A 118591-nucleotide genomic window follows, 5' to 3' on the forward strand; every position below is an offset into this window, starting at 1 on the left:
GTCCAAGCCAGGCAGCAATGATCTGACCCGGCACTGTCCACTGACCTTCTATCTGGCAAGTCAGGGCCTGGCTGACCACGCCTGTGTCCTTCTCCTTGTTTGCCGGCCACTGGTACACAAACAGGGATGTGTGGGAGGAGCCGGCATCAAACACGATCCCAAACTAAGGACAACACTGGGATCAGAAAGGCGTTGGAGGCCAACATCCTGCTCACCCAGCCCAACACCCTCCTTGCTATCTGAGACAAACCTTGGTTTCTGCAGGCAGGAAAACACTGGTCGCCTTCACCAGGATGAGGATGAGCATGGTGAGGCCAGAGGCTGCTGCAACTCCCAGCAGGGCCAGGAAGACCCGTTCCTTCCAGGAGAGTCCCATAGCAGGAGGGGCTGAGCTGCAAGGTCAGGTAGATAGCAGTGGACATGGGACTCTATCCCATGGGACGCTATCCCAACCCAGCCTTCAGGGCGGGACAACTTCCTGGGAGCCTTGGAGCCATGCTACTTGGAGTGCAGGGGCCAGGTAGCATTCTTTGCTTTTTATCAAAGACATCTGTTCCTTCTTGAAATCCTAAACTCGGATTTGTCTAACGGAGATCTGAGAGGTTTTAGCTGACCCCAGATGAACCCGGGCACCTGACCAAGGAATGCCATTATCCACGGTACCCAGGACATCTGCACCCTTCTCCATAACCTTGGAGCCCGGCAGAAATCCTGAGTCCTCACAGGCACCAGCCCACCATGGACAGAGAGGATGCCAGGCAGCTCTTGGGCAGCTCTGCTCCAGAGCAAGCCTCACAGTGGATGATACTGCCCGCTGGACTCGTCAAAGCCACAGCGTTTCCTGAGCCTCCAGCACCTTGAAATTCTGCGGCTTCGTATCCTGAGGCATAGCTCCCCAAAAGGAAGACATTCCCAGTGTTTCATGAGTGGCAAAGAGAGGTTAGTACCTCCTGGGAGCAGGCTAAATGGGGGCACTGGGCATCCGAAGGAAGTGAGGAAAGAGGGGACAAGTTACCTGCCCAGAACCTGGATTGTCACCCTAATCAGCACCCAAAGCACAGTGACAACTGGGTCACAGGTAGGAACGCAGAAAACACAAACCCACCCTCTCCTCCACCTCGAGGAATGTAGGACCCAAGACTGCATAGGCATACACAAGGCCAGGTCGGGCAGTCTCCCCTCACCCAGGACAGGCAGCCCCCTACCAAAGCCAGCCCACAAGACCAGGACAGCATTGGGGCCCCTCACCTGAGCTGGAAGTCAACCTTCACGGATTGCTGGAGGAAGTTCCCTCAGCCTGTCCTCCACGCCCTGTCCCCACCCACTTGAACCTGGGGCTGTGGGAGGGGCAGATCTGCTCTCTGCCTGCTGCTGGGGTCTGGCATCTCCTCCTTTTCCTCTACATCATCAATGCCCCCCCCCCTTTCACCTTGCTGCTGGGGAGGGAAGAAGAGCAGAGCGCCCCCCTCCGTACCCCCACCCTGCCGCCCGGTGCTCAGGCTGGACTTTGGAAGTGTCCTGAATGATGGAGGAGGGAGGACTGGGGACACCCCCTCCCTGTGACTGTGGACCTTGTCCTCTGCCCTGCTCACTTGGGCCAGGCCAGAGTGGAGTCAGGTAACAGGTGACTAAAAGAGTCCAGAGGCTAGAGGGCTGGGTGCCGCCAAGCCACAAATGTAGGCGGGCCAAAGGAAGCCATTCTCTCCTTTAGACTTGGTGGGGTTTTGTTGTTGTTGTTGTTTGTTTTTGTTTGTTTTGTTTTGTTTTTTGTTTTTTGAGACAGGGTTTCTCTGTGTAGTCCTGGCTGTCCTGGACTTGCTTTGTAGACCAGGCTGGCCTCAAACTCACAGCAATGAGCCTGCCTCCTGAGTGCTGGGATTAAAGGCGTGCGCCACCACGCCCAGCTACCTGTTGCTTTTTTTTTTTTTTAACCAACAACGTAAGGTACTACTACTATAGATCAGTTGGCAGAATTGCTTACCTAACACGCACCAAAGCCCTGTGTTCAAGCCGCAGCACCACGTGAGGCCAGATGTGCAGGTGCATAGTGGCGTTCCCAGCACTCAGGGGCAGGAGGACCAGAAGCTTAAGGTCATCCTCTGAGTTCAAAGCCAGCTCGCTGGCTACATGAAACCTTGTCTCAAAAAGTGAAAACAAGAAAAGCACAGCATAGTGGCTCATGCCTTTAATCCCAGCACTCGGGAGGCAGAGGCAGGCAGATTTCTGTGAGTTCGAGGCCAGCCTGGTGTTGTGTAAGTTCTGGTTTATATATGTAAATGTGTTTTTGTCTTAATCCCAGGTGTGGGATGTGGGGGCGTCTCCAGCTTGTCCACAGCTGATAGCTGCCTCCTGAGAGGACACATGATCTTTGTCAGTCGTGAAATGTCTCGTGTAGGGGCATAGTCTTTGTAGTGGGGATAAAAGCCAGATCCAAAGAGAGACTGGGGATCTGAGAAAGAAGGCGGCTGCTGCTCCCCCTGCTGCTCCTGGCTGCTGTCGGTGCAGTCTGGTGAGAAGTTGGAGATGTCCTGAAACAGAGAGTGGACTTGTCTGAAGGAACCCAACAGCCCTAAACAGCAGGAAGGAGCTAAGGACAACAACGCCCCCTCTCCCCACTAACCTTCTTTCTCCCCTACCTGGTGTTGGGGTGTTGGAAGGGATTGGGGTGGAGTAGGGAGAAAGAATTTCAAAGAACTCAAAATAAATATCGTGATTTAAAAGTACGCCAACAGCCTGGTGTACAAATCTAGTCCAGGACAGCCAAGATAACACAGAGAAACCCTGTTTTGGGGGAAAAAAGTGAAAAAAAAAATATCTGGAGAGAGGGTTCAATGGATAAAGTGCTTGCTGTACAAGCATGAGGTCGTGAGTTCAGACACACAGCACATACACAAAAGCTAGGTGTGGTGGCACACACACATCTGCACACACACATCTCCGCACACACATCCGCACACACACATCTGCACACACACATCTGCACACACACATCTGCACACACACATCTGCACACACACATCCGCACACACACATCTCCACACACACATCTGCACACACACATCCGCACACACATCTCCGCACACACATCTGCACACACATCTCCGCACACACATCTGCACACACACATCTGCACACACACATCCGCACACACACATCTGCACACACATCCCCACACACACATCTGCACACACATCCCCACACACACATCCCCACACACACATCCCCACACACACATCTGCACACACATCCACACACACACATCTGCACACACACATCTGCACACACACATCTGCACACACACACATCCGCACACACACATCTCCGCACACACACAAACATCCGCAGTCCCAGCTCTACGGACTGGGCCAGGGAAGGAACCAGGAGACTCTCCAGTTCTTTCTTGTTGTTATTTGAGACAAGGTCTCTGTGTGTAGCCCTGGCTGTCCTGGACTCGCTTTGTAGACCAGGCTGGCCTCGAACTCACAGAGATCCGCCTGCCTCTGCCTCCCGAGTGCTGGGATTAAAGGCGTGCACCACCAATTGCTGTTTTTGGTTGGTTGGTTGATTGGTTGGTTTTTGAGACAGGGTTTCTCTATATAGCCCCCACTGCCCTGGAAATTGCGATAGACCAGGCCAGCCTCAAACTCAGCTCCACCTGCCTCTCCATGTGTCACCACTACCTGACTTTACAATATCAGATGTGACTGCCAGCAGAAGACTGCCCTGGCTGCCTCTGGTCCACAGCCTTTGTGTGCTGCTAACCCTGAGAAAACAACTTCTTCTTCTTCTTCTTCTTCTTCTTCTTCTTCTTCTTCTTCTTCTTCTTCTTCTTCTTCTTCTCCTCCTTCTTCTTCTCCCTCTTCCCCTTCCTCCTCCCACATCAATCATCAATCACATAAGTGCAGGACAGGCTAGTGACATTTTCTCAGTTGAGATTCTTTCTTCCAAAATGACTATAACTTGTGTCAAATTAATATAAAACAAGACTGCACAGACAGACAGACAGAGAAAGCTTCAGAGGAAGAGACATCCAGCATCGATTTTTGACCAATACATACCTACACATGTACACATAAATACAAACACATAAAACATATACACATGAAATAAAAATTAAATTAAAAGGGTACAATTTCCTCACTTTTACATAGCATATAGCCTGTTACCTATGCTCCCAAGCTCCCCTTCCCCACCGGTTTGCCTCACACATGCTGCACAAGGTCCCTCTCTTTATGCCTCCCGGAGTGTTCCCTGTGCAGAAGGACTTCAGTGTGCTGTCCCATGGGAGGAGATGGAGGTCCCTACTTTTTTTGACTGACTGAGAATGCTGTAAACATCCTTGCAGGGATATTTTGAAGATTTCAGCTTCATTTATTCAAGATAGCCCAAAGCCAAGGGTGGTGGCTCACACCTTTATCCTAGCGCTCCGAAGGCAGATGTGGGTAGGGCTCTGTGAGTTCCAAGCCAGCCTGGACTACATAGATGCTGTTTTTAAAAAGGAAGAGAGGGGCTGGATAGATGGCTCTGTGGTTAAGAGCACTGCCTGCTCTTCCAAAGGACCCAGGTTCAATTCCCAGCACTCACATGGCAGCTCACAACTGTCTGTAACTCCAAGATCTGACACCCTCACACCAACATACGTAAATTAAAATTAAATAAAAATTCAAAAATGAGAAAAAAGAAGCAGCCAAGAAGGGAATACTGTCATGCTTGGCAAAATCTGTTTGATCTGATATAAAATTATTCATCACAAAAGACCCAGTTTTCAAAACTAGAGTCAGTTTTTCCTTCTGGCCAATCTGACCATAAGGCGTCAGTGCAGATTTTAATTGCATTTGTCTCAGGATTGAGATGTTGGACATCTGTCCACGGACATACCTACATGTGTTTATCACAACCCTTCCTGAACTGTCCTCTTCTGTTTGTGCTTACTTTAAGACTCTGTTTAAGCCAGGCGGTGGTGGCACATGCCTTTACTCCCAGCACTTGGGAGGCAGAGACAGGTAGATTGCTGTGAGTTCGAGGCCAGCCTGGTCTACAAAGTGAGTCCAGGGTAGTCAAGGCTACAAAGAGAAACCCTGTCTTGAAAAACCATAAAAAACAAAACAAACAAACAAAAAACCTCTGTTTAGAGGAACTGTATAGTCTTCATACTGGTTCTTGAGTGACGTTAAAATATTTTCTTGCAGAATGTTATGTTCTTGTTTTGACAAGAGCAATCTAAGGGAGAAGGGTTTATTTTGGCTCATAGCTCATGTTGGAGAAGTCCTGACTGCGTCTCAAGTCAGGAAGCAGAAGCAGCGGCCACGCACGGTGCACACGCCATGGTGCACACGCCTTTAGTCCCAGCTCGTGGGAGACACAGAGGCAAACCTGATCTACAGAGCCAAGCCTGTAGTGAAATTCTGTCTTAAATTAAAGAGAGAGGGGCTAGAGAGATGGCTCAGAGGTTAAAAGCATTGCTTGCTCTTCCAAAGGTCCTGAGTTCAATTCCCAGCCACCATATAGTGGCTTACAACCATCTATGAGATCTGGTGCCCTCTTCCGGCATGCAGGTGTACATGCAGGCAGGATGCTGTATGCATAATAAATAAATATTTAGAAGAAGAAGGAGGAGGAGGAGGAGGAGGAGGAGGAGGAGGAGGAGGAGGAGGAAGAAGAAGAAGAAGAAGAAGAAGAAGAAGAAGAAGAAGAAGAAGAAGAAGAAGGGAGGATGCCAGGCTGTGATGGTGCACACCTTTAATCCTAGCACTCGGGAGGCAGAGGCAGGCCAGCCTGGTCTACAAAGCGAGTCCAGGACAGCCAGGGCTACACAGAGAAACCCTGTCTTGAAAAACAAACAAATCAATGGCCTGTAATGTTGGCTCCAAGGAATCCAATGCCCTCTGGTGGCCTCTGTGGTTGTGGTTACTAGCATCTACCATGGCTAAAAGGCAAAGTGTGTGTGTGTGTGTGTGTGTGTGTGTGTGTGTGTGTGTGTGAGAGAGAGAGAGAGAGAGAGAGAGAGAGAGAGAGAGAGAGAGAGTGTGTGTGTGTGCGTGAGAGAGAGAGAGAGAGAGAGAGAGAGAGAGAGAGAGAGAGAGAGAGAGAGAGAGAGAGAGTTGGATCCTGGGTTGCATCACACCCAGAAGACTGTCTGGGCTCAAGACACCAACTTCAAAGCCGCCCACAGACAAGGGAATTTTTCTCGAACAATAGAAAGTATCTTGTCCTAACACAGTCCAGGAAAGGACTTGTCTGAGACTTCTGAGTGCTTGTGAGAAAACTCTAAGACAACAAGAAGTCTTGGGACCTTAGTTTCTTCAAAACACAAAATTGGGGCTGGAGAGATGGCTCAGAGATTAAGAGCACTGCCTGCTCTTCCAAATGTCCTGAGTTCAATTCCCAACAACCACATGGTGGCTCACAACCATCTATAGTAGGATCTGGTGCCTTCTTCTGGCATGCAGGCAGAACATGGTATACTTAATAAATAAATCTTAAAAAAAAAAAGAAAAACAAAACAAAAAAACACAAAATTGTTATTGGAATGTGTTTGTGTGCTCCTCCCAGGGGTAGCAGATAGGAATGAGTTTACTTCAGGTTGTCATTTTTGCTTGCTGTTGTTATTCAGTTAAATATTCAAAGAGCCCTTTATATGGTTCTATGGCAAAACATGTGTCCGTTCTTAGCCATCGGAGTAAAAATTGTCTAGGGCTTTCAGTAAAGTTGGCTACTGCATGAGACTTTTATCACCTCCATTCTCCCAGGTCCCACCACCTCTAGAACAGTGACAGTGCCTCTAAGATGTCTGGTCATCAAGAAGATGGCCAGTGTGCCTGTGGAACAGGGGTGGGAATAACAAAACCTAGGAACCAGGAAGCCAGTGGGTTGTATGAAGAAGCCATCAATCACTGAAGCAGACAGTAGAGTAACTGACTTAGAAAAGGTCTGGGATCCGAAGAGCTGGGGTTGACCTGGGATCCACAGGTCCCCATGCCTTAGTGAGCTTGAGTGTGGTCAGGACACACAGGTTATCCCAGCAAGCTGCTAGCTAGGAAGACTCAACAGAAGCATTGAGAAGCCAACTTCCAAGAAGAGGGCCACTGTTTCCACCTGTGAACGGTGCACCAATATGAAGCAGTGGGTATCTTCTGCACTGATAATCATTATCATCACATCATCATCATCCTTGTCATCATCATCCCAGACATCTCAAAGGCAAATTACAAAGGCCCAGGGGTATTTGGGAAACAAATAAGGAAAGTCAAAGAAAGCCATCGACAGACTGTATTCTCCAGAGTCTTGAATCTTACTGGAGACCTCCAGGTGCCGTACTAACCCAGCCAGCCTAGAGCCACAGGACTTGTGATGGCTATCCTACCTCCAAACCTTTTTTTTTTTTCCTTTTTCTTTTTTGAGACAAAGTCTTACCAGGTAGCCTAGGCTATCCTGGAACTTACTATGTAGACCATGCTGGCCTCGAACTCATAGAGATCTGCCTGTTTCCACGTCCTCCACTTCCCAAGCTCTGAGAGTAAAGGCATGTGCCACCATGTCTGACTCTTACTTTGGGGGAATTAGTTATATATTTATTTTATATGTATGGTTGTTTTGTATGTCTGTGCATCACTTGTGCGCCTGGTGCTATGAAGGCCAGAGGGTGTTAGCTCCTTTGGAATTGGAGTTACAGGTGCTGGATATAAAACCTGGATGTGCTGGCCAGTTTTATGTCAGCTAGACACAGGCTAGAGTCACCTGAAAGGAGGGAACCTCACTTGAGAAAATGCAGAAAATCCAGCTGTAAGGCATTTTGTTAATTAGTGATTCACAGGGGAGGGCCCAGCCCATGATAGGTGGTCCCATCCCTGGGCTGGTGGTCCTGGCTTCTACAAGAAAGCAGACCAAACAAGCCACAGAGAGCAAGCGAGCAAGCATCCCCCATCATAGCCACTGCATCAGCTCCTGCCTCAAGTTCCTGTTCTTTTTGATGAACAGTGGCATGGAAGTGGAAACCGAAGAAACCCTGTCCTCCCACTGTGGTCACGGTGTGCCATCACAGCAATAGCAGCCCTGATAAGACACGGTGTCCCCCATTAGGGACAGCAAGTGCTCTAAACCACTGAGCCATCTCTTCAGCTCTTTCTTCTTGCTACCACATCCTCTCGTTGATAATCAGTGTAGGCGCCTTGTAATCCCATTTATTGCTCCCTTTCCCAGTCCCCACCAGGTAGACATGTTCCTGGCACTACTGACCCTGCAGAAGCCTCACAGTGATCTTGCTCTGCCCTTGGAAGTTGCAGAACCTGTTTAAGCCGGTCCCCTTTCTGACCAGCACCTCTAATGAGTCAATAAACCCTTTATGTCAGAGATCCTTTCGGTTTTGAATGTTTGGTTGAACAGTGCACAAGCCAGGTAAGATTGGCGCACTGTAAAACGAGGGCCTCGGACCATGGCCAATGCTGTGGACAAGGAAGGCACTTCACCTTAAGGACCCATCTGTAAAATGAAGGCAGTTCAAGAAGTCTTATTAACATTTCAACCTCAGCTTCCTTGGCGCCTAAAGAGTCCTGGGCTAGCTCTGAGTAGCTGTGCTGGAAATGTTAGGATGAGGAAATGCAGTAGAACAGAGACAGAGCTCTGTGGCGAGCCTCGGACAGGCACACGGGAAGCCCTGGGTTAGATCTTCAGCGCCACAGCAAGAAGAAACGAGATAAAGAAAACACTGAGGGAATGCAACTCAGAGAGAAGGGGAGAGTTGTAGCGTCCCTCCATGGTGGAAATCTCTAGGTTATTGTTGAGACATCTGGTGAATTAAATAGACAGCAACTAAGTCCCGAGGAGACTACTTAGCGAGCGAGGGTGGAAGGACGGAAGGTGGAAGCCGAGCAGGAGCTGCTCTACTTGGACCCATGTCCATGGCTGCTGCGTCCCTCCTCCCGGCTTGTACTATAGGGTGGACATGGCTTCTCACTGGGCGCTGTGTCTCGCCTGCACCAAGCAGCGGAACGCGTGTGAACTGCCCTTCACATAAAGTTAACCGCACTTGCTGCGCAGGCCCAGGGATCCTTGAGAGGCCACAGTGCGGAGCAGACGCTGCAGCGGGTAGACTCCCGTTTCACAGCCCCCAGGGGACGAGTCACTGGGACTTCAAGAAGAGCCTGTGGGGGCCAGCAGCAATTATTGGGGCTTTGCTTTGGTCCTGAGACTCACTGAGCGAAGGCCATGGTAAATGTGAAACTGAAGCCAGAAGGACCAGATTTCTTGAGGGGTTTCAGGGGGACTCCCATGCCCAGCGGAGCTCCATAGAAAAAGGGGAGATAGCTGCACAGGGTTAGATAGCCGGATCTGAGGAGGTCCTCAGGAATGGGGAGCCATTCACAGCCAGGACTTTGTGGCTGGGTTCCATCTGTCCTTAGATAGTGTCCTGTCCAATAGGACCTGACCACTGAAGGCTTCTAGGCTTGTGAGTGTTTCTGCTCTGGTAGAACGGCGTAACCCAAGGCAGCCTTGTGGAGGCCTAGACAGATCTTGTGTTGGGTTCTTACTAACTGTGGGCAGTGGCCACAGAGGCAGGCTGAGGTACTGAAGAGGGCCTGTGCTTCCTTCCCTCTAGCCAGGTGCAAGAACCCAGGCCTTGAATCCACAAGCAAAGGAGATTGTGGTGACTTTGGTTATTTTTGTTTTGTTTTGTTTTGTTTTGAGACAGGGATTCCTGTGTACCTTTGGCTCCTCTGGAACTCACTCTGTAGACCAGGCTGGCTTCGAACTCAAAGCGATCCTCCTGCTTCTGCCTCCCTGAGTGCTAGGATTAAAGGCGTGTGGCACCAACACCCAGCTTTGGGGTAAGTTCTAAACAGGCAGATACAGATATATTCCTAGCCCTTTGTTAGAACTCCCCAGCCTGTGTACCCTCCTCAGAGGAAACTGGTCTGCACTGGATGCAGCTGTATTACCTGGTGGTGAACACAGCCCACCTTATCTGAAGGCACCAGCTGACGAGAGGCATCCGCCCAGTGAGTATTGTTGCTTGCAGTCTGGCCCAACAGTGGCCATACCTGCTGTCCCTTAAAAAGGTGGGTTTTTGTATTAATAAAAGAGACTGGTAGCCAACAGTGAAGAGATGGGACAGATAACAAAAGAGGGAAACCAAAAGCTGCATTACTGTTCTCAGAGGCACAGAGCAGCACACAGCACTGTCTTTGCTCGGTTGTACCAGATGACGGAAAGGTGAGGCTGTTTGCCAAAACTACTCCAGCTTCTGGGACCTAAAAAGATCAAAGGAAACCTGCAACCCCTGGTGGCCTCACCTGGGGAGCCGTGCTTCCCACAATGAAGGGTGTGACTGACTATGGACCGAATGGTATTCCACTGACATCCCGGAATCTTTGGATATAGGCATCCCTTTGATGTGAGGATTTTGTGCTCAAAAGCCAGAGGTGGCCTGGGGTATTATATGTAGTTTTGGCTTTCATCTATTGTTCCTATAATCCCAACACAAGCTTATAGAAGTTAGAATTGCAGGCCGGGTGTGGTGGCGCACACCTGTGATCCTAACACTTGGGAGGCAGAGGCAGGTGGATCACTGTGAGTTCGAGGCCAGCCTGGTCTACAAACCGAGTTCAGGAAAGCCAGGGCTACACAGAGAAACCCTGTCTCAAGAGACCAAAGCAAAAAAAACCAACACACACACCCCACAAAAAATAAAGAAAGAAAATAGATAGAAAGAAAGAAAGAAAAAGAAAAGAAAGAAATTAAAGAGTCGCTGCCTAAAAACATGAAAGTACAGGTACAGACAGATTTGGGAAAGTTGAGCCTGTGGCCAGCAGTGGTGGCGCACACCTTTATCCCAGCAGTGGGGAGACAGAGGCAGGCGAATCTGAGTCCAGGACATCCAAGGCTTAAAAAAAAAAAAAGCAGCAAACAACAACAAAACACAACTCTGAATAATCAGTCTGCACTTCCTTCAAGACACGACATGGACGACCTGGCACTGCGCTGCTTACTGGGCAGGGCACGGACACTGGGACAGTGTCTTTCACAGAAGGTGCCACAGGGTCTTCCAGTTGGAGACTGTAGAGCTTGTCGCCTGAACCTGCACGGCTGTTAGCTGCTAAGTCTCCAGGATGTCCTCCGCGCTGGCCTCTTTTAACAGATGCCAAGCCGAGGTAGTAGGGAGCCCCTCACTACTGCTGGCAGTGACTTCCCTCAGGACTTATCTGATGGGATTGCTCTCTTGGTATTGTCTCTTCAGGCTTTGGCTCATTTTCTTCTGTTGGCTTTTGTGTTATCATCCTATAAAAGCCTTTTCAGGGCTGTAGAGGTGACTGAGCATCTGTCTTAGTTAGGACTTCTATGGCTGCTACAAAAAACCAAAAAGCAAGTTGGGGAAGAAAGGATCTATTGGGTCTACACTTCCATATTGGTGGAGGAATGCTAAGTGAATGTATCAACCGTCAATTAAGCGCTGTTCAGCCAATCAGCTGGGCAAAAGGACAGGAAGTGGAAGGCGGGACTTCCTGGGAGGGAGGAGAAAAATTTGACAGTTGGAGAGGGAGGGGGGGTTTGACAGTTGGAGGAAGACGGTGGGAACTGGGCGTGGACTGGCCCAGGGGTCATAGTGGCAAGTGTTTGGAATATATGTGTGTTATAAGGTTTAGAGTAGTTTGTTTAGTTTACGAGTAGATTAGAATCAGTTCAGACTCTGCCCAGTGAGGTGCTGGCAGCTTTAAAGTATGTTTCAGTCTCCCTGTGTCAGCAGAACGGATACAAGATACTGTAACACATATTGCTGTTCACTGTGAAAGGAAGTCAGGACAGGAACTCAGAGCAGGAACCTGGCTGGAGGCAGGAGCTGATGCAGAGGCCACTGAGGGGTGCTGCTCACTGGCTTGCTCAGCCTGCTTCTTACACAACTCAGGACTGGCTGCACAGGGACAGCACCACTCATCATGGACAGGGTGCTCTGCATTCGATCACTAATTGAGAAAATGCCTTATTGCTGGAGCTTATGGAGGCGTTTTCTCAACTGAGCGTCCTTCCTTTCAGACGACTCTAGCTTGTGTCAAGGCGACATACAACTAGGGAGTACAGCACCTATGTCAGGCAGTTCATAACTGCTTGTTACTTCTGGCTGGCTTCTGACCTCTGCTAAGTACCTGCACTTATATGCATGCACCCACACATACATACATAACCGTAAAACATTTTTAATTAAAAAGGATTTTTGTGAGGCTGGAGAGATGGCTCAGTGATTAAGAGCATTGCCTGTTCTTCCAGAGGTCCTGAGTTCAACTCCCAGTAACTACATGGTGGCTCACAACCATCTGAAATCTGCTGCCCTCTTCTGGCCTGCAGGTGTATATGTAGACAGAGCACTCATATACATAAAACAAATAGATCTTTAAAAAATAATAATAAAAAGGCTTTTTATATATTAAGGTTAATAAGCTGTACTTAACAGCTACTAGAGAGGCTGGCTAGCCCTTGCAAATTCAAAGCCGGCCTGAGCTATAGAATGAATGAGTTCAAGGCCAGCATGGGCAAGTTAGTGACACCCTGTCTCAAAATAAAAGTAAAAAGGGATAGCCAGGCATGGTGGCGCACGCCTTTAATCCCAGCACTTCAGAGGCGGAGGCAGGTGGATCTCTGTGAGTTAAAGGCCAGCCTGGTCTACAAAGTGAATCCGGGACAGCCAAGGCTACACAGAGAAACCCTGTCTTGAGAAATCAAAACCAAAATCAAACCAACCCAAACCAAAGCCAAAAAATAAATAAATAATAAATAAAAAGTAGCAAAACACTCTTGCTAGGTGTGGGGCTTAATGACTTTAATACTAGCACGTCGAGCTGGGCGTGGTGGCGCACACCTTTAATCCCAGCACTTGGGAGGCAGAGGCAGGTGGATCACTGTGAGTTCGAGGCCAGCCTGGTCTACAAAGTGAGCCCAGGACAGCCAAGGCTACACAGAGAAACCCTGTCTCGAAAAACCAAAAAAAACAAAAAACAAAAACAAAACAACAACAACAACAAAACCTAGCACTTCAGGGCTGCAGAGATGGCTCAGAGGTTAAGAGCACTGGCTGACCAGCAACCACATGGTAGCTCATAACCATCTACAATGAGATCTGGTGCTCTTTTCTGGTGTGTAGGTGTACATGCAGGCAGAGCACTGTGTACATAATAAATAAACCTTTAAAAAGCAAGCAAACAAACAAAAAACTAGCACTTGGGAGGCAGAGGGAGGAGTTTGAGGCCAGCCTGATCTACATAGCAAGTTCTAGGCTATCCAGGGCTGCATAGTAAGACTCTATCTGGGAATTAAAAAAAAAAAAAAAGATATTAACATTTTGTATATTTTTTTCAGATATTTCTGCTCAGCTGTTTTCGGTAGCCGTCTACTAATTTTGATTGAGCAGAATGGGTGGGCAGATGCGTGGGAAAGGCTCAGGGGATCTTGGGCACCTGTCCCTATGCCCATACCCAGTATGGCCACCTCTTTGCCATCCTAGACTTTTCCCATGTTTGGCCCTGGGTGCTGTCTAGGTTTTGTTTCCTTTCTGCCATGTTTTGTCTTGGGGGGGGGGTGTGGGCATGAGGAAAAGAATCTTCTGGACTCCACAAACCCAACCTACTGGTCTAACCAACTTTCAGGGACATGGGCAGGCACCTCTACTCCCCCAGCTAGAGCCCAGGCTGAGCCTGCACGGCCTCCCAGAGCAAATGTCTGCCTGTTCTAGGCTTGCAGTGACACACACACACACACACACACACACACACACACACGGTGTGATTCATATTACTTCAGAGAACATGCGTAGCCAAGTGAACATACAAACTAACCTAATCCAACCTTCTGAAACTGTTCATGGTGGCCCCCAAACCTTTTAGCCTTCCCTTGGGCATGCAGAACGGCAGTCCCCAGCCTCCAGCCCCCAGCCTGCCAGGCCCTCGTGCTGCATACTGCACCCCCACCCCACCCCTACAACTGCCCAGCTGCTCTCGCTCCTAACACTGCTAAGTCTAGTTGTACCTTGGACACTTGAGGCTGTGCTCACGCTGGCTTCTTGCCCTGGCCACACGAAGAGTGGCCTGGAAGAGGCCTGGAGTAGCCTTCCCTCCCATCCCGTGGCTTCAGACCCTACTTAGTCCTTTTCTAGGGCCACAACCCCCTGGTTCTTATCACTACAGGGAGAAGGTAGTGTCTCCACCTTCTCCTGTGGTTGGTGGACATTATGGGAGATCCCAACCATCATCTTCCCGTGGTCCTTACCCCGTGGGTGGATGCTCTGCACAGCCCCAGGGGTGGAGGAAGCTGTGTGCAGTGGCCTCAGGCCGGCGTCAGTACCAAATGAGAAGAGCCACAGGGCAGCTGCAGCAGAGGGTCAAGTTTAATGGTCACTCTAAGGGATATCGTACATTGTTCAGAGCCCAATCCTACCTCCCCTTGGTCAGGGACACAGCCAGGTGTCCTCAGACCCCAGGCTCTATAAAAGGGGGGCCGGCCCCCAAGCTCCAACTATGTACAAGAGAGCCCACCCTGCTAGACCCTGGGCAAGACTGTGAAGGGGGTCATGGGGACCTCCAAGTTCACCAGCTACTTGACTCTGCAGCCTGGGGTGATAGATCCGGACCCCCACTACGAAGATGGTGAGGTTCTTGCCTTCCAGGGCCCATCCCCAGCTGGCCCACCACACCCCTAAGCCTCTGTGCTGGGATGTGGCTTCCAGATCGAGGCTGGAAAAAGCTGAGCTCAACAGCAGCGAGGGAGACAAGTGGCTTGAGGAGGTGAGTGGGCAACAGCTGGCAACCCAGTGCCTCCCGTGAGCAGAGGGGAGGGGAGGCTTTCCTCCCTCCTACTGCTCGGGCTACCCCTTGCCAGGATGAGGTCAAAGTACGCAAGGGGTGACAAGAGGGGGTGAAAGCAGACAAGATTTGGCCAGTATAGCCCGGGCCAGGCTTGGCAGCCTGGCAGAGCCAGCCCCACAGAGACGGGCCATCCTGGTGCTGGTGATCAGATACAGCAGGGCTGAGAGGCTGGGGACAGGAGGACCTGAACACACACCGGGCTGCTCGTCTACACTCTAACTAGTAGCCGAGTGCTCAACTAGTTAAGCAGGAACGCTGCTTCCCTTCAAATTGTTTCAGGGGTATAAAAAAATTGCACTTATTTCTATGAACCCCATGGTGGGAATTCCCAATGCTGCAGCCTCCAGGCGAGGCATGACAGGTCAATGCCCTGGCCAGTAAGAGGCCACTGGCCATGGGGTGAGATTCTTCCTCCAGGCCCCCAGGACTGTGGCCTCTGTAGCCCAGTGGTGCAGCAAGGACCAGACCCTACGAGAACCTGAGCAATGTCTGAGGGTCCCTGAAGTGGCTGTGGGCAAGGCCAGGGCCACGCAGTCCTGGGTGCAAGTGGCGGCCCAGCCCTAGGTCCCCAGTCCAGAGGAAGTGGCCTGGTGGTGCCTGGGCATGACCCTTGCATCTCACAGGACGTCATCAAAGTCCAGCAGCTTTGAGTGCTGGCGGCTCTTCCACAGGCGATATAGCCGGAAGTCAAAGTAGGTCTCGATCATCTGCTTCCCTGGGCAGGAGAGACAAAGGCCAGGAGACTCAGGCCTGACCGGGAGGCTCAGGCCTACCGCAGCCCTCTAGTCAAGCAGCTGAGGTAACTGACCTTGGGCAGACAGCTCCAGGGGCGACTCAAAGGTAACCTTGTAAGGAGTCATGAGGGTCCTGAGGTTCTGGAACAGCTTCAAGAAGGGCAAGGCCATGAGTGTGGGGTTCAGGGCAGGACCCACCCTCCTTGAGGGCTGAAGCGGAAGGGATGCGCCAGGACCAGCGGAAGGCCTTGCCCCCCACTTCTCACAGCTCTGAGCGCCTACCTTCTCCCCATTGGGGTTCCCCAGAATGTAGCAGCCCATGATATGGATGACGTTTGGCTCTGGGTTTACTTTGCTCATCAGGCGGCTCAGCCTCTTCCAGAAGCTGGTGGGAGTTACAAGACAGCCTCAGCTCAGGGCTGACGGGCCCCTTGACCGAGCTACCCAGGGAAAGGCACGGTGGAGGGGGAGGGGACTGGGAGCAATAGAGCAGGTTCAAGACTGCCCTCCCACAACCCAGGGTAACCCCACCCCTATGCCCCCTACCCTACGCCCCCATGCTCCCCCACTCCCACCCCCCACCCCCATCTCACTGGATCATGTCCTCTTCCTTCTCCACTTTGGCAAAGGTGGCCACCTTATTCTTGAGCAAATAAAGGTGCCCAGGGCCGCCCTGTAAGAGGTCATGGTCAGGCCTCGGGGTACCCCCCCCTCCAGCCCACAGGTGAGCCCACCCGCTGAATCCCACCTGTGAACACAGGCAGCAGACTTAGCGGAGTCACGACCCCTGCCCCAACCACACTGACCTCTCCGCCTACCTGGCAGAAGATCAGCATCTTCCAGATCTTGGCCCCCTTGTGATAGATGTTCAGCTTCTTCTCAATCTCCTCTGTGAACAGAGGGCTCTGAGCACCGCCCCACCCCGCCCCGCACCGCACTGCCCCACCCCGCGCAGGCCACCCTCCCCGCCGGCCACCAGATGAAATGAGCAGGATACATACCCAGGATGTCCTCAAACGTCGCATGCTCATGGTCCTGAGAACAGACATGCCACCCATCAGAGCCCTTGCTAGCCGCCCCCCACCCCAGGCATTCAGGCAGCAGTAGCTGGACCCCGAGTGGGAGGGGGACCCGAGCTCTGGACACTCACATAGAGGATGGGGATGATGGAGGGGTCATCCCTGCGGATGATGGTAGGGATGTACTCGGCTTTTGGCACCTTGGAGGAGATCAGCTGTGGGAGACAGGGAAAGCCCTATGAGGCACACCTCACAGCCACGAGGGAGCCTTATGATGACCCTGACCTCTGAAACTCCCCCAGGAAGCAAGGGGCTGAGACCCTAAGGACCTTTACACTGAGGGGAGCCTTGGAGACCCCTCCGCAAGCCAAGGATGGAGTGTGGGCATGGTGGGGAGGACCAGAGGGCAAGGCTGTGCTCCACCTAAGTGCCATGAGGTGCACCCAGGGACAGGCCTCACCATGACCTTGGGTGGCAAGAAGCCCTCAGTGTTGCAGGCCATGGCTTCCAGGCCTTTCTCTGTGTCCCAGTCCAGGTCCTCACAAGCCTCATCCAGGGTGCAGTGTGAGCTCTGCAGGTCACTACCTGGAAGCAGGAGGGGTCACCAGGAGAGCGGCATACCAACCGTAGAGCCCAACAATGCCCCGGAGGGTCTTTGGGTAGGTAAGAAGGTTACAGTCACGCGCAAACTGCAGAGCTGGGCCACTGACACCAGTGGGAAGCAGCCCCGTGTAGGAAGAGAGACATGTGAAGCTGGGACCCAGCACAAGTGTCAGCTGCGGCCGACTACGCCCTGAGAGACAGTGGGTACCACCTTACAGATGCCCCATCAGCATTGCTTAGCCATTAGTTAACCCCACCTAAGAGACAGGAGATACCGGGTATGCCCATCTCATAGACAGGTAAACTGAGGCTCCGAGAGCAAAAGCGCAGAAGCCTAGCGGTACTGGCATGGGACTCCTGGCAGGGATGTGGGCCTAAGGGGGAACTGTCAGGGAAGTGGGACAACCTGCATCTGGACACCTACTGTCTCGGGAGTCTTGGGAAGTGTCGGCTTTCATAGGGGTGGGGTCGCTCCAGGACCGGCTGAAGCTCCGTTCGCGCCGCTCGGCGAACGCTGCAGTGAGAGCAAAGCCCCATTAGCCAGAGGGGGCAAGAACAGGGCAGACTCAGGCCCTAGGCTAGGACCTGGGGTGTGTGGAGAGGCAGAAGCCGACAGGGACGAGGCCTGAGGTCACATACAGTGGACTAAGACCAATGGGAAGGTTCGTGTAGAGGCACAAAATACTAGGAGCAGTCTCAACTTGGAGGACATTAGGGCGGAGGCAAAAGGCACAGTGTGGACAACTGAGCGGGCTCAGGGCAGAGCCTAAGCCAGGCAGAACACTGGGTTAAGGGAGCGGTCCAGTAGGGCCTGGGCGAGGTAGAACACTGTTGGGCAAGTGAGACAGAACACTGAGACAGGGGTGGACAGGAGCGGAACACCAAAGGGGGCAAGACCTGAGGGGAAGGCAGGACATGGCCAACGGGAGGTGCCTGAGGGGGAAAGGCAGGACGTGGGGAAAAGGAAGGTGGACTGGCAACATGCAAAGCCCCAGGCTGCAAAGCGCACCACTGCCCGCCTCCCCAGGGCCCATCTTACTCTGGGCCTTCACCCGCCGACTGCCAACCATGCGCAGGTGTTTGCGGAAGTTCCTGAAGGAGAAAGCGTGGGGTGATGAGGGTCCGCAGAGGGGTGGATGCTGGCTCCTGCCCACCTAGTCCCTGACCACGCTGAGGCTGGACACAGAACAATCTCCCCAAGGCTCATATTCAAGGCCTGCCTCCTCCTGAGACCCTTCCAGAACTGCAGAACACAGGCACACTGAATCTCTCCTTTCAGGGTGTTTCTTGCTGAGGCTTTTTGCAGACATTTCCTCTGTCGCAAAGATATCCTAATGCCCTCTACCTGCGCCCACACCCACGAGATGGCCTGGGGATGTCCAGGTGACCCTTCCCCACTAGGGACACAGGCTTTGTGCCAAGAACCCATGTCCAGTTTCCGAGAAACACCTCTGAGGTTGGTAGGATTGGAGGGTAGGTAGGCCACGCCACTGGCTGAGTAACTCTGGGCTCCAGGGCTAGACAGACACAGATGGGCCAGCTAGCCACAATATGACTGTCAGTGTACCCTCAAAGTATAGGTTCAGGGGCTGAAATACAGCCTGGCCACATGGCCTCCTGCCTGCCACGTCCCCAGAGCAGGGCCAGGCCAGTGGTCGCCACCACCCTTCCCCCATTAGGTCTTCCAGGGCCAGGAGGGCCCTGGCCAGGCCAGTGCAGACCAGAGACAGACCCTGGTGGCGAGTGGCTGGCAGGCCCTACCTCTGGATTACAGACGCGGAATCATTCTCCCGTTTCCGGCGCTTCCTCTCCGCGTAGCCCCTGAATACCCTGAGAAACCGCCGCAAGTCAGCACTGCCCTTGGCTGAAGGCAGGAGGGACACAGACGTGGAGACAGAGGGGCCCAGTGGGGCATCCCAGGCCCAGCTCCCAGCAGGCCTCAGGGAGCTCAGCACTACTCGCTGCCCAGGCCCAGGGTCCCTGACCTGCAGAAGTCTATCCATGGGTGGGAGGGTCCCCCAGGACAGTGGCTGTGCCCCTAAGTGCACACTGCATGGCGTACTTACGAGATGCTGAAGTCACGGTGCAAAGAGGCAGCAAGAGAAAGAAGACAAAATGAGTGTGGATCTCCGGCTTCCTTCAGGTCCCCTCCACCATCCCTGGGGCCCCCAGAGGGTAGTTTCCTCCCAAAAGGATGTCTCCTGGACTCAAGGCCAGCTGTCAATAGGCACCAGAGGCTGAGCCACTGGCCCATGTCATCAGGTGCTGGGTTCTGGCCAGGCAAAGCTGGGGTTTGGACCAACAGAAGCTTGCCTGTGCCCTGCCCACTTTGTCATAGCAATTGGGGGTGGAGTAGGACCGCTTTGGTGAGGGACTTTGCTTCAAAGGCATCTCCTTGGGAGGAAGACATAGAAGCATGCCAGGTAAAGAGGAGCAGACTTCTAAGAGACCCTTGGTGACAGTCACCCGTCACACATGACGCAGAATGAGGCCAGAGTTCGGGGTATGCATGAGGACCAATGCCCACCCACCCCAAACCACTTGGGAAGTTGCTATCAGCTGTAACTCTGGGGCAGATCTCTTGGGAAAAGGGAAGACAACAGGCCACGGGTAAGTAGGTAGGCTGCATGCAAGGTATGCCCATGAGGGGACATGGGTACAGAAAGGGGCAGGGGAAGGAGGGGTAGGATATGGTCTGAGGTAGCAGGGAATCTCATGCTGCTGGGGCTGAGAGCCTCGGCTTGGCCGGTCAGCAGACTCAGCAGTGTGGCTGTGGCACGTGAGGCCATTCAGAAGCCCCCAGCTGAGCCAGAGGCCAGGCAGGAGCTGCCAGCACTTCCTAAGTCCTCGGAAGAGGCAGCCCAGCCCTGGACTCACGCTTGCATAGTTGTGGTTGCCGTCTGGAAGCTGAAAAGGTTTTCCTTGGGGAACCAGGTACGGATGGGGACTTCATCTGGAAGAAGAAAGAGATATGGCTGGCAAGGGCAGGAGTCCTGTAGCCTGATCCCTCCCTACGGGGAAGGGGCCCCGGGCCTGTGGGGGCTAGCAACAGCGGCAGAATCAAGGCACCAGGATGACTCTCAAGAAGAAAAAAGGCTGGCTAGGGTGGGGTTCCAGGACATAACTCTGCCCACCCAGACTCTCTGACTTGTGGCTTAAAAAACAAAAACAAAAAACTTTTTTTTTTTTTGAGAGAGAGAGAGAGAGAGAGAGAGAGAAGAGGAGGGGGACGAGGTGTCTGATCCTGGTGGAGATCACAGGTGGTTGTGAGCTGTCTGATGTGGGTGCTAGGAACCAAACTCTGGTCCTCTGCAAGAGCAGCAAGTTCTTAACCACTGAGCCACCCTCCTACGCCCTGGCTTGAGGAGGCTCTCCCTGCAGCTGTTCAGAGTGGGAGGGCCATCTTCCGGGTCTGTCTCCCTTGGACATAAGGTAGCTCTTCCCAGCTCCCAGCTAGCCAGACACATCCCTCCGTGTATCCCCACAAGAGAGTGAGCACGAGGTCCTTGGAGTGGGGACGCCTAGGGCTAGCTACTCTCTGAAGCCCAGGCACGGGGTTCCTGGGATGTCCTAAGGGGGACGCTCTGTGGGGAAGGACAGTTTCTAAACACAGCACTCTGGGTATTCCAACCCCTCCCTTCACACTGACATCAACAATCTCGGGGCCCAAACTGCTTCCCACCCCTTGTAGTTTCTAAAGACACTAAGCCATGTTTTCTATGTCTTCAAGACCCTCCCAGGCCCCTCCTCCAGGAAGCATCCTTAATAAACTGCGTGGTGGACTCGCTTTTCATCTGAGGGAGACTACGATGCGTAGGATTTGGGGGAAGGGGTGAGCTCAAACCGAAGGGATTTCATCCTGACTGCCATCACACCATGCATGACACACAGCTTTAGTGTTTGCTGCTGCTAATGGCTACCCCCCAAAAAACCTGCCCAGGCCCAGAGATACGGCCCCTCACCAGACACTCGGTCAACACTATACATCCTCTCCAGCTTCTTGTGGCTGCCAGAAGCCTCAGGTAGAGGTGGCTGCTCCAGCCCAAAGGCCCGAGGGGAGGGACCAGGGACCAGCTGGGCACATCCTGGGCATTCTTTGGAGCCCTGGCGGCTGCCTGCCCAGCTTTGGCAGGGCCTGCTGATGTCCTCATGGCTGCTGCCTGGGCTGGCACGCAGGGGCTGGCTATGGTGGTGAGGGTGCCGCTCCCGCTGCCTCCTCCCTTTTACCACGGCTAGCTCAATGGCTTCAGCTTCAGAGCCTGGCAGCAGGGCTGGCTCTCTAGAGATGGTGTACACACGGGGCTGGGGGCCCTCTGGAGCCGGCTTCCCGCTGACTGCCTCATCTGAGATGCTGCCCTCATAGCGGCCATTGGAGACGACGGAGAGGCGGCGCTTGTTCTGGGGGGCAGGCTGCATCTCTGGGGACCCGTCGTGGCCAGAGTAGGCGTCAGCCAGCAGGTGGTCTAAGGGAAAGGTGGCAGGTGAGCCTTCAGCCCGCTGGTCTACCCACCCGGTTTTCTGGTACACCAAGGGCACCAAGCCAGCAAGCACCAAGCTTGATGAGGGGCTCTGCTTGCTAGACAAGGTCCTGCCAGGTGTACCCTTTCTCTTCTTGTCTGGGCTTGAGGCCCTTCTGAGAGTGTGGCCTGGGGTGACAGGCAGGCCTTACCACCTGTGCATAATCCCGGGGTGGGGGGTGGGGGGGTGTTAAGAACAGACAGGCCCATATCCCCCCATCCAGAAGCCTGCAGATACACCCATTTGCCTGGTGCCAACTTCTCCCCTCCCCCCCACCAGCTGGCCCCCAGACAGTGGTGCCAGCCCTGGGGGTGCCAAGAGGCCTGTTGCCATGCCAACAACCCAGGCTGGGAGGGCGCCATGGAGATGGGTGATTGAAGCTCCTCCTAGGGTTCCAGGGCCCTGGAGGGCAGGGGATGTGAGGAAGACAAGCCGGCAGGGTACCTGGGCTGGCTCAACACTCCACCAGTCCTGACCTGGGGCAGAGGTCTCACCCTACACAGCCATTTGTTTCCTGTGTCCCTACCTGCACCGTTGCGGTTCTCAGGGTGACTCTGGGACAGGTACTCTCCAAACGCTCGGGCTGCTCTGGAGGGTGGACAGAGAGAACACGGTCAGTGCATGCTGGCTACCAGCCTTCGACACTGGCAAGACTCTCCCTACCAGACCTACCCCCACCCAGACCCTCCACATCAACATGGGAAGAGGTGGGCTCGCTCCACCCACCACAGAGAGCCAGGACATCCTGGCCACAGACCTCCAACTGTTTTCTGTTCAATCTGCCTAGCCTGTGGGCGTTGGGTTTTAAGGCCCAAGGCCCACTCCAGTCGGAACGGAAAAGCCGCAGGGCGCTGGGGCAGCAGCACACAGCACAGAAGGAAGCCAGCAGCGGCTACCTAACCTCCCGGTCAGCCCGCCGCACTCACCTTACTTTGGCCGCTACCGAGGACATGGCCTCGCTCCTCAGCGCCCTCCTCCTGGAGGCGGCGGCACCCATGGTCACGGCGCCCGCGCATCCCCCGGGCTTCAGAGCGCGCCCCGCGCCCGCCGCCTCTGCCGGGGGAGCCGTACCGCGCCTGAAGTCGCGCTAGGTCTCGGCGTCAGGGTCAGGGTCACACTCAGGCCCGGGCCCCGCATGGCCGCACCCAGCGCCCAGCGCGTCCAGCCTCGGTAGGAGAGCGCCGCTGGACCTGGGGGCGGTGCTCCGCCTCCTGACGCCAAGCCTGGGCTGGCACCACCCCCTTGATGACGAGTATGGGCGTGGCTAAAAGCCGCTCCTCCCTGAGGCTTTCTTTGTGGGGCGACCCTCCCAAAACTAAAGGGAAGCCCTTCCACTTGAGGCAGCGCCCATGTATGACTGGTGGCGAGGACTGCACAAGAAACCCGGGAGCTCACCTAGGTTTGGGGGCGGGGGGGGGGGCGGGGGGTGGTTCCAGACCGGAGCATCCTGCCTGCCTAGCCTAGAGTTGCTGCCTGGGGTTTGCAGGAACCAGCAAAAGGGTCCTAAGAGAACATGTGACCACCCCACTGGCATTCTGTACCTCAAGTGCATCTAGCTCTTTGCCACTGCAACCTTTACACCAGAGTGAGATATCCACACAATCAGACTGACTTTTATTAAGATGCCAATCCCACGCTCCCATGCCTCACAGAGGCTTTAGGGCCCCTCACTATTGCTGTGGGGATACAAAGGGTGCCAGTGAAGAGAAGAGGCCCATGGCTCCTCTAACACAGGCAAGGCCCCTGGAAGACACCACCATGCACCACCCAGCTTGATCTCAGGCAACTGAAGTAGCCTCCTAGTGGGTGCAGCCTCGGTCTAAGGGTGGGGCTCCAGGGAGCACTGTGCTCTGTTTAAAGCCGGGCAGGAAGGGCATTAGAGTCTTGGCTCCTGGTCCTCTTGATCAGGAAGCCAAGGGCCGGAGTCCCGGGACTGTTCCGAGGAAGTCAAGCCAGGGGGCCTTTGCCACAGTGAAGGCTCATCCTCCTGAAAGCAAATCATACATGGTCAAGGAATGTGAAGTGGGGGTTGCCAGGCCCCAGGCTGCATCACCTGGAGTCGGAGGGAGTAGCTAGCTCAGACTCAGGGACCAGGAGCAGGCCCTGTTTGGGGACCTCAGAGTGGGCACAAGCAAGGAGCACAGGCAGGGCTCAGCACCTCACCGAGTCAGAGTCCAACTCGGTCCCAGTGCTCTGGAAGTCAGCGTATGTTTCCTTAGGGGTGTCAGGCAGTTCCTCCTCATACTCCGTCTGATAGTCAGATTCATCTGGAGCAGAAGAAAGGAGTACACTGGTCCTCTCCCCAAGGACAGTGGCTGTGCCCAGCATAGCTGGCACTGAGGCACAATGTGGCCACAGACCTTCCATCCCCCACCCCATGGTGACACAGTTCCCAGGGCCACCAGAGGAAGCTGTAGCAGACCCAGCAATAACACTTCACAGCTGGCTTTCTCCACCTCATGACACAATGCGTCCTGTATGTTTCTCACAAAACCAAGGAGTAAGCTGGCCCTCTTTACCTGCTCCCTGAGCACACACAGGGAGGGGTCTAGCCAGCACAAACTCAGCCCAGCGCCTGGAGCTCTCACCCGGGAAAGGCCCTAGGGCATCTTCCAAGTTCCTCTTTAAGATGAAACACACAGCAGGCAATGCTGCAGAACATGCTGTTCTACTGCAAGGTGGGGGTGGGGACGTTGGCTGATGGCCCACTGCAGGGTTGTAGGTCAGAGCAGTGGCCCTCGGGCCTTCTGTAAGCTCTGCCAGTAGGCTCCCCTGAAGGCCTGTGATGTGGCTAGGATGCTAAATGGAGTAGCCTAGGAGACAGCCCCACTATTGTGGCAGCTCCTGAGCTGGACAGCTAGTCCTGGGTCTTGACACAGTGGAGAAGCCATAGTTTAGTTTCTTGGCCAGCAGAGCTCAAGTGTTGATGACTTCTTCAAGGACAAGAGTGAGGGTCCAGAGCAGCGAGGTCTGGCCACCCCTTGCCTGCCCAGCCTCTGTTACACAGGCCCACTTTCTGTACAGCTAACTCACCATCCACTGAAGCCACCTTGGCCGGCTCAATCCGTGACACGATCTCAGCGAGGTCGGTGAAGGAGGCATTGGGACACGTGAGCACCTGGGGTGAGGCAGGGAGCAGCACAGCACGTCACCTGTCTTGGCTGCACACAGGCGCAGCGGATGGTCCAGTGCGGTGGCCCCTCCCCGTCCTGCCATCTCACCCCACAGTCCTTCCTCTGGCTTGTCCCCTGCTGGTCCTGCAGCATCTTCTCTAGCACGCCACTCCGAACCCAGATGTCAAACACCGTCCTCCCGTGCTGATACCCAACTCCCTGTGCAGGAAGGAAGCCCCATCAGGAACTTGAGGGAGCCCCCTGTCGCGCTCTTAGAGAAGAGGCTGAAGAGGCACCAACCGTCAGAACGGATCCCCCAGTCCCTCTTCCCTTGGAACCAGTCGACAGCACTCACACAGATCTCATCGAACTTGCCGAAGTCCAGGGTGCGGTAGCTGTCGATGGGAGGCCTCAGATACTCGCAGTAGTCGCTGTTCTTTACCATCTCCAGCTGCCTCACGCAGCACACATAGGCCAGCCGAGTCTGAATCTCTGCCATGTTCAACACCTGCCAAGAATGCCTCAGCCTCCTACCCTGGCCTTCCCTCCTCGTGCCTCCTGGCCCAGGAAGAGGGTGAGCCCTGAGCCTGAGTCCTGAAGATGTGACCTGGACTGGAGAGCTATGAAGCCCCGTTTCTGCCCCTCTTGTCCCAGAGTTAGTCCCAGGCTCTGAGGAGCAGTACAAAACAAGTGGCCCAGATCTGCTGACCCCTCAACTTGGGAGCTGCTTCCACAGCCCTACTGCCAGGGATGGCTCATAGCGGATGACGGGCCATCTAGCCCATCTGGTACCAAGCCTACCTTGACTTTGGTGGCCAAGGGGTTCCAGCGTTTCCAAAGCAACCACCATCCAGACAAGGCATCGCCGTAGTTGGTGAGGTCCGTCTCGTCCCGGCTGCCAACATCAATGGCAATCACAACCTTTGCCCCCATGGATCTCGCCACATCCGCTACAGAGAAAAAGGGAGTCTGGTTACCACCCAGGTCAAGAATGCAGAACCAGGGTATGGGGTGGTACCCCAGGAGGAATGGGGAAAACAGCAGGAAGGCAGACCCTGCTTTCCTAAGCACTACGAGGGCCTTGTTTCTCTTGGCTGCTCCACCAGGGAGGGGACCCTCTCTAGTATTCTCCCTGGGCCTATGGAGGCAGTAGATCTAAAGTCTCAGCTTGTGTGAGAAGTGCACAGAACTGTGTGAGATACCTCCTGAGCATGTAGCCAACAGGTAGCAGGTGTGGCCTCACTCATACCACACTCAACACCTGCAGGCTCTTAGTTTCCCACTGTGGGCACAGATGGAAATCAATTGCTCCTGGTTTGTCTCCTTGGCCTTTGTTCGGCGGCTGCTGTGCTAACAGGCAGAGCCATATGCTAGGAGCAGGCTATGCGCATGTGCACGCATGGGCACATGCGCATGTGTTCTCTACGAGCTGATGCCAGCCTGACATTTTCTCTTGGCATACTCTAAGGAAAACGTGTACCACCCAGCCTTCCTGGTGTGGAGGCGGCTGTGGCAGGCAGCCACAGGGCAGAATGACCAAAGAGCTATGTACCAGCATGCGGGGGGGGGGGGGGGGGGAGGGGGGCACTCCGGCATCCTCTGCAGTACCTGGGAGGTTGTTGATGTAACCTCCATCCATCAGCAGGTGTCCATCCTTGGGGTCGCAGAGTGGGGGCATGTAGCCTGACAAGGACATGCTTGCACGGACATACCTCCACAGCGAGCCTAGAGCATCAGAAAGATCTGGTGAGGAAAGTGGCCAGGAAGGAACCCTTCTCTGCCCTCTGTGGTCCTGGTCCTGCACTGGAGAATCAGAGCCTCGTCTGCTTCTCTCCTGCTCCTTCCTCAGAGGCCCCTTTGTCCACCTGGTATCTTGCTCTCGAGTGCTCTACTTTACCTAGTATGCCTGTGGCAGAGACATCCTCTACCTACCTTGCACAAATGCACCTGTGACTTTGCTTCCTTTGAAAGACCCTCAGTGCCCTCACCAATCTCATAGCGTCACCTGCCCGTGCTGCCATACCTTCCTAAGATCCTAGAGCTGCTGACCCTATGGTGCTTTTGGTTGGTGAAGGCTCTCACCATCTGTGTGGACCCGCATGGCAGAGGCTGTGATGTCGGTGGTGATGGCAAAGTAGGGGAGCCACAGGTCCTGTAGGAAGGACAGGGATCAGGAGAAACATCCTCCCACATTGGTCCCTGTCCATCTAGGGGACAAATGTGCAGGGAAAGTAAGACCGAGTGGCCAAGGCCACTGAGCAGCCCATGTGAGCCAGGTGTTGTAGGGCACACCTCAATCTGCCGGTCTCTGAAGACGCTGCTAATGCTGCTGTTGAAGCCGGTGCCAGAGAACATGGACGTGATTGGGTAGGTCAGGTCCATTATGGTCTTCACCATCGACGTCATATCCTAGAGATATGAGAGATGCTTCCTGAAGAAATCATTCTGGCCTGTGGGACCCTGCTAAAGCAGGATACAGGCACAGCACATGCTTTGTGCCTCAGAACACAGGCAGCTAAGAGAACCCACAGGTCCAACTGCCTGAAGTGTCAGGAGAGCACTCCTTGTGGGGTTGAGGCAGCAGCAGCTCCCAGGCTTAGCAGCTAAGGACAGAGGCCTCTGTCCTTCCTCACCCAGCCAGGCCTTGAGATCCCCTGGGGACTCCAGCAGACCTTTGTGCTTTAAGTTGTCCTCTACAGCTAGCTGAGGGACCAAGGGTTAGACAGAGTCACCAGCCCTGGGAAGGTTAACAAGAAGAAGAGCCCACAGCTCAGAGGCTCTGTGAACACCTTTCCATAAGACACATGAGTGACCAAGACAGCTTAAGATTCGGCTCAGGGCCTGAGCCAGGGGAGCCGCTGGACACTGTCACCCATCTCTTCAGCATGGCAGGTTGGCACATACTTCCATAAGCTCCGTCTCCGTTATGTCCAGCAGCAGCCTCCTACAGGGTGTGGACCTCGGCAGGGTACCACAGCGTAGTTCACTCTCAGGATGGTGGGAGGACCAGCCCCAAGTGCCCCGGCTCTTGTCACTGCCCACCCTCAGCACCAGACACGCAGGAGGAGGGAAACGAAAACACCACGCGGGTCCTGCGCTCGGCCTCCCAGCCCAGGACTACATCCTAAGCTGTCCTGTGGTCGCTGATGTCAGAGGCCACCCTCACTGATGGCAGGCATATCACTAAGGACAGGACAGGACGTGCCTCTAAGCTCTCTTTTTTTTTTTTTTTTTTTTTTTTTTTTTTTTTTTTTGGTTTTTTTGAGACAAGGTTTCTCTGTGTAGCCTTGGCTGTCCTAGACTCGCTTTGTAGACCAGGCTGGCCTCGAACTCACAGCGATCCGCCTGCCTCTGCCTCCCGAGTGCTGGGATTAAAGGCGTGCGCCACCACGCCCGGCTCTAAGCTCTCTTTTTTGATGGCCACTCATTCCGTGTTAGAACTATTTCTGGGCAAAGAGCCGCAGGCTGCCCTTAGCTTTGCGAATGCCGCAGAGAGCCCACTCCTCAGCCTCTGCATGAAGGATGACCAATTTTCTTTTCTTTGGAAAAGGAGAACAGAAGGCTTTTGATGCCACGCACGGTCTCAGCAGGGCTCCACTTGTCCCGCAGGAGCGGCCCAGCCTCCAGAGGGCTATGAGCTGCCTGCTGGCAATGCAGAGCTGAGGGAGCTGCTCCACCTGCCTTTGATTCTGTTTGATGTTTGGCTGTGCTGTCCATTTATGACAAGGCTGGACTAACAGCAGAGAAGTCACGTCTGCGCTGCCGCAGAGCCCACACTCAGCCCCTCCCTGGCTTGACTCACGCCAGGGCAATACTCTTTCTCTTACATCATCTAGGGCCAGGGGCCAGGCAAGCCTGCTGGGATGCTCATGCTAACGAGGCTGAGGCTGCATGCCCTGCCTTGCCTTTGCCTCAGAAGCCCGCAGCATGGCTGAGGAGGGGGAGGGGACATTGGGGGCCTTGGAGGAGGGGTTGAGTGCGATCAAAACACACCGTATGAAGTTCTCAAACTAATAAAAGAGTAAAAAGGACATGAAGTTGGGGAACGCACATGTTGGGGACTATGGAGGGAGGCTGGAGAGGGTGAGTGGGAGGCAGAGAAGATCATATTATATACGCATACAAAATTCTCAAGAATTATTTTTAGAAAAAAATCTGAGGCCTGTACTCGTCCCTGATCTTGACTGACTCTGGCTTTCTCTCTCCTGCCCACGGTAGGCGCTGGTGCGGCTGTGCCTCTTGTTTCCAACGACTGTAGGAACCACTAGCTCCCCCTTCAGTGACACTGGCCCTCTGTGTTGTCACCTGGTAAACCTCTTACCACTTAAGACTAGAGCACAAAGCAGACCACCTCCCACTTCCTGCCCTAGGGCCTTACCTACCACAGGTCACCTCCGGCCTCCTATTCCTGGCCTTCTCCCAGCATTTCTCAGTCATTTCCTGCTTTATGGGCTGCCTTTGGCACACAGGCCATGCTCTGACCCCCACACCTGCTGGAGGGGGCCTGCTCACCTCTGCCCACTGCTTGGCCCGGATCCGGATCTGGCTGTAGCTCCGCTCCTCAGCAAACAGAGCACCCATGAACGCCCCGATGGATGTCCCTCCGATCATGTCCACGGGGATGCCACACTCTGCTAGCGCCCTGAGGATGCCTACCTGGGCACAGCCTCTTCACGGTCAGAACACAGAGAGAGAATAAGCAGCAGTGTGAGGCCAGCCCTTGAGCTGTATCCCCAACAGCTAACCACCCTTCCCTCCTCAGAGCCCCAGGTTTGCACAACCACAGACAGTGGGGCAAAGAGAGGAAAGGCTAGGAGAAATGTCTGGATATAATTTAAACCCCCTCTCTGTGGAGGTCCAGAGGTGCCTGTGGGGCTGAGAGGGGAAGGAAGGATTTCCTCAGGAGAGCCAGTGGGTGGTGTTTCTATGCGCTGCTGAGTCCACCAGAGCACCAGACGCTGAGAGGCTCAGCGGGCTCCACCATAGGAGGAAAAGTGGAAATGAGAGCCCCCCCTCCTAGAATAAAAGGGTTCTGATAAACACCCCGAGGGCTGCCCTAGGAGGCAAGGTAAAGCAGAAATGAGTCAGTCCTCATAAAGACTAGGCCTTGAGTTCCCAATGTCTTCAAACCAGGCTAAGTTATGGCCTAAAGCCTCAACCTGAAACACAAGTCACAGGAAAAGAAAAGACCTCATGGCTACTGAGTACCTGCCTGCCGTGTGCACACTTGGTCTGATTTCCAGAACCACACACATTAAAAAAGGTATAAACTGCCTATGTCCAGCATCGGTGAACAAAGTGCTGTGCGTATGCCTGCAGTGAATATACATGCTTAGTAAAAGAGGCAGACACACGACAGATGACTCCAGCTCCATGACATGTGTACAACAGGCGAATCCAGCTGCATGGAAAGCAGAGAACAAGGTACCAGAAGCTGTGATGGATGGGAGTGACAGTGTAGTGAATACGGAGTTTACTTAGGATGATGAGGTAGTCTGGAAATAGACAGGCCTCACAGCTGCACGACAGTGTGAACACATCTCACTGACAGCTGCACGACAGTGTGAACACATCTCACTGCACTAACATGGTTGAATCGCTGATTTATTGTGTGTGTATTTACAATGAAAAAGAACAGTTTAAAAATACCACCAGGGTCAGAGTGTACTAAATAACAATAAATTCACAATATATCCTGGTTTCGTTGGCTGCAATTTATCAAGTAGTCCTGATTTCCCTTGATAGCTGGCTGTCTCACGCTGTTTTACTCCAGACTTACTTAATTACTAATTAACTCTCAAGTCACACACTGAATGTGTGTGTGTGTGTGTGTGTGTGTGTGTGTGTGTGTGTGTGTGTGTGTGTCTGACAGAACAGGCACAAGAAGACTGAGGAGGCCTTACTGGAAGTAGAGTCAATACAGATGCAGACAATCACTGCAGACGTTAGTCCTGAGGCATGGGTGTATGGTCACTGGGCTGCTGGGGCCTGTGGAGCAGCAAGCTGCAGAGAGCACAGCTACCTACACGGCAAACTCCCTGCTAGTAAAAGATCCTGTTTCAAAAAACAAAGTAGGTGGTACCTGACACCTGAAGAATGACACCTGAGGTCCTCCTCTGGGACCACTGCCACCGTGTGTGTGTGTGTGTGTGTGTGTGTGTGTGTGTGTGTGTGTGTGCGCGCGCTCGCGTGCACAAACACAGAGAGAGAGAGAGAGAGAGAGAGACAGACAGACAGACAGACAGACAGACAGACAGAGAGACAGACAGAGACAGACAGAGGCAGAGGCAGAAAGAGAGAGGCCGAGATGCAGAGAGATACTAACAGAATGACACAAAAATCAATGCCTTCATTCAAAGATGTCACTGAAAGAGAACCAGAGACTAAGGGACACACTGCCATAAATGCACCTAGAAAGGAGCTCAGTAAAAACAAATAAATCAGGGCTGGAGAGATGGCTCAGAGGTTAAGAGCACTGACTGCTCTTCCAGAGGTCCTGAGTTCAATTCCCAGCACCCACCTGGTGGCTCACAACCATCTATCATAAGATCTGGCACTCTCTTCTGGCCTGCAGGTATACTTGCAGGGCAGAGCACTGTGTACATAAGAAATAAATAAATATTTTTTTAAAAAAAGAACAAATAAATAATCTTCACAACTCAATACTAAAAAACAATGCATTCACAATGGGTGACAGCTGCAGATGGATACTTCACAACAGCAGCAATGAATGGGCTCACATCGCTGCAAGGCACACGCGAGTCTGCGATCATTCGCCTTCAGAGAATTACAAGTTTGAATCACAAGAAGGACCACTGCACAGCCACTCGAGAGCCTGCAAGTTCAATTCTGACACCACCAAGGTAAACAAGAGAAAGCAAACTGAACTCTCACACCTGGCTGGTGGGGGTGTGAACAGTACCATCACCCCACGATCAGGTAATTCCACTTCAATGCATTTGTCCAGAGGAAAGAAAACATACACCCACAAAAAGGATAATTATAATTTTGTTCCTTATAACAGAAACCAGAAAACAACCCCAACATCCTATCAGGAGGAAAGCTGTGGAAAATACAGTGATGATGGGATCTCCTCATGGACCCATCTAGAACACAAACCTCAAGCCATGCTGAGTGGACAAAACTGGACACGTAAGTACAAGCAATAAGTAAAAGCTGTGTCATTGATCGCCTCAATGAAGTCGGTGAAGCAGAGAACGCTGTGGGAGGGACAGGCTAGCCACAAGCTGCCACGTGACAATACACACGGAACCCGAGCGCTTATGAGGCTGACGCAGGATAACCTCAAGCTCCTGGCCAGCTTGGGCCATGTAAGGAGAACCTGCCTCACACAAAACAAAGTACACAGAAATAAAATTACAAGTGTAAAAATATTTTCGTAGAAAAACAATAGTTGAAAGACAGAATTGAAAAAAATCTCCAAGAAAATAGAGGTTTAGAAAAGATATGAAAATCAGAGGCTTCTTTTAGGATACTACTATTAAGCTCTAGGAAGAGAGAACAGAGAAAAGCAAAGATTTTTTTTTTTAATGAAAAACACTTCGGGACTGGAGAGGTGGCTCAGTGGCTAAGAGCACAGAGGACCTGGGTTTCACTCCCAGCGCCTACATGGCAGCTCACAACTGTCTCTAACTCCAGTTCCAGGGGCTCCAGCGCCCTCTTCAGGCCTCTGTGGACACCACATATGGATGTGGTGCACAGACATACATGTGAATAAAACACTCATAATACATAAAATGAAATGTTACAAGTGAAACATTTCCTGGAGTTCCAGCTTCATGGATTTCTAAATGTGAACGGGCCTAGAAGAATCCAGAGTCCTGGCGAGGACAGCGCTGGTGAGATACCACCACATCTCCCAAAATACCAAGATGTAAAGAGCCCCCAAAGGCTCTAGAAAGAAAAGCAAGGCCAGTGACTAAAATAGCATTGATTATCTCAACAATACCAAAGCGGCATACAAAATACAACTATGCTACAAAATTTCTCAGAGTATTTTCACCTCGAATTCTCTGCCCAGGCAAACCAGCACGCGAGTGTGAGAGAAGAGTGAGACCGTCTTCTGATAGGCCCAGTGTTAACTTTCACCTCCCGCACAGCCTCTCTTCAGCGTAACTTTCCAACAGCTAGCTGGAAATAAATCACTAAAGAGAAGGGGGCTGGTGGGCCGACAGAGATGACCTGGTCTAAGGACATGAGTGTTCTGGCAGTATTTGCTGGTGCACTGATAATATCAGAAACAGAGCTGATGCAACCATAACAGTCAGAAACTCCTAAGAAGGAAGTGGTATCGGTCCCAGGGGTCTGCGGCATCTCTGAAGGAGCTAAACACCCAACGCCACACGCTGTCAGTGCTGGCTGTACCACTGCCCGAACTTCATGAGGATGTTGAGAGTGCACACAGAGGCAGAGCCACAGACAGACGGGTGTGCACAGAGAGCCACAGGCATAGATTGTTGGAGGGTTAGGGAGCCAGTAATCTACAACTTGAGGAGACACAAAACAGTCAAATAGGAATACTACTTAGAATCACAGAAAAGTCAATACCCAAAGAGAGCTGAAAGTCGTTACTGCGGGGAAGTCTGCAGAATGGGCTCTGGGAGGGGCAGGCAGAAGACTGGGTCTTGTGTGCCTTGCAGAACCACATGGCTTTTAAGCACACCTTAAGCAAAGTGGTAGGTTCATCAAAAACGCTGCTGGCCTGACCTGAAAACTAGGACCAGGTCTCAAAGCTTTGACTATCCAGACCCACAGGAAGGACCAGGGCCTCTCACTACTTGACAGAGCAGGCAGCGTGGCCACACCACTCCTCTAGGCCGGGTGAGCACAGGTGTGACTCACCACCAGACTGAGCAGAGGCAGGACTCAGCTCTGAGGGCCAGCTCCAGAGCACCCCTTCCTGGGAGATGTGGGGTCTGACCGGCCCCTTTGTGCCCTGGACCACTGCTTCACCCTCCTGCTGAGGATGCCCTGGCCTCCACTTCTTTCCACTCAGGATGCTCAGATGACAGCTAAGATAGGAACTACATGGGTTTTTAAAGAACTCAGAGCCCAAACAAGTACAGGATGTTTCTCTAGTTCAGGAGTGGATGAGGTCATTCTTCCATCGACAATGTGTTAAAGTGGGAAGAACCTCACGGAGGGCCCACTGCGGAGCAGACAACGTTCAAAGAGGAGACTTGGCTAACCAGATAGACGCTTCTCAGCACAGACAGTCAGATAATACCCATGTGTTCTTCTACCAAATTGGCAACAGTAAAATCCAGGACATCTGGACAATAAACACACAGGTACCCAGATACTCTGGCATGCACACCACACCTTTGTCATCCATGGGGACTCTTTCCTGAGGGACACTAGAGTGGTCTAAGGGTCTTTTCACCTATGGCACCATACTCCCATCATCCAACTATCACCCCCATACGATGCAGCACATAGTTCGACAGGGGCTCTCACCTTGCTCCACCCCCTCCAAGCACCAAGGCAATGGCATTGCCTGTCAGCACCCGTGCAAGGCGAGAAAAGTCTGAGTGACGGTCTGGTGGTCTTTGGAAAACACGCGTGTACATCTCAACCTGAGAGAGGCCAAAGGGACAGCGGTTTGTGCATTTCTTCGACTAACATCCTACACACCCTGATCTGATTCAAACCCCATCCTTTCCAGGACACGGCCTCATTAGCACCAAAGTGCCTGAAAGGGGCCAGGGTCACCTTAGGGGTGCTGGCAGAGGACAAACAGACCTAGAGGGAGCCTCCACACTGCCTGAGAGCACAGAGCTCCTCAGGATGTTCTCACAGAGTCTCTCCTCTGGCCCCTGTGCACACAGCGCTCTCAGGGCATATGGCCCCGAGCAGAGACGCAGCTAGCAGGTGCTGTCCACTGAGCTGTGGGGGCTGAACTGGCTACAGCATTGTGGGCAGCCCCAGTGCTCCCACCACCTAGTTTTCACACTGGGCCCAAAGATCTAAAGATGACCTGAGAGGGAGGAATCTCAGGATCGCATGTGCTTCTGCCCTGAAGGGGCAGCGCAGCAACCTGACCATGAGATCGCTTTGGAGCTTCGGCTAAATGTGGCACACTCAGCCATGGCCCCTGAGCCTAAGTCAAGCCCAGAGTCCTGGGTTGACCGGTTCCCCGGTCCTGACAGCCTTGTGCCTTCACCATGCTGTGCCTTTCTTCATCTGCAAGGCAGCCCAAGAATCCGAAAGTTAAGGTCACAGCCAGAGTTCAGAAGCAGAACAGGTAACGTCTAACCAGAACCCACACACAAGCCCTGAGGCTGCATAAAGGAGAAGACAGTTCTAAATATACAGCAGCAGGCCAGAGATGATGTAGTCAGGGCCAAGTCCCGCTGAGCCAGCCCACGTGGCCTCACCAGCTTGGGCAAGCTCCTCTTAGAGAAGACACGGCGTGGGCAGCAGAGGTGCAAGTGGCCAGAGCACCAGCTCCGCATGTTGAGCCACTCCACGGTGCGGGCGGGCCCCGGACCGTCTTCCTTGTGCAGCAAGATTAATTGCTTCTGGGCTCGCACAGCTGTGCTCTCCAACATCCGCTCCAGCTGGAGGAGAGCAGAGCCTGGTCAGCAATGCAGGCAAGCCTGAGGACTGAGCACAGTACGGAGCCAAGGACCAGCACAGAGCTGTCCCCAGCACTGCCCTGATGGCCGGGCCCCAGGCAGGAAAGCGTGTGATGGGTCTAGTTAATAGTCGGGCTATAAGGTTAGCCCATCTTGAGGTTGCTAACACCCTGACCACATGGTCCATTCAACTGTGTGTGCTGGGGTGGGGGTGGGGGGGCCAACATGGCTGCAAGGTGCTCAGGGTATGAGACAGGAGGGCATCCTCCTGCATCTCAACCACTGCCTTGTGACTCTTGTGAGTCAGTGTGCTGTGACCTTCACACTGCCTTGTGACTCTGTGCTGCGACTTTCACAGATGATGCACCTTTTGCGCAACTGCCCTTACAGAACAGCACTGCCCCTGCATAATGGGGACACGCAGCAGAGGGGATGGTTCCAGCTGCTCCAGGATTAGACAGGCAGAACGGATGCTGGAAGTGAAAGCAGAGCAGGCAGAACAGAGGGGAGATGTGAACACTAATTAAAGCGGAGAGGTGCCACCTCATCCTGCTCAGTTAAAGGAAATGAGTGGCCTGAAAGTGTTCATTTTGGGGAGTGGCATGAAACTCTTCAGCCGTACCTGCAGCCATTCACAAAGGAAAACTGGAAAACAAACAAACAAACAAACCAGGTGAACAGTTTGGCAGCATCTAGTAAGTACACACATCCTGTGGGGTCCACAACTTCAAAGTATCTGAAGACAACGTGCATATGGCTTGTTACCATGGAGTCACTGGCAGAGAACGCATGCATAAACAGACGGTGGGGTGCTCACAAATGGAAAACCAAACAGCCATAAAAATGGATGAAAAGCTGAGCGTGGTGGTGCACGCCTTTAATCCCAGAACTCGGGAGGCAGAGACAGGTAGATCGCTGGGAGTTCGAGGCCAACCTGGTTTCTAGAAGTCGAGTCTAGGACAGCCAAAGCTACACAGAGAGACCCTGTCTCGAAAAACCAAACAAACAAACAAACAAAAATGGATGAAACAACGGGGCTTTTATCAGAATCCTAGGTACTGATGAAAAAGTAAATTTCATGCTGGGCAGTGACACATGCCTTTAATCTCAGCACTTGGGAGGCAGAAGCAGGTGAGTCTCTATGAGTTTGAGGCCAGCCTGGTCTACATAGTGAGTTCCAGGACAGCCAAGGCTAGCTACATAGCAAAACTCTGTCTCAAACAGGAAAAAAAAAAAAGATATAAAACAGGTCACTATTTCTAGGTCTCTAAAGAGCATATGGCAGACAGGTGGGCCCTCTTCTGGGGACGAAGCCCCTCTGAGCACTCACCTCACCTACTGCTGGCTCTTGGTCACCCAAGCCCACAATGAGGATGCAGTCAGCCTGGCGGATGCAGCGCTGGGTCCAGGGTGTGAGTGTGCTGTCTGCTTGGTACAGCACAATCCGGTGGATGTCCTCCTGCTGCCCCAGCCAACTGGATAGCCGGTACTCATGGATACTGAAAGACACGGGGCCGCACCTCACCTTCTTTAAAATGTTTTCAAAATTAATTTATTCTTTTTTTTTTTTTATTGTATATCTGCATGTACACCTACAGGCCAGAAGAGGGCATCAGATCCTTTTATAGATGGTCATGAGGTACAATGTGGTTGCTGGGAATTGAACTCAAGACCTCTGGAAAGGCAGGCAATGCTCTTACTCACTGAGCTATCTCACTAGGCCCTAACTTTTTTTTTTTTAATTTTTGAGACATGGTCTCACTATATGGCATTGGCTAGTCTGGAACTCACTCTATAGAGTAGGCTAGCCTTGAACTCAGAGAGAATGGCCCTCCTCTGCCTCCTGAGTGTTAACACCTGACCTTCTACGGGGTCTCCTAAGGTTCCTCATCTTCATTAGCACCCCTCCCACAGAGCAGCAGACGGGGTTTGGGCCTGGGCATGAACAGAGGCTGTGGTCAGGGCTAGAACAGGGGGCTTAAGAGAAAACGTGAGATGCAGAGCTGCTTGCACGTGAAGTAGGGGCATGCTTGCCTCCTGGGGCCTCTGGTGGTACCCACGTCCATGTATAGTGCAAAGAGTATAGCTGGACAAGGAACATGCTGGAATGTGCAGACATCACAGCACAGGGGTGATGATGTCTACCTAGGACAACACAGAACAGCCAAGGGACACGGTCAGGCTGGCTAGTTTCCCTACATGGGTCACAGGGGTGATGAGGTCCACCTAGGACCACGCCAAGACAGCCATGGAACAAGGTCAGGCTGGCTAGTTTCTCTACACGGGCCACAGCGGGCCAGCGGCGCACCTGTCTAGAGCAGCAGAGCCAAGGCGTTGTTTGATGTTGTCACTGGTCAGCAGCAAGACAGGACCTGAAAACATGCATCCATGTCAGAAGTCTGTCCCACCAGCCACCTCAAAAGAAAAGCAAGGGGACCAGAGTGTTTACACCTTGTCCTGAGGCCAGCTCCCTGGGAGAGGTCATTGCAATGGGGATGAGCCAAGCTTTTAGGCTGCCTCTCCAAATCCGGGTCTCCTACTGACATATGAACCACGTCTGTGCAATCCCACTATCAGGTGTGAGGACACATGCTGGTGGCAAGGACAGCGTGCAACAGCAGAACTTTGAAATCTTGTTATTCCTCAAAGGCACAGCTAAGCGGCCTGGACCTAAGTCTAGTCCATTTGCATGCAGATGCCAAGCTTTCACATCTTCGTATCTCAGATCAGCCAAGGAAAGGTCAGAGGTGGCTCAGAGGCGACGCAGGGTGGAGAGCGATGGTCACTCCCGGGAAGCTGCCTCCAGAGTACACTAGCCACAGGTAGGAAAGAGCCTAGCATTGGCAGTGCCAATAATAATACACAAGGAGACTTAAATCATTCTTAGCAAGCTGGCCATGGGGATCCAGCCTTTAATCCCAGCTCTTGGAAGGCCGAGGCAGGAGGATGTCTGTGAGTTCAAGGCCAGCCTGGTCTGCATGCTTCCAGTTCTGCTAGGCTAGAGCTACACATTTAGATACTGTCTCAAAATACAAGCCACAAAAAAAAAAAAAAAAAAAAAAAAAAAATCATTCTCAACAAGCTCTTCCAAGAGTGTGCAACTAAGAGCTAATTCATAAGCGTCTCTGCTGCCCCCCAAACAGGGTCGCAAGCCGTCCTTGAACTCCTAAGTTCAAGCAATTGGCCCAGCTCTGCCTTTCAAGTAGCTGGGACTACAAGCAACCACCACTGCACCTGGCAACAGTACCATATTGTAATTAGCAGCTGCTTCTTAGAGGGGTACAGAATAAGGGGCTCTTTACAGTTGGGAAGGCTACAGAGAGTGTGGCTATCATAACGCCATGTTGAATCATACAAACGCAGCCTGGCATGTGGTGATTGCCTGCAGAGGGAGCTGCATCTCTGGGAGTTCCAGGCTAGTCAGAGATACAAAGTGTCCCTGTGGTGGCACAGACCTTTAATCCTAGCACTGAGGAGGCAGAGGGAGGCAGATCTGAGTTTGAAGCCAGCCTGGTGTACAGAGTGAGTTCCAGGACACCCATGGGTACAGAGAAACCCTGCCTCAGAAAAGAACAAGTAGAAACGTTTTAAGCCGGCAAATCTGTCCCATTACAGAGGTGAGGAGCAAAGGGCAGCAGGTCCTCTATGCACCTTAGCAGATGGGGCGGCACGTTCTCTGTCTCCTTCTGGTTAGCGGCCACCCTGAATTAGACAGATGGGATCTCGCTCGCTACTTGTAGCCCTCAGGGGGGTGCTGGCTCCTGAGGTGGGGAGGGGTAGTCAGGAGAGCTAGCTTCAGCTCCTGCTCTTTTTTTTTTGTTTTGTTTTGTTTTTCGAGACAGGGTTTCTCAGTGTAGACAGCAGCTGGCAGTGAACCAGCATGCCTGTGGGGCCTTGCTGCCCTCTCAAATAAACGTGTTTTAGTGCTATATTGCATTTTCCCCCTGGATAAACTGTCCACCTAGAGGGAAGTTCATCAAGACAGAAGACAGTAACAGGCGATGAAGGATGCTACAAGGGGTGAGGAGGTATTCCGGCCTGTACGGGAGTTCTATAAGCTAAGGAAGTAAACAACCAGAGGCGCCAGGCTCCTCCCTTACACCAGCCCCTAAGCAGCAGGACCGCTGAGAGACCCTCTGACCAGCTGACTGGCTGGGAAGAGAGAGATCAGCCAAGCTGCCTGAAAGAAACAGACCAGCTGAGCTACCTGGAAAAAACTCTCTCCTACATGTTACATAGTTTGCTCCAGGTTCCCAGTGTCTGTGGCTGTCACCCATGCTGGGGTGGGCCTTGGGGAAGCAGCTGCCTTTGACTCATTTCTGCACCTGTAAGTAAGCCCAAGAAAACTCACTGGCTCACCGAGGGAGACTTTGGTGGCACCCATGCTTTAGTTTGTCAGGGGTTCCCTATCTGGGTTAAGCAGTTATCACTTGTTCATGTTTCCCCAGGAGCAGTACCACATGTATGTGTGCATCTTGTGTGTGAGTATTTTCTCTCACCAGATCCAGAGCAGCCGATAAGCAGAGCACTGTTGGGTGATTACAACCCAAAGACATGACTCCTGAAATCAATAACCAATATGTTGTGTTTACCACTCTGTGAAAAACTCCTGCTCTGTGAAGGACACTGGTCAGTTAATGAAGTGACAAGACATTGACCAGGAAAAAATATTTACAAAAGGAATTGTCTAATAGAAAATTGTTATCTAGCTGGGTGATGGTGGCGGACGTTGTGGGAAAGATTAAGCTTTGTCACAGGTGGAAGCAATCTTGGCGGGCTTTACCCTTGGGGCACCCCATGAATACCTTGTGACAGACTGTTTGGAGCCTTCCTGGGCTTGGAATTCAGGAAGTCTACCTGGGAACCCCACCGTGGCTATTGTTTTCCTAATTGACCCTCGAAGGGAGAAGGAGACCGCCCTTTGCATGTGACTGGGAAGGTGGGGGGATGACAAAACAACAGGTTGAGGCGAGGAGAGCGTGTGGAGAGAGCAACCCTGACCAGCTCGCGGGACAGAGAGACACCTAAGGACTCGTCCCGTGGAACGGATACCGGAAGGTTCACTCTTCTGTCCCTTTAACCTTTTTTTCCTTCTTGTGTATACTAGTTGGGTTGTATAAAAAAGTTTAATTGTTAAAAACAGAGCCAACAGGACACCTTTAATCCTAGCACTTGGGAGGCAGAGGCAGGCAGATCTCTGTGAGTTCGAGGCCAGCCTGGTCTACAAAGTTGAGTCCAAGACAGCCAAGGCTACACAGAGAGACCCTGTCTCAAAAAAAAAAAAAAGAAAAAGAAAAAGAAAAAGAAAAAAATTGTTATCTAAAATATACACAACCAGGGAATCTGGGGAAGATGGCTCAGTTGGCAAAGCACTTGGTATACAGATGAACAAAGCCATGAAGAAAGATCCTGGATCACATACCGTAAGGGAAACACACATTAAAACAAGGCACCACTGTAAACTACTGCAATGGTTTAATAACCCCACAGCACCAACTCCTGGAAGATGGTAGGGCAAGGGGCACGGAGTAACAGAGGCTCTTTGCCAGTTAACTGGTAAGGCCACTTGGGAAGGCAGTCAGACAGTTTTCATTATAAACTAAATATGTATTTGCCATATGACCCAGGAAGCACATTCCTTGCTTTTTACAAAAAGGAGCGAAACACACACCACAGAAAAATCTGCACTTAGATGGCTACAGTCATTATCACTAAAATGGTAAGAGTCCTTCAAGAGGCGGGTGGATAAGCTGTGGTCTAACCAAACAAAGGATACTACTCATCTCTCTTCATAAAAAAGATTTTTAAAAGCCAACTCTCACGATGGAGAGATGGCTCAGTGGTTAGGAGGACTGGCTGCTCTTCCAGAGGACCTGGGCTCAATCCCCAGCAACATGGCAGCTCACAACTGTGCAGTTTGAGGGGATCTGATACGTGTGTACACACACACACACACACACACACACACACACACACACACACACACACACGCAAAAACCAATGCACATAAAGTGCAGTTAATTAATTAACTAAAAAAATAAAGATAAAAAACTTATCAAGCTGGGCGGTTCTGGCACATGCGGGGAGGCAGGTGGGTCTGTGAGTTTGAGGCCAGCCTGGTCAACAGGGGAAGTTCCAGGCAGTCAGGGCTACACAGAGAAACCCTGTCTTGAAAATACAAGATAAAACCAACAAAAAGTTATCAAATCACCTACCAAAGACATGGAGGGAACTCAAATATGTAATCCCAACCGTGTGTCATTCTCAAGAAATAGCTAAATCAGGGAAACAATAAAAGGCTGGCGGTTGCCAGGGTCCGTGTGGGGAAGAGTGAGTATTCAGAGCACAGAAGGCCCTAGGACACTGGAGACACCTGAGCGACAGACACTGTGTGTGAGCGCATGTCATCACACACGTCTGAACCACAGAACTACAACAGAAGGAACGCCCGTGTCCCCTCTGCACCCTGAGCAGTGGTGATGGGCAGGAGTTCCATTCTGGTAGGGGGTGGTGACAGAGACAGCTGTGCATGGGGAGGGGCAGGGAGAACCCAGGTCCTCTGGAAGAGCAGACAGTGCTCTTCACCACTGAGCCATCTCTCCAGGCTGGAAACCAAAGGTTCTTATTCATTTTGTTATTGTTGTTGTTTGGGTTTCCTTTTGGTTCTTTCTTTTTGTTTTGTTTTATTTTTTGTTTTTCAAGACAAGGTTTCTCTGTGTAGCCTGGGCTGTCCTGGACTCACTTTGTAGACCAGGCTGGCCTCGAACTCACAGCGATCCGCCTGCCTCTGCCTCCCGAGTGCTGGGATTAAAGGCGTGTGCCACCATTCACGGTGCTTTTGGTTCTTTTGGGGGTTTTTTTGTTTTTTGTTTTTTGTTTTTTTTTTTTGGGTTTTTCGAGACAGGGTTTCTCTGTGTAGCCTTGACTGTCCTGGACTCACTTTGTAGACCAGGTTGGCCTCGAACTCACAGCAATCCGCCTGCCTCTGCCTCCCGAGTGCTGGGATTAAAGGCGTGTGCCACCACGCCCGGCCAGCTTTTGGTTCTTTTGAGTCAAAGTCTTTCTACATAATTGTGATTGGCCTAGAACTCACTATGAAAATCAGGCTGGCCTTAAATTCGCAGCAATCTTTCTTCCTCTGCCTCCCAAGTACTGAGATTACAGGTGTGTTCCACCATACTTGGCTTTGAAAAGTTCCCTTTTCCACCAGTCTCCACTGTGTGTGGCGGTAGCCTGCACCTTTAATCTTAGTACTTGGGAGGCAGAGGCAGGCAGATCTCTGTGAGTTCAAGGCCAGCCTGGTCTACAGAGCGAGTCAGAGCAGGCAGAGATAAAACAGAGAAACTCTTGTTTGGGGGTGGGGGAGAAGGAGAAGGAGAAAGATGAAAGATAGAAAGAAAAAAAAATGGACAAATTGAGTATGATATAGTTGGAAACAGAGCACTTGCTTAACATGTGTGAGGCCCTGAGTTCTATCCCAGCACCCAACAAAACAAAATTAGAAAGAAAAAGAAAGAAAGAAAGAAAGAAAGAAAGAAAGAAAGAAAGAAAGAAAGAAGAATATGCAACTAGACCTTGCACCAAAGAGAACAGAGAGAGAGAGAGAGAGAGAGAGAGAGAGAGCGCAAATCAGTACATGAAAAAAAAAATGTTTAGTGTCAGGGCTGGAGAGATGGCTCAGTGGTTAAGAGCACTGACTGTTCTTCTAGAGGTCATGAGTTCAATTCCCAACAACCACATGGTGGCTCACAACCATCTATAATGAGATCTGATGCCGTCAGGTCAGATTCACTTTTTTTTTTTTTTTAGTGTCATAAACAAGAAGAAAAAAGAAAAGTTAAAATTAGGGCATATGGACCAAGCATAGTGGTACATGACTTTAATCTCAATACTCAGGAGGCAGAAGCATGTGGATCTCTGTGAGTTCAAGGCCAGCCTAGTCTACATAGTGAGCTTCAGGCTAGTCAGGACAACACAGTGAGACTCTGTCTCAAAAAAAAAAAAACCAAAAACACAACAGATTAAATAAATAAATAAAATTAGGGTATGTTAATACTATGCCCCTACTAGAATATTTTAAATTAAAATACTTATGATATAGAATATTGGCAAGGAATGAGAAAGCTGGTTTCACACACTGGTAGTGGGAGTACAAAACAGTATAATATTGTGGAGAGAGCCTGGCAGTTTCCTACTAGACTGAATATACTCTTAGGCTCCAGAGAAATGAAAATGTATATGTATGAAAAAAATCCATCAGTTACACAAACGGTCACAGCAGTTTAATTCACAATATTCCCAAACTGGAAACCATCCAAACACCCTTCAATAATGAGTGGTAAAATAAACTAAAACGTGCCTTTAGTGGTGTGAATACGCCCTAGCCATAAAAAGAAAGTTGTGCCTGCTTTGGCAGCACATACACTAAAGCGAAAATAACACAAAATTAGCATGGCCCCTGAACAAGAATGACATGATGCCAATTTGTGAAGGGCTCCAATATTTTTAAAAAGAAAGAAAATCTCACATGGGCCCATGCTATCATTCTATTTTTATAAATGTCTCAGAAGGGAAGGAATCGGGGATTAAGGACAGCTGCTCACATGCTTCGAGCAGGGCCTTGCTAGAATGTGGCGCCTTTAAAGTGGGAGCTGGAAGATTTCTATGGCAATGAGAGTCTGGCAGCTTCACTCTGGTCCTGGCTACCAGGCTACAGCTGTGCCAAGGGCGGGGCACAGGGGCAATAGCATACATACATGTGTGTGTGTGCATACACGGGAACAGCAAGTGGGTCTGCAGCTGCCCTTTAGAGTATCCACATTGTAGTCTTACTATCATGTTTCACATTATCTTAGTGGCCCCTGGGAAAGGTCACGGGGCCTTTCTTCACTAGTTTGCCATTTCTTGGAATTCTACAATTAACTTGAAATAAAAAATCTTTCTCCACAGAGCAACTTGACACTGCACTGGATTCAGCCTATAGCCTGAACAATCAGACCAGTGTCACCAAAAATTGCTGGGACTTTCTATATAATATGAATCAAGATTGTCAAACAAGCTGGGCATGGTGGCACACGCCTTTAATCCTAGCGCTCTGGAGGCAGAGACAGGCTGATCTCTGTGAGTTCAAGGCCAGCCTGGTCTACATAGAGAAAAATTCCAGGACTCAAAACCAGAACAACAAAAATAATAATTTTAAACTATACAAACTACTACATTAAGTTTTTATTTTAAGAATAACTTATAGATTTATAGATACTGTGGTATCTTTCAATTTTACAGGTCTTTGGTTTGAGTAATTTAATTCTTTATATGAGTGGTTCTCAACTTTCTTAAAGCTACAACCCTTTAATACAGTTCCTTATGTTGTGGTAACCTCCAATCATAAAATTATTTCATTGCTACTTCATAACTATAATGTTTCTACTGCTATGAATTATAATGTAAACATCTGATCTACAGGATATCAAATATGACCCCTGAGGGGTCCCAACCCACGGGCTGAGAATCATTGTTTTACATAGTCTGTGTTGGGTAGAGGATATGTTTGTGCCACACTGAAATAGATATTCTAATAATATTTTTTTCAAGACAGAGTTTCTGTGTGTCACCCTGGCATCACTTTGTAGACCAGGCTGGCCTCAAACTCACAGCGATACGCCTGCCTCTGCCTCCCCAGTGCTGGGATTAAAGGTGTGTGCCACCATGCCTGGCCTTATGGTATCTTTATGATTATTGGAACTACTGTCTGCATTCACTATTATAACATTTTACAGAAACAATCCTTAAACTTCTACTATAACCTACCAAAGAAAATGAGTATCTTATATTTTCACTCAAAATTACATAAACACTTGTAAATAAAATGTTAAGAAAAATATAAAAATAAAAATAAAAATAAAAAAATAAAAAATAAATAAGAAAAAAATGTTAAGTAAAACAGAGTATCTTACAAACTTGTAAATTCTCAAGAATTCTCCTGTGTTTTAATTTTGTGTTCTTAGATTCCAAAATTTTAAACATGTATTTATTTATCTATTTGTGTGGGGGTGCACATGAGTATGGAGGTCTGTTGACTGGTAGGAATTGGTTTTTCCTCCCACCACGTAGGTACTGGGATCAAACGCAAGCCATCAGCATCTTGCGTTGGAGTCGGCATCTTTAACTGCAGAGCCATCTTGCCAACCCAGGGCTCTAAAATGTAACAGCTTCCTCCTGATGGCTGGTTAGCTCTGCTTTCATCCCAGGACTAATAGACTCCAGCTGCTCGCCCAGAGAGTGGTCTGGTTCTAGCCTCCCCTACCACAGCTCTCTGCACAGGCATCTTCCATCAGGTCAGCAGCTCCATGGACATCTACTCCAGCACCCACCCCAGCGAGCATACACTCCTGGCAGGCTCAGACCCAAACAATATGGTCCTGTAATGGAGCAGGATGTCTGTACAGAGGAGCCTCCTAATGTCTCTGGGTCTCCATCTTAGGGATTTCTAGCGTATTATTACACTACTGTATACTCTGTCCATGAGATCCTCGAGCCTGAAAACCCTCAATGTGGAGAGCTCCTTAGACTAGAGCCTCCCCTAGCGCCAGTCCAGCCCCAGCCCCTGAGGACTTCTGTGTGGCTTACCGATGGCACTGAGGGCGTGCTGGAGCTCTAGAGCAAAGGCAGTCAGGGGCACATCCTCAGACACAGGCATGGCTGCCACCGTGGACAAGTTGCCAGGTGGGTTCCCCAAGTCCCATTTGCTGCTTGCTGTGTAAAGTCCAAGCTGGTGACCTGTAGGCAGAGAACCAGGAATCAACTTGGGAGGGCTGGGCCACCAGCAAAACAGCTTCCATGGTGCAGACAGTGCAGGTGCCACCCAGTAGGACAAGGGTCTGCTTTCAGTCTCACAGTGACTAAAGCAGGCCTTTTAGCAACACCCAAACTGCTGTTGGCACTTCAATTTATCTTGACCCTCCACAGCCTGGGAATTCAAGGAGCAAGACACTTTGGAAAACACTGTGCCAGACAGGAGCACGCTCCCCACCCCCTCCTGTCTCACTAGTAGCGGAGCCTGGCCTCAGATCCACCCCGTCCTGACCACACCCAGAGCGACAGTCAGCTGGGAAGAGAACAAACAGGCCTTTGTCATCTCTTATCCATATGGGATTTTCAAGCCCAAAGGAAGAAGAGACTAGGTAAGGCAGGGCATTGTGGGGCAGGGGTGTCCTGAGGTGACTGTAGGAGACACTGAGGCAGCACAGCCTCCCTGAGACCATGCCATCCTGGGTCCCATCGTGCTTCACCTAGAACCCGGAGAGCCTGGCCCTCCTCAGCTGCAGGGACGAGGGGCCACTCAACCAACACAAGTGCGAGACCAAAGACATTTTCATTTTTGCAAAAGATCCTGTACATTCTCCTCCTCCTCCTGGAGTGCGTCCCTCCCCTGCTTCCCTGACGGTGGTAAGCTCATCTCATGACACCTGGCAGGCATGTGCCCACTTGACCAGGGCTTCCTGTGGCACCGTCATGCTATGGACTCCCTGGCCACTAGTGGCCCACTTCCTCTACAATGTCCTTCCCACGCCCGACCACCCCTTTTACTCTGACACAGACCCATCTTCAGGCCTGGGCCGCCTGTCTCCCTTAAAGGCGCTTTCCAAATGCCTGGCTGCTTCTCTGCTCCTCACCCCCAGGACAGGTCCCGGAAACTGCCAGACACATGAGTCCACATGGCTGGACGTGTGTCTGCACAGACTGACTTGGAGGCACAGGTGGAGCTCCATGGCTATGTGGCGCCCCATTCAGTGACCTGCAGGAGAGAGCCAGGAACCAACTTGTGAAGCTGGAGCCACAGCCAAGACAGCCTCCATGTTTCCAGATGACACAGGACACAGGACAGTAAGAGAGAACTTTTAGGAAGGGTTTGCCATTCCAAGCAAACTGAGAACAGGGAGAGAGGGTGAGAGATGAGGAGCCACGCTCAGGAGATGACAGGCAGAAGCAAGTCTGCATTAAGAGGATCCATGTGCCTCTCACACACACTACATGCACATAATACATATGTAATACATACACCCTCCAGCATCATACCTACACCACACATACATGACACACACTTCATATCTCACACACATCATCTATATGCCACACACACATACAAAACTCATATACCTACCTAGACACCATGCATACACCATACACATAACTCATACATGTACCTTACATACACCGTATGTGCATCACACACACACATCTCACACATGTATCTCATATACACACATACATAAAAATATTCACTACATAAAAGAGTTGAGAAGGCCAGGGATAGTGGTGCATACCTTAACCACAGAGCTTGGGAGGCAGACACAGGAGGATCTTTGAGTAAACCCTCAAAGGCCAGCCTGGACTACATAATGAGCTCCAGGCCAGCCAGGGATACATGATAGATACCCTGTCTCAAAAACCAAAACACAACAACAAAAACAAAAAACCAAAAATAAGCTAAGCGGTGGTGATACATGTCTATAATCCCAGCACTTGGGAGATAGAGGCAGGCAGATTTCTGAGTTCTAGGCTAGCCTGGTCTACAGAGTGAATTCTAGGAAAGCTAAGGCTACACGGAGAAATTCTCTTCTTCATTGCTGGTGGGAGTGTAAACAGCTACTTTGAAAATCAATATGGCAGTTTCTCAGAAAGTTGGGAATTGAGCTACCTCAAGACCCAGCCAGCTATACCACTCCTGGGCATGTACCCAAAGGATGCTCCGTCCTACCACAAGGACACTTGCTCAACTGTCTTCATAGCTGCTTTATTCATAATAGAAATTGGAAACAACCTAGATGTTTCTCAACAGAAGAATGGGTAAAGAAAATGTGGTACATGTACACAATGGATCATTACTCAGCTGTTAAAGAAAATAACATCATGAAATCTGGAGGCAAATAGGTGGAACTAGGGGAAAAAAAAAAATCAACCTGAGTGAGGTAACCCAGGCCCAGAAAGACAAACATGGTATGAACTCACTTAACCGTGTTACACTCCACAGACCCAGAGCAGCTAAGTAACAAGAGAGATCAGGTGGAGGGAGGATGGAAGGAAAGACAACTGGAATTGGGGGGGGGGGGGTGACCCTAGCTCAGACTCCCTGCACTGAGGGGTGTGCAGCCTCAACTGGCCACACAGAGAGACCCTGTCTCGAAAAACAAAAACAAAAACAAAAACAAAAAAAGAAAGAAAGAAAGAGAAAACCCATCTTTATATAATGGTAAGAAAAGCTACTGATTGAAATAACTATAGTTACTTTAAAAAAAATAATTCCAGGGTGAGAATGAGAAGATACAAGGGGGGTAACAATTGGGATGTAATCTGTAATCTAAATAAATTATAATAAATTAAAATTAAAAAGAAAATGAAAATAAGATTCCATTACTAAACAAACATCACAACTCTTCCAAAACCAAAGAACCTGTATCTCTAAATAAACAGAAACAAAGATGAACAGACATGGCCTGCCCAGCATGGTCCACTCACTGTGGACTAGACAGCCGGTGTTCTCTGACCAGCTCCCTCAGTGACTGCTCCCTGGCACCACTCCCTGCCCCTCACACAACCCTCAGCCTTAGGAGGTAGCTCTGGAAATGTAGCACACAGCCTCTTGCTGCTCTGGTCAGAAAGCCTACAATGGGCCTTCTTTGGTGTCTCATTCTCTAGAGTCCCCACAGAGGAACAGAACAAAAGATGGTACAGAGTTCCAGCAATCACAGGAACACAGGAAACACGGGCTGACCAAACTACGAGAGCCTTGACAACAGAGTGAACATTTAAATCACAGTCCACAAAACTAGGGCAGGACTTGAGCTGTGAATACCAGCATACCGACAGCCACAGACGATTTAAATGGGAATATAATATTCAAAGATATACACTTATTTTATTCAATATATTGTATATATTCAAAAATTCCATATACACTGAATTACCAGTGTTTGTTTGTTTGTTTGTTTGTTTGAGACAGGGACACTCTGAGACAGAGAACATTTGCAACATTTTCTCTGTGTAGCCCTGGCTGTCTTGGTGCTCCCTGGCTGGCCTCAAACTCAGAGATCTGCCTGCCTCTGCCTCCTGATTGCTGGGAATAAAGGCATGAGCTCCTAGAGCAAGGAGTCTGAATTTCAGTGAGAAAAGTGAGAGAAAACAAGAGCCCAGAGGTTAGAGTTATTTGCTAAGAACAAGGAAATAAACCAGCTACAGCAACAACCGTGAAATCATGAACATTTCTGAAAAAAAAAAAAAAACAGAAACAGAAAACCTTAGCAAAACAAAGACAAGCCAAAATAAAAAAGTTCTCCTGAAGCCAGGAGTGATAGTGGCATAAACCTGTCATCCCAGCAGGGGTCATGGTCCAAAGACTAGAGCAGGCGGATCGCAAGTTCTAGGTCAGTCTGGGCTTTATAATGAGTCTGAGGCCAGCCTGGGATACACAGCAAGATCCTGTCTCAAAATAATAATAACAACGAAAAAAAAATTTTTAAGCCACTTTGTATAGGCTAAACAGGAGAATCAAGGTGACAGGAAAGAACAAGTGATATTGAGGACAGTAACAATTCTATTTGGACATCACAGACACAAAAAGATAAAAAAGGGAACAGTGCCCCAGATACCTTTGGGACAATAACAAAAGGCCCAGCATTTGTGACATTTTGTTTTTAGAAGAAAAGAAAGACTACAAGGTTGAAAGAAGATGTGAAGAAAGAAAAGTGAGCAATTTCCCAAATTTGCTAAAAGATATAAATCTACAGAATAAAAGCAAAACTAACCCCAAAAGGCAGAAGTCCAAAGATTTTCAAATTTCTGAACAGTAAAGCTAAGAACAGTTTAAAGGCAGGTCAAGTGTCATGTGTGTGAAATCACAGAAGCCAGGATGCTTTGGGGAGCTAACTTTCTCAGACTGGGGAACATTTCCAGACCACTGGTTAAACATGCCTACCTGAAAGTGGCAAAGGTCCCTACATGCAGAACTTCCGAATGCTGACATGACACTCAAAAAGTTTTGGATTTTGGAGTGCCGAGTTTTCAAGGCAAATGTTTTGTTCTCAAGGCATGCAGAAGTAATGGTTAAGACATACCTCAAGGCTGGGTGTGGTGAAGCATGCCTTTAATCCCAGCACTTGGGAGGCTGAGGCAGGAGGATCACTGTGAGGCTAGCCTGGTCTACAAAGTGAGTCCAGAATAGCCAAGATGACAGAGAAACCCTGTCTTAAAAAAAAAAAAAAAAGACACATCTCAAGGGTTTGCAAGATGGCTCTGTGGTGAAAAGCACTAGCCACTATTCCAGAGGACCCAGATTCAATTACCAGCATCCATATGGTGGCTCACAACTGTTTGTAATTCCAGCTCCAGAGGATCTGCCCCTCTCTTCTGGCCTGTAAGGGCACTGTATACAGTAGTGCATAGACATACTTGTAAGCAAAACACCCAGATACACAAAATAAAAATAAACACATCTTTTTTAAAAGGTTTATTTATTATTATGCATACAGTATTTTGCCTGCATGTACACCTTCAGGCCAGAAGAGGGCACAAGATCTCATTATAGATGGTTGTGGGTCACCATGTGGTTGCTGGGAATTGAACTCAGGACCTCTGGAAGACCAGGCAGTGCTCTTAACCTCTGAGCCATCTCTCCAGCCCATAAATAAATCTTTAGAAACCAAGCAAGAACAAAAGCCCACAACACATCAAGAGAAGGTCACAGAACAATGTGACCTGAACGGTCAGTTAATAAGGTACTTATTCCACTTACAATGAAAAATCATTGCAATTAATGGATAAGGATAAGAATAAAATACTCTACTCCCTGGAGTGACCACAGAAGCCATCCAACAGAGAGTACAGAAATCAGAGTAAAAACCAGGATGCTTAAAAATGGTTAAGTAACCAAAAACAGAAACAATATTGGAAGAAAATGAAAAATACGAGAGTAGAAATAAATCCTAACAGAGTATTTAGTTGGATGTAAGTGGTCTAAATAGTTAAAGTAAAAGGCAAAGACTGTAGAGGAGCTCACTACAAACTAGGCCTCACTATGTTTTCCTTTAAGAAATTTATTCCAAGCAGCTGGGCGTGGTGGCGCATGCCTTTAATCTCAGCGCTCTAGGTAAGTGGACCTCTGTGAGTTCGAGGCCAGCCTGGTCTACAAAGCTAGTCCAGGACAGCCAGGACTACAAAAGAAACCCTGTCTTGAAAAACAAAAAAACACAGCCAAGGCTACACAGAGAAACTCTGTCTCAAAAAACAAAACAAAAACAAACAAACACAAAAAAGAAACAAAGAAACTTATTTCAAGCATAACATTCAGACTGGCTGAAAGCAAAGTAAGAGAGAAATAGTATGGTTGAGCAGTATGGGTCTCTTCTAAAATCCATGTCCACTCAGAACTTCAGAATATGACCTCATCTGGAAATAGAACCTTACAGATTGATGAAGGCAGGCTGAATTCGTTCTGTATCGCAGAACTGCAAGCACAGACAGCTAAACATAATACTTAAAATATTAGATGTGAGCCAGTGACCAGGTGTCCTGAGAGTAAAGGGTTAAACAGCAGCGTGTTTACCCATGCATTTGTCCTTTCATTGAACACTCAGCACTGTACCCCGGTCTCGGTTATGGAAACAGAAGAGGGACAGCCCACAAAGGAGCCAGCCTGGGAGAAGATACGCAGAAGGCGGGGAGGCCAAGGGCACGCACAGAAATGCAGACTGCTAACACAGGCAGGGAACCTGGAGAGGAGGCAGGAGACAGCCGTGGCACGGTGTGCACAGAGCCGTGAGGAGCCAAGGAGCAACGTCAGAGCGCTCGCGTATGTGGGAATCAGGGAAAGCAGACAGCCCTGGAACACAGAGCGACCGGGAGCTCCGGAGTCATGGACATCCTTAGAGCGTTAGTCCCTGATGCCCTACAGCTATGTCACCGTCTTTGTGCCCTTAGCACGTGACAGACAACAGCAGCCTCCGACTTTTCCACTCTTCCAGTGCCTTCAACTCTACCTCCTCTTTCTAATCAGCTGACAAAAATAGAAGGTGGCTATGTCACATTTCTTTTCACAAGTAGTTGAGCTCCCCTACGTGCTGCCTACGCACTGTCAAAATCTGAGCCCTCCTTACTGGGAGCTGTGTGTGCCAGGAGTTCCCAGGGTCCCACAGCTCCAGCCGTCAGACTGCCTGGCCTCTGTGCTTCCTTCTTCAATCCTGGCCAGGGGAAGGGTGGGGCAGTGGGTGGGCCTGAGAAAGCACTCCAAGATCAGAGCCAGGACTCACCTGTTGACGACCCCTGCTGGAGGCTGCCTAAGATCTTCTCACCCAGGAGATGAATCAGCCGAGTGACAACCTTGGAGTAGAGAAAGAAGGAAAATCCCAAACCACGTCTTTAGGGCAAAATGCGGGGAACTGAAATGGCACGATGATATTAAACAGCGCGCTGGACTTGCTTTTTCAAAACTGTCAGTGTCTGGAAATCAACCCAGGCTACACAATTCTCCAGGAGCCAGATGAGGCAGTGTTAATAGGAGACCTGAGAGAACGGCCGCTGGACATGCCTATTGGGCTGTCCTGTTCACACTGATGCAGGAAGACTCGTCTCAGGCGTGGGCAGGAGTGAGACGAGCAGCATCACGCGTGCCCTCCTTGCTCACCGTTTTTGATTATGAATAGAATGCGACAAATGTGTCCTCTCACTCCTGCCCCTGCGGTTTCCATACGATGAGGGACAGTAATGTGGGACTGTGAGCAAAATAAAACATTTTGCCTTTGAGTGTCTTTTGTCAGGGTAATTTTTTTAATGTATATGAGTGCTCTATTTGCATGTACACCTGCCTGCCAAAAGTGGGATCCAAGTATAGACTGAGCTACTATGTGGTTGCTGGGAATTGAACTCAGGACCTCTGGAAGAACAGCCGATGCTCTTAACCACTGAGCCATCTCTCCAGCCCCTAGGCAAGTACTTTAACATAACAAAAGGAAAAGAAATGAAGTTGCCAGGGAAAAGGACTTGGCTGGGGGTGGGTTGCTCAGTCCAGGGGTGACAGCAAAAAAATGTAAAATGTGCACACCCTGTGACCTTGAGCTCCACACTGTGACCTTGAGCTCCACACTGTGACCTTGAGCTCCAGGTTTCACATTCACTCCAGGTAACTAGTGACCCAAGGAGCCCACGCATGACCCCCAGGCATGGCAAAGACAGCTGACAAGGCCACCCGCCTGAGCATTCATCTCAGACAGGGCACCTGCATTGCTTGACATCAGTTAGGTGTCACCAGGGCCACTTCCAGCAAGCTAGATCCACCTGCCTCCTGAGTGCTGGGATTAAAGGCATGGCATAGCTTCAAAATAGGCCAGTAAGTCCACAAAAAGCTATCTGGCATCACAGAGAGTTGAGAAAGCACAAATTCCCACCACTGTGATGTACCCATGACAACTGGTGTAAGCAGCTGCCTGGGTGCCGGCTAGCACTCTAGGCTCAGGAACCACATCTTACAGGGCTGTGCTCTTCACTTTGTGGTCTGCAGTTCCCAACACACACCTATCTTGTGACCTAGCAACTAAACAAGGGAAATGAATCTGTTGATAATGACATTTGTCAAGAATGTGCTCAGCAGACGGGTAGTGGTAGTGCACACCTTTAGTCCCAGCACTCAGGAGGCAGAGGCAGACAGATCTCTGTGAGTTCAAGGCCAGCCTGGTCTACAGAGTCCAGGACAGCCAGGGCTACACAGAGAAACTCTGTAGGGGGAGGGGGCACTGGCTGCTCTTCCAAAGGATGCTGGTTCCATTCCCAGAACCCACATGGCAGCTTGTGGCTGTCTGTAACTCCAGTTCCAGGGGATCTGACAACTTCACACACACATACAAATAGGCAAAATACCAATATACTTAAAATAAAGAAATAAATATTTTTTTTAAAAAAGGATGTGGCCAGGCATGGTGACTCATGCCTTTAATCCCACACTGAGGAGGCAGAGGCAGGCAGATCTCTGTGAGTTCGAGGCCAGCCTGGTCTATAAAATGAGTCTAGGACAGCCAAAGCTACACAGAGAAACCCTGTCTCAGAAGAAAAAAAAAACCAACAACAAAAAGAAAAAGGATGTGTTCAGCAGCCTCTTAAACCCAGTAGTCCCCAAATAGAAGTCATGCCAACATCCACCAACTGGAGAAAAGACAAATGGACTAAGGCACACGGTGGAATACTGCTGGACCATTCACAAAAAACACATTTTATACTGGTTTATTCATATACAATTAATATGTAACAAGGCCCTGGGTTTCATCCCCAGTACCACAGAAAAGAAAGAAGAAAGAGGAGGAGGAGCAAGGAGAAAGAAAGAAAGAAAGAAAGAAAGAAAGAAATTAAGAAAGAGGAGAAGAAAAAGCATAAATAGACACTGGAAAGCAGTTTTAAGACTAAGGGCATGTGAGCTGGAGAGACGGCTTAAAAGCCCTGGCTGCTCTTCCAGAGGTCCTGAGTTCAATTCCCAGGAACCACATGGTGGCTTACAACCATCTATAATGTGATGCCTTCTTCTGGTGTGCAGGTGTGCATGCACACAGAGCACTGTATACATAATAAATTAAAGAGAAAAAAAAAGGCTAAGGGCAGACTGCTGCGTGGGAGCAGCACCTCAGGGCTAGCTGGGGGTTCAGGTCTGTGGTAACCTTGTCACTCACAGGCGGGGTGGACAACCAGGGAAGGCAGCTGACCCTAAGTATTCCTCCTCCATCAACCCCGGCTACTACCAACGCTTTCAAGCTGCGGTCCTAAGCTGTAGGCACAGTGTAGCCATCCCCTCCCGTATAAAGCCTTCCACCTTGGAGAGACATCCCAGCCTCGTACGGAAGCATATATAAACAGTAAGGTCTGCTGAACGGCATCCCCAAACCAGCAGGGCTGCCTGATGGAGGCTCATCTCATCTCACTGTCCAACCTTTTTGAGCTGCCTGCAGGCTGTGCAGTTGCTTCAGGTTCCCTGTTTTCTGAGCTGGCACTGTGCTGGGCTGGGCTTTCGGTGATGCAGCTATCTTTGGGTCACATCTGCACCTTAAGTGACAGTAAGGAGCCCCAGCGAAAAATCACTGGTGGATCAAGTTGCACTTTGGGTGACACCAGTCATCCTTTACTTTGGTCTGTCATCAGTTCCATCTAGGGGAAGTTTGGTTTCTGTTCATGTTTCCCCAGGAATATTGTCACACAACAGTAAGTAAAAGAGCCCCTCCCTGCCTGAGGGCATGACCTCATGTGTCCCAAGTTCCCACTGTGCACACTTGCCTAAGTCCTCGCCTGGGCCAGAACGGCCGCTATGCCCTGTGTGCCCTTACCTGTGGGTACCTGCGCTTGATGGACGTCAGAGCTCCTGCTGGCAGCTTGGCCAGTTCTGAGTCCCGAACGGCATGCACCGTGGTTGCTCTGGCCTGGTGGGTTAGTGTCTCCACCTAAGGAAGAAGAGCCAACCTCTGAGGTCTCACATATCAGTCCAGGTTCCAGGAGGGCCAGACTGACCACGCCTGGAGTCCAGTGTATGTGCAGGTGGACACAGGCTGCCTTAGAGTTTCTACCGCTGTGATGAAACACAATGACCAGAAGCAGCCTGGGGAGGGAAGGGGCGATCAGCCACCCTGGAGGAGGCCAGGCAGGGCTGAAGTGAAGCCTGCAGAGATGCTGTTTACGGGCTTGCTCCTCGGCTTGCTCAGCCTGCTTTCTGAAACCACCCACAGGAAAATGGAGCCCTCCTACACGAGTCATCAAGCAAGAAAATGCCCCATAATGTGTGTGGGGGGGTGTTTTCTCAACTGAGGTTCCCTCTTCTAAAATGACTCTAGCTTGGGTCAAGTTGACATAAAAGTAGCCGGAACAGCAGCCTATAGGAGCTGCGTGCTCAGGAAGCAAGAAAAAGAACAAAATTACCTTACCAAGCCTTTGTGCTGCATGAAGCTAGTGGAGTCTCACATGTGACTACCGTCCAAAGCCTGGGACATCCCAGGCACCCTAGCAACCCTGACAGTTCTCAGACACAGGCATGGGCTGCCACAGGGAACTCTGAACACGCCTTCAGACTGAGATGCCGCTAAGGAAGACGCCATCATAGGGGCCCAAATCAGATGTGTCCCTCCAAGTCTAAGGGAGTGCCGGGACATGGAGGCACCTGTTCCAGCATCTGGCCAGCTGTGAAAGCTTCCAAGGAGGACTTTGCGACTGGACTCACAGGCTGCACACAGCATGGCTACCCAATGGGTAGTCCCAAACTCTGACATGAAGACCCCACTGTGAGGCAGAGCTCAGGGAGGCAGGGTGGGAGCAACGCTGGAATGGAGGCTGCACAGGAGGACCGTGGCCATTAGCACATGCTCGAGGAGGACCGTGGCCATTAGCCCATGCTCGCCAACATCAGGAGGCCTCCCTAAGGCCCTGCTATCAGATAGCAAAAAGCCCCTACACTGCCTAAAATACTGGTTTAAAACTTCCTGGGTTGTACAGGTAAGCGGGCTGAGCAAGTCGTGAGGACCGAGCCAGCAAGCAGCGCTACTCCAAGCCTCGGCTTCAGGTCCCTGCCCTGACTTTCCTCAGCGATGGACTGTCAGCAGGAAGGTAAGTGAAATAATCCCTTTCCCCCACAAGGTGCTTTTTTGATCAGGATGATGTACTACAGCAACAGAAACCTAAGGAAGACACTGGACCACACCGTGAGACATTGTCTCAAAGAAGAAGCAGGGCAGGGGGTGGGGGGCGGTGTGAGCTGGGGGATGGGATGAGCGTGAGCTGGGGGATGGGATGAGCGTGAGCTGGGGGATGGGATGAGCGTGAGCTGGGGGATGGGATGAGCGTGAGCTGGGGGATGGGATGAGCGTGAGCTGGGGGATGGGATGAGCGTGAGATGGGGGGTGGGATGAGCGTGAGATGGGGGGTGGGATGAGCGTGAGATGGGGGATGGGATGAGCGTGAGCTGGGGGATGGGATGAGCGTGAGATGGGGGGTGGGATGAGCGTGAGATGGGGGGTGGGATGAGCGTGAGATGGGGGGTGGGATGAGCGTGAGCTGGGGGATGGGATGAGCGTGAGCTGGGGGATGGGATGAGCGTGAGATGGGGGTGGGATGAGCGTGAGCTGGGGGATGGGATGAGCGTGAGCTGGGGGATGGGATGAGCGTGAGCTGGGGGATGGGATGAGCGTGAGCTGGGGGGTGGGATGAGCGTGAGATGGGGGGTGGGATGAGCGTGAGATGGGGGGTGGGATGAGCGTGAGATGGGGGGTGGGATGAGCGTGAGATGGGGGGTGGGATGAGCGTGAGCTGGGGGATGGGATGAGCGTGAGCTGGGGGATGGGATGAGCGTGAGCTGGGGGATGGGATGAGCGTGAGCTGGGGGGTGGGATGAGCGTGAGATGGGGGGTGGGATGAGCGTGAGATGGGGGGTGGGATGAGCGTGAGATGGGGGGTGGGATGAGCGTGAGCTGGGGGATGGGATGAGCGTGAGATGGGGGGTGGGATGAGCGTGAGCTGGGGGATGGGATGAGCGTGAGATGGGAGGAGCGAAGACTGAGCAGGATGTGGTGGGGTTACAGCAGTTAATCAGACCAGACCTTAGGATACAATGAATTAGAAAAATATAGTCCTTTAGGTAACTTTTGTTTGTAAAGTACAGCTATTTTTATAAATATCTGTGCTTGGGCTAAAGAAATGCCTCCATGGTTAGGAGAACCAGCTGCAGGATGAGTTCTAGGACAGCCCAGGCGGGATTGTAAATCCTTATCTTCAAATAAACAACAAGCTGGGTGGTGGCAGCTCACGCCTGTAATCCCAGCACTCAGGAGGAGGCAGAGGCAGGTGGATCTCTTTGAGTTTGAGGCCAGCATAGTCCATGAAGTGAGTCCAGGACAGCCAAGGTTACACAGAGAAACCCTGTCTCAAAGAAACAAACAGAAACCACCTTCACCAAAAAATAAAAAATTAATTAATTAATTAATTAATTAATAAAATCAAAACAAAAGAACATTAGCTGCTGCTCTTCCAAAGGACCTAGGTTCAATTCCCAGCACCAAAAAACAAACAAACAAACAAACAAAAATGGCTCACAATTATTTACAATCCTAGTACTGAGAGATTTGATGTCTTCTTTTTAAATCTTTTTTTTTTTTTAACTAGCCCAGGCTGTCCTAGAACTCACGGAGATGCACCTGCCTCAGCATTCTGAGTTCTGGGATTAAGGACATATGCTACCACTCTGATGTCCTCTTCTGGCCTCTCTGGGCACCAGCCACCCAGATATACCTACAGGCAAAACACTCATGTATATTAAAATAGATATTTGCTCTAATGCATATAGATTTTCTACTTTAGAAGCCTATAATCCAAACTCAGGAAGCCAAGGCAAAAGGACCAGCACAGGTCCAAGGCTAGCTCAACTCCCATGATGAGTTCCAAGCCTGCCGGGGATAGAGTAAGACCCTGTCTCAAGGGAGGAACAAACGAACAGAAACCAAAACAGCAGAAGGCAGAAGTACAGGCTCTACAAGACCAACACTGTAACATCCGGGGCTGGGCAGTACCAGCTTAGGTACAGAAGCCTGCCTCCGCGGGCAGCACTGGGAAGCCAGGGTGGGCTGCTAGCTACCCTCAGTCCACAAGGCCTTCAGCATCCGCTGGGTGCAAATAAGCAGCCAGAAACCAGAGACCAGAATCTGGAATTCCCATAAGGCTAGGACAGAGACAGCTGGGGGGTGGGGGGATATAGGGGAGGGGGTTTGGGGGGGTGGGGAGTCATCCTTTTGCGGACCACTCGGGCTTCCTCCTCCTCTTCAGGTAGCCAGAGAAGCGGGTTCCAGAGTGTCATGGAAAGCAGAGGGTAGCTGGCACCTACCACACCAACAAGGTCTCCTCGGCCATATTCCCCTGCTAGGCGCTTTTTCCCGTCATCCTTCCTGATCACAGAGCGCAGCCGGCCACTGAGGACAATGTATGTGCAGTCAGACTTGTCCCCTTGCCTGCAGAGACACAAAGGTGCTCAGGTTGGCAGTCTAAGCTGCTCCCAGAACCGGCTTCACTGGGAGTTCGAGGCCAGCCTGGTCTACAAAGGGAGTCCAGGGCAGCCAGGGCTACACAGAGAAACCCTGTCTTGAGAGAGAGAGAAAAAAGCATTTGTGTCCGTGTCCATGCACAGAACCCAGGATGGTGTCAAAGAATGCTCCCATGGGTGCCAGAGCTCGGGGAGTGGATAAGGAAACTCACCCTCTTCACTGTGTGGCCTTCACAGCATGGAGCCTGGTCTACTAGCAAAGCCAATACATATCAATAGGGAAGTCCAGCGCTGTAGACACCTGCAGGTCTGCTCAGCGCACACCTTTGGGCCTCTCTCTATACTGCATACCTGTGGGTTCTCTGTACACTGTGCATCTGTGAGCCTCACCTGTATATAGCACGTCCAGCCTCTACTTCCATCCAGTCCAGAGCGAAATCAATCTGCCGCACAAAGGACGACATCCTCTTCACAACCGTGTGTGCCACGCCCAGGACAACATCCGGCCGTTCCCTCATGATCCTGTCATACAAGCTCAAGTCACTTCCATTCCCACGAGGTCCCCTCTGGCCTCCCCACCTTACGTCCAATCCTACTAGGCCACAGAGTCACAGCGTTTGAGACCAGGCAGCCTTCTACCCCACGGACCACAGAAGGACCCTTGAGTTTACTTTGAGGGAAGGACACTGAGGGCTGAGGCAGGATGGTGCCAAGGCAGCCTTCTGCTGTCAGCTGCACAGTGCCTAGGGGTCTGAGCCAAGAACAGTGTCATCTCTGCAGTGAGTAGGTGGACAGACCGGGGAAGGCAGGGAAACAGCAAGCACATCATGGAAGGCCCAGGACTGGGGCTGCCCAGCTTGTGGGCTATTTAGAGACACTGGGCAGTGAAGGACCAAGGATGAGGGACTCCAGGCCTAGGCCAAGTAACAGGAGATGGAGCCGCTGGCCTGTTAGCCACAGGAGGATGGATCGTTGCCTCATACATTAGGTAATGACCCCATCCCAGGGCAGTAAACACTACATGGTGACAGCGGCGGAGGAGCTGACTGGGTGAGACTGGATGACAATCCCCATGATATCTGTTGGACCAGGTCTGCAGAGTGAGAAGTGCCCATGTCAGCCGTTTGTATGCACATATAACCACATACATGCAGGCAAGGACATTCAAAGGCATGCACACACAGAGATACACAGGGACAAGGACATGTAACACATGCACACACAGACAAAAAACACATGAACAAGGTCACATAAGTCAAAATTAACAGGTCATAAAAAATACATGTACATATATAAACAAGGATGTCCATATATGTGCACACACACCAGACAGCATAGACAAGGATGACAGGGATATGCAGACACATATGTACAAAAAGCCCACAGGGAAACATGACTAAGGACACAGAGAGAAACACAGACATGCATACATGGACAGTAACATATGGACACGACCGAACACGCAGACAAGGACATGTACTGACCACACAGACATCCTACATAGACTTGTAGGATCAAACACACGTGCATGGACATGGAAGGATCAGGCTATGCCGAGCCAAAGGAACAAAGAGGAAGAAAGCAGGTTCGCTGGGCACGATGGTGCACGCCTTTAATCCCAGCACTCGGGAGGCAGAAATAGGTGGATCTCTATGAGTTCGAGGCCAGCCTGGTCTACAAAGTGAGTCTAGGACAGCCAAGGCTACACAGAGAAACCCTGTCTTGGGGGGGGAAAAAAAGCAAGCAAGCAAGTAGGGCATGGGGTCCTGAAAAGCACATGAGGCAATTCCTGCTCATCCTCCTGACTGTTCTCTTGAGCTTTCCCTCAGTACAGATGGGCGAGGCAGGGGCAGGGGAGAGCAGACAGGGAGGACGCTCTGTATTTCTGAGAAGACCCATGCAGCTCAAGAGTCCTGGGGCCCCTTGCTAGCAGAGGGACCCAGGCACAGTTCGGCCCATTTGGGTATGTCTTCCATCTGTAAAATGAGGTCCTCTCACCCACTCTCAGTGTACTGAAAATATCTGAGGACACAGCGTCAGGGTACAAGGCCAGAGGCATCCAGGCCGGTCCTAGGCGAGAAGGCACATCCGGAGGAGGCTTTCCTTTCCTGGCCTACTACTGTTTTGAAGGCACCTTGGCTGAAACCTGATGCCTAAGCTGCCTTCCACTGCCTTCTGGCCCCTGACCTACCTTCTCTGAGCATCTACCCAACTTTCAGGCAGGAGAGCTACAAGGTCATAGGAGATGTCAGGCATGGATCAAGAGGCCTTCCAAGCAATGTGGATAGGGAGGTGGCTGCAGCACGAGAGGGGAGGCAGCACAACAGAAAAAACGTAATTCTTTTTTTTTTTGTTTTTTGTTTTGGTTTTTCAAGCCAGGGTTTCTCTGTGTGGCCTTGGCTGTCCTGGACTCACTTTGTAGACCAGGCTGGCCTCAAACTCACAGTGATCTGCCTGCCTCTGCCTCCCGAGTGCTGGGATTAAAGGTGTGCGCCACCACCACCCAGCTGATAATTCTTAATTATGTACTCTGGGACTCACAGGGACAAGCAGGAAGGCCAGCAGAGGCTGCAGCCTGTAGCCTCTCAGACAAGCTGAGGAGGGTATCACTGGGGCTGAAGGACACATTTGATGGACAGACAGATAGAAGTTTCTGGTTCCACAGCTACATAACAGCCTATACTGAGTGGTGGTGGTGCACACCTTTAATCCCAGCAGAGGCAGGAAGATCACTGTGAGCCCGAGGCCAGCCTGGTCTACAGAGCAAGTTCCAGAACAGCCAAGGCTACACAGAGAAACCCTGTCTCGAGAAACAAAAAACAAGCCGGGCATGGTGGCACACGCCTTTAGTCCCAGCACTCAGGAGGCAGAGGCAGGCGGATCGCTGTGAGTTTGAGGCCAGCCTGGTCTGCAAAGTGAGTCCAGGACAGCCAAGGCCACACAGAGAAACCCTGTCTCAAAAAACCAGAACAACAACAACAAACAATAAAAAACCAACTATACTAACTTAAGGAAGGAGGGTGAGCAGGCCACTCCATGACTGCCATCCTGTCTTCCTACCCAGACCTGGTCTACTGTGAGCAGGCTGACAGGCTATGAGCCCAGACTCTAGTGCCAGCTGTACCACCAGTGTGTGTGGCCACAGAATGTCCTGACACAGATAGGACCGGGCCAGAGTCAGACATGAATAGAGAAAGTAGCACATGCCAGATGTCACAAGCCAGGTGGACGCTCTCGGAGCGAATGACTGCGCCTGTGTATCGGTACCAATGTACACCACTTTAGCTAAAGAGCTAAAGAGGCAGACGAGGCCAGCAATAGGCCTGGCCCTGAGAGGCCGCAGGGACAGAGGACCCAGGAGGCAGGGAACAGAACAGAAAGTGCCCCCAGCATTCAGAATGGCTCAGGAAGGGAACAAGATGACTCACTCATAGAAGTGGGCCTTTGAGATGGACAGAAAGCTGCAGTCTCGGTTGGCTCTGATGGTGAACATGAGCGGCTCGCCAGTGAGCACGGCCAGCTGTCCTACCATTTCCCCAGGATGTGTGAGGAACAGGCAAGTATCCTCCGGGCTGTCAATCTTCTGCTGGTATACATGCAGCAGCCCCGAGACCACAAACAAGATATTGACATCCTGATAAAAGCAGAGAAGGCGGCCTTCAAGAAGATGCACATAACAGGGTCACAGGATGCCCCGTGGGCTCAGAACCCAGGGAAGTTTACTGAGCACCACAGAGTCACACCTATGTAAACCTAGCCTTGGTGATATGTAACCTAGCCTTGGGCACATTTCCACTGAGAACGTTATGGCAGTCCTGTAGCTTTATTATTTACTTTACTTTTTTTGTTTGTTTGTTTGTTTTGTTTTTGAGACAGGGTTTCTCTGTCCTGGACTCCCTTTGTAGACCAGGCTGGCCTCAAACTCACAGAGATCCACCGGCCTCTGCCTCCAGAGTGTTGGGATTAAAGGCATGCGCCACCATGCCCGGCTTTTATTATTTACTTTTCTAGTCTCAGATACAGGTGCCTTTGCTCCTCCCACGCCCTTTTACTGCTCTATGTTTTCATGCAGGAGCGAAGGGGCAGCCCATCCCTTTGATGCTCTGTAGAGTGTGATACCTCTGAACCCTTTGGAGTCCAACTTCCACAAAAACATGCAGGACCACATCCCAAATTCTTTGTATCTATTATGGGACCTTCTGTAAATCTTCTCACCCCAACCCCTTAGATCCCAGAAAAGGAGGTAGAGTAGCAGGCACGGCCATGGAGAAGCCTGGCGCCTAAGCCCCAAGCTGCCCAGACACTAAGACAGTGCCCAGAGCTCCAGCAGGCTGGTGGTACTTGGACAACTTCCACCACTGTGCCCTCGGCCACACTCCAGCCAGCACGGAGCTGCAGGGCTGGGCAGTTCCCTGGCTCATCCTTTAGAATTGATCCTCTTCACTCACCTGATCTCCCTGTTTTGACACTATGGTGCCTGCCGGAACATGAAGAAATGATACCCGGCCATCCAGCAGGGATGGATCCTGAAACAGAACAGATTTCAAGAAGGAACATGAGGAGATGCTTGGGGCCTGAGAGGACGGGACAGAGGCCACATGGGTGTGGTTCTATCAAATGCTTCCCTAAGGACTGTCCACTAATATGGACGGGACAGCATTCTGCCCAAAAGATCAGTGGAATACAGCAGAAAAGGCCAAGATGCAGATCAATATGCTTATGAATTTACACAGGGCAGAGGCGGAATTTAATTTCCGTAAGATTAAAGGTGACCAGCATAAAGGCAAGACAACAAGCCGGGACACCTTTTTTACTCATTACCAAAGCCAGCCACCTGCCAAGCACAGTGGCACATATGCTCCTGCAAGCTGAACCCTCGGGAGCCTGACGCAGAAGCATCTTCCTCTTAGTAGTTCAGGCCCAGCTCTCTTTCTCTTTTCCTTTCCTTCTAGAGACACAGGGCGCCCTTTTAAAAAGCCAACTTAGATATATCCAACCAGGGTGTCATCTCCCTTTCCACCTGCAAAGTCTGGCTTCCCGACATGCCATATGAGGTGGGGACAGCCTGCAATCCAGCATGACTGGGGACGGCCAGAACATGCAGGAGCCTGCATGACATGTGCAAAGGCCTAGGGAAAATCAAAGCATATCTCTTGATGACAGTAAAACAAAAATATTAAGAAAGGTCACTGGCCACCATTAAAAAATGGCAGTAAGGGGCTGGAGAGATGGCTCAGTGTTTGAGAGCATTTGCTGTTCTTGCAGAGGCCCTAGGTCCAGTTCTAAGCACCGATACAGAGGTTCAATCAACAGAGGCCATCTCTGAACCTTTACTAAACTCAAGGGAAGAAAGCTAGCTCAATAAAAGAAGCTCTGAAAAACACAAGGCAGAAAGGGAAGGGAACTAAGGTGAAAATCTGTGGGGACACATCAGCTAGCCAGGCATGGACCTCTCAGCACTTACAGGGCTACTGGGATAACCAGAAAGTTGGATACTAGCTAGACAGTCTGTGTACTGCAGAAAAAAAGAGCGTCAGCCTAGCACTCCCATGATGCCAATAGTGAAGGCTCCAATGTTAGACACAGAGCCAGAGAAGGCCTGAGCAAGACTCAGAAGGGGACTGGAGAGTCGGCTCAGTGGTTAAGGGGCACTCTCTGCTCTCCCAGAGGTCCTGAGCTCACAACCATCTATAGTGGGATCTGATGCCTTCTTCTAGCACGCAAGGTACATGCAGATAGACCACTTAAAAAAAAGACTCAGAAGGGATTAAAGACCGGGCTTTATGGAATGACTTCTTACAAGGAACCCTATTGAACAAAAAGGAAACTCTAAGACATTTAGCAATAACTAGAAACGTGTGTGTGTGTGTGTGCGCGCGCGCGCGTGCGCACGTGCGTGCGTGTTTGCATAAGTGTCCATACATGTGTATGGGAAGGAAAGAAGTTGGCATCAGGTAACCTTCTCTACTGTTTACTGCAGCCAGGCGTGGTGGCGCAGGCCTTTAATCCCAGCACTCAGGAGGCAGAGGCAGGCGGATCACTGTGAGTTCGAGGCCAGCCTGGTCTACAAAGTGAGTCCAAGACACAAAGAAACCCTGTCTCAAAAAACAAAACAAAACAAAAAATTCTGGCACTCATAAGGCAGAGGCATAGTGGCGCATGCCTATTCACTAGAGCACTCAGGAAGGTGAGGCAAGAAGACAGCCTGGACTACACAAAAAGATCTAGATTTTAAAACAACAATAGCCAGGCCTGGTGGCGCACGCCTTTAATCCTAGCACTGGGAAGCAGAGGCAGGAGGATCTCAGTGAGTTCGAGGCCAGCCTGGTCTACAAAGTCAGTGCAGGGCAGCCAGGGCTACACAGAAAAACCCTATCTCAAAAAACCAAACCCAAAACTAAAACAACAAGAAACAATGCCCCCCCCAATGAAATAATAAAGAAGAAAAAATAACCGAGAAGACATATGTGAGGAAGATGTAGGTTCAGGTGCCCAGGTGATTCTGAAAGCTCCCTGATGCAGTGCCTTTGGCCAAGGCTACGGCTACAGATGCAGACGCCCCCTACTGGCAGGCCTAGGTAAAGAAGAGTACCCCAGTGCAGGTCACAGGCACCCCAGTAAGCATTAGAGGGACATGCTACCCAAAACGAAGGGGAGGGGGGGATCCGCAGCTGTCACCGCCCTCTCTCCGAGCCCACACACTCACATCTAGCTTCATCAGGGTCAGGAGGTCCTTTGTGGCAGCTCTAAAGATGGCATCTGTCTTTCCAACGGCCTCAGTCTCGTCCCTGGAATTTTCTGAGTAGTGGAAGACGGCGGAGGGGATCTCTGCAACAACTACACTTTTCCTGGACTAGAAAAGAGCGAAGATACAAGGCATCAGAAGAGCTATGACCAGGAACAACCGGAAGTGCATCTCCATAAGGCACTGCTGACACTGGTGAGGCCAGGGATGGACCACGCCCCAAAGCGCTAGTGAGCATGGAGCAGGCAGGCCCTGAGGGACAGTGAGGAGCGGCGGGGTATATACCTTGCTGGCCACAGAGCTCCCAAGTTGCTCATCTGAGTGTGGCAAAACCCTGGCACGGTCGTATGCCATCCCCAGGTCTGAGGTGGCCCCCTTATGGCTTTCTACAAACAGAAAGAAGAGTCAGTTCACTGCCCACCTGCCAGCCCATATGCAGGCACAGAAGGGCAGGCTGAGTGAACGTCTGACGGCATAAACTGGGTAGACAAGACTCAGATCTCTAGCCAGCAAGCTTGCATTGCTGACATTTCCGTTACAATGTCATTAGTCCGTTTGGTTTGGACATCTGGAGGTGGTACTAAGAAGAAAGCAAAGATGCAGCTGGGCGTGGTGGCGCACATCTTTAATCCCAGGTGGATCTCTGAGTTCAAGGCCAGCCTGGTTTACAGATCCAGTTCCAGGACAGCCAGGAGAATTCCAAAAACCTTGTCTCAAAGAGAGAACAAGAGAGAGAAACAGAAAGACAGAGAGACAGAGACAGAGGCAGAGACAGACAGAGACACAGACAGAAAAGGCCAAAACCCCAGAACTGTTTATTTAGCTATGGTTCCAGCAGCTGGAAGTCAGGGCTGTCTGCCTGTGTGGTCAGCCTCCAGTGGCAGTCTCTTCTTGTCCCATTACAATAAGTCAAAGCAGCAGAAAGAAAAGCAGTTACATGCAGAAAGAGCCAAACAAATGTGGAGGCCTTGCTTTTAAAAAACTGTTTTTTATTTATGTATTTTGTGTACATCTTCTTTGTGTGTATAATTTATTTTTAAATTTTTTAATTTAAGCCGGGTGTGGTGGTACATGCCTTTAATCCCAGCACTCTGGAGGCAGAGGCAGGCAGATCGCTGTGAGTTTGAGGCTAGCATGTATAGGATAGCTAAGGCTACACAGAGAAACCCTGTCTCAAAAAAAAACCCCAAATAAATAAAATACTAATAATAATTTAAAAATTAACAGCCTTGGGACTGGGGGGATAGTTCAGTCAATAAAGTATTTGCCACCCAAGCATGAGGAACTGATTTGTACCCCCAACACCCACATTAAAGGTCAGGCATTATACTAGAGAGAAGGTTCTGTGGCTTTGTGTACTTATCTCACTTGCAGAGAACCAGGCTCAGCTCTCAGTATCCACATGGAAGCTCACAGCCATCACTGCCTCCAGCTCCAGGGCAACCAGCACCCTCTTCTGGCCTCTGTGAGCACTACACATGCATGCAGTTCACTTATATACATGCAGCCAAAACAATCACACACATAAAATAAAAGTAAATAGGTACCAAAAGGAGACTTGATACCCTATGAGCATATATAGGGGAGGCAATCCCCCTCAGGAACAGTCATAGGGGAGGGGAATAAGGGGAAAATGGGAGGGAGGGAAGAGTGGGAGGATACAAGGGATGGGATAACCATTGAGATGTAACAAGAATAAATTAATAAAAAAATGAAAAAAAAAGAATAAAAAAAAGTAAATAGGGGCTAGAGAGCTGGCTCAGCGCTAAGAGCACTTGGTGCTCTTGCAGAGAATATGGGTTTGCTTCCCAGCATTCAATGACATCTCACAGCTGCTTGCAATTCCAGTTCCAGGGGACCCAACGCACTCTTTTGACCTTTTCGGGTACCGGGCACACATGCATTGCACATTTATATGCGCAGACAAAACACTCATATAAATAAGGTAAATAAATGTAAAAACTAAAAATAAATAAATCTTTTTAAATAACTAAGAAGTCAGTTGGGAGTGGAGACAGGAAACCCTGGGTGTTTGTTCATTAGCCAGTTGCCTACCTGGCTAGCCCGTTGTCCCCATGAGAAATCCTGTCTCAAAAAAAAAAAAGCAATGGTAGCCAGGTGTGGTAGTGCACCCCTTTAATCCCAGCACTAGGGAGGCAGAGGTAGAGGCAGATCTCTGTGAGTTCAAGGCCAGGACAGCCAGGGCTACAGGGAGTACAAGAGAAAGCCTGTCTCAAAAACAAAACAAAACAAAACAAAAAACCAGCCGGGCGTGGTGGCGCATGCATTTAGTCCCAGCACTCAGGAGGCAGAGGCAGGCAGATCTCTGTGAGTTCGAGGCCAGCCTGGTCTACAAAGTGAGTCCAGGACAGCCAAGGCTACACAGAGAGACCTTGTCTTAAAAAACCAAAAAAAAAAAAAAAAAAAAAAGACACATTAAATTAAACACAAAGACACAAAAAATTAAAGACACATGCCACTATACCAGCTGAAGATAGCTTTTGAGACAGATTCTTATTCTGCAGTACAGGCTGGCCTCAAACTCAAGGCAATCCTCCTGCCTCAGCCTCCCAAGTGCTGGGATTAGGAGCATGAGGCACTGAGCACAGCAAACTTGACTTGTTTTCAGTAAAGGAACATCTCCTACTAATGAAAAGGCCCCCTAGGCTGACAGATGGAGACAGGAGAAAATGTTTGCAACAATTAAGATTAAAGAGGCAAGCTGGGTGGTGGTGGCGCACGCCTTTAATCCCAGCACTCAGGAGGCAGAGGCAGGTGGATCGCTCTGAGTTCGAGGCCAGCCTGGTCTACAAAGTGAGTCCAGGACAGCCAAGGCTAACACAGAGAGAAACCCTGTCTCGAAAAAAACAAACAAAAAGATTAAAGAGGCAGAGGCAAGAAGATTGTGAGTTTGAGGCCAGTGTGTAAGTTCGTATGTAGTAACACCTCAAACAAACAAACAAACAAGCAAAAACCTGAAGGTGAGATCTCCACTAAAACACAGTAGCCATCAACCAGGTCTGAAAAGAGAAACTCCTGACACCCTTTAAATGAACCAGGAAGCCATAAAGCTGCCAGGTATCCATGAACAACAAGCAGCGACATCAGAGGCGCCAAGGAAGGAAGGGGAAAGCACAGGCACGCTGCACACTGACTGGTGGCAATGAAGTGTACCCACAAAGGGCCCAGTGACTACTGCATGACACCAACAAACTACGCAAAACAAAGGCAGACTGGAGGATGGGAGCAGCGAGAGCAGGCAGCTCTGGCTGGTAGTCTGCAAACAAGCAGAGGCTACGCAGGACACAGAGCATGTCAATTTGGGACCGGAACCTCACAGAGGTGACCTGACACTGAAGGTAGCACCTCGTGGTGGCAGATGGTGTGAGTAGGTCCAGGCTCAGCAGAGGGGACAACATGTGCAGGACTGGCAGAAGGAAGCAGTGTGCAGAGTTCATAAGGACATGCACGGCAGCCCCAGGAGGAGTGCCAATCTAAGTGGTCTCAAGTTTGAGACGTCCACCTGCGTGGTCAGGACAAGATGACACTGGGGAACCGGACAGCTTGACTGGTCTTCCAAAGAGAAGCTGTCGTTAGAGCCAGCTACAGCAACAGGGGATCTTTACCTTGGGAGGCCGAAGGGTTAGAACCACTCCCCTGGTACTGTCTGAGTTCATCTGTGATCTCCCCATGGATGGAAGGCAGAGGCACGGAGCAGCTCCTCTTCAGCAGGGGTCCAGAGATTGTGGAGCGGCTGCTGCCATGATCTGGGTAAAACAGGAATGAACCACTCCAGCTCAGAGAACAGAGTCTCCAGAGACTGCACATGAGCAGGCCCTCCCAGGTCCCCTGTGAACTTGCAGATAACTTCCCCACAAACAGGCCCTTCAGGCAAGCTCACTGTTGGCACTTGGCAGGACAGTGATGCAAGAATGTCAGCCCCAGGCTGCTCCCCCACATGTGCACCCCTCTTGGCCACCCTTCTCTGTGGCCCTCCTGAACTGACTACCTGCAGCTGCCACCCGCCTGAGCTTTGCAGGACCCTGGCCTCGCCTGCCACACAGGGCACTGTCTGCTGCTACAGTCTCCGCTCCCAGGCCTGTAAACCTCTTCGCCCTCGTCTCTGTGAAGACAGCCCTGAGTAGCTGCCCTGAACCAAGCACCTTCAAGAGGACAAGGTCCCAGCACTTAACTTAACCAAGATTCAGAGAGAAAAGCACTACTCAGGAAACCAGGCCATCCAGGATGTGTTTCAAGGTCACTAACGTCCAAATCTTGTCTTAGCTTGGGTCAAATGGATGGTTCTGTTCTATTAGACACTAAGGCTGCACCACTTAATTTCACACACTGGTTTAGCCACCTCGATCCCCCCTCAGAGCACCGCTGACTGTTAAGACACTAAAGTGGTGCTGACGTAATAGTGCCACGCTGGCAGTATGCGCTGCTCAAGAACTCCTGGATGGTCCCTCCCCCAGGCTAATTTGCTCTTCAGAAGTAAAAGCCATGCGGATGAGAAGGCAAAGCTGAGAACTTGCTCTCCTGAACAGCAGCATTCCCGTGGTTCAAGTACCACACTAGGAAGTACCAAAGGACAGAAGGTGACCTTCTTGGCCACATACAACATGGCCCAGGGCATGGGAGGTGCCTGAGGGAAGCTCATAAGACCCCAGGACAGATGACGTAATCCTGGACCGTGAGATCTGGGCATATATGATGGGAGCTGAGGGCAGGTGAGGAGAGCTGGAACCATGCGGGGAGACCTGGGATTACAGAGAGAGATCTGAGGGCCTGTGAGGAAACCTCGGGTCAGAACACTTGGGGCCATGTAATAAGGGGCGGGTGGAGAGGCCTGCAGGCAGAAGAGGTCAGCCCGACAGTGGAGTGAGAAGGTCCTGAGCTGGTGTAGTACCTGAGTTCGAGGACTCCAGGGACCTTGGGGACCTCTCAGGCTGCTCCTCTGAGCTATATGACATCTGTCTCCTGGCCCGGCCAGCTGCCACACTGGCTACTGTCAAGAGAGGGATGGCTTGGCTCTCCTGGGAAGGATGAGAAGAACATTAGGTCTGCTCCAGGAATCCCCGGTTCCTTCTAAGCATGCTATCAGAAGCGGTCAACTATGTCTCAACTACCAAGAAGGTAGGAAGCAACCCAGAACCCGCGCAGCTGGAAGAGGAGGAGCCCAGTAAGGCTGAGCGCCCCTCTCTCAGCTTCTGCCTCCAGCTCTTCACACCACGGGACAAACAGCCCATGTCCTCAGAAAGCCAAGCTCCTCAGTAATAGGAAAATGCACACAACACGAAGGACCTTCCCTAGAACACCAGCAGCATGCTGAGCTGTAGTGTCACCCAAACTGGAAATGACGTCACACCTCCTGGGCACCAAGCACCTCTAACCCACTCCCAGGAGTCCTGCTGGGGCTCACTGTACGTTACCCAGTGACTTCCTCTGTCCTTGCTTCATGTGTGGGAGCAAATGAAGCCTTGGCTCAGTTTTTTGTTTGTTTGTTTGTTTTTTGTTTTGGGGGGGTTTTTTGTTTTTGTTTTTGTTTTTTGAGACAAGGTCTCTCTATGTTAGCCTTGGCTGTCCTGAACTTGCTTTGTAGACCACACTGGCCTCAAACTCAGTGATCTGCCTGCTTCTGCCTCCTGAGTACTGGAATTAAAGACACGCACCACCATGCCTGGCCATGGCTCAGTTCTTACTCAGGCCTTCTAGATAAGAACCAGTTTTACCCTGTTTCACAGGCTTTGACTGGTCAGGATTTACCAGGAATTTCAAAAACTGAGGAGGATTCAAGGCCTTGGCACCTTTGGCAGTGCCCCCCCCCACCCTCCAAGTCACAGCTTGGTGTTACATCAAGGGCAGGACACAGTCAAGGACCAGCAAGAGGGACAGGTGGAAGCGAACTATGGATCAGCCCACAGTTTCAGTACCTGGGCAGCAGATTCCTCCAGAATTCCCACCTTAGGGGCACAATAGGGCTACTGGCAAGTAACAAAACAGGCTAAGGTCTCTAACATTTGATCAGCTACAGGCCCGAGCCTGTCAGTAGTCACTCACTGCACCGCGTGCACACACTTAAGCAAGCAAGGGAACTCAGCCCAGCACCTCGCCTCAGGCCCAGCCCGCAGCCAGCAGCACACGCAAAGCGCTGTGCTGAGACACAAGTCCTGACTGTGGGTGCCTGCACTCACGGGGTTGAAGAGCTCCGTAGTCAGCCCCAGGTAGTTGTGCAGAGCCAGGAAGGTCACCCGCTGCAGCCGCACCATGATGATCTGTAGGAGACACTGAGAGGTGAGGGGTCTAGGCCAGGTCCCAGCAACGCCACAGCAGTGCCTGCTGATCCCCATAGCACAGGCCACAGACCATAGCTCACCTTTTCCAGGGCCCAACAGCCCCCCACCGTGGAGCAGGGTGCTAATACAAGGACAGTGTGGGACACGTAGGAGTTACTCTAAAATGGAGTGTTTAGTAAGACATTTTTTAAAAAAATCTCTTTTGAGAGAATGGGAGGTCTGAAAGCATCTGTGGTGTTGTTAATATTACTGTGTGTTTGGGGGCACTGTGCAAATGTGCCTGTCTGTGTGTGCGCATGTCTGTGTGTGTGAACAAGGTAGGGATGTGTGTGCGTGCACATGGTGAGCAGAGGGGTTGCTCCTTAGAACTCAGTCACCGTGTTCGTTTTAGGACAGGCTCTCTCTCACCGGGACCTGGGACTCACTGAGTGGGTCAGGCTGGCTGGCCATCTCCTCTTTTTTACATTCCATTTTGGAAATGAAATTCAGATCTTACGCTTACAAAGTAAGCACTGTACTGACTGAGTAACCTCCTCAGTACCCCCCGACACACACACATTCTTTTCCTTATTTTTGTATGTGTATGAGGATGCACAGGACACGGGACACAGGTGGCACTCAGGAAACAACGTGTAGGGTCAGCTTTTTCCTTCCACCACGTAGATCCTGGGGACTGAACTCAGGTATCCAGGCTTGGCAGCAAGTGCTCTGACTCGTGGAGCCATGTTGACAAGCCTATCTTGTGGTTTGTATGTTTGTTTTGAGGCAGAGTCTTTCTCTGGCTACCCTAGCACATCCTAAGCAGCCCAGGTGGCCTTGCTCTCAGGATAATCCTCTGTCTCAGCCTTCCAAGGGCTGGGATTACAGCCTTGTCTGGCTACTCTGTCTAATTTATGACTATGCTTTTCTAAACACTTTTTTCTAGCTAGGCAGTGGTGGTCTGTGCCTTTAATCCCAGCACTTGGGAAGCAGCAGCTGGTGGATCTCTGAGTTGGAGGCCAGCCTTGTCTAGAGAGCAAGTTCCAGGACAGCCAGGGTTACACAGAGAAACCCTATCTGGAAAAACAAAATAAAAAGCTCTTTTCTATTGAAAAAAAAAAGTCTCATACAGTATATATTGATCATGTCCTCTTCACCCCTTTTCTGAGATAACGGTCTTACTATGGAGCTGTGGCTGGCCTTCAATTTACAGAGATCCCCCAGCCACTGCTTCCTGAGTGCTAGGCTTAAAGGCTTGCTTGACCACCAAAGACCTATATTACAAATTTTGAACAACAGCTCTTCCTAGAATCCATATGACCAGCAGTAAATCTTTCCAGCAAAGCCAGTTCTGTATTCTCTGGATTCACGCACACTGCAGAATTCAGAGAGGACACATAAACCAGAGACAGAGCCAGGCGTGATGGCACATGCCTTTAATCCCATCACTTGGGAGGCATAGGCAGGCGGATCGCTTTGAGTTCGAGGCCAGCCTGGTCTACAAAGTGAGTCCAGGACAGCCAAGGGCACACAGAGAAACCCTGTCTCGAAAAACAAAAAACAAAAATAAATAAATAAATAAAAATAAACCAGAGACAGCCCTAAGTGGATCGATGCCCGTGCACAGCTCCAGTGCCTGAGGGGGCCCATTACGGATGGAGAAGCCAGCTGGGAAGAGACTCACCTGTACCACCCTCACCAGAGTTTCGGGATATTTTTCAAAAACTCCTTGAAAGGCTGCGGCAGGAAGCCAGAGGACGGTGGACGCAACAGCTGCACGGGCAGACACTGTTTTGTACGGTGCAGTGTGACCCTGTAACAACAACTTGGTTAGGCCTGCGCGAAGGACCTCGAAAGCTCCGGGGCAATTCCCACAACCCATCGAGGTTTCTGGAGGCCCCACCTGGCTCCTACTCACACAGCTGTCATCTCACCAGCTGTGCTGTGGACGCTGGTCATTTTAATGTAAACCAGAGTTTGTCACCACAAAACAGCAAAGGTTTGGCTGGCAGGAGCCGTTTACTGACCTGCACGCTTACTGGGTGATGCTTTTATATGCTCTTTCCTGAGCCTCTCGGGCCTGGCCCTTCAACGTCCCACCCTGTCTATAAACCCTTGGGTGAAAAGGCCCTTCCCATGTGTGGTTTCTGAACAAGTCAGAGAGCAGAAATCATCATCATCAAATGGCCACGCAACAGTCGCTCACTCAACCTGCCACGCATATCCTTAAATCCCCACGGGAGGCTCAGTTATTTCCCGAGTACAGCAACTGTAAGGTGCCGTAACATACACACATACATAGGTCTCCGTGTTCACATTTCTTGCTAAATACCAGGGTGTGTGTGTGGTGGGGGAGTGTTCCTAGGTCACATGGTATCTGCAGCCTTGACTCTGTAAAAATCAGAACAAAACAAAGCCACAAGCAAATCGTCTGCCAGAGTGGCTGCACCATTCTGCAGTCCCACCAGCAACAAACTGTGTGTCCTCACTGTCAGAATTACTGAGTCAGGGGTTTGTGGCCCCTAGTTCCTGGAAGACCTAGTGCCAGGTTAGGAAAGGTTGAGTGAGGCCGGCCGTGGTGCGCCACCACGCCTGTGAGGCCAGCACTCGGGAGGCAGAGGCAGGCGCATCCCTGAGAGTTTGAGGTCAACCCCATCCATCTACAAAGCAGGTTCCAGAAGGGCCTCACTGGAAGGGTGTGACCACTAGGGTAGGCTGTGAGGTTTTGTAGCCCAGAGGCACTCCCTCTGCTACCTCCCCACTCGTGGTGTCATCATGCTTTCCCTACCAGGATGGAGCTCAAAGTACAAACCATATAAGCCCTGCCTCCCTGAGGGTCCCTTGTCAGGGACTGTGTCACGGCAGGGAGGAAACGAACTATACACAGCTGTCTGTGGGGGACAGGTCATCCATGCTCTCACACAGAAGCCAGATGAACTCAGCGGTCTACAGGCTACGCGCTTGGGCAGAATATTTACTCTGGTCTGTTTAGGCCCATGCCACAGCACAAGCCTGTGGGCAGTGGATTTTAACCCCTTCATTTCCAGAGCCTCGGCTCTGCTGTCTTGCTCTGCTATCAAATGTCACTGAGGAATCAGTCTGAGATTTTGACTTAAGTCTGAACTATTTCTCGTTGCCTCTGCTTTCTGTGAGGGCTCATCCTGAGCTTTGAAGATGCTCGTGCACAGAAGCAGAGGATCTCCTGTTTCCAAGCTCATCTCTGCTCTCTAATCCCAGGGACTAAGACAAAAGCCAGCTACGCATGGCGGACACAGTGAGCTCAGGACTTGGGAAGTAGAGGCAGAAGGATCCAGAGCAATACCGTCTCAAAAAACAAAGAGTCTGCAGATACAGCTCTGTGGTAGAGCCCTTGCCTGGCCTGTGAACACCCAGGGTTGGATCCCTGTCTGAGAAAAAGAGAAAAACTAAGAGTACGTGAGGAATGCAACAGCATTTTAAGAAACAAGTGCCAGCCGAGAACGGTCGTGACACACACCTGTAACCCACGTAGAGGCCGAGGCATGAGCACCGCTGCACGTCAAGGCCAGTTTAGGCTAGAGAGCGAGTTCTAGGCCAGTCAGAGGTTAAGTGAGATGATCTCAAAAACAAAAGGAAGGCTGCACATGGGGACACATGCCTAGCATTTAAGAGATGAAAGCCAGGTGTGGTGGCACACATCTTTACTCCCAGCACCTAGGAGCAGAGGCAGGTGGATCTCTGTGAGTTCAAGGCCAGCCTGGTCTACAAAGTGAGTTTCAGGACAGCCAGGGCTACACAGAGAAAGCCTGTCTCAAAAAAATAGAAAAAGGCAATGAAAGCAGGAAGATCAGGAGCTGCAGACCACCCATCCCTGACTACACAACGAGTTTAAGGCCAGTGTGGGTACATAAGATCCTACAGACACATACAAAAGCCTACAGACACAAAGGCTAGGACTCTCAACCCTTGAAGGAAGAATCCAGTTTACTGTTCTGTCTCCAACATAGAATCCCCAGTTGACAATCAGGACCATCCATGTGCATAAGTTTGTCTCTCTTATTTATTTTTTATTTGGTTTTTGTTATTGTTGTTTTTGTTTTGCTTTTGAGACAGGGTTTCTCTGTGTAGCCTTGGCTGTCCTGGATTAGCTTTGTAGACCAGGCTGGCCTCAAACTCACAGCAATCCGCCTGCCTCTGCCTCCCTGAGTTCTGGGACTAAAGGTGTGCACTACCACGCCTGGTGAGTTTTCTCTTTTAAAGTGTGAGTGTGCATAGACAAACACACGTGTGAACATAAGTGCACACATGGTACACTGTGCGTGTGGAGGTCAGAGAACAGCACTGGGAGTGAGCTCTCCGATCACCCTGCCTTGCTTCTGCTTCTGTGAAGCTTACTCTGGACCAGCCGGCCTTCAAGCTTCTGGCCTATCGTCCTGCCTCACCCTCCCGCCTCCAGCTTAGAGTCATGCCAACACAACCAGCTTTTTATGTGGGTTCCAGGATCGAACTTGGGTTGTCAGGCACATACAACTAAGCCACCCTCCCTGGCCCTGGCCCCAGTTTTGTTGCTGTTTGTTTGTGGAGTGTTTTGTTTCTTTCTTCTGTTTTGTTTCCTCTGAAACAGGGTCTCACTGTGTAGCCTAGTCTAGCAAGGAGCTTGCCGTGTAGACCAGCAAGCACTTTTCTAGCAACCAGAATGTTTCATGACACCGAGTCAATACCCATTAACTGGCAACCACTGATCTCAACCACAGGGCTGGCAAAAAGCAGCCCAGGGCCAAACTTTCCCATCACCTGATCTGAAAATACTGTTTTGATCCCGGTATAGTGGCACAGGGGCGCACGCCTTTAATCCCAGCACTCGGGAGGCAGAGGCAGGCGGATCGCTGTGAGTTCGAGGCCAGCCTGGTCTACAAAGTGAGTCCAGGGCAACCAAGGCTACACAGAGAAACCCTGTCTGGAAAAACCATGAAAAAAAAAAAGGGTAATGAAAAAAATTGGAGATTTAAAAAACAAGGCTGACTCTGACACACAGACACACTACATTGAAAAATATCTGGTAGTAATATAGGAGAGAGACTGTACATTTGTGAGGTTTCACATGTACACCTCTCCTGAACCTTCTTCAGGAAGCTGACAGAGGGTTTGCTCCACCAAGACAGGAAAGCGGACCTGGAGGAGGAAGCGAGAGGCCCTTCCCGCAGAGTCCACGGACTCCCAGGTAACAAGGGATGGCAGGATGGGACGGTGCAAGGGTTTCCCAGAGAAAAGTGCCACTCGTGGAGCACAAGCCAGGACTGACCTCTAAATGGCTGCACAGCTAAAACCTAACAACAAAAAAATGAAGAAACTGTTAACTGCAAGCAAACAAAAGCCGACAAGAAAACAATTGTCCTAGGGCACCATGTGGCTCAGCTGTGAAAGACATGCATGAAGTCTTAGAAACAAGGGCTCTGGAAGGAACAGTGAAAGCAAGACGGGCCATGAAGAGGTGTTTATCGTCTTTTTCCAGACCAGAAGCCAGTGCATCCAAGATGGAACGTGAACAAAACAAGGAAAACGTGTGCTAAAAGAACCTGCCAGTTGGAAGGTCTGGGGGAGAACAGACAACTGTTGTTTATGAAACATCCAGTACATCCTAAAATAACTGCACGTGTCATTTTCTAAAAATTCAAAATGGCTGGGTGTGGTAGCGCACGCCTGTAATCCCAGCACTCAGGAGGCAGAGGCAGGCGAATCTTTGTGAGTCTGAGGCCAGCCTGGTCTACAAAGCAAGTCCAGTATAGTCAAGGCTACACAGAGAAACCCTGTCTATAAAAAAAGGGAAAATTCACAATGATTTCCAAGGGTGGCAGTGCACACCTTTAACCTCAGCACTCAGAAGGCAGAGGCAGGCAGATCTCTGTGAGCTGGAAGCCAGCCTGGTTTACATAGGGAGTTCCAGGACAGCCAGAGCTAAGTAAAGAGACTAAAAAAATAAACCCAAAAAGTTTAATTGTAAAATGTAATAAATACAAACATTTGGTGAGATTAAAAAATGAGCAGTTACTAGGAATATAGTGGCCTCTCAAATGTCATCAGGGAAGGGGTGGCCTCCTCTACAGAAGGGGGCCATCCTGATACCGAGGCAGCGACCCTGGCCACCGCCCATAACCTACTTCCTGCCATGTCCATCCCAGGCTGGAATAAATGACGGGTCAGTTTAAAACCACAGTGAGATCAGGATCAAAAACAAATAACAAAGAAAGGTCCATGCCCCAGTTTACATAAAATCTTTTGCTTAAAAGAAAAACTAGGGTGCTGGATGTGGTGGCGCACGCCTTTAATCCCAGCACTCGGGAGGCAGAGGCAGGCAGATCGCTGTGAGTTCGAGGCCAGCCTGGTCTACAAAGTGAGTCCAGGACAGTGAAGACTACACAGAGAAACCCTGTCTTAAAAAACCAAACCAAACCAAAGAAAAACTAGCTAGGAGGATGGAGGAAGGGTGCAGTATCACGTGGCTAAGCGATCCACCCCACACAGACCGTAGGCCTCCTAGGTTTCTCCTATCCCTTCCAAGGGCTGCCAGGCCCTTCTACACATCCGGGCACATCCTCAGAGCCAGCTACCACACCAGGAACACACAACAATGAGTCCTGCCCTTCGAGCCGCACGAGGGTGATTCTGGCCTGGATTCCAGCTCTGGTCCAACCCCACCCATGTTGGTAGTTTCCTCAGAGCTGAGCAAAGGCAATTCAAGATTCAAAGTGGGGCACAGTAAGACACATCGGTCTCATTTATGCCTCCAGGCCACCAAAGGAGACTAAGCAGTCTTTGCCTATCTGATAGGCAGCAGTGTAAACACACAAGACACCTCAGCATATTTGCAAGGACTTAGTTGCTTCAGTGACCTGCATGCAACTGAGAAAGGGAGTGGGGCTAGAGAGATGGCTCAGAAGTTAAAAGCACTGACTGCTCTTCCAGAGGTCCTGAGTTCAATTCCCAGAAACCACAGGGTGACTTGTAATAATCTATAATGAGATCTGGTGCCCTCTTCTGGCAGGTAGGTGTACATGCAGGCAGAACATTGTAACTGACAAATCTTGAGGGGGGAGGGGTGTGTGTGTGTGTGTGTGTGTGTGTGTGTGCGCGCGCGCGTGCGCACATCTTCCTGGTTCATGACTGTGACCCTCAGACTCCTGCTGACATTCCCTCCCATCCATGATGGACTACACCTTAACAGTGAGTTGAAGTAAACCCTTCCGGCCTTCCACTGCTTTGGTCAGCTAAGCAGTCAGTGCTCTTAACTGCTGAGCCATCTCTCTAGCTCTTTGTCAGGTGTTTTTGTCCTAGCAACAAGAGAAGGAATTAGCCAGGCATGGTGGCACACACCTTTAGTCCCAGCTGGTGAAAGCTATACAGGCTAATGTGATCATCCGTTCACTTCTGTATGTGAACAAATACAGTAAAACATAAAGAGTGAAGACTGTCAGGCACAGTAGCTCACACCTGCAATCCCAGGATTCTGAAGGCCAAGACAGGAAGATCAGGAGTATGAGGTAAGTCTGGGTTATACACAGTAAGATCCGAGAACCAGAGCGAGAAAGAAAGACAAAGAAGAAACAGAAAGGACTACAAAGCCTTACTAAATACATTGTGTTACACACAATGTCAAAGTTGCTCCCACTGACACTTCCTTCGCTAGAGAGTGGGAGCCATTCTCAGCCGAGGCAACCCCCCCCCACTGTGTCACTGCAGAGAAGCAGACACGGCAGTAAGGGACTCACTGGCCAGCAAGATGGTCGGAACGGACCTGGAGGGCACGGATGGCAGGGAAGGCGTGTTGAGTACTCACGGTGATCGCATCCAGAATGCTGAGGAGGCTGTGGACACTGTCCCCCGGCAGAACCTCTTTGACCACCACCTCGGTGCCATCCTGTGCTTAGAGAACAGAACAGCAGGTGTCAGCGCAGGGCAAAGAGGCCGAGCCAGCACGCAGGACAGCTGCCATGCCAGACTTCAACTCCAAGTTGCTATCAATAAAGTGGGCATCTCAGAGGACTGTAAAGAGCCTCGCTGGAGCCGGCAGGGCTCAGAGACGCCATGAGCGGGGCTGGAGAAGTGGCTCAGCAGTGAAGAGCGCCTGCTGCTCTCCTCGAGGATCCACTTGGATCCCAGCCCTACATCAGGGGGCTCACACTCCCCTGTAACTCTGACTTCAGGGGTTTGGATGCCATCTTCTGACCTCCATCCCACACATACACACTCATATATAAAATGGATCTTTTAAAAGAAAAAAGAGATGCCATAAGCTTAAAAGAAGATAATGATGTGCCAGGCGTGCTAGCACACTCCTTTAATCTCAGCACTCGGGAGGTAGAGGCAGGCGGATCGCTGTGAGTTCAAGGCCAGCCTGGTCTACAAAGCCAGTCCAGGACAGCCAAGGCTACACAGAGAAACCTTGTCTCAAAAAAAGAAAATTTGCCCTGTCTGAGGCCATGGGGCTCTTCCGTTTAATGGTTGCCTTCCTTATCCTCTTCGCCATGTGAGGCTCTATTGGGTCACCCAGCCATCCCTGCTGCTCTGACTCCATGCCAGTCCCGGTGCTGGAGTGTGCTAAGCTTTACCATTAAATGACAACGTTTCTCTAAACCAAAAAAAAAAAAAAAAAAAGCACACACCTTTAATCCCAGAATTCAGGAGGCAGAGGCAGACGGATATCTCTGAGTTCTAGGCCAGCCTGGTCTACAGAGTGAGCTCAAAACAGGTAGGGCTACACAGAGAAACCCTATCTTAAAAACCAAATGAGGGGTGGCACACGCCTTTAATCCCAGCACTTGGGAGGCAGAGGCAGGCGGATCACTGTGGGTTCGAGGCCAGCCTGGTCTACAAAGTGAGTCCAGGACAACCAAGATAACACAAAGAAACCCTGTCTCAAAAAACACAAAACAATAAACAAACAAACAAAAAACCAAATGAGATAGGAGTGGGGGACACATCTCAGCCAATGAAGTGTTTGCTTTAAAGGCACAGGGACTAGAGTTAGATCCCCAGAACACATCTACAGCATGTCAAGCAGCCAGAGGCGGAGGCTCGCAACCCCAGCTCCAGCACTCAAGAGGCAGAGGCAGGTGGATGTCTGAGGATTCCAGGCCTGCCTGCTCTGCACGGTGAGTTCCAAGCCAGGCAGGGTTACACATTGCTTTGAACACATTAGCGATAGCCTCGGAGTATCCAAATGTCTCAGTGTCGCGTTAAAGAGAAGAAATTAAAAAGCATTTCCCCTTGTTATAATTTCACAAAGGGTGAGTCTCAATTCTCTGCTTCTCTCTCCCTGCGTCTCCCTTCCTTCCTGTCTGTTGGATGAGCCTAAATCTGAGCCTAAATGAACAGTCTTATGAACATGCCTGTCCCCATCCTGTATGGGTCTCTATGTCCTTAACCAGGGGCTCTTCTCTTTCTTTTACTGAACAGCACAGAAAGCATCCCATGGTGAAGGAATGGGCTACCTCACAGAAGCTTGTAGCAGAGTTTTACAAGGGATGACGTCACTGACTCCAACTGACCCAAAAAAAATGAACAAATGGGACTGGAGAGATGGCTCAGTGGTTAAGAGCGCCACTTGCTCTTCCAAAGGTCCTGAGTTCAATTCCCAGCAACCACATGGTGGCTCACAACCATCTGTAATGTGATCGGATGCCCTCTTCTGGCCTATAGCTGTACATGCAAGCAGAACCCTGTACACATAATAAATAAATAAATAAATAAATAAATAAATAAATATTCTTAAAAAAATGAACAAATGCTATTAAGTAATATTCATGTTGTCTTCAACATTATGGCAGATACTCATTTTATAAGGTTGCCTTCAGCCTATATGTACTGTTTCCAGCATTAACTACCATAACATATGGTCATACAAGCATTATTTGTGGGTCAGGGGTATACAATTTAAGACTGTAGCTCTACAGGCTGGAGAGATGGCTCAGCAGTTAAGAACATCGTTTGCTCTTTCAAAGGTCCTAAGTCCTAGCCAGGCATGGTGGCGCATGCCTTTAATCCCAGCACTCGGGAGGCAGAGGCGGGCGGATCACTGTGAGTTCGAGGCCAGCCTGGTCTACAAAGCGAGTCCAGGACAGCCAAGGCTAACACAGAGAGACCCTGTCTCGAAAAACCAAACAAACAAAGGTCCTAAGTTCAATTCCCAGCAACCATATGGTGGCTCACTACCATCTATACTGGGATCTGATGCAGGAGTACATATAGATAGAAAACTCATATGCATAAAATAAATAAATTAAAAAAAAAAAAAGGACAGGCTGGGCATGGTGGCGCACGCCTTTAATCCCAGCACTCGGGAAGCAGGGACAGGTGGATCTCTGTGAGTAGCCAGGGCTACACAGGGAAACTCTGTCAAAAAAAACCAACAACAACAAAAAAACCACTACAATAGTTTTGAATCAGAGACCAGTGTGCGCCTAACCATAAGGACAATGTGTCAGGTGTGTTGATTCAGGCCTGTAATCCCAGCACTCAGGAGGCTGATGTAGGAGAGCTGCCATGAATCCCAGGACAGCCTGGGCTACATAGAGAGTTCCAGATGTCCTGGACTACCAAATGAAACTGTCTCAATGGGTGCAGGTGTGTGTATTGTGTTGCCAAAATAAAAATAACAGCTGTATTTGAACACTGGGGTAGGAGTGTGTATTTTTTACCAAAGAACTAAGGTTTAAAATCTTACACTAACTTTTTGATGGGGTGCTTTTCAAAGCTTTAAAATGATGGCTGGGCCCTGGAGAGATGGCTCAGCGGTTAAGAGCACTGACTGCTCTTCCAGAGGTCCTGAGTTCAATTCCCAGCAACCACATGGTGGCTCACAACCATCTGTAATGAGATCTGATGCATACTGTATACATAATAAATAAATCTTTTTAAAAAATAAAATAAAATGATGGCTGGTTAAGTGAAAGCACAGTAGGCCCACCCTGGCCCTTGGCCCCCGACTCACAGCATCTTGGATGCAGACCTCCAGCCGGCCATCCTGAACCACATAGATGCTAGTGTCAGGCTCCCCAGGCTTGAATACGTGCTCCCCCTCCTGCAGCTGTACAAAGACCATGTGTTTGCAAAGCTCCAGGAACAGCGGCTTCTCAAAGTGGCCCAGGACCCTGCAACAGACAGAATACACGATGCTCCTAGGAAGGAAGAGGAAGGGGCAGAGGCCACTGTCCCCACCAGCAGTCGGGCAGGGCTGGCCTAGACCGCCCCACGCCACACATCTGGCATCATAGGCAGTCAGATCTTTAAACTTCTGAGATCACCATCAGCTGGAAACCTTCTCAGACTGTGACTATTAACCTAAGCAGCAATGCAGAGGTCCCTGGAATGGCGGCCTAGCGGCAGAAAGTGGGCCAGGGCGGGGGCTGAGCAGGGAAAGCCATCGCAACACAAGTCTGACAGCCTGAGGTTCTGTCCTCAGAGCCCACACGTCTCAGTCACTGCTCTGCTGCTGAGGAGAGACAGGAGGACCATGGCAACTCTCAGAGAAGACTGTAACTGTGGGCTTCCTGACAGTCCATATGATCACGCACGGCAGGGAGCGTGGCAGCAGGTGTGGTGCACGCACAACAGCTGAGAGCAACATCCTGATCCACAGGCGTGTGTGTGTGTGTGTGTGTGTGTGTGTGTGAGAGAGAGAGAGAGAGAGAGAGAGAGAGAGAGAGAGACACACACAGAGAGAGAGACAGAGAGAGAGACAGAGAGAGAGATTGAGAGAGAGAACACAGTATAAGCTTGCCTAGAGAGAGAAAGAGACAGACAGACACACACAGAGAGAGAACATAGTCCAAGCTTGCCTGGCCCTGGCATGGGCTTTTGAAACCTTCAACTTTATCCCTAGTGACACATTCCCTCCGCAAAGGCCACAACTCCTAATCCTTCTGAAATAGTGCTACCCCCTAATGACTGAGACTTCAAATGTATCAGCCTATGGGGGCCATTCTTATTCAAACCACAACCCAACATAAGGTGGAAGGCAAGACCTAAGTCCACAGAACTATCCTCTGATTTCTATGCAGGTGCTGTGGCACATGCATACCTGCCCTCACTTATACATCACACACACACAATAATAACAATATACTTCAAAAATTAAAAATAGAGCTGGAGATATGGCTCAGAGGTTGAGAGCACTGGCTGCTCTTCCAAAGGTCCTAAGTTCAATTCCCAGTAATCACATGGTGGCTCACAATCATCTATAATGAGATCTGGCGCCCTCTTCTGGTGTACAGGTGTACAGGCAGGCAGAACACTACATAATAAATAAATCCTAAAAAAAAAAAAAAAGTAAAAATAGTGTATCATTAGTAAAAGAAAGCTGACATAATGGTACACAGCTACAATTTTGGCATTCAGGATACTGAGGCATAGGATTGTAAATTAAAGGCCAGCTTAGGGTACATAGCATGATCCTGTCAAGAAAGAAAAGGATGGGGGGGACACTTGCAGATTTTAACCTGCACACACTTCTCACACTTGCTCTTGAGTTTGCCACTAAGGATGGAAGTAAGAAAATTGGGGGTGGTGCTTGGGGGGAGTTCGAGAGGGGGTTTCTTTGTGTAACAGCCTTGGCTCTCCTGTACATGATCTTAAGACCAGGCTAGCCTCAAACTCACAGAGACCTGCCTGCCTCTGCCTCCCAAGTGTTGGGATTGCAGTCATGCGCCACTGCACCTGGCCTTGTCTTTTGTTTTGTTTTGTTTTGTTTTGTTTTTTGAGATAGGGTTTCTCTGTGTAGCTGACCTTGTCTTTTTTTTTTTAAGATTTATTTACTTATTTATTTATTACATATACAGTGTTTGCCTGCATACCAGAAGAGGGCACCAGATCTCATTATAGATGGTTGTGAGCCACCATGTGCTTGCTGAGATTTGAACTCAGGACCTCTGGAAGAGCAGGCAGTGGTCTTAACCTCTGAGCCATCTCTCCAGTACCCTGAGAATTGTGTTTTAGAACAGGAAGGAACAGCTAAGAACCCTGCTGAACACTGCTACCACAGCGAAGCACAGAAGCCACTTACTTAGCCTTGCCAACCATCCCTGACATAGGAAAGCTAAGTCAAAGACAACAGAGGACGGAAAGGAGGTGGCCCCAGCGACATGCCCCAGGCAGGCCCTCCCGGAGCCCAGCCACTAACATACCGAACATTTTTCAGCATGTACAAGACTTCTGATGGCAGATGAGAATTCTTCACGTCAAATTCTGTAAGATCGGCCTCCAGCAAGGAGGGTGGGGGCTCTTTGGGCTGCAAAGTAGGGTATTCTTTCTTAAAGCGCAGAATCCTACAAAGCAGAGACACTTAAGGAAGAATCGAGGAGCCCAAGGCCAACACTGTGAGCACCCCAAAGCCTGATGATCAGGCTCTGCTGTGGTGTGTCCTGACACGGGAGGAACCCACAGCAGTGACAATGATGGACCATAAAGGAATACCCAGTACCTCTTGGCCAGAGAGAGCACTTTCGTCCTCTTCCTGACACGCTGACGGGGTGCAGCGTTATTCCCAGCCAAGGTATGAGGGAGTGTGGTTACCTGCAGAGCCAAGAGAAAGCTGGAGTGCTGGCCCTGTGGCTGGCAAGATCTGAGGCCTCAGCTTCAGGCTGTGTCCCCTGGACCCTGAGCTGTTACCTTCCTGACCTCGGTGACTAGGGGCCCCACTCCCATCAACCCCCACTGGCTTGTCTTCTTGAAGGAGATATAGCACTCAAGGACAAAGGGATGCTATTTGGACATGGACACACCACACAGCCCATAAGCCGCACAGTGGCCTCCCTTGTCCTCAAGTGGCCAAGTCTTCAGAGCCCTGTGGCTCCGTGCCTCAGGTAAAACCCCTGAGGGGAGTGAGAGAAAGCAGAAGGGACCAGCTGTGGTGATTAACTAAAGGTGAACAAAAAAATCAAATGAGTCCGCTCATGTAGCCAGCAGCTCCTGACCCTCAGTGCAGGAGGACCATAGATTTATGATGTGAAATCCCACAAACATAAAACAGAGGATACCCAGAAAAAGACCCTTAGGACAAATGTGGTCATGAGGGAACTGCACTGATTCACCAGAGTCCCCAGGAGCTAGGGCCCTTCCTTGGCTCTGTCTTCCAAATTTGGCAGTAGCCACACCCCTTATACGCCCTCTGTGCCTGTCCATCCTGTATCCAGGATGTTTCTGAAAAGCAGTTTCCCGTCCTAGTTCTCGTTAACACAAACCTGCCCTTCAGAGAGCCCAAGGGTCCCTGTGCTTGGCATTTGCCAAAGCAGTTCAGGTGTTTCGAGCCAGATACACACCCACTAGCACCAAGGCCCCCTGGCGGCCTCCAAAATGTGTTTGTTCTGCTGGGGAGGCAGATAACATCCAGTATGACTTAAAACTCCTCCCAAATCCTGTACCCAGGGGCAGGAGCCGGCGCCCCAGAGGAGAAGACGGCATGTATCAGGAGTGTGAGGGCCTGGCAAGCAGCAGGCTCCCCTTCCCAAAAGGCCTGGTTAGAAGAGCCGTTCAGCGCTGTCTTGTGCAACCCAGGGCTCCCACACAAGTTACCTTCCTCATGATCTTCCGGCCATAGAACATTACTTTGTCTCTCTTCCGGAACCTGTACTGAGGCGTGGGATCTGACTGTCCTGTGAGAGGGGAGAAGGGATGTTGTGAGATGGCAAGATTGAATGGGTGGGCAGCGAACATGGCTGGAGCCCAAGACAAGCCCTGAAGATAAAGACACTAACAATAAACCCTGCTCTGGGTGGCTGCCCTGCCCCTGGCTGCCTCCTAGACATCAGGCAAAGCATAACAGAGGAGACTCATCTTAGAAGAGCCAGAAATGTGTTCTGTTCTTGTTTTGTTTTGTTTTTCTTTCTTTCTTTCTTTCTTTTTTTTTTGGGGGTTTTTTGAGACAAGGTTTCTCTGTGTAGCCTTGGCTGTCCTAGACTCGCTTTGTAGACCAGGCTGGCCTCGAACTCACAGAGATCCAAGTGCTGGGATTAAAGGCATGCGCCACCACGCCCAGCCATGTGTTCTGTTCTTCCCGGATCCTAGCTTTGCAAAGAGCAGAAACGGCTAAGGACAGACTGGGAACCTCAACCTGAGCCCCAGAAGGTGGCCATGTGCCAACAAGGCTTTGAGGGAGGCAACACAAACGCTGCAAAACCCCCATTGCTCAGCCAGAGCCCAGACCCAAGATACTTACGCAATCTGCTCACCCTTCTGTACACAAAAAAGACGGTAACGCCAACAAAGGCCAGTGTGAGGAGGGCTCCAATTCCAATCCCCACCAGCTACACAGGATGCAAGAGAACAGGAGGGTCAGCAAGGCCAAACGGCCGCAGGCCTCTCGGGGGCCCCCCCTCCCCCTCCCCCCCCAGAAGCCCTCAGTGGTTACCATGGTGGACTGTGAATGCGTCTCCATGAAGTGAAGTCCCCAGGAGCTCAGGGTGGTACCCAAAGAGTGGCCAGCCTGAGGAGAGAAGAGAGGTAAGTCAGGAGCGAGGGAGGAGGTCAGCAGTCCTGACAAGTTTTGAGAAACGGCGCCTACCAGCTAACTGCATGGATAAGGCATTTACTGCCAAGTTTGGTGACCCGAGTGTAATCCTATGGTCGTGACAGAACAGACTCCCGTGCGTTGCTCCCCTACCTCCACACTCACACCATTACGTCTACACAGCTACATACATACACATAGAAATGTAATAATCTTATTTTTAATTTTAGATAAACGATCTTGCCATGGGTGCAGAGAGCCTCTGAGCTCAACAGCGAAGACAGAAAAGACACTGGAATGAGCAAGCACGGTAGCTGTGCTGCCGGCAAGTGCCAGGTACATTAATAAACCTCACTCCTGGCTCACTGGTCCTCAAGAAGTAAGCCTGGAGTGGGGGTGGGGAGCAGGGCAGCAAAGCCATCTTTTGCTACCCTCTGGATACACAAACCCCAAGATCCATGAGAGCACATTCAGAATGAATGCTTGGAAACGCCTAAGAGTATGTGAGGTGACTGACACCCAGTACTTAAGGATGAGGCAAGAGGATCATGTGCACTCAGGAGTCCATGTCCTGCCTAGACAACCAGTGAGACCCGGTCTTAAGAACAAAAAAAGGACAAAGGACCAAAAGAAATCCCAAGGGAAGATCCACCTGGATTTGGAGATGTCCTATTTCAGCTCACATGGTAAGGAAGAAATGGCAGAGAGCATTCTGTCCCTGCCCCCTCTGTCTCCAGGAAGGCACTGACAGGACTTCAGATGTCCAAGGGGAGCAAAGGAGGCCGTGAGGAAGGGCTCGGGATACAAGGGTGAGTGGGTAACCCCCAGGGGAAGCTGGCTCACCAGACCTGCAGCTGTCTCTCCATCCTCCAGTACCCACCCACCCCTTTCTCCCAAGCAGTTAGGAACTCAACAGGACAGGAGCCCACTTACTCATCCTTTGCAGTTTCTAGCTAACTGCCAAGGACCAACGCCACCCTTAAAAGCAAGTGCATAGGGGCTGGAGAGATGGCTCAGTGGTGAAGAGTGCCTCCTGCTCTTCCAGAGGTCCGGAGTTCAATTCCCAGCAACCACATGGTGGCTCACAATCATCTATAATGTAATCTGATACTCTCTTCTGCAGATAAAGCACTCATATGCAATAAATAAAATAATTTAATAATAAAAAAAAAGCAAGTGCATAACCTAAAAACCAGTCTCAGACTCAGCAAGCCCTGCCAGAAAACGCAAGGATAGCCAAAGGCCACTCAAGAAAGAACCCCGGGCAGGAGAGATGGCTCAGAGGTTAAGAGCACTGGCTGTTCTTCTAAAGGTCCTGAGTTCAATTCCCAGCAACAACACGGTGGTTCACAACCATCTATAATAAGATCTGGTGCCCTCTTCTGGCAAGCAGGCACATATGCAGGCAGGATGTTGTATACATAATAAATAATCTCTGCAGGGCAGTGGTGGCACCTGCCTTTAATTCCAGCACTTTGGAGGCAGAGGCAGATCTCTGTGAGTTCCAGGCCAGCCTGGTCTACAGAGCAAGTTCCAAGACAACCAGGCCTACACAGAGAAACCCTGCCTCAAAAAACCAAAAATGCAAAAATAGAACCCCAAAGGCATAGTTTTGCGTTTTAACAAAATAAGTGGATTGCCTAGAAAACTCAGCCTCGTGATCTTAGTTGGGGAGGCAAATAGTTGAGTATTGTTTAAGAATTAGGAAGAACATGTTCCAAAAAGTATGCTCTGCCAGCACTCATGAGGCAGAAGCAGATGGATCTGAGTTCAAGGGCAGACTGGTCTACAGAGTGAGTCCCAGGACAGCCAGGGCTATGCAAAGAAATTCTGTCTCAAAAATTAAAAAAAAAAAAGTATGTTTTTGGTGTTTTCTTTTCTTTTCTTTTTGGTTTTTTGAGACAGGGTTTCTCTGTGTAGCCTTGGCTGTCCTGGAACTCTCTTTGTAGACCAGGCTGGCCTCAAACTCACAGCGATCTGCCTGCCTCTGCCTTCCTGCTGTGACTAAAGGAGTGTGCCACCCTGCCCGGCTGTTTTGCTTTTTTGGCAGTGCTGGAATTAAAGGCATGGGACACCACCGCCTGGCCTGTGTGTTCTTAGGTGACTTCATCATGGTGTGAATGTCACAGGGTGCATCTATAGAAGCAACATATAGAAGCAAGATAGCCGGTATCCTTTTGGTTTCAAAACTGAGGCACTCAACCTCCCTTCCTCCCTTCCTCCCTGGCCCAGCTCAGCTTTTAATACTGTATCAACAGGGTGGGTGCACAAGAGCACAGCAACCACACCTTCTATGTTCTTCTGAGCTTATCTAAGGGAAGGCACCTGCTTATTCTGTCTACCACCGTGGACCGTGTCAGCCTGTCTAGCTTTGTACAGCTATTTTAAGGCATCTACTTTTCTGGCTTAAAAATAAAGGCACGGGGTTGGGGATTTAGCTCAGTGGTAGAGCGCTTGCCTAGCAAGCGCAAGGCCCTGGGTTCAGTCCTCAGCTCTGGGGAAAAAAAAACAAATCAATCAATAAAGGCACAGGGTATGGTGACACATGCCTTTAATCCTAGCACTTGGGAGGCAGAAACAGGTAGATCTCTTTGAGGTCAAGGCCAGCCTGGTCTTTAGAGTGAATTCCGGGGATATGTAGAGACCTTGCCTAATAATAATAATAATAATAATAATAATAATAATAATAATAATAAAAATAATAAAGGCCTCTGAGATGTAGCTAGTGTTGGACTGAGAAAAAGACTCTTCAAATACTTAAGTCCTAAGAGAAAACAGGCAGTAACAACTGTGACCTTAAGGGAAGAAAAGGCAGCTTCATAACGACCTAACAGCCAAGTTCCATCGTCCACACTTGTGTGGAGCCACTGAACAGCAACAGGTGTCAGAGCTCTGATAGGGAAATAGACTGAATCATCACTCCCACGCTCTCTGGGTCTTCAAGACGCCTCAATAGAAAGCTGAGGCCAAGGATCCTTCCGTTCTCTGGAAAAGCTGGCCTGAGTGTTCTCACCCGTGCCTGGTCTACCTACCTCAGGGCAGACATCTTCCTCTTTCTGCATGACTGAAAGCAAAGCAATGTGGAGGTCGAAAAGGAGACAGGCTGAGACCAACTGCTCTACCAGAACCTTTACAGCAGGACAGCTGTAGTTCCGGCCTTGGCAGCTCCTTTCCAAGTCAATCGCTCTTTATTGGAAGGGATTCCAGAACTCTGTGCTCCAAAACAAGTTGTTTCCCAGAAGCGTGTGCTTTCTCTCGGTGCTTCCGTCTCCTGTAAACAGCCCTCACGTGGTCTAAACGGGAACCCACGACTGTGGCCCGGGGTGGGGGTAGGGTGGGGTGGGGTCGGGGAGTTGAGCGGCAGAGCCAGACTGGATCAAGCTTGTTACACGGGGACTGTGGGAGGAGACCCGACGTGTAAGTAGGCTGACAGTTCAGGGAGGCGGGGCAGCTGAGACAGTGGTTCGGGAGCGAGGCGGGACGACAGGCGCGGAGGCGGGAGGCGAGGGGGAAAGTGGCGACACTAGAGTAAGGGTGACAGGCTGGCCTCAGCCCGGAGGCGTGACGTGGGCAAGGGGAGAAGTGAGGAATGCGGCATAGAGGCTTCACAGCTCAGCAAAGATCTGGGCCGGGGGGTGGGGGTGGTCACAGCCCAGAAAAGGGGTCTCGATTAGGAGTGAGGGAGGAGGAGGTGGTGACAGCCGAGGAGTGATCGCCGGAGCGAGCCGTGACAGCAAGGGAGGGAACCGAGAGGGGCCCAGCCACAGCAGGCAGCGTGTGGACAGTCGCCAGCGCAGGCATGGCGGGTGTGGAGGGACCAAAGGGGATTAACTAGAGGACCATTGGGACCCAAGTAGACTTGGCCACGCGCCACATCGTGGGGGGTAGCACGTCAGTCCCGGAAGCCACGGCTCCGAAGTGACGCGGACGGCCCCGCAAGCCCCCACGCCCGTCCCGCGGCCAGCCTACGGGGCAGCGGTTTGCGGACCTTCTGCGAGCCGCCTCTCCACGGGCCACACGTAGACCGCCACCTCGCGGCGGCTCCGGGCCACCGTGCGCGGCTGCGCGCGCACCGCCCACATCCGGGTCCGGCTCCGCGCGGCTGCACCCATAGGCTTAGCCGCGACGTGCTCCGCCCTGCTGGGGCTGGGCATCGGGCGCCTCGGTGACCAGTCCGCGAGGCGCTTGCTGCGGAGTCACTGACCTCCCCCCGCCGGCAGCCGGAAGTGCAGTGAGGACATTGCGGTGGCGTTTTAAACGGCCCTGGCCGCGGGATCCGTGTCTCAACTGTCTCGGGTTAAGAGGGAGAAGAGGCTCGCGCAGGCCGAGCTCAATCAAGAGCCATCAACCCAGGTCGGTTTGAGCGTTTCCGGTTGGCAACCCCCGCGCGGGGTTATTCGGGGTCCGGGATCTTTCGGGGGCTTGGGGTCTCCTCTCTTGTAGGGTCTTGGGTCCTCTGCGCCCCTCGTTTCTCCGATCATCTGCACCCACAGGGCCTACAACCCTCTTTGCTCGTGGGCTTTAGGGTGCTGAGTCCCCCCTCTGGCTCTGATTGCCTCTTCCAGCTGCCTTGTTCTTTCAGAGCCCAGCATGGGTTTCCTGACTGCTGTGACTCAAGGCCTTGTGCGGGGAGCCGACAGGATGAGCAAGTGGACAAGCAAGCGGGGCCCGCGCACCTTCAATAAGGGCCGGGGTGCCAAGAGAACGGGCGTCTATACGGCCGACGGGAAGTTTGTGCTGATAAAGGAAATGGTCCCAGAATTTGTCGTCCCGGACTTGACCGGCTTCAAGCTCAAGCCCTACGTTAATTACCGAGTTCCTGAAGGCATAGATACACCCCTGACGGCCAAAGCGCTCTTCCTAGAAACAGTTGCACCTGCTATTGAAAAAGACTTTAAAGAAGGGACTTTTGATGCCAACAACCTGGAGAAATACGGCTTCGAGCCCACACAGGAAGGCAAGCTGTTCCAGTTGTATCCTAAGAATTTCCCGCGCTAGAAAACAGGAACCGAAGGTTTGCCTACAAAGTGGGGACAGTATTGACCAAGGCCTGGACTCTATAAGTGTCTCGAAGAGTAGGAGCAGCTCCGTTGTTCATTCATATTAAACGTCTTTAGTATCACGTACAATGCGTGTTTTTAATCAAGCCATTCGAGTGTTCTGTAGGGCAGGCCGACTCCTTGCAGTAGCTTTAGAGTCAATAACAAATTCAACCAAGTCAGGTCTGGGAAGACACCTGTCTTGCTCCAAGGCAGAGGGTAGTTCCTGTCTGGTGAAAGTGACTCTACCCAAGGAAAACGTAAAGATGGAAGCCACAAGAGCACTTAGTACCATACTGCTTTTTCATGACCTGTCTACCTGATTTCGTCGCATTCCCTTAAACATTATATGTGCCGTTTATAAAACGTAGCTAACCCTCATTTAACACCTTTTATTTGAAAATAATTGGGCCAGTAACTCAGAATTGATCCCTTTAATGACAACCCCCCCTAAAAAAAATTTTTTTTTTCATCAGAAAATACCAGGAGCACTGGGGAAGAGTTCAGCTCAGAGTTGTTGCCATGCAATCGTGAAGAGCCAGATGGCCCACACGGATAGTCTCAGCTCTAGGAAGGACTCAGGGCTGCAGGCTAGAGATGGTTCTCAGGGTTAAGAACACTGCCTGGGGCACTTGGGAGGCAGAGGCAGGGCAGCCTGGTCTACAAATCTAATCCAGGATGGCCAGGGCTATGATACAGGAAACACTGTCTTGAAAAATTGGCAAAAAGAACACTGCCTGCTCTTCCGGCACTCACAGGTGGCTTACAGCTGTCTAACTCCCAGGTGATCCAACATCCTCTTACGACTCCAAAGGATCAGGCACACATGGGCACAACAAAGCACTTAACCATGTTAAATAATTTGTTTTGTTAGAGACAGGGTTTCCTCTGCAGCCCTGGAACTAACTCTGTAGACCAGGCTGGCCTCATGCTCACAGATCTGCCTGTGCTTCTGCCTCCCAAGGGCTGATATTAAAAGTGTGTACCGCACTCGGGAGGCAGAGGCAGGTGGATCGCTGTGAGTTCGAGGCCAGCCTGGTCTACAAAGTAAGTCCAGGACAGCCAAGGCTACACAGAGAAACCCTGTCTCGAAAAAACAAACAAACAAACAAAAAAAAAAAGTGTGTGCTACAGCTACCTGGCATAATTTTTTTTTTAACTAAAAGATTGAAGAGCTTAGTAGGTAAGAGCATATATTCCTACAGAGAGACCCAAATTTGTTTTCTAGAACGCCCATGGTGGCTCACAAACACTTGGGACCCTAGCTCCAAGGGATCCAGGTTCTCTTCCGGCCTCTTCCAGCATCTACACGCAAACACACAATTACTATTTTTAAAAATTAAAAAATGTGAGAAGTTATTTAATATAAACAGATTTAAATACAAATGAACTGAAAGATAAAATATACTCAAAACATTTTAGTTGTAGAGCTGGAAAACCCCCATTTACTGCCTGTTTTCAATGGCCAGCACTCGCCAAGTCACAGTCCAGTACAGCTGCAAAGAATGGAGCCTCAAGCTTGCTTTGTCTCCCACTTCCAGAGGTGGAGCACATGGTCGTAAAAGGAGCAGGTGGCCAGGAGGGTGTTGTCAAAGTTGTGTCCACTCGAGTTGAGGCTGAGATCACAGGGCTTGGCTGAGGAGTACAGCTGGCTGCTGTTTTTCATGTCCTCAGTTAATGGAAGGAGAGAGGCCTTTGATTCAACTCTGTGAGGTTTAGCAGGCCCTTCCACATGGTGGCCCGCTGTTGTTTGTTCACTGGAAGGTGCTGGTGGCTCCTCTGCAACCTTCAGGCTGTAGCGGCCTGCTGCTCTGGCTCCCATGCCATAGTGCTCAAAGGACCAGGTAGGTGTGGGCTTCGTGGAATGGGAAGGAAGCCAGGACCAGTCGGCCCCATATACTAATGAGTTAGGCATTTCGTGGGAGATTAAGACAGTCACGTCCTGCTTCTCTGCAGCAAGAGACAGAAGAGGAAAAACAGCATTACTCAAAGCTAATCAGCCTCCATTTGTGGCTTCCTAAACCTCACCAGTCAGCACACATTCACAGGGGAGCCAGGGTGAAAGTGGGTTCTGGAAATTGAGGTCCAATGCAGCAGGCATAAGGCCAAGTTTTGGGCATGGCCTGTGGAGAAAATCTCCTAGCTCCCTCCCCTGGAGTCAGCTTCCTGTCCCCGCTTACCACTGGTCTTCTGGCAGTTGAGGATCTTGAAGCCCTCATGCATACAGGCCGCCAGAAGTAGGTGGTGGTGAACCGGGTGCCACTTGAGTCTCCACACGCCTCCTTGCACAGGTACATCTGCCAGTGGCTGCTTTATGTTCCGGGTGTCCCACAGCAGAACATGCTCATCATAACTGGAACCACCCAGACATTGGCATACAGGAAAGTCCATGCTCACATCTCTCCCAAGACCTCATGGTAGCAGCAAGTCCTGTCCCACTAAGTTTATTTTGTTAAAAGACAGGCTCTTTTTTTTTTTTTTTTTAATATTTATGTATTATTTGTTCAGTATTCTGCCCACATATGTGCCTGCACTCCAGAAGAGGACACCAGATCCCATTATAGATGGTTATGAGCCACCATGTGGTTGCTGGGAATTGAACTCAGGACCTTTGGAAGAACCGACAGTGCTCTTAACCTCTGAGCCATCTCTCCAGCCCAAAAGACAGGCTCTTACTATGTACCTTTGGCTGACCTGGAATTCACTATATAGAGATCAGGCTGGCTCCAACTCAGAGATCCCCCTGCCGCTGCCTCCCTAGTGGCCCTGAGGCTAAAGTCTTACACAACCTGTCTGTCCCTTTATCTCTAAGGACATAGGTGAGCCTACTTTCTGGACTGGGTTGGTTGAGAGCTGTAGACTGAATTTTGGAGTCCTCACGGAGAGGTGAGAAATGCACGGACCAGCAAGCGCATGCCAGGGACTCACCTGCCGGTAGCCAGCATGTGCTCCTGATGGGGGTTGCTCTGGATGCTGCACACACCCATGGAGTGTCTGCAGGCAAACGGTACAAACAAGGAAGTGCCTTCAGACAGGAGCGTGAGGGGCCATGCCCAAGCCCTAACCCCAGCACCGCTACCTTTTGCTAGTGAAGACAGATGTGCCCAGCATCCTAGTGTCCCAGCCTCTCAGAAGGCCATCATCTCCCCCTGTGGAAAGACAGAAGTCATCAAAGAAAACATTAATGATAAGGAATCTGCAAGAAAGTCTCTTTAGGCATGTGCCTTTCTCGTGTGGTTGTGTGGTAGCACTAGTTAGGAAAGCCCCAGAGAGGACACCAGGAACAGTCACCAAGAGCTCTATCTTCTAATTGAGGGGACCTGGGTAAAAGATCAAAGTGCTAGCCGGGCGTGGTGGTGCACGTCTTTAATCCCAGCACTCGGGAGGCAGAGGGAGGCAGATCACTGTGAGTTCAAGGCCAGCCTGGTCTACAAAGCGAGTCCAGGACAGCCAAGGCTACACAGAGAAATCCTGTCTCAAAAAACAAACAAAAAAAAGATCAAAGTGCTGTTGACTGCTCTAGAGGCAATTGGACCTGCGATAAGGGTTCCCATAAATGACTAGCCAAGTTGTGGCACACGGCTTTAATCCCAGCACTCAGGAGGCAGAGAAGGCAGGTAGATCTCTGTGAGTTTGAGGCTAGCCTGATCTACAGAGTCAGTTCCAGGACAGCCAGGGCCACGTAGGGAAACTCTGTCTCAAAAAAACCAAAAACAACAACAAAAAGGTGGTACGACACGGGTGTCCTAGTCATGAGAATGACTGCTGAGTTCTATTTGGCCATACCACTTTCGGAAGATTCTAGTTCGATGACCTCAAGGGCCAGAGTGTTCATATCCAAGATTCCTGCCAAGAAGCAGCATGAAAGAGGCAGGGGTTCCTTCTGGATCCTTCAGCACACTCTTATGGGCTGTAAAAGGAAATGTTCTATTCGAGTTTAAAAGGGAAAAGGGGAAAAAAAGACCCTAGGGGATGGAGAGGTAGCTCAGTGGTTAAGAGCATGTATTTCAGGGGCTGGAGAGATGGCTCAAAGATTAAGAGCACTGTGAGTTCAATTCTCAGCAACCATATGGTGGCTCACAACCATCTATAATGAGATCTGGTGTCTCCTTCTGGTGTGAAGGCACACATGCAGGCAGAATACTGTATAAATAATAAATAAGTAAATAGTAAAAAAAAAAAAAAAGAGCATGTGTATCTCAACCAGGCATGGTGGCGTACACCTGTAATCCCAGCACTCTGTGAGTTCGAGGCCAGCCTGTTCTACCAATTGAGTCCAGGGCAGCCAAGGCTACACAGAGAAACACCCCCCCACCCCTGCAAAAATAAAAGAGCATACATTTCTCTTACAGAAGACCCAAGTTCAATTCCTAGCACCCAGAGCAGGTAGCTGAAAAACAACTGTGACATCTTCCAGCCGCCACAGGGGCTTGCACATGCTCACACACACAATTTCTTTTTTTCTGATTTTTTGAGACTGGGTTTCTTTGTATAGCTCTGGCTGGCCGGCCTTGAACTTACAAGATGTGCCTGCCTCTGCCTCCCAGGAGCTGAGTGCTATGATTAAAGGCATGACCTCTAGGCCACACATTACAATATTACAACAACAATAACAAAAAACAAACCCTTTGCTAGTCTTAGGAAAACTAAAAGAAACAACAGGATGACTAGCTTTTTTTTTTTTAAAGATTTATTATAAATACAGTGTTCTGCCCGCATGTATACCTGCACGCCAGAAGAGGGCACCAGATCTCTTTATAGGTGGTTATGAGCCACCATGTTGTTGCTGGGAATTGAACTCAGGGCTTTTGGAAGAACAGACAGTGCTCATAACCTCTGCACCATCTCTCCAGCCCAGGCAACTTGCTTCTTGATCAACAACGAAGTAGCATTTCAAGAAAAGCAATGCCAAAGAAGAAGGTAAAAAAAAAAAATAGTACCCTGATAGAAGAATGGAAGAAAGGCTCTAGAGCAGGGCCCAAAAGCAGGGTGAGGAAGGGCAGAGGGAAAATGCTGGGCAGTGTTCACTCACTACCCACCCGGTATCACACCCATCACCCCCACACATCAGTCTACCCACCATGCAACATCTGCCATCTTCCCTGCATCTATTCCCCACAAATCCAGCACCTCCCACCCACCCACCCACCCACCATCGATGCACCCATCTAATGAACAGGCTTTTACACGCTGCAGATCCCTGTAATAAACACAAAAGGTATGGAGCAAGCACATGGCCTGTAATTAAGTGGAACGGCAGAGAAGCTGAGCTAAGCATGAAGCCAGGTGAACGTCAGGTACAAGTCACGGTTGCTGAGCACATCTGTAGGGAGGACTATGTTCTGCCCTTGCTCTATTACATTTATACACAAGCACAGACACGCATCCCATCTTTATCAAGAAATCCAACTAGATCTACCTTCACATGGATCCCACATCTACTCCTTCCAACTTAGTATGAACCACGCTTTCTCTTTTCTCTTTGATGGTATATGCCTTTAATCCCAAAAGAGGACTGGGAGGCACAGTGGGCAGAGCTCTATGAATCTGAGGCCAGCCTGGTCTACATAGTGAGTTCCAGGACAAGACGGCCAGAGCTACATAGTGAAACCTTGTCTCACAAAAGCAAAGTTTTATGTATGTGTTTTCCTACATGTGAGTATGTGTGTACATATTGTGGCCTAGTGCCCATGGAAGCCAGAAAAGGGCATCAGGGGGCTGGAGAGATGGCTCAGAGGTAAAGAGCAGTGGCTGCTCTTCCAAAGGTCATGAGTTCAATTCCCAGCAACTACATGGTGGCTCACAACCATCTATAATGAAATCTGGTGCCCTCTTCTGGCCTGCAAACATACATGCAGGCAGAACATTGTTTACATAATAAATAATTTTTTAAAAAAAAGAAAGAAAGAAAAACTAAACAATAAAATAACAGGTGGTAAGTGGACGGGTGTAGTGCTGGATATGTGGGAATGTAAGATGGCAGATCAGAAAAGTCTTTTCCCTGAAGTTACTCCACTTGATTCCAACGCGTCCTGGAGCCTGCAAAGCCCTGAGGCTGCCCGGTTACCTCCCATCTCAAGCCCTTTTGTTTTCACACTGGCTGCTCTTGTCTCACACAGGCCCACACTACTCGCTGGACATACCCCAGGAGAACAGCCTGCGTCTCCACTTCCGTCTTTCCCTAGAGCTTTATCCCGCGCCGACAGTCCATGTAATCCTGTATGTTAGCTTCCACTTTCCCCACTCAGTGTCAGCTTGGAGAAAACTGTTTGCTATTACACCAACGGTGCTCGTGTTTCTGTCTGTGGTTTTTTTGGTTTTTTTTTTTTTTTTTGGTTTTGGTTTTTTAGTTTGGATGGGGGTTATTTGTTCGTTTTTTAAAATAACTTACTTATGTGAACTGGTGTTTTGCCTCCATGTATGTCTGTGTGAGGGTGTTAGATCTTGAAGTTACAGGCAGATAGTGATGAGCTGCCAGGTGGGTCCTGGGAATTGAACTCAGGACCTCTGGAAGAGCAATCAGTGATCTTAACCATTGAGCCATCTCATCAGCCTGAAGGGTGGAAGGAACTGTTTGTTTTGGTTTTTTGGGGGGGGGGTTGTTTCAACTTTATTTTTTTCTGGAGAAAATGAAGGTTATTGTGTTCTCTTTGGTTTTCAGACAGTCTGGCTACACTCATAGCCTAGCCTAACATCAGACTCACAGCAATACTCTCTTCAGCCTCACAAGGGACTACAGATGGGAGCCACCATGGTAAGGTCAGTGAGAACCTGCTGAATGAACAGACTCCTCCCGAAGCATCAAAGACTGCTCTACTGTAACTGTGATCTAAGTAAGCCATCCTTCCAGGGAGAATTTTAGGAATGGACTCTTCATGGTTTTTATAAAAAACATTCAAGAGGCCAGGCGTGGTGGTGCACGCCTTTAACCCCAGAACTCGGGAGACAGAGGCAGGTGGATCTCTCTGAGTTCAAGGGGCATGCTACATAGTGAGTTCCAGGACATCAGGACTATATAAAAAGACCCTGACTCAAAAAGACAATGGCTCAGTGGTGAAGAGGACTGACTGCTCTTTCAGAGGACCTGGGTTCAATTTCCAGCACCCACATGACAGCTCACAACTGTCAATTCCAGGGTCTGACACCCTCGCACAGATACACATGTAGGCAAAACACCAATGCACATAAAATAAAAATAAATTCTAAACCAAAACAAAATGAAGCAAAAAGGTCCAAAAAGAGAAGCTGGAGCTGGGCGGTGGTGGCGCACGCCTTTAATCCCAGAATTCGGGAGGCAAAGGCAGGCAGATTGCTGTGAGTTCGAGGCTACACTACACAGTGAGTCCAAGACAGCCAAGGCTACACAGAGAAACCCTGTCTCAAAAAAACAAAACAAAACAAAACAAACAAACAAACAAACAAAAAAACAACAAAAAAAAGAGAAGCTGGGACCAGACCACACAAGGCCTTGGAAGTATAAAGTATTTTAAATTTTATCCTGTCTTTTCTAAGACTAGCTCTCCCCAGTTCACATGACTTAACTCCACCTGGGAGAGAAGCCACCCAAAATGGCCAGTCGCATTAATTTCCCTTTCCCATACAAATAGCTCCAAAGTATAAACCTCAGAATTTTGGAAATCTGCCTATTTCCCTCATGCTTCCTTTGCTCTGGGGAGGACAGACCTGAGATCGGCGTGCCAAAGTCTCCAGAGAGCGAGCGAAAGTGTGAGCATTGGATGAGAGCAGGGGTCACAGATGTCACGGTGAGAGTACACAAAGCAGGGCAGCTTGGCAAGAGCACCTGCTCCGCGCAAGCCTTCGGTGCCGAAGGCCAACTGCACACACTCCCTGAGGAGTGGGCTGTGCTGCCGGCCAGAGGGTGTCCCTTCTGCAGCCCCCTAACTTGGGCCTAGCCCCATTCTCTCCCGGCCTTCACAAGTCTTCCTAGAGATGACTACACTGATGCCCAGGAGTACTCACCCGAATACACTAGTTCTGTCTGCCAGTAATCGAAGGCAGCAATCCAGGCCTCAAAGTGATGGGCTGGCCAAGAGGCCACTTGCTGCAGCTCAGCTGCTCCCTCGCTCACCGTCAGGAGGTGCAGCTGCCCCTTAGAGTCACTGCTAATGATCTTCAAGGGCTGGCCTCTGGCCCTAGAAACAAGGAGATAATGGAAAGGCCGTTAAACTCCATTTACCACACTTCCCTGTTTTTTGTTTGGTTTTGAGACAGGTTCCATGTAGACCACATGGGCCTTAAACATGAAATCCACCTGCCTCAGCCTCCTGCATGATGGCACTACAAGAAGGAACCATCACTGTGGAGGAAATGTCTTGAATGGAAGTAACAACTGTCAATAAAGTGCTGTTTAGCCAATAAGCTGGGCAGAAGGACAGGAGGGGGAAGGCGGGACTTCCTGGAGAGGCTCTGGGAGAGATGGACAGTTTACATTTGGGGGAGGTGGGGGAGACAGGAAAGGGCGCGAGGATCACCATAGTGGCAAGTGCTTGGGGTATATGTATATTTTGAGGTTTAGAGTAGTTTGTTTATGCTAGTTTAGGAGTAGATTTGTATCAGTTTAGATTCTGCCCAGCTTAGTGCCTGCAGCTTTAAAGTATGCTTCAGACTCTGTGTCATTTATTAGCCATCTTAGGCCGAACCCATACATTTTACTGTAACACATCACAACCATCTTTTTCTATTTCCTATATATGTCCCGGGAGATATTTCCATGTAACCAAGCTTCCAAGATGGCCTCTTGGGTATCTAGGAAAGGATAGAACTATCACACAGTTCATCACTGAAAGCATGGTTGGCTTCTTTTGATAATAGCATCATCACAATTTACCTAAAATGTTTTTAAGATTAGGACTGGGCGGTGGTGGCGCACACCTTTAATCCCAGCACTCGGGAGGCAGAGGCAGGCAGATCTCTGTGAGTTCGAGGCCAGCCTGGTCTACAAAGCAAGTGCAGGACAGCCAGGGCTACACAGAGAAGAAAAAAAAAAGAGAGAGAGTGAGGAGAGATTAGGACTGACAGTGACATACACGTTTGAGGAACCAAACTAGCAGAAGGTAGCTTTAATCCTTTCTGGAACAGAAACAGGAACTGTTCCTCAGGAGACTCAGATCCCCACCAAACCTGGCCTTACCTTATAGATTTCCCAGTGGACCAATCCAGTGACAAGGCCAGGCACCTCTCCTCCAGGGTAAGGCTGGATATGGGCTGTAGGGCATAACTGTTCTTCTACTGGAAAGAAAAGAGAGACTACTGTCTAGGGCAGCCACCGTTCCCTGAGATGCTCCCTATGTGAGCCTGGACTTTCTCATATAGCTACTAATGTTTGGTTTTTGAGATAGGGCCTCCTAAGCTGCTCAGATTCATCTTGAACTTTACATTCAGTCTTTTGACTTCAGCTCCCCATGTACTTGGGAGTAGAGGTGGGCTTGGCCTGGTCTGCGTTTTTGTTGTTGTTATTTATGCTTTAATAGCTTTTTGTTTGGTTGGTTGGTTTTGGTTTTGTTTTTCGAGACAGGCCTCCCTCATGCATGCTAGGCAAGCAGTCTGCCACAAGTCAGCCCCAATGAACAATTCATCTAACAGTGAGCCCTTGCTATGTGTCAAGCACAGGGCAGGACCTGAGGACATGGGGAGCTCAGACCATAAGAAGAACTTCGCCATATATGTAACCTCTGGGCAAAGGTTCCTCAGTGCTGCCTCTGTGTGCTCCTAGACACATCAGCCACCTTTGTGGACTCCATCCACAGCTGCGGCTGGGACACGCTCTGCATCGCCCATGCCCTCAAAATCCTGGTATATTCTCCTCCCAGAGAGGAGGAAAACAGAGACATTCTACTGCTTCCTCAGAAGCCAAAACAGCAACTGTAATGTTACTTCTCAGCCAGGTGGTGATGGCGCACGCCTTTAATCTCAGCACTTGAGAGGCAGAGGGAGGCGGATCTCTGTGAGTTCGAGGCCAACCTGGTTTACTGAGCAAGTTCCAAGGCAGCCAGCGTGACACAGAGAAACCCTTGTTTCAAAAGCAAGGATCGCTGTGAGTTTTAACCACCTGAACAGTGTTTGACTTCCTCAACAGGATTCTGTGCTCCTGCCTTGAAATCTGATCCTTGGGCTGAGTCCTCTTGCCCTCATTTCTAGGACAAGGCTGCACTGTACAGACCTGAAACACAACTGACTTTCTACCCAGGTGCTCAGTTGCCGTCAGTCAGCACCATCCATACTGTAACCCTAACCACACTATATAACAACGGCTCTGCCTCCCAGTTAGGACAGTCTGTAGTTTGTTCATGTGCCTCCATTACCCACACAGATCTGCTCCAGTCCCTCCCATAATAATCAGATAAAAGTCATTTTGCAAAAGCATCCCTTAGGATCATTGCGAAACACTTGGGTGGGAGGCGGATCCCTTAGAAATTCAGCTCTTGCTGGGCGTGGTGGCGCACACCTTTAATCCCAGCACTCCGGAGGCAGAGGCAGGCATATCACTGAGTTTGAGGCCAGCCTGCTCTACAAAGTGAGTCTCGGACAGCCAAAGAAAAAAGGAAAGAGAAATTCAGCTCTTCCAATACTTGACAGAAATATCATTTCTGGCCTAGAAAGATGGCCCAGTGGTTAAAGTTCTTCCTACTCTTCCACAGGACAAGAGTTCAGTTCCTAGCATCCATGTCACGCTGTAACTCCAGCTCCAGGGGACCTGACACCTTCTGGTGACTGTGGGCATGGCCCTCACATGCACAACCACACTCCCACCCCCATAGACACAATTAAAAATAAAAACTATTTTTTTTAAAAGGCCATTTGTACATGAGAAATGGTACTTTTAGCCCCAGACAGGCTTGCTTTTGTTGTTGCTGATGATGATGTTTTTCGAGACAGGGTTTCTCTGTGTAACAGCTCTAGCTGTCCTGGAACTCTCTCTGTAGACCAGGCTGGCCTCGAACTCTCAGAGATCCTTCTGTCTCTGCTTCCCAAGTGCTGGGATTAAAAGCATGCACTACGACTGCCCAGCTCCACGACAGGCTTGTAATGCACTCCCTACAGAAACCCAGACCTCCTGACATGACACCCTTCTCTTGGGATACTCCAGATGGCCTCATCTCAACAGAATCCAGTACAACTCAAAAGAGATTCCATGATTTATTTTTCTCTCCTTTTTTGGTTTTTCAAGACAGGGTTTCACTGTGGAGCCGTGGCTGTCCTGGAACTTGCTCTATAGACCAGGCTGTCTTCTGCCTAGCTCTGCCACTGGAGTGCTGGGATTGAAGGCGTGTGCCACCTCCGCCCAGCTGACTGCATGACAAAGTCAGCCAGGGAAGAGAGCATGGCCCCCTCGCCAACACTCTCCACTGCAGTCCCTTTCCCATGAAGCTTGGTCCATCACTGACCTCATCCTCTGTCAGTCGGAGCAGCTCTACAGATCCACTGGCATTTGCCAAGCCTAAAAGCACGTGGCCAGACACTGGGATATGGCACCTGATGGGAGAACACAGAAGAGTATGCACTCACAGCTTGGAAGCACCTCATGAATCCACGTGATTTATTACATTTCATTTCCGAAACGAGGTTAGAGCCAACAGTTGTCTCGACACAAAGGCTTTCTAGATTATAAAACCAGAACTCACATTGCTTCCCAGACTAATCCTGACTCTAGGGCTGGGAGACTGACCAGGGAAATGCCAAGTGCATGGCTTCCTTCCTCCCAAGGACATCAAAAGATGGAACCCAGAGTCCAGTTGCTGCCTGTTTCAATGCGGGCCCCTGGGGCATCACCGGGCTTTTGGACCAGGAGGCGTTGCCCAAATCCTACCATTTCATGTCCAGGATGGCAGAAGAATCCCTTCTTTGGACCTCAGCCAGAGGTGTAGCCGTATTGTCCGCACTGAAGCTGTACAGGTAGAGACGACCTAAGCGAACTTGAGGCTCACTGGCGTCCGGTGCCGGCTACAGGACATATATATATGTCTGAATGAACAAGGTGCCTCGCCCAGACCCAGTGCAGCTAGGACAGTCCTGACAGTGCCGGCGGTCACACGTTGGTTTTGTGAGACCTTCCGGAACCAGGCACGGTACTGAACGGTCCTACTTTACCCTTCCCATTACTTTTCACCGTTCTAGATCCAGTCAGCAGCCCCTCTCCGCCTGCCCGGCCCTCACCCTCCCAGCCATGCACCTCGTCCTCCGGCGCTCGCAGCTGGTAGGTTCCGCAGGCCACTAGATGCTGGCAGCCTTCCACTGGGCACCATTCCACAGAGTCCGCCGTAAGCTCAGTGTCCACTGCCTGCAGCGCCCGCAGGGTGCCCACGCGGCTGCCCGCCATTGAACCAGAACTAAAAGGTGCTTCCACCACACAGGTTTTCCACTTCCCTGACACGGCCCACCCTCGGAAAAGCATTTCCGGTTCCGAGATGCGGCGCCCCCTACCGACCGGAGGACCGCAAAGCCCCGATAGTCAGGCTAAGTACTGGGACCAAGAAGGCTTCCCGTAAGGCTTAGGGAAAGAGAAACCCGATCTCAAATAGATGCAGAAGCCCTCAAGAAAATTCCTCTAACAGGCTTCAGATTTTTAAGATCTTGTGGATCCAACTATGTCGCAAGAATATGTGTATTTGAACTCAATCCCCAGTAAACCATGACTTTGGGATATGTGGTCATTACAGAGGCAAAACGATGCTCTAAGTGAACTCATGTAAGAGTGTAAACATGCAGAGGACTTAATGTATGCCCGCTGCAGTCTGAAACAATGCATAAGTGAGCCCAGAATGTGACCAGATATTGATATTGACCCTGCAGCACCTTTACCCAGCACTTGCAGTGTCTGTGGTAGCAAACAGCTAGATTAAACCACGAAACAGACCCAGCAGACAGTAATCTCTCGCTTTAGTCCATTCAGTTTTTGGCACTTAGTTACAGCAGCTCCAGGACGCAAATTCAGACACCTGAGTATCCATGCAGCCTGGGAACTGAGCAGGAATATGGCTATTTCCCTAACTTGCAGGCAGATAGCAGCTGAAGCAGAGGTGGCACCCTCCAGCATTAGATTGTTCCAAGGCCAAGTAGCCCAACACACTACACTAGGGAGAAAGGGCCCCATAACTGAACCACTAGAACATTCACAGAACAGCTTAGACAAACAGCTACAAGGAACAAGACAGGGATAATCGGAAAGAAATCAGGGAGGTGGCCTGGTATACCCCATCTCACTACATAGCATCTGTGCTAGCAGTTGTAGGAGAGCTGATTGGAAGACCCCAAGGGCAAGCCCGTTGTGTACCAACATCTTTAGCAGCAGTGCCTCCAGGTTACCTATCCAACCCTAGGGGCGTCTCTCTAGGTGGAATTTTCTGATGCAAAGCTGACAAGAGTAAAGCGGCCCTTGCTGGTCAGGATACAGTGCCAACTTGGCCATTCTTCTTAAAAGTATAAATATCACAGCTTGTAGTCTAGATGGTTCATCCCAAGAAATGTGACCCACCTGCATGGCATGGGGTCCTTTACTACAATAGACCTTGTTTATCCAAGTGGAGGCACTGAAGGCTTGAATCAGCGGCTGTCTACAGCAATGTTTTACAATATATAGACACATCTTTTCCCAATGATATCACAGGTTGATGTTTAAGCTAGGATCTGAGCAGGGATCCCAACTATGCCAGCTAAAACCATGATCTTCAGAACAGAGAAGGGGAAGTTTCTCGGTATAGATCTGACACAGGCACCTCTCCAAGCTTAAACTCAGGGATGGGGCCACTGTTTCAGTCATCTTTCCGTCTAGGCCATTGTGGACCATAGAAGCAAAAGCAGCCACAGAAGCTGTACTTCATAACCTTAAGGCCATCAAAGTGTTGTGCTTGGGCAGAGACAGCACTGAGCACACAATCAAGTATGTGACAGATATGCTGCAATAGAAAAGTGTATATGACAGGGGCCTACAGACCAACCCGAAGGCCAGGGAGCTGCCCAGGTCAGCAGTCAGGCAAGCCGCTTTTAGCAGAAGGGACCACATCCTGAGATAGTTAAAATTCCAGCCATAAAGGTGGGTTCGTTCTTGTCAAGTGAGCAAGATCCCAAGTAGCCCTCAGACACCTGTCACTTGCTACCCCCCAAAATATTGGGCTATCTTGGGGACCACAGCTCTGTGGTGAATAAGGTCCTGGCCCCTTTGGCTGCCTAGACCCCACCCCATCTACTTTACCCCACAATTGCGACTGGGGCAGCAGTTTACTACTGACTCCCAGGGTCTGTGCTTAAAAGTGGTAATTTACCAACGGTGCTGGCTAGTTTTACGTCATCTTGATATAAATTAGAATCATTTTGGAAGAGGGAAATTATGAAAATGTCCCTGCTAGATTGGCCTGTGGGCAAGTCTGTCTGAATTTTTCTTAAGTATTGATTTGGGATGGCCCAGCTCACTTTGGACAGTGCCACCCATGGGCTGGCAATACTGAGTGCTATATGAAACCAGGGTGAGCAAGACCAGTAAGCAGCAGTCCTTCATGGCCTCTGCGCCAGCTCCAGTCCCGACATCCTTCAGTGATGGGCTGTGATGTGGAACTAACAAGCTGAAACACTCCCTTTCCCAGGTTGCTTTTGGTCATGTTTTATCACAGCAACAGAAACCAAAACAAGTACCCTTTAGTAACTAAAGCAGTAGCCAGCGTACTGGAACATTCCATAACACCTGCCACTAGAAAAGTCAGAGCCTCCCTTGCACTCCAGCTAACATACTTTGGCCCTCAATGACCAACAGAGGGATGGTGGGTCCTCCCAATCCATTCCTTATAACCAGTTCCTCTCAAAAATAAAGCTGAGTAATACAGGCCTTTAATCTCAGCACTCAGGAGGCAGAGGCAGCTGGATCTCCAAGCTCAGGGCAAGCCTGGTCTACATATGGAGTTCCAAGACTGCCACAATTACAAGAGACCCAGTCTCAAAGAAAAGAACTTAAAAAATAAAAAAGCTGGACAGCAGGGGTTTGAGGAGCAGAGACTGGCCACAACAAGGATGATTCTACCCCTTTACTCTGCCTGTTTAGACATGACTCTGTGCAAGCCTCTCGGTGGGACCCCCATTGCCCAGAAGAGAGGCTCAACTACATGACAGTCTCTAGCTGAGTGGCGACTGTTTACCATTTGAGGAATACAACAAATGATTCTATTTGAAGTTGCTAACCCTTCCCCTTGCCTCCCCCCCAAAAAAAACTGTACATGAGTTTACAAACATATTAACATATAAATAATGAGAAAGGTCCTAGGGAGCCTCCCCGTTGTCTCTGCTGAAGGTGAACACTGGAGGGGCACTGTCCCCACAGGCTGCTTGTTGCTGTGAGGTCTATGGCGGCTGCTCTGGATCCATTGCTGGCTTCTTTGGCACCTCCAGGTTCAACTGCCAGTCTGTCTTCCTCTGTGCTCACGACGAGCTGGAAGCTTTGAACCTGCAGCAGTGGCAGCTCTTCAGCCCGTCATCGCTCTGGCTCAAGCTCATGCTGGAAGGGACGCTTCCTCTCCCGACAGTGCTTCTTGTGGGCAGGCCAGTCCTTCTGCTGGCACTGAGAGCCACAGTATCGGGCCACCTGGCAACGCCCACAGATGTTGAACTCTCGAAGCTGAAACACAGAACACTGTGGCTTCACTATCACACTAACGAAATGCACAGAAAATGTATTTCAGTATCTGGAACCTCAATAAAACCGTATGTGGGAAAAAGTTCTGCATATGGTCTACATGCAAGACATTTGTTACCCCTAAAAAAAGGCAGGTACAGTGGTTTACTCCTGTAATCCCTGATAAAGACTGTGGTGATATATGAGCCAGTCTGAGACATATTACACACACACACACACACACACACACACACACACACACACACACACACACACACACGGTTGGGGGGGGGGAGGGTTGGGACAGAGAGACAGAGACAGACAGACAGAGTGAATTCCAGGCCCCGCTGGTTTACAGAATAAGATCTTGATGTAAAAGCCCAGGGCTGGGTGTGGTGGCGCACACCTTTAGTCCCAGCATTCAGGAGGCAGAGGCAGGTGGATCCCTGTGAGTTCCAGGCCAGCCTGGTCTACAAAGTGAGTCCAGGACAGTCAAAACTACACACAGAGAAACCTTGCCCCTGTGGGGGAGAAAAGTCACATTCATGGGGCTGGAGAGATGGTTCAGCGGTTAAGAGCACTGGTTGCTCTTCAAAAGTTTCTGAGTTCAATTCCCAGCAACCACATGGTGGCTCACGACCATCTATACTGGGATCTGATACCCTATGCTGACATGCAGGTGTACTTACAGGTAAGAGCAGTCATATACATAAATCAATCCTAAAAAAAAAGTCACTCTCACATACACAAATATAAAAAGAAAAACTATACAGGCACTGTCTGGACAGGAACATTATCAAAGGAAGAGTCACCCAAGTGAGAACTCAGTGCTACCCAGGTCAACAGGGACAAGCTGCCATGTAACATCCAGAGTGCTAGGCAGCGCTGGCCAGGAGCCGAGGACTCAATGTGCATACTGTACCTGCTTCTCAATCACCGTACAAGGAGGGTAATGACACTCATAGTAGGTACAGGAATTCTCCTCCTCTTCCACCACATCCCCGTTGGCATTATAGTACCGGGTCACATTCAGGACAGGGAATTGTTCCTCTATAGGGTCCGTGGGAAGCTGCTGGATTGCAAGCCAATATAAGCTTTGCTCCCTGAAAGAAAGCAGAGGCCTCAGTGCACTCTGGCTGGACCAGGACAGCACAAGAAAAGAGGCTACAGGCCTTTAATCCAAGCACTCAGGAGGCAGAGGCAGGCAGATCTCTATGAGTTCAAGGCCAGCCTGGTCTACATAGAGTCCAGGACAGCCAGGGCTCTGTTTAACAGAGAAACTCTGTCTCCAAAAACCAAAATAAAGGGCTGGAGAGATGGCTCAGAAGTTAAGAGCACTGGCTGATCTTCCAAAGGTCCTGAGTTGAATTCCCAGCAACCACATAGTAGCTCCATGACCATCTACAATGAGATCTGGTGCCCTCTTCTGGCGTGCAGGTGTAAATGCAGGCAGAATACTGTACATAATAAATACTGTTAAGTAAATCTTTAGAAAAAAAAGAAAAGAAGCGATGATCCCAAGACAAGTAGGCTCTGCCCAGTTTTGGCAATTTGAGTTTTGCTTGCCCATCACTACTGAATGAACTTATCACTCCACATTAGAAAATTTAAATCCTAGGGGACAGGAAGATAAACGGGACTGGAGTACATTACCTGAATCACAAAGAATCAATAAAAGGTTAAAATATTTTAAATCCTAACAAGGTGTTAGGTACTGCACACCTTCAATCCCAGCACTATGGAGACAGAGGCAGGCAGGTCTTTCTGAGTTCAAGGCCAGCATAGTTCCAGAACAGCCAAAGAGCTGCATAGTAAGTAAGACCTGTCTCACTGGCCCCCGCACACTCTTTCCCTTCTTTTTTTCTTTCCTTTTTTTTTTTTTTTTGACTTTTGTCTCCCAGTAAGGCACATAGCACCATGGCATGGAGTTTAGCAAGCTTAGCTACTCAATGCTGCTAGTAAGACCTTCATGCTGCCCTTGACCATAAGAAGCACCAACTACTACTGTTAGCCTACTACTTCCCCTTTAAGGTTATAGCTATCTTTCCTCTTGAACAAGGGAGCCAGCCAGAAGTAACTGAATGGGCTTTTTTGATTGTTTCCAAGGTGGTTTCTCTGTGTAGTCCTGACGATAGTTCTGTAGACCAGGCTGGCCTGGAACTGAGAGTGCTGGCTTCCAAGAGTGCTAAGATGAAAGGTATGCACCACCATGTCTGGCTGAAGTGAATGTTACAACAGGAACTGCAGTATGAGACTCATGCTGCACGAGGCGGCCCCTGTGGTGGTCTAAAGAAGAAATGCCCCACAGACTCATGTTGAACACTTGGTCCCTGGTTGGCAGCACTGTTCAGAGTTATTTAGGAGGTACAGACTAGCTGAAGGAAGCCCGTCACCAGAAGCAGGCTAAAGCCTTGGGCTACTTAAACTTTGTGCTCTCAGCTTAATTTTTTTGTGGCTGAGGATGTAAACCATCAGCTTCCTGGTGATAATAGATTATTATCCATCTGAAACTATATCCCCAGTAAACCCATCTTTAGTTGCTTTTCATGGTGTCTCATCATAACCACAGAAAAATAACTAATACAGCATCGGAGATTGCTGTGACAGACTTTGCCAGGTTGTTTTGCAGAGGACTGTGGAAGTGTTCGAACTTTAGACTAAAAAAGCCACTGAGCAGGGCATAGTGGCGCATACCTTTAATCTCAGCACTCAGGAGGCAGAGACAGGTAGATTTCTGAGTTTCGAGGGCAACCTGGTCTACAGAGTTCCAGGACAGCCAGGACTGCACAGAAACTCTATTTCAGAAAACAAGAAATGAAATCCAGAAGCCATTAAGCGCTCCAATTTTAATGGGCTGTTATGCGGAAGCTTAAGAGTGTTGGCTTAGTGGTTAAGGGCACTGACTGCTTTTCCAGAGGACAAGGGTCTGTAATTCCAAGAGCTAACATTCTCACATAGACATACATGCGGGCAAAACACCAATGCACATAAAATAAAGGCAAATAATGTTTTTTCTTAAAGTGTTGAAAGGAATAGAGAGGATGGAAGCCTAGCTTGGGAAACTTGAGTTCCTCAAAGTCTATTAAGAGATGTCCACATGTATATATCTGAATTAAGGATCTGTGGTTTCTGATCAGCTGGGGCTAACAAATCAGCTGTGATTAGCAAAAGTGTGAAATCTTGTGGGAAATATTTTCTGTTAGCACAGAGTTGTGGTTCAGAAGGAGCCAAGGCTGCTTCTCAAGCTGATAGGCAAACTTGGTAATGTGTGAAAGTCCTTCACATGGCAATGGTTTTGGCAGCATGGAAGCTTCAGGATTGAAGGGCTATGGAGAGCAGCTGAGACACGGAGAGGCCGCTGAGTAAGGTGTAGCCTCAGTTGGAAACCCCAGCATATTGGAAATAAATGCCAGGACTGTAGGATAAGCACCAAAGACAGCTGCATGTGTGGCACAAACCTAGCACGAAAGACAAGGTAAGCTGTGGAGCCGAGTGTGGTGGTAATCCCAGACTCAAGAAGCCAGAGGCAAGAGGATTTCTTTAAGTTCGAGGCCAGCCTGGTCTACAAGTCTAGGACAGTCAAGGCTACAGAGAAGCCTTGTCTGTGTTTTAAAAAAAAAAAGAAGCTGTGGTATGCTGTCAATGGCAGAGCTAGAGAAATGGGGCAGAGCTGCTCCCCTGTGCAAACCAGAAATTACGAGTTAGTCTCAGATGCTCAAAACTGAGATTATTTATACTGTTGGGCTTTGGTTTTATATTATGATATCAACAAGAGACTCTGGAGACAACAAGACTATGGCTTAAAGTGATGTGTGTTTGTCAAGTTAACAACGATCAATTGTGCTGGTTAGTTTTTGTCAACCTGACACAAACTAGTCACTTGTACAGGTAGAACCTCCGCTGAGGAATTACCTCTATCAGACTGCCCTGGGGGTTGGGTATTTATTGATACAGGACAGAAATCACTGATCTAGACTGTGTAACAAAGCAAGCTGAGCTGGGAAGAGGTGGCACACCATTAATCCCAGCCCTCAGGAGGCAGAGGCAGGTGGCTCTCTGTGAGTTTGAGGCCAGCCTGGTCTCCAGAGTCCAGGACAGCCAAGGCTACACAGAGAAACCCTGTCTCAAAAAACAAACACAACCCCCCACCACCCAAAAAGAAAGAAATCTGAGCTCCCAAGGTGTCTGCTTTAGTTCCTGCTTCCAGATTCCTGTTTCAATTTCTGCCCTTAATTCCCTCAATAATGGATTGTGTCACTGATTTTGGTCACGGTATTTCACAAGCAAACCAGGACACTGGACACATGTGCCCACAGTATCAAGCACTCCCCAACACGTACTCATTCTCCCCGACTACGACCAACTAGAGACATACCAGACATGCTTCATGGATCCCTCTGCCAGCAAGAGGAACTATCCACCTGAAGGGCAGCTTCAACCTAACTTGTCTCCCAAAATTGGCAGAGGAAAAGGGCCAACAGGCCATCTGACCACAAACCTCAGCCCTCTACCCCCAGAACTGCAGCTGGTCTTTTCCAAACACAGGTCTTAACTGTAGTTGTTGTATCTCATGAACATAAAGTGTATTCAGAAGATTAAAGATAGCACTCAGCCACAGGACCCTGTTGGCCCCTACTCACTAGGATGTATACCTCACAGGAGGACGGGAAGTTTAAGGTAACTCTCAGCTTCTCAGCTATATAGCAAGTTGAAGCCAGCATAAGACATAAGAACCTTAAATTTGGGGCCGGGCGTGGTGGCGCACGCCTTTAATCCCAGCACTCGGGAGGCAGAGGCAGGTGGATCGCTGTGAGTTCGAGGCCAGCCTGGTCTACAAAGTGAGTCTAGGACAGCCAAGGCTACCCAAAGAAACCCTGTTTGGGGGGGGGGGGGTAGGGGAGGACAGGGAGAGGACAAAGAACCTTAAATTTTTTTAAAAAGTGGGGTGGGGGAAAGTGTTTATAAAAGAACTGAAGACTCAAAAAACTCTGGTATCAGAGTAGGAAGCGAACAAAGCAGATTCAAAGTTTGAGACCTTCACAGGGCTGCCTTCACACTGCAAGAATAAAATAGTAGTTTGGCCAACTGTCCCCTAAGGACCTAAAGGCTAACACTAAATACCAAGTAAAGCAGGCTGGGTTCTCCCACAGCCCCATCTACAGTACTTGGGGCCCTCGCAAAAGATGTCTGCTACAAAGATCAACCCACTGTTGATCAACCAACCTCACCAATACCACTAGCATCTGTTGGGGTGGTCAGTGGTCAGTGGCAAAAAATGGTGATGCACACCTTTAATCCCAGCACCTACGAGACAGAGGCAGACAGACTGCTATGAGTTTGAGGCCAGCCTGGTCTACATAATGAGTCCCAGGACAGCCAGGGCTACATAGAGACCCTGTTTCCAAAACAAAACATAAATTAAAAAGTTATTTCCTCTTCAATGAAACAAATAAAAATCCCTACACACTGGCAGCGGCAGGGGCAGAAGGATATCAAGGTCCCAAAGCACTCATAGTAAAAGAACAAAATAGAAACATCAAAGTATGGGATGGTCCTTTAAGTATGAGGCGTTGCCAGGGAAGACCCACCTTTGTTTGCTGGAGGTCTCCTCAGCTTTGGGTCGCCAACCCCATGGTACCAGCTGCAGGTTGTCCAGGCGATTGTCCACAGTCACAGCATTGAGATGCACCACCTGAAACCCAGGAGCCACGCCGCCCCTGTGGCGTTCCCTAGGGAAAGACAATTTTTGCCTTGAGGGAAAGACCCTCAGCACTTCTATTCAACTATCAATGTACAACCACAGAAAAATGCCAGTCACGTGTTCTGAACCGGGCCCTTATCCTGATGAAGCGGCACACCAAGAGGAAACTAAGCATATCATCAGTCTGTGGTCACGCAGACAGGGACCAGGATAACAACGATTCCCCCCCCCTGGATTTAAGGGCTTGGCTCAGAGAGCAATAGGTCAACTCCCCAAACCAACAAAATGGTCTAGACATAAATTTCCCAATTGGATGGCCTCAACATTTCAAATCCCACCTTATTCACCCAAGATCAATGGCACATTTTCTAAGAAGGATCAAAGAGCAGAAGCTCTTCCTCCACAAGGCCTCATCTCACCGGAATCCCACTAGTCACTCCTTTGGGTTAGTGGCAAAGGTCACAAAACAGACTCCCAGAGATAGGGCAGATAAGGTTGAGTCTGGTCCACTGGGTAGAATGCTCTCTCACCTTTAGGCATACTGAGCATATCACAGGTCACATGGGGCACAGGTGGGGAGACCTATCAGTTGGAAAATACTCACCACAGCAGCTCATGCAGAAGCCTGCCCGAGCCCCTTCCTCGGTTTTTGTCAAAGGCATATGCAAATATCTTAGCACCATTTCCATCAGCATCTACTTCCATTCGAGCCTGAGAGGAGAGCAGAGTAGTAGTCTGTTGGAAAGCCTTCAACTCTCAGCAGCAGTTCAAATCCAGCTTAGAAAAATGCCAGAGGTACAGGTGATATCCTGCTCCTAGGACTCCAAAGTATAGGGGCTTCCTGCGCCACTCAGGCAAGGCACCCTCATAAACAACTTGCAAAATATTGTGGAATTTCCCACCCTTAAAACAAAGTCCAGCTGGGCCGTGATGTCGCACGCCTTTAATCCCAGCACTCGGGAGACATAGGCAGGTGGATTGCTGTGAATTCAAGGCCAGCCTGGTCTACAAAGGGAGTCCAGGACAGCCAAGGCTACACAGAGAAACCCTGTCTCGAAAAAACAAAACAAACAAACAAACAAACAAACAAAAAACAACAAAGTTCAGAGGCCAGGCATGGCAGCACATGCCTTTGATCCCAGCTAAGGGGAGGCAGAGGCAGGTACTATGAGTTCACAGCCAGCCTCGTCTACAAAGTCCAGGACAGGCAAGGCTAACCACAGAGAAATCCTGTCTCAAAAAATCCAAAAAGAAGGAAAAATAAAAATAAAAAATCTCTGCAACATAGCTGGAGAGATGGCTCAGGGGTTAAGAGCGCTGGCTGCTCTTCCAAAGGTCCTGAGTTCAATTCCCAGCAACCACATGGTGGCTCTGTCTATAATGAGATCCGGTGCCCTCTTCTGGCCTGCAGGTGTACATGCAGGCAGAACACTTTATACATTTAAAAAATCCAGAACATGGGATGGGGAGGCCAGCAGTTAAGAGCCCTGGTTGCTCTTTCAGAGGACCCTGGGCTTGATTCCCAGCACCCACAGGGTGGTTCACAGCCTATTTAGGTAAACATTAACACACAAGTTAAAGCCACGAAAATAATACTGGGGGAAGGGGAGAGCCCATTAAGATTGGCTGTGATGTCCAAATCTGAAATCTCAGTACTCAGGAAATAGAAACAGGGAGATTGTTTATAGCTGGTTTGTCCCGCTCTCCCCTCCGCCCCCAAAAAAGGGGACAATCCAGAGCAGGTAATTTTTCCCCCTTTTTGGTTTTTGGAGGCAGGGTTTCTCTGTGAAGCCTTGGCTGTCCTGGACTCACTTTGTAGACCAAGCTGGCCTTGAACTCACAGAGATCCCGAGTGCTGGGATTAAAGGCAAGTGCCACTGCGGCCAGTTGCTGGTAATTCTTTATCAAGAAGACTGAGGGAAGGCTGGATCTACACCCAAAAAGTATGTTCATTTGGTTTAATAAATATCTAATCACAAAAACAACATTTTCAAAAACATTACTAATTGGGGTGAAAGAGGTCACAATGGCTCTACCATTTTGGAGCTGAGGGCTCATAAGCATCAGTGGCTATCAATTTGTGCAGCTTCCTGGACACCCAACAGCAGTGATCCTTACCTCAAAGGAGTAGCTCTCCACCAGCGGTATGTCCTGCTCGTCTATCAGCGTGTATTTGGTCTGAAAGTAAACCACGTTTCAAAAGTTACAACTGAGATCGACCTAAGAAACAGTAACATAACTTGTAGCGAAGGGAATCTGAAATACTTTCCAATGAGACAGAAAGTAACCACATCTTCTGTGGGGCTTTGCTCAGACTCATTTGCCACAGCCCACACCAAAACTCTTGAGTTCTAAGGAAAATCAGGACCCCAAAGTGAGACTCTGTCTCCAAAAGAAAATAAATAAATAAAATAAAATAAAATAAAGAAGAGGAGGCTGGAGAAATGGCTCAGCGGTTAAGAGCACTGGTTGCTTTTCCAGAAGTCCTGAGTTCAATTCCCGGCACCCGCATGGCAGCTCACAACTAACTGTAACTCCAGTTCCAGGGGACCCAACACGCTCACACAGACATACATGTATGCAAAACACCAATCCAATCAAATAAATAAAATCATTTAAAATTAAAAAACGGAAAAAAAAGAGAGAAAAAAGTAGGGGGAAAAAGAAAGTCGGATCCATTATTCTAAGAGCCTGCCTGACAAAGTGGCACCGAGCTTTTAGTGCACCCAGAAACTCACTCAGTCTAGTGCAGTAGAGCAAGGAAAGAGACTGAACTATTCAGTAGGCTGGTGCACGTGCCCACCGCCTAGTCCGTCTTCATCTGGCCTCAAACATTCCTAATAAAAAGCTTTTAAAGGCCCAGGCTCCTGCAATGAGCTCCTGAGTCGAAAGGCTCCCACCCCTCCCTAGTTAGAAAGTTCTAGCAGTCCTTCCTTCCCCGAGCTCCCGCGGCAATAATGAAAAACAGTCTCAAGACACGTTGCTTTTACTTTCCTGGAAGCTCTCTCTTGGAAGATCTCAGTAACCTGCCTCTACTTTTCTGTCTGTTCCTCTCTCCCACTAGCAACTGCAGCCAGGGAAGAAAAGACCAGAGCGAAGGTCCACAGTCCCGGAGGCCAGCTTCAACATGTGGTGGGTGGTGGCCCAGCCCAGGAGCTCTGGAGAGCCACGGAGCCTAAGCGACATCAGGGCCCTGGCTCCTCGTCTGTGCTCCAGGGGAGCCTGCGACGGGAGGGACCGAACGTGGCCAAGCCCTGAGCAACGTTAAAACGCGTCGCCGAGGGCTACTGCGGGCCGGCCGGCCCCGCTCGCCTCAGGGCTTCGGGCGGAGAGCGGCACGGCGGGAGGCCGCCGCGTTTTTAAACCGTGCGGCCGCAGGTGCAGTCGGGCCGCCCGAGCCGCCGCCGCCGCCGCCGCAGGTGCCCCGAGGGGGGGGGAGGCACGGGATGAACGGCGAGAACTGCTCCGCGCCAGCCCAGTCCCACACGAGTCCTGAGGCCGAGGGGCGCGTCCCCGGCCGCGGGGGGGAAAAAGGCTCCCGCGAGGAAGGCGGCGCCCGCCCGGACCCAGCAGGCCCGCGCAGTTGCTCGCCCGTGTGCCCCAGCCCGCGCAGGCCTCGCCGCCGCCGCTCCACACCGCTCACCTTCCCGGCCACCCGGCCGAGGCGCACGATGCCCAATTTAAAGTCGGTCATGGCCGGGCCTGAGCTCTCGGCAGGCGGAGCCCCGGCTCCCTCGGGAGGCTCCCGACCGGGCCGGGCCGAAGCGAGGCCGCGGCACTCCGGGTCAGGCCGGGGCCGGGGGACGAGGGGGGTCGGTCAGGCCGGGCGGGCCGCGGGCGGACGAGGCTGGGCCAGGCTCGGGCCACCGCCGCCGCCTCGCGCCCGCCGGACCTGCCACGCGCCGCCGCTACCGCCGCGCGCACCCTAGCGAGCGGAGCAGAGGGCGGGGCGAGAGCGGGACACACCCCCGACCGGCGGCGGCCGACCAATCGCGGGACGCGCCCTTCGCCGGTCGTGGCGCGCCGAGGCCAAGGGACCAATGGCAAATAGAAAAGAGGCGCAGGCGCAGTGAAAATGAACTAAGCGCGGGGGGAGGGGCGGGCGGGGGGCGGCGCCTGCGCGGCGGCCGGCGCAACGTCAATTTCGCGGGAAGCTTTGTGCTCGCGGCGGCTGAGGCGGCGGCGGCAGAAGGGGCGGGAGTGGGCGCACTTGGTCGCGGCTCCTTGGTGATACTTGCCGCTTGCGTTCGCGTCTCTGAGCTGTGT

The 118591-nt window shown here is 50.3% G+C and overlaps 6 protein-coding genes across 10 annotated transcripts in view; 1 reads left to right on the plus strand and 5 right to left on the minus strand.

Moving 5' to 3' along the window:
* ENTPD8 (ectonucleoside triphosphate diphosphohydrolase 8) overlaps positions 1 to 1465 on the minus strand; it is a 5159-nt gene extending 3694 nt beyond the window's left edge. The window contains exons 1-3 of the mRNA XM_084798829.1: positions 1249 to 1465; positions 251 to 392; positions 46 to 163 (exon numbers count right to left, since the gene is read on the minus strand). Coding sequence (XP_084654955.1) covers positions 46 to 163; positions 251 to 376 — 244 coding nt within the window. The 5' untranslated portion in view covers positions 377 to 392; positions 1249 to 1465. The remainder of the gene's footprint in view (positions 1 to 45; positions 164 to 250; positions 393 to 1248) is intronic.
* A 12885-nt stretch (positions 1466 to 14350) lies between these two features.
* Positions 14351 to 22940, minus strand: NSMF (NMDA receptor synaptonuclear signaling and neuronal migration factor). Of its 2 annotated transcripts, XM_084798844.1 has the most exons (15): positions 22647 to 22744; positions 22247 to 22308; positions 21165 to 21665; positions 20080 to 20155; positions 18964 to 19032; positions 18242 to 18294; positions 17623 to 17716; positions 17060 to 17180; positions 16731 to 16814; positions 16582 to 16615; positions 16399 to 16469; positions 16174 to 16253; positions 15863 to 15965; positions 15655 to 15730; positions 14351 to 15561 (listed from the first exon to the last, which is right to left on the minus strand). In XM_084798844.1, the coding sequence occupies exons 1-15, from the start codon at positions 22715 to 22717 to the stop codon at positions 15464 to 15466; spliced, it is 1593 nt and encodes a 530-aa protein (XP_084654970.1). In that variant the 5' UTR covers positions 22718 to 22744; the 3' UTR covers positions 14351 to 15463. The 2 variants fall into 2 exon arrangements, with proteins under 2 accessions (XP_084654970.1, XP_084654971.1); XM_084798845.1 differs by lacking the exon at positions 17623 to 17716 and having other exon boundaries at positions 17060 to 17184; positions 22647 to 22940.
* A 366-nt stretch (positions 22941 to 23306) lies between these two features.
* On the minus strand, positions 23307 to 91250 carry PNPLA7 (patatin like domain 7, lysophospholipase). Its single transcript, XM_084798823.1, has 35 exons — positions 91002 to 91250; positions 87871 to 87945; positions 87679 to 87766; positions 87036 to 87115; positions 85945 to 86036; positions 85649 to 85789; positions 83458 to 83617; positions 80305 to 80385; positions 74176 to 74304; positions 72411 to 72491; positions 71126 to 71252; positions 69843 to 69983; positions 66502 to 66602; positions 66178 to 66324; positions 63920 to 63997; positions 62900 to 63105; positions 59862 to 59993; positions 59316 to 59439; positions 55783 to 55896; positions 52732 to 52801; positions 46058 to 46207; positions 37740 to 37803; positions 36762 to 36930; positions 35231 to 35413; positions 34311 to 34429; positions 29346 to 29502; positions 27126 to 27242; positions 26916 to 26985; positions 26442 to 26558; positions 25635 to 25783; positions 25189 to 25341; positions 24942 to 25052; positions 24754 to 24838; positions 23884 to 23987; positions 23307 to 23707 (listed from the first exon to the last, which is right to left on the minus strand). The coding sequence occupies exons 1-35, from the start codon at positions 91029 to 91031 to the stop codon at positions 23597 to 23599; spliced, it is 4056 nt and encodes a 1351-aa protein (XP_084654949.1). The 5' UTR covers positions 91032 to 91250; the 3' UTR covers positions 23307 to 23596.
* A 91-nt stretch (positions 91251 to 91341) lies between these two features.
* MRPL41 (mitochondrial ribosomal protein L41) lies at positions 91342 to 93098 on the plus strand. 2 transcript variants are annotated; one of them, XM_084798843.1, is made up of 3 exons: positions 91342 to 91386; positions 92190 to 92322; positions 92552 to 93098. In XM_084798843.1, the coding sequence occupies exon 3, from the start codon at positions 92560 to 92562 to the stop codon at positions 92965 to 92967; it is 408 nt and encodes a 135-aa protein (XP_084654969.1). In that variant the 5' UTR covers positions 91342 to 91386; positions 92190 to 92322; positions 92552 to 92559; the 3' UTR covers positions 92968 to 93098. The 2 variants fall into 2 exon arrangements, with proteins under 2 accessions (XP_084654969.1, XP_084654968.1); XM_084798842.1 differs by lacking the exon at positions 91342 to 91386 and having other exon boundaries at positions 91649 to 92322.
* Positions 93099 to 94347: 1249 nt separating this feature from the next.
* On the minus strand, positions 94348 to 105561 carry DPH7 (diphthamide biosynthesis 7). Its single transcript, XM_084798830.1, has 9 exons — positions 105199 to 105561; positions 104836 to 104969; positions 104414 to 104501; positions 102160 to 102254; positions 100989 to 101161; positions 96088 to 96157; positions 95937 to 96002; positions 95189 to 95361; positions 94348 to 94958 (listed from the first exon to the last, which is right to left on the minus strand). The coding sequence occupies exons 1-9, from the start codon at positions 105418 to 105420 to the stop codon at positions 94522 to 94524; spliced, it is 1458 nt and encodes a 485-aa protein (XP_084654956.1). The 5' UTR covers positions 105421 to 105561; the 3' UTR covers positions 94348 to 94521.
* A 2464-nt stretch (positions 105562 to 108025) lies between these two features.
* ZMYND19 (zinc finger MYND-type containing 19) lies at positions 108026 to 118256 on the minus strand. 3 transcript variants are annotated; one of them, XM_084798839.1, is made up of 6 exons: positions 117969 to 118254; positions 116444 to 116503; positions 114930 to 115036; positions 114213 to 114353; positions 109547 to 109727; positions 108026 to 108627 (listed from the first exon to the last, which is right to left on the minus strand). In XM_084798839.1, exons 1-6 carry the CDS (start codon positions 118017 to 118019, stop codon positions 108484 to 108486), a joined length of 684 nt encoding a protein of 227 aa, XP_084654965.1. In that variant the 5' UTR covers positions 118020 to 118254; the 3' UTR covers positions 108026 to 108483. The 3 variants fall into 3 exon arrangements, with proteins under 3 accessions (XP_084654965.1, XP_084654966.1, XP_084654967.1); XM_084798840.1 differs by lacking the exon at positions 117969 to 118254 and adding an exon at positions 117320 to 117639; XM_084798841.1 differs by lacking the exon at positions 109547 to 109727 and having other exon boundaries at positions 117969 to 118256.
* Between the last annotated feature and the right edge of the window lie 335 nt (positions 118257 to 118591).

The sequence above is a fragment of the Acomys minous genome (genome assembly GCF_964271855.1).
Source record: "Acomys minous genome assembly, chromosome: 10".
NCBI lineage: Eukaryota > Metazoa > Chordata > Mammalia > Rodentia > Muridae > Acomys > Acomys minous.

Excerpts from the sequence above, each read along its gene's own strand:
- NSMF (XM_084798844.1), bottom strand. The coding sequence starts at position 22,717 with ATGGGTGCCGCCGCCTCCAGGAGGAGGGCGCTGAGGAGCGAGGCCATG. Across the intron at positions 21,666-22,246 it reads TGAGAACCGCAACGGTGCAG|ACCACCTGCTGGCTGACGCC; the intron begins GTAGGGACACAG and ends CCTTTCCCTTAG. Across the intron at positions 16,616-16,730 it reads CCATCATCCCCATCCTCTAT|GACCATGAGCATGCGACGTT; the intron begins GTGAGTGTCCAG and ends GTCTGTTCTCAG.
- DPH7 (XM_084798830.1), bottom strand. The coding sequence starts at position 105,420 with ATGCTTTTCCGAGGGTGGGCCGTGTCAGGGAAGTGGAAAACCTGTGTG. Across the intron at positions 96,003-96,087 it reads TCTGTCTTCACTAGCAAAAG|ACACTCCATGGGTGTGTGCA; the intron begins GTAGCGGTGCTG and ends GTTTGCCTGCAG. Across the intron at positions 94,959-95,188 it reads CAACTGCCAGAAGACCAGTG|AGAAGCAGGACGTGACTGTC; the intron begins GTAAGCGGGGAC and ends CTCTTGCTGCAG.
- MRPL41 (XM_084798843.1), top strand. The coding sequence starts at position 92,560 with ATGGGTTTCCTGACTGCTGTGACTCAAGGCCTTGTGCGGGGAGCCGAC.
- ZMYND19 (XM_084798839.1), bottom strand. The coding sequence starts at position 118,019 with ATGACCGACTTTAAATTGGGCATCGTGCGCCTCGGCCGGGTGGCCGGG. Across the intron at positions 116,504-117,968 it reads TCGGCCGGGTGGCCGGGAAG|ACCAAATACACGCTGATAGA; the intron begins GTGAGCGGTGTG and ends GTTTACTTTCAG. Across the intron at positions 114,354-114,929 it reads CTTCTGCATGAGCTGCTGTG|GGAACGCCACAGGGGCGGCG; the intron begins GTGAGTATTTTC and ends GTCTTTCCCTAG.
- PNPLA7 (XM_084798823.1), bottom strand. The coding sequence starts at position 91,031 with ATGCAGAAAGAGGAAGATGTCTGCCCTGAG. Across the intron at positions 59,994-62,899 it reads TCAAAGGCCCACTTCTATGA|GATCATGAGGGAACGGCCGG; the intron begins GTGAGTCATCTT and ends CTTGTATGACAG. Across the intron at positions 34,430-35,230 it reads AGAGGAGCTTGCCCAAGCTG|GTTGAGATGTACACGCGTGT; the intron begins GTGAGGCCACGT and ends GGCCTCTCTCAG.